The sequence below is a fragment of the Sturnus vulgaris genome, chromosome 21, assembly GCF_052056855.1.
Source record: "Sturnus vulgaris isolate bStuVul1 chromosome 21, bStuVul1.hap1, whole genome shotgun sequence".
NCBI classification, from domain to species: domain Eukaryota; kingdom Metazoa; phylum Chordata; class Aves; order Passeriformes; family Sturnidae; genus Sturnus; species Sturnus vulgaris.
Window position 1 is genome coordinate 5,076,543 of NC_142263.1, and position 125,756 is coordinate 5,202,298.

The 125,756-nt window shown below is 47.0% G+C and overlaps 3 protein-coding genes, 1 long non-coding RNA gene and 2 other non-coding genes across 11 annotated transcripts; 4 read left to right on the forward strand and 2 right to left on the reverse strand.

Moving 5' to 3' along the window:
- Nucleotides 1-303: 303 nt before the first annotated feature.
- Nucleotides 304-17,105, reverse strand: CRK (CRK proto-oncogene, adaptor protein). 4 transcript variants are annotated; one of them, XM_088177146.1, is made up of 4 exons: nt 16,779-17,103; nt 9,068-9,603; nt 6,224-6,328; nt 304-3,599 (listed from the first exon to the last, which is right to left on the reverse strand). In XM_088177146.1, exons 1-4 carry the CDS (start codon nt 17,020-17,022, stop codon nt 3,462-3,464), a joined length of 1,023 nt encoding a protein of 340 aa, XP_088033272.1. In that variant the 5' UTR covers nt 17,023-17,103; the 3' UTR covers nt 304-3,461. The 4 variants fall into 4 exon arrangements, 3 of the variants coding, with proteins under 3 accessions (XP_088033272.1, XP_014732056.2, XP_088033273.1); XM_088177147.1 differs by having other exon boundaries at nt 3,461-3,599; nt 6,166-6,328; nt 16,779-17,105; XR_001403127.2 differs by having other exon boundaries at nt 3,583-3,599; nt 6,224-6,331; nt 16,779-17,105.
- A 5,090-nt stretch (nt 17,106-22,195) lies between these two features.
- NCBP3 (nuclear cap binding subunit 3) lies at nt 22,196-38,104 on the forward strand. The gene is made up of 13 exons (XM_088177148.1): nt 22,196-22,384; nt 23,992-24,057; nt 24,681-24,786; nt 25,676-25,801; nt 27,744-27,872; nt 30,020-30,093; nt 30,959-31,067; nt 31,804-31,903; nt 32,173-32,279; nt 33,298-33,589; nt 34,332-34,489; nt 35,614-35,778; nt 36,284-38,104. Exons 1-13 carry the CDS (start codon nt 22,232-22,234, stop codon nt 36,517-36,519), a joined length of 1,821 nt encoding a protein of 606 aa, XP_088033274.1. The 5' UTR covers nt 22,196-22,231; the 3' UTR covers nt 36,520-38,104.
- Nucleotides 38,105-39,644: 1,540 nt separating this feature from the next.
- On the forward strand, nt 39,645-46,978 carry LOC106853284 (uncharacterized). 2 transcript variants are annotated; one of them, XR_015807946.1, is made up of 9 exons: nt 39,645-39,721; nt 39,955-40,015; nt 40,578-40,601; nt 41,036-41,093; nt 41,254-41,361; nt 41,733-42,839; nt 44,346-44,419; nt 46,130-46,255; nt 46,831-46,933. It is a non-coding gene; the product is annotated as an uncharacterized LOC106853284 (long non-coding RNA). The 2 variants fall into 2 exon arrangements; XR_015807945.1 differs by having other exon boundaries at nt 41,733-44,419; nt 46,831-46,978.
- LOC148221500 (small nucleolar RNA SNORD49) lies at nt 40,851-40,924 on the forward strand. Its single transcript, XR_015808005.1, has one exon. It is a non-coding gene; the product is annotated as a small nucleolar RNA SNORD49 (small nucleolar RNA).
- LOC148221501 (small nucleolar RNA SNORD65) lies at nt 41,588-41,661 on the forward strand. Its single transcript, XR_015808011.1, has one exon. It is a non-coding gene; the product is annotated as a small nucleolar RNA SNORD65 (small nucleolar RNA).
- Nucleotides 46,979-50,953: 3,975 nt separating the features above from the next.
- Nucleotides 50,954-113,367, reverse strand: LRRC75A (leucine rich repeat containing 75A). 2 transcript variants are annotated; one of them, XM_014876636.2, is made up of 4 exons: nt 112,709-113,367; nt 90,383-90,511; nt 70,870-70,982; nt 50,954-53,139 (listed from the first exon to the last, which is right to left on the reverse strand). In XM_014876636.2, exons 1-4 carry the CDS (start codon nt 112,970-112,972, stop codon nt 52,542-52,544), a joined length of 1,104 nt encoding a protein of 367 aa, XP_014732122.2. In that variant the 5' UTR covers nt 112,973-113,367; the 3' UTR covers nt 50,954-52,541. The 2 variants fall into 2 exon arrangements, with proteins under 2 accessions (XP_014732122.2, XP_088033275.1); XM_088177149.1 differs by lacking the exon at nt 112,709-113,367 and adding an exon at nt 108,923-109,128.
- Between the last annotated feature and the right edge of the window lie 12,389 nt (nt 113,368-125,756).

Here is a 125,756-nt window from a genome sequence, read left to right on the forward strand (position 1 = left end):
AGCAAGAGCTACAAAATCTCATCTTAACATTCTTCACAAGTTTGGGGTTTTTTTATAAATGAGAATATACATTTCCCCCAACCCCTTGAATAATTTAATTACAGAAAGTCACCTTTTTCAAAGAAAGCCGTATTTTATTGTTTGATAAGTTAATTTAGTTACCTTGATTTGTCTTACTCCTGTAGTGTTGTGTTTAATTATTTTCATTAACATGACTAGCATGGCCAATTAAAAATGGCCATACCCCCTCTATTTTTAATTATTAATTTCAGGTACTTCAAGAACTGATTGAGAATGACTGAGTCAAAGTTTTGGCTATACTTTTATTTACTTCACGTACTATGAACATATACATTACATGCTACAAAAAAATAAAAAAGGACTTTAACTGTCAAGAAAGTGGATAGTGTTATAATACAATGGCACATGTTCATATTTTTCTTCAAACAGGTTTGGTTAGAATCCTTCCCCAAAACCATTAACAAAAAGGAAGTGTTTTACTCTTAAAGATGATTAGAAATATTTGCATTATTAACAAATACAATTCAAACAGATTAACAAGATTTAACCAGGTCATATATTAGTAAAAAGGCTGGGGCTTACCAAAATGAAATATATATTAAAAAACCATAGCAGCCAGTTGTACTTTTTAGTGTGATATAACGTGTAAATGCACCAGAAGAACACAGTGTAATTGAGCATTCTGCTTTCATGGTGTATTTCTAGAAATGATTATTCTAGTTCTAACACCTGCCTATGCACAAGAGACCAAAACCACAGCCAAGGAAGAGACAAAAGATTGTGACCAACATTCTGAGCAATGATTTTTTTGCACGCACTGGGGAGAAGGGAGGGAACAAAGAGAAGAGGATAAACAAAGGCCACAAAAGGATTTCATCTACATGTTCATGACCATAGGTTCTACCTATTTGCCTTGAAGAGCCTGACAAGTTGAAATGTCTATTTTGTCCAAATTCATACTCCTTTCTATCACCTATGAAACAAAATCACATTTCAGCTTAGAACTGAAGAGTGGGAAACAGTTGCATTAATGTATCAGTCAGCTAAAAAAACTGCTTGACAAGAACTTGGGAATTCTAGTGTAACAGCAGCTATTAAGACTCCTCTAGTTTCTTTATTTTGCTCTTTCAAAGTGTACAAATATTCACAATTTATACAGTCTTAACAAAACCACATCTACAAAGTTTGCAGGGTATTTGCTAGTTAATTCAATTCATGTCCTTCGTATTAAAAAGGCAAGATTTGCATAACAAAACTTCAGAAAAACGTTCTTTTGGTATCTTAATTCCTGATTGGAAAGGTACAAATATATGGGCTTTCATTAACTGCAGTTGGCAAAAATACTTCAGAACAGTGTCACTCTAAGGACACCCTGTTATGTTTCTTTTGCAATACCTGAAGAAAAATATAAGCATATAGGGGCAACTGAAAAACTCAGTATTAAGTTTGTTATTTAGAGTGCAGCTATTGAACAAAACCCCTTGAACAGTTACAGCAATTATCAAGATCAGAGGAAACAAATCAGCCTTAAAGAACCTGATGAGTTACAGAACCTAGAGTTAGTTTCTAATTGTTTTTCTCCTCAAAGTAAATTTTGTACTAAGCTAGAAGAGCTCCCACAATCACTGGCACCCCACCCTAACCAGAATAGCAATCCAAGGTAGAACAGAGCTGCCATTCCTTGTTTCCATTCTTACCCCACTGTCCCTGCTGTCAGTTTTTGATAATAATCCTCAGTAGTGCTCATGAGACTGTGATGGACAAGTGTGATTAACGTTAGTCCACAGAATTAATGAGTGCCCATAACCTGAACATTACTCAGACTTGCTGATGGATTAGTTTTGAAGTAAAACAACTAGTACTTAAATAGAACAGAAATATTATAATTTCCAGCATGTTACAGAGTTCTGAGGTAAAGTGTTACCAGTATTGTTGTAGGGTCGGTGCCTTGCAGCAAAGGCCTTTGCAGCACGTGCAACCCATGAGCCATTGGGGTCACATGGTTTGAAGCAACCAAACCCAAGAGTTTCAGTCTGATACTATTCAGAAAAACCTTTCTGCATGGATTATACTGTAGTCAAAGATACAAAATTTAGTTTGGTCACCGGAGTGCTGAGCTTGGAAAACAACCCAGGGTACAGGCAAGGGAGAGTTACTTCAGTGTTTAATTTCAGTTTACAAAACTTACTAAATCCATTCTGATTTATATTAGAGAAAACCAGATAATTAGAAGAACAGACTAAAAAACAACCATCAAGCAGTGCATAATACTGCCTACTCAATGCACTGATTTTCATCATGAGCTAGGAAGCCATATTTATTATGCCTTTTGAGAATCAATCCAGAAGCACACAATTATTTTCCATTAGTTTATTAAAAATAAAATCCTCATGAATTCACTATCAAATATTTTACAGATGGGAATTAAACTAGAAGAGTCCCCAGAGTGTCTTTAAAATAAAACTAATATTTGGTTTGTCAGTTCACCGTGTTTGACACTGATTTGTACTGTAACAGTATTGTACAATATTGAAGAATTCTAGAAAAATTAAACTAGCCCTACACAATTTAATTTTATTGGAAAGCAGTGTCAATATTTTAGTATATTTAGTGAATCAAACACTGCTTTAAAGCTACGTATTAAAGTGCTACGCACGTATTTTTCAGCACTGATATGGAGGTTTAAGCTTCCATAAGCCTTGTATTTGTGGATAAAAGGAGATACTGTGTGTTAATAAAAATCTTAAATTAAAATCAGCTGCTATGTTTGAAGCATCAACAGTACTGAAGAAATCAATCTAGTGTCCACAAGCTTCTAGAATTCTGAGGTTGATTGGATCTGTCATTTACCATGAAAATGGTAAGGATCTGTAAATCATAAGGCTGTCCCCAATGGGCCTTGCATCAGTCCGTGCTGTGCACAGCGAACTGGCCATGCAGGGCACTGCAGAGCCTTTCTAGGACAGAGAACCCAGGATGGAAAAAAACATGGAGAGAGCTCCAGGATAAATTTGTGAAATTTCTATCAAGGTATTGAATTGTTTACGGTTGAGGTTCATTGCCTGAGGAAGAAGCAACATAAGCAATGGGCCCGGAGAGAGCTATAAATGTTCTCTGAACACCTACAGCACTGCTTTCTCCAGCTGCTGCTGCTGCTGGCAAGGTCCAGGCTGCCGTGCACGTGGACATAAGCAGGCATTACAACCTATAATCATGGCCTAGTTCTGCCACTGGACACACGAGTTATCTACTGTCGTACCCTGAATTAATGACCCTTGCTTAAGGAATGGTGGTGTTGAGTCCCAGGGGTTTGCAGGTTATCAGAATGCTTATCCAAGCAATACTGCTTGCAGCGTCGGTCCGAGCTTAGTCTTGATGGCATCTGCAATAAAAACAAGTTGAGATTGTTCCCATCTGTAAGAGCAACTGTTGAGCCACACTCAGCTGAAGTCCTCGTCAGGATTCTGTTGATCCAGCAGACGGACGTGTGTGAATGGAAAGTGACCACGTCTGCCATTACATTCTCCTTCCCATTGACCACTCATGTTAATCTTTGTGACCTTTACCAGCTCACCGACCTGTGGGGTAAGAAATGCACAAGTTACAACCCAGAAACACGGGCAGGAAGAGCTGCCACCCCTCCCCTGGTGTGCTGTCACCCACGTGCACCAGATACACATCTATAAAAAGCAGCTTTAGTCCTGACAGTGTCTCAGACACCAGCCTGCCCCCAATGCCATTCACTCCAAGAAAGTATATAAAGAAATGTACCTAATGAATGAACTGAAGAGCCAGCAATCCAAAATCAATCTTTCAAGTGCTCTTGGGACCTGCCATCAGGTGCTATCCTGAGAAATGTGCCTTGCTAGGCTGACAAAGTCCTGCACCCTGCTGGGACTCCACCCAGAGCCTCATAAAGCAAGGAAGGCTTGCTCTGGACCAAGGGGACACTGATCTGCAAGCTCTACTGCTCCTTCGTTTTGAAATTCCACTTTCAAAGGATCTCTCTCTTCATAGATTATAACAAGTATATAAAGAAGTGCCATAAGGCTGCTCTGTTCTTGCTCTGGGCATCCACAGTCAGCCACTACCAAAAGCAAAGGCAGAGAGCATTGCAGTCTTCCCCAGCATGGATTTCTCAGAGAAATCCCACTGAATCACAGAACTGGGGTTGGAAAAGATCTTTAGGGTCACTGAGTCCAACCATTAACTCAGTACTGCCAAGCTCAGCACTCATGGGACATAAAGACAACTGATGCCCTCTCCTTCCTGCCCATCTCCTATTCTAATCTCCACCCTAAAACTGCCAGCACCATTCCAAAGGCATCACCTCTCATCCCCCTGTGACACAGGGACAAACTGCACGGCAGGCAGTTCAAATCAGGACACAAGTCTAAGTCTGATCAGTCCCCAACTCTGTTTGATATTTAAGTGTACTTCAATTAAGTGGCACTTACACAACCCGAGGAAGCACAATTTACATTGTAAAGACACTCACTGCAGAGTTAATGAATGCACCACTGAAAAGCTGTCTACCCATTTCTATCCCTCTGTAGAATTTTATCAATAATCTGGATTTATGAGCAACGTACAACAGTTTTTAGAATTCTTCCCACATCACAGATGGAGGATGCTTTTGGGATAGATACACTCTATTTTCTTACACTAATACTGCAAATAAACTCTGAAGGTGTGGCCAAAGGCCTCGCTGCATTTCATCCAGAAATTCAATGATTAGAGAGTTGTAGTTTACACAGATGCTCATCAGTGTGTTCCAAATCCATCCAAAACACAACCTCATTATTTGCACTTTCCAGGCAGCTAACAAAGAACAAGGAAAACAATTTCAGATGTTACCAATCTCCATTAACTTACAGGTTTTAATCACTTGCAATCTTCCAACCCCTTTCATGGACATTTAATTAAGCTTCCCATACCTCTCATGATTACTTATCTGGTAATGAGAGGCCCATTGGGACTCTTGCTGTAGCTTTATTTTTGCCTTTTGTAGTCATTAGTACAGACATTTTAATGAATCATATTTTGAAGAAAATCCTCTTATGTATTAGCTACAGGCAAAAAGGAAACCTTCCTTCAGTACTGAATGCAAGCTTCAGCTCTTTAGGAATTTAATCATGCCGTTTGTTTAATTTTGCTACTGCTAATAACCACTGGGGGGTTGTACCAACAAGAATGCTCTGCTGACCAAAACAATACATCAGCCATAATTTAACAAGGATAAGATTCAATGTGACAACACTAGAAGTGGAAAATCTGATCTCCTAATCACAGTCACTACCAGAACAATGTCCCAGATAACTTTAAACTGCTTCAGACCTGGATATAATCTACACATCAGCCTTCACACCAGAACTGTGTTTAACCTCCAACCCACTGGGAAAAGCACAACTTGCACTCAAATTTGCTGTCTTAAAACTGTTGACCTCTGCTCTGCTATCACACCCTAATTAGTGTTCATTAGGGTTTATCTTGGATGCCTTACAATAAACTCACCTGCAAAAGGTGGGTTCAACAGAGCAACGACTGAGTTACAGTATGGGATGCCTGAGGAGCTCCCTCGCTCCCAGAGCATCCTATAGCTGGTTTTTGGTTTCCAGGGGTGTTTCAGAGTCACTGCAGCCAAGGGACACTCAGTTATGAATTCCCCTTACTATAGAGAGCTACACTGGAAGCTACATTTCAGTAATTGTTAAATGAGGAGAGACCTCCGAGATTAAACATCCCTTTTTTGCCAGTACAGTAATTTCATTCTGCAGACACACTGATAGAATTTTTCATTTATTTTTATAAACCTTCTATCTATCTACATCTGCCAAAGCAGACTAACTTTAAGCAAGCATGGACCATTTTACAAATGCTGCCTTAATAAAAAGCCTCCATTAGATCCTGATTAACTGAGAGATCTTTCTAGCTCTACTTCAAACCTCTGCCTAGTAAGCTAGTTTAACCAGTCTCCTGAACACAATACAGACAACCTTTCAGAAAATTACTTCTTATTACACGTGCTGAAGTTTTAAAACCTTTAGGCTCTGAATTCTCCTCACTTGTAGCATTGATTTATGGCAACATTAGTCCACAGAGCATCATCCCACCAAGCACAGCACCTCAGGAACAACACTGTACCCTGCTAGAAAGCCAGGTTTGTCTCAGTCTTCATCAGAAGTTTTAAAACTAAATATACCCCATATGCTTCAAAGCAAAACTGAAGGTTCAAGTGAAGACTTCTGTATGCTGTGGTTTTATTCCAAGTACTCCTCTTTGGTGAGGTCAAGGTGGCAGAGTTCTGCTACTGTTACAAAGAAAAAAAATAAATCGATCGATCTCAGAGTCATTCACCACACAGATCTTCCCTTTTTCTCCTCTATTTTCTCTTAAAATAGACTGAAAACTCCCTGCATAGGTCCAGTTACATGCAAAATAAATGTCAACTTCTGCTGCATCTTTTTTCCATAATAGAGCACAGACTTTATTAGAACATCACCTGCTCTGATCTTCCCTCCTTGAACTCTTCAAAAGCACGTCAGGCTTAAAATAACAGAACAGCACAGATATTCTGTTTGCAGTTTGGGCAAAAACTGTTTGATGTTAAGAATCTATTTTTCTAAGAGAAACAGTGGGATCCACCCCCTCCCATGAATATTGCCAGATTTAAGGATAAGAATTTTCATTTGGAAAGAATCCCACTTGCTGTATTTATAAAGAGGTCTGGGCAAAAACGGTCTCATAAGATTTACATAATGCTCTCTACTAAGTTATCTAAGAAAGAGATCTCTAAATAAACAGAGAAGGAACACCATGAAGTGAGAGGGAATGTGGAAAAAGGAGACAACAAGAAACAGCACTTTGATAGACAAGATGGAGAAGAACCTGGGAGAAATGAAGTGCATATTGCTTTTTTTCCTGTGCAGACATTGAAAGCAACTCAGTAACATTGAGATAGAAAGGGAAAAAAGCTGCAAAGCTTTGAAGGCCGCTAGAAGCAGTGATAAATGGCTCACTTTTAAAAACTAAATGTTTGCAATATTGCATACAGAATAAAGAACCACCACTGCTATTGCATTTCTGAAATGGAGAGGAAGCCAGGAATATAACACCCTAAGCAAGAGGGTCGAGGTGTCAACTGATAAATATTTAAGTCGTTTTAAGAGGCCTACAAAGGCCATTTCTGGACACCAGAAATCTCCTGTGGTCACACAGCCAAGCTGAGCTGTGTCTTCTCAGCTGCCCCTCCCAAACACTTCAGCTACTCAGCCTTTCCCATCAGTTAGTAAAAGACTAGAGGTGTAAGGTAGCTCAGAAAAGAGGTGTTACCCACAAAACTGCTCTTCATACAGCACAGCACTCTTGCCAGATCATGTGAGTTTTGGTGAAGAGGATTGAAGTAACCCAAGATCAGCCCTGGGCACTCACAAGCTGTTCTCCAGCGTGGAAAGCATTTCCTTTCACTCTAAGTTGCTTATGGCCTGGATTAGCAGCATTTCCTCACTCTCCCTATTTCACTCCATGCTCCCAAATCCTGCACTGGGCAGCAGTGTGGGGTTCTTCAGTGGAGTAAAGTGTGAAGTTAAGGCTTAAGAGAATGCAAAATTCAGAAAGGAAAGCAAAAGGTTTGGCTAAATATGCCACAACAGTATCCAGAGGCTCAAAACCAATCTAACATCTGGTAATTACAACAGCCTGCATTCAGGAATGTTCCCAAGCTCCAGGAGGTAACTGGGTGGAAAGGGGAAGAAAGAGACAGCATTTTAGCCTTTGTGAGAGTTTGAAGGGTAAAAATCCTCACACTTCCCCAAAATCTGTATTTCTATATATATTTCTATACCTGCTTCTCAACTCAAAAATATTCAGACCTGTAACAGAATGTGTAGCAACTCAGAGTACATTTCCTACCTACATGGGAAAGAAAGATTTCCCATCTGCCAGGCTGTACATCAATTATCCATCTGCAGCTCATGCTGCATCTCCCAGTTCTGTACCAGACACACCCCTAGAGCTGCCAGATCACTGAAGTCCTGGAGTGCCTTTTGTGCTATGCACCATTACACAAAGTATTTGAGAGTGGAGAGGAGATGCTCTGACTCAGCACAGAAACTGTTTTTTCCCAAGTACTTAGAATGTTATATAAACAGGAAGTCAATTAGGTATCAGGAAATTCCAGAGCCTCTAGCTCAAAGAAAGCCTAGATTAAAGGCTACAATTTACATATCCTAAGGCAAAGGTCTGCCACAGGGAATACCTTAGTCTCAATTTCCTCAAATGTAACTTGGGGGAGAACTATCTGATGTGGAGAGATAGAGCATTCCAGTCACCTTTTTAAGAGGAAAAAAGACAAAAAGGGTCTGTGCAATCACTTGATCCTGTCAGGAAGTGAATCAATCTGGGGAAAACTCAGTGCTTTACTCCAAACCCTACTCTATCAATCACTGCTTTATACCAGACCTAGCAAACTGTGGTGTAAATTGTAAAATGCTCCTCCCTCAAACCTAAACCCAAAGTAATCTGCTTGAGGTGATGCTACAGTTAAACTCTATGTGTGATCATCATCTCAGTCCAGGTAAATTCAAAGTGTATCAATGTTTCCACTGATTGCTTCAAAACTGCTGACACATTGGGGAGAAAAAAAATACCCAACACAACACAAACCAACAAACCCAGCACACCTTGTACAGATTGTGGTGAGGCACACAACAGCAAACACAGGTTCAGACACACAATTTATGAGCTGCTCCCTCTCCCTCCCTCCCCCCCAAAATAAACATTTCAGAACTGAAAACATGGATGGGGAAACACTTATGTTAGTGATGGTTGACAACAGACACAATACTGGTTCAGTACCTAATAATAATCAACAATAATCTAATTTACAAGTGACTAGAGTCACTCATGTTATCCATAACTTATTAATCACGATGTAAAACCAGTATTACAAAGCTTTTCCCTTTCTCATTCCTCCAAAACTACCACGTGAGCGAAAGGGAAATCCCTTGAACAGATCTCTTCCTTCTAAATTTTGCCCATTATGTACCTCCAAAGCCAAGGCTGTCTTGTCGTAGGCATTAGGGACTCGCTTCTGGATAACCCGGGCATAAATAGGGCCATTCTGAAGGTTAGGGAGCGGAGTGTTGATGCTGGGCTGGGCATAGGGCCCTGGCTCCGGCCCACCCAGTGGTTGTGGGTGGGAACTATCCTGGTTACCTCCAATCAGAGTGGGGACTGAAGCAGAGGAAGGTCTATACTTCTCGACGTAAGGAACGGGTATCATTCCCCTCTTCCCTTCGCTGTCTTCTGCGTTCCACCACTGCTCTTCAGGTTTGTCCCGGATTCTCAGTATGTCTCCTTTCTTAAAGGGGAGATCTTCCTCATCATTGCCATTAAAGTCAAAGAGAGCTCGCACATACTCGGCCTCCTCCTGCCTGAGGATGACCCCGCTATTCTGCCTCGAGCGTGAAACGGGTTCTATCAAGGTTGTAGTGTCCAAATAGTGTATTTTGTAGAATTCCAGTAAAGATGGCAAAGAATCAAACTCTTGGTCACCTATTCGAAATCTGGTGGGATTCGACCCTGAAAAGAGAAGGCAACATGTCAAAGAGAGCATTAAAACTATAAATCAAACATTTGAGAAGACAAATACATTTAAACAGAAGTATTTCAACACCAAATTTGATCACCTTGACATCATATTCAGCTTTTTCAATCAAAGGCAGCACTATCATGATCATGAGTACAAGTTTTTTTAAAAAGATTTTGTCAAGGAAGGAAAAGAGAAAATTCTTTGGCACCACCAAACTTCCCGAATTAGGATAAAAATATCTTTGTTTCTTTCAATGCTATATGGACCCAACAGATGAAAATGTTCAGTCCATCAGGGCTTCTTAGGAGTTTGTACAATTCTCCTGTTTTATACTCTAAATAGAGGAAGTAAATTTTGGTACCATTTAAAGGAAATTTTTTTTTAAACTCTCTTCTGCTGTTCAGATCTATTTCCAAAGAACACTGCAATAATGGTCATTTACCTGTTGTAATATCTTGGGTTAAAGGCATGGACACTACAGAAAACTGCTTTGCACAGCAGCAAACAAGTGATGTCAAAGAGCAAATAAAGTTATTTTTCCTTTTGATAAAAGGTACCAGTAAAGAAAATTATCTGCATTTTATGCAATGCAAAGCAACAAAATATATTTTCATAAAAGGTATGACTCAGCCTTGTAATCTCAAGTCTTGTAACTTCTTTGCCACATTTGTCAGATAGAGCCTAAGCTATGAATCCAAACTTCAAATACACTGGAATACAGATGATGTTCACATCCAAGCTATTACAAGCATCAAAGTGCAGAATATCCATTTTCAATCTGTGTGCCTTTTTTTTTTCTTTCCATTTTATGTTCTTCAGGCTCAGCTGAGGAAAAACACACACATGATGTTCTATTTCCACCAAGCCCCGTGCAATCAGTTATGGGAAGAACTGGGGAAGGCTGGGGGAAGGGAGTGCAGATGAAAAGATTTATACTTTAATGAGTAACTCTTTTAGCAAGAAAGAGATGCTTACTTTGCAAGTCTGTTTTCTCTGCAGGGAATATCTAACAGTCCCAAACCCTAGCTCTGGAGTACAAAGCTAGCAGAATTCTTCAAGCTGTCACTGATCCAAAACTCCCTGCAAAGTAGCACTGTCAGCATGGAAAGCTAATGTTACAACAAGTTCTTTCAGGAGAGCAAAAAGGGGTTCTAACAGAGAAAAGGGCAGATTCAATAAGATCAACACAGACAAACACCCGAGAAATGAGTTCTGAAGTATCCTGAAGGAACAGGAGCATTAGTGGAGCTGGTTAAGGGAAACTGGAAGGAGCAGAACTAAGTCTTTGGAAAATGCACGTTTGCATGCTTTAACAGCCCTGAAAAGCTCTCAAAAGAAATGAATACAAACTCAGTGAGCCAAAACCCAAAAGCAATAACCTTAAAAAACTGCAAAAAAACCCTGCAAACTGGCACCACCAAGAGATACAGGAAGTTAATGTCATCATCAGTGACAAAGGCCAGTCCAGCATGGGAAGAGAACTAGGAGTCCATCATATTCTCCCAAAGTGCAGTGCTGAGAGGATGCAAAACCCCCTCAAGTTGCTGAGATGTACCTTACAGGTCTAGACGTGGCCAGAACCCTGGAATTTCATCCCAGGGACATTGTCAGCTCTGGGGGCTCACAGGAGATGAATTCTGGCTGCACAGGCAGCATGCCTACAGCACTTCAGAAAAGCTTGGTGGAAATCAGGATCTGGGAATGCTGCACCTCCACTAGAATCAGAAGTGGGAAACCAAGTGGGAAATACATCAGGTTTCAGACCAACCTGGTGACAGAAACAGGAGCAAATATCTAGCACTATTTTAGCTGTGAACCTTTAAGAATCAAGGCTTGACATTTGAGTAAAAAGTCACGGGAAGTTTAAGAGCAGGGCAGCAAAGCTCTTTGCAGCCATATGGAGAAGACTGAATCTCAGGGAAGTTCACTGACATGGAACTTATTTCTGTGACAGAAATAGAGCCTGAAACCAATTTACCTCAGTGAAACCTGCTACAAGCTGACTCAGCCAGGGGGCTGAGCTCTGTCTCAGCAATGTAGGGATTCACAGAAAAATCTTCCCAGGTCACAGGGAATGAGCAGCTCATCAATAACATTCACCAGCCTGGTCAATCTTCAATCTTCATCAGGATGAACAAGGCATTTTGGAGTGTCTTTTTTTTTTTTTTTTTTTTTTTTTTTCCTTTTGGAACAGCTTCACCCTCTTGAATTAATGCACAACAGCCTGAGGGACTTGCCAAGTGTACCTGAATACAAGTTGGACTTTAAGAAGAAAATCTTCTGGAACATTATGTACAGGGAAGGAGTGACAGAAACCACTGTACTGTATCCTGGAAAATCAGGTCCTAAGAGGTGTTTTGCACAGCTGAACAACAGAGGACACAGAGCCTCCAAATTCTGGGATTGGAAAGATCAATGCACTCCTTGAAGGGACAGAGAGAAAAGCATCAGAAAGGAGAGATGTTACCCTCACAAAGACCACACTGCCAGAAAACCACGTGCATTTCTGATGCTTTTCTTTTAAAAAAAGTAAAATGTAAGGCAACTACAGAAATTTGAGAAGATCTAGAACAAGAAATCTACAAACTTAATCTAAATTATCAATTTAATCATCAATTAAAATAAAGGCAGCGACCTCATAATTATCTGGAGAACTTAAATAGAAGACGCCTAAAATTTAGCTAAAACAGGCATTAAAAGGACAATATAGTTGAAAGTCACAGTTGATAAAATGAAGATTGGAAATAAAATACAATTCCAGCTTCTCAAGCAAGTGGAAAACTTTCCACCAGTTTAAGTCTTTTGCAGATACCCTTGTTCAGCTACAATGAACTAAGCGATGCTCACATGCAGTGGAGAAATTATTCCACTCCCTACAGGCTCCCAAGTTTTGTCATTCCCTGGTATAATGAAGTTCAAAGATTAACAGATTTTGGGCTCAGAGGAATTCTTCAGCCTCTCGTTTGAACTGCAACACTGCTCAAACCTGCAGGCCAATGGAATCATCCAGGCAAGATTTAACACAAGAAAAAGTCACAGCAACAAGGTGAGTGGGGTTTTTTTGGGGAATAAGAGCAGTTTCCCTTCATGATCCTGGGATTTCTCTTGAAGGCACAAGTCTGAGCAGCACAGTGTGCACATCTTCTGAGGGCTCCCAGGAAGAACAAAAGCATGGAAAGGTGAGTTCCTGGAGGAACTTTAGTCACTTCCTGTGAAAGCTGGGACACTTGAGACCTGGAAATTCTCCTTGTGCAGCCTGGCACAGCTGAAGGAGAGCTGCTCAGGGAGTACCTCCACCACCAGCACTGCTCAGCTGAGCAACGTGAACTTTTTGTACACGAAGCACAAAGGGCTGAGTATCCTCTTCCTTCCTTACTGCATCTCCACTAACCTAACTCCAGCCATCTCAGGATGCCACAACACAACCCCTGCTCTCCAAAAGTGAGGAAACAGTTAAAATCCAAAGGGTCCCAGTGTTGAAGAAAGTTTCAGGCCTGGCTCATAGCAGTTCTCTGGTTATGATGCACATTCCCTCCTGTCACAGCCCTCTGAGTCTGTGCTGCCTTTGTGTCAGCCTGGGAAACAGTGCTGGTATATGTTTTAAATATTGTACAGATACTGGGGAATTAGGGCTATAAACCACCCAATGTTCTGCTGATTGGGCAGATGGTGAAACCACTGAGCAACTTCTTGCTTTCTCACACATCTCAGGGGTTTGCATTTCTCTCTTCACTCCAATTGTTCGTGTCAACAGGGAATTTTCTCTTTATTCCCAAGCTTTGGGAAGCTTTTCCTTCACGGAAATACAGGTCTTTACTTTTGCATCTAGTTTTATTCTGTAAGGGTGGCTCCCTTTCCTAATTCAGAGTTTAGGGCCAGGAAAGCAGTTCTTATCACACAGGGCAGCAGTGAGACACCCCGGTGATGTAAGCCACTTCCTCCCGGAGCATATGGGAGCTGGGCTCTGAAGGCACCACATTCCAGCCCTTGTGCTTCCCCCACCCCCACAGGTGGGGTTGTTCCTTGTTCTCAAGTACCTTCCTACTCCTGCTGAGCTGAGCAAATAAATCCATGAATGAACACCCTATAAAAACATAAAACTCTGTTGAGTGGAAGAGCCCTGAGCATACCAGGAAAACATTCACTTTAGAGTTCCAGGCTCATTTCTGCAGATTATCAGAGGATAAGAGCAGATGTCTAATACAGGCACTTTCTAAAGTTACAATTAGTTTGCATTTAAATATATTTTGATCTCAATATAAAAATGAAAAAAAGAAAACCCAAGAATCAGTTCAACCACTCACACATCCCTAAAGCCACTTCATCCAGAGCTGAGTGTGAGTATCATTCTGTAAGGATTCTATCATTCCAGGAAGTTCAGTCTCAGTGGAAGCAATTTAGAAGCATTAAATTCAGAAACACGTTCTTAAAACTCATAAATGGTGAGAACATCAATTTCTGCATTTTATCTGTCATATTTGCCTACTTCAGACAGACAAATTTAATAAAATAAAACTTCTATCTTTATAATGCTGCACTCTCAACAGAGAGCATTTTTATCTTGAGGTATTTCAGGCATTTTTTAGTGCATATCACACATTTTTACCCCAAGCCCTCATGTCAAATTGCAAACATATGATATATTTAATATTTCCTCTGCTGTCCATCAATGCTAGTGCCTGCATGGAACACTTTGTCTTGTTTGGGATTTCTTTAGCCATAACTGTGATACTTCATCACAAATGATCCATTTCCACTGAAAACAAAATGTTTTTCTTTCCCATAATTCAGTGATTTATCCTATTTTTTTTAACATCCTTAAAATATTCCAGGAAGACATAAAAAGTTCTGTTCAATTCTTTTTTCTTTGTTATGCTGAAAAATCACCTGCAAGAAGTTAGAAACTGCAGCATCAAAAGTCAATTTAACAAAGAGTTTGCAAGTTTACTTTATACTTTAGAAATCAAATAAAGTATCATGTTTTTGTGACATTGTGATTTCTAGGGAAGCCAAAGCTCCTCATCTCGTTCATTCTCTGCTGAGGCTTCTCTGTCCCTGAGAGCAGCCAGGAATTTCACAGACACTGAACAAAAATCAAGCTAAGAACCCAATCTGGAATATTCACATTTTCCAGAGAGACCTGTGCATTTGCCAAACAATAAATTGCTAAAAAAAAAATTGTACCATACTGAAATAGTATTGATTTTGTTTTTCCTAATGTTTTAGCTTGGCCACAATAAACAAACAGGACAATTTCCAAATATTTAACTCTCTTTACTGCATTAGCTTCCCTACCCAAACACAAAATCATCTTCAATCTTCTGCTAATGTTTTCACCTCCCTTCCACTGCAGAACAACCTCCCACTTATTTTTTTCTGAAAGAGCACCTTAATTACACTTCAAGTATAATTTAATATACACCTCCCCAGCACCTTCTTTGGTTGGAGTGTGAAGACAGCCGTATCAGCATGGAGGCACGATTTAATTAAAATTACTAAAATCAGCGTGGGAGTGTCTGTAGTGCAGGAGTGATGCATCATCCCTCCCCAGAACATCCAGGGGACAAATAAAAAGGAGACCAACCAAAACATAATTATACTTTTTCAGATATATTAAGCCTACTGTGCCACCAGCTTACACAGCTACTCTTTTAAAACAGAAGAGAATTACAAGGTACTTCATGATTTTAACCAAAGCCAGCCCACAGAATACCACAAAATGTTACTGAGCTTAGGATGTAACACAAGAAAAAAGTCAGGATGGCTGTACTGAAGTGATGCCACTGTTTTTCCAGAAATGAGCTGCTCCCCAAAAAACAACTGCCCAGAAGTGACAGACACTGACAACCCAATGTTTTTACTGTCGTCGAAATCCAATTAGGTTGGTAGGATTCACAACAAACCATCCTGGTCACTGACTGCTCTACACAACACCAGCCATCCTTGCCAGCAATTCCAGCACCAAACCTCTGTGTGTACACACATGAAACAAGAGGGAACCCACCACATTGTGATCCCCCACAGCAGCAGTAACTGCCACTTCCAGCTGGATTCAGCCACCTTTAACTTCTACCTGTGGAGCTCTGTAACCTGAGTGCACTGTGCAGCTCCAGGAGGAGTTCAGACTTTCTCAGTTTTTCCAATCTGAAATGCTTCTCCTGTATGACAGTGCAAACCTACTGGCACTAAGTTTGGTTTCTCTAACGTTATCTCCTTAGTCAACCACTTTGTGCAGAGACTGAAAAATAAAACAAGTCTTGTTACATCTTTCCCATATTGGTCTCTTTTTCCACCCACAAAACTACACCAGAGTGTCTCTGTCTACCTTCTGCCAAGTAAGTTCACCAAAGCTTTTATTACACAGGTTTACTATAATAAAAATTATCTAGTGGCTCCTTGCTGAGATGCCAACCACACATGCACATCATTTTGCAAGGATTAATATCCAAACTCGAGCAGTTCCATCACCAACTTCACTAATTCCCACAGGAGGAACACCAGTGCCTTTGGACTGCACGTTCTGACACATCCAAGGCTTCTGCACTGCTGGGGTTTAGTTGGACTAAACAGCAAAAATGCTGCTTCTCACAGAGCTTCTCCCTCTGGCGCAATCAGCACATTCTGCACTTGAAGTGTTACACTTCAACGTGTTGTTTTCATTATTACATGTTCAGTTGATGAGAAATAAAATCAAACTTCTCCTTTCCAAAGGGAAGAAACTGAATCTCACATGTGATTTAAAGAAACCATTGCCTTTACATCCCGAAGAGTTCCCACACTCAAACTCCCCACTCGAACTCAGCCTCCCTGATAACGCAAAACTGCCTTGTCAGAAGTCAGACTTTGGGGATGACACTTCCAAAGAACCATCTCGCGGTGGAGATGACACGGAAAATCTATGAATAATCGCTAAGGGCCTCAGGAAAACAAAGAGGTGCGAGGTTGGAGCTGCAGGATGCCCAACTCCAGGACGCTGAATTTCATGTGGCACAGGACGGCAGGTGCGGACAGACAGCTCGGCTCGGGCAGCGGCCCCAGCTCCGGAACGCGGCTTAATTCCACCACAAAGCGCTCCAGCCTGCAAACACCGCCCGGGCGCCCGGCGGAGCCGCCCCGGCTGCCCTGCCCGGGGCTGCGGGCACCGCCAGCCCTGGGGGTCACTCACCCGGGGCCCCGGGGCCCTCGCCGCCGGCCCGCCGGGCTCCCGCCGGCCCCAGGCTGTTGACGATGTAGTGCGAGACGCGGGAGCTCTCGGACACGGACAGCACGAAGTCGCCGGGGATGGTGCCCGAGTCGCGCACCAGGAAGGTGCCGTGGCGCTGCCCATGCAGCAGCGATACGGCGTCGGCGCGGCTCAGGCGCCCCCAGTACCAGCTCGCCCGGTCCTCGGAGTCGAACTGCCCGGCCATGGGGGCCCCGCTCCTCCTCCTCCCCCGCCCGCGGCCGCCGCCGCCGCCCGCGGAGCCGCTCAAAATGGCGGCCCCGGCCCTGACCTCACCTACCGGACGTGACCGCACGCGCGGGGGCGTGACGTCATCTCCCCGCGCGGGCGGGGCGTGGCCGTGACGGGAGGCGGGAACGCGCTGCGGGCGCTCGGAGCGGCGGGGACCGAGCGTCAATGCCGGCAGCGGTCGGCTGCGAAACAGCGCTGAAATCATCCGCTCCGGCACCGAACACCACCTTGTTAACCTCATCAGAGTTACCCTCACCTCACTCCTCACCAGAGCGCTGCGTCCGATCATTTCTCGAACACCTCCAAGAACGGTGATTCCGCCACGTTCCTGGGCAGCCCGTTCCCATGTCTAATGACCTATTCTTGGAAGAAGTTTCTCCTGATGTCCAGCCTAAACCTCCCTTGACACAGCTTGAGGCCGTTTCCCCTAGTCCTGTCCCTTGTTCACTGTGAGCAGAGCCTGACCCTCACCTGGCTCCAGCCTCCTTTCCAGCAGTTGTGCAGAGCCGGAATATTCCCCCTCCTTTTCTCCAGGCTCAGCCCTCCTGGTTCCCTCAGCCTCTCCTGGTGCTCCAGACCCTTCCCCAGCTCCGTTCCCTTCTCTGGTCATGCTCCAGCCGCTCGTTGTCCTTCCTGAATTGAGTGGTCCAGAGCTGGGCACAGCGCTCGAATGTGGCATTAGCAGTGCCCAGCACAGGGGGACAGTCCCTTCCCCGGCCCTGCCGCCACACCATTCCTTGCATGAGGAGGCAACAAAGATGGGGAAGGGTCTGGAGAGAAAGATTTATGACAATAGACTGAGGTCACTCGGTTTGTTCAGTCTGGAGTGCAGACCTCATTGTGGTCTTCAACATCCTCCTGAGGGGCAGCACCAACCTCTGCTCTGTGACAGCAGGAGGGAAGAGCAGGAGCTGTGCCAGGGGAGGGTTAAGTTGCATTTTAGGAAAAGGTTCTTCCCCAGAGGATGCTGGGCACTGCCCAGGCTCTCCAGGGAATGGGCACAGCCCCAAGGCTGCCAGAGCTCCAGGAGAATTTGGATAACGCTCCCAGGGATGCTCAGGGTGAGATTGTTGGGGTGTGTGTGCAGGGCCAGGAGTTGGAATGGATGATCCTTGTGGGTCCCTTCCAGCTCAGGATATTCTGTGATTCTGTACATTAAAAGCTGCAGCTCACTGTGTTTTCCTTCAGGGCTGTGCCAGCAGCTTCTGTCCTCATCTTTCCTGCCAGCCAAATCTTCCCACCCCAAGACTGTGCCAGCACAGCTGCTTTTCATGGGACTACACACTGAATTGGGCCAACGAGCTGTTCTGGGTTAAAAATAGCCCTGTGAAATAGAAAATTTCATTTTATTCAGGGCAGTTCACTGACTGAATTACCACAGAGGTCTGCAACAGGGAAGAGCTTCAGTTCCACTGGTGCCACAGAGGAACAATGTGTGTGTGTGGGAGTGCACAAATTAAGAATTATATCTGTAAGAAACAAAGCAATATTTACCACTTCAAGGTCTCTTAAATCCCAGAGTAATATCTGTCAACGTGTGTAGAATTCTGCTCCAGCTCTGCTCAGTTCTGTCAGCTTTTTTTCCAGAAAGGAATATGCTTTTTTAACTGTGTGGTCTCCCTGTGGCAGCACTTGCATAAACAATGTTAGAGCACAGCTGTGAGGGTGCAGTGCTCATCCCTGCCTCCCAATATCCTGCTTTTTTGTAGGGCCCTGTAGCTGTCTCCTGGATGGGACTTTGGCACCGTGTCAGGTAACCAGGATTGTACTGACCTTCACAATATCCCAGTGAGAAAATATTCTGTATTACAGGTGGGGAGCCTGTGCTTCATCAAATCCATAAGAAAACACCAGGTGCTTGATTTCAGCCTCACAAATGAACATCCTTCCTCTGCTGATGCTGTTCTCTCTCCAGATGGACTGGAGGCAGGAGTGAGCCCTGATCCATTCGGAAGCCAGTCCCAGTTTCCGTGGTGATGTATGGGGTTTGCTGGCCAGCTGCAGGAACAGCACACACACTTCCATGGGTTTTCCACAGGTTTGAAAAGCTGCAGATCCTTGCTGAGAGCCCAGGACAGCAGGAGAGTTCAATCACATCTGCAGGAACACATGTTCGTTCTGTTCAGCATTCACAGACCTCAAACAAACAATCAAATCAACCAAGACTTTATTGGGGGAAAATTCACCATTTTTCTGACTCCTGCCAGGCCACTGCAAAAAAAGTCTCCTTTTTTGAGGGCCCACTGACTGTTCTTTATTCCCCTCCCTTCCCGGTCCCCATCTCCTGTTTTCAGCCGATCGCGAAACTGCAGGAATCGGTGTTTTCCAGCAGGTTTTGGTTTTGGTTTTGGCTCACGCTGGGAATTCTGTTGCACGAGCTTCCTCTGGTGGTCAAAGCGGGGAAACCAATAACGTTCCTGCCTTAAATCGCTCCCGTGGGTGTTTTTATGCTGGAATGATTCCATGGGATCATGGAATAGTTTGAGTTGGAAAGGACTTCATAGATCACCCAGGTCCAACCCCCGGCCGTGGCCAGGGACACCTTCCACTAGGGCAGGATGTTGAGAGCTCCATCCAACCTGGCCTTGATCACTTCCAGGTTTATCCACAGCTTCTCTTCTACAGTCCCTTTCTCCCCTTCATTATTTGTAAAAGCCTTTCCTTACTTAGCATTTCTGATAATGACTGGTAGCCTTTCCCAAATTTCTTTTTCCTCCCCTATTTAAATGCTGCATCCCTCAGGAGTTTATTACCCTTGCCCCATCCCTGCTGCACAAAGGCTACAACAAAGCAGAGCCCTTCTGCCCAAGCCTGCTTCCTACAAGTTTGAAAACAATTAACATTTTAAGAGTTTAGGTGATCTTTCACAGGCAGAGAGATTTCAGAGAGGAATGTGAAAGAAAAACAAAACTTTGGGACACAGTCGAAGAAGAATGAAACTAAATCGGCTTGAAATGCTGAAGAATTCACTGTTAATTAAAGATCCTGAAAGGAATTGCAAAATATTGTGAAAACATTCTATTCATCCACCTGGCAGTAAAAAGCCCCACTGGTACCCAGGTTTGATTTCCCTGTCCTGATTTTATTGTCTCAACCACTTGGCCAGAGATTATTTTTTCCCTAAGAAGCTCTAAAATTTTGGCAGTGTGTCTAAAGCCACAGTCAATCAGCAGAAAGTTTCTTGCTGAGTTCAATGAGTGAATCTTGAAAAGGTGCCAGGTATGGCAGGCTGTAGTACAGCAATGTTCTGCCCGAGGTGACATCCAAGGGATGTTAAAACAAAATCAGGAAGCACCTGGATTAGCCCAAGGTTCATCTGCACTCTGCTGACAGCAGTGCAAGGTGACCTGGTGTCACATAACCCTGTCCCAACTGCTCCTTGAAGGGTTTGGCTTTATCAAGCTAGATCATATGGCAATTAGAAAAGTAAAACTAAAGGAGAAGTTCCATCTCCTGGTTTATTTTCCCTGTGACCTGAAGAAACAGCATTTCTTCCACAGAAATGTTTCCTCTTGCAATTAGTTCAGACTCAGCTGCTCACAGGAGATGCCTGTATCCTGTTTATTCCTTTTCTTCATCTCATGTGGCCTGGAACCTGGCTTCACACCTGGCTTGGAAGTGTCACCTGTGTCAGAAGTTCCTGCCAGGTGCTGCTGTGGGATGTCAGCGCCAAATGTAGCACTTTTGGTGAAAAGTGACATGAGCCATTGTGTAACGAGCTCTGCGTGAAGACTTGAAAATAAATAATATTGGAGTGAGTGATGGGTGGAATGATCTCTTGATCCTGCTGGGAGGAGCCTTTATGTAAGGGGAGGAGCCTTTATGCTGCCAGCTGGGAAATGTCTTTGTGACAAAGTTTACATTTGAATTTTTCTGGGAAGTACCATCAGTTCAGAGGGAAAATGACGTGTCACAGGGGATGGGCTGGAAGGGCTTTATTTGTAATGTGCAGAAGTGAAGTGTGGAGCAGCCTGAGCTGGAGGGAAGGGTCCTGCAGCTGGAGAAGTAATAGGAATTCTTAGTGGTGTGATGATACCACACAAAGACAATGGGATGTGGCTGTGTAGTGTGGCAGTTGTGAAATAATGATGCCAAGGCAGGAGCAGCTCCTCAGCTAGAACAGAGCTCTGGTCTGCTGTGTGTGAGGGAATGGAGCTGATTTGTGTAATAAGGGAATGAACAATTGGTGAAAGCATTTGGTTTATTTGGGCCGAGAAGCCAAGGCTGCTCTCCTGGAACAACCTGGGACAAGGGGACAAAGAGAATAACTGAGCCTCAGAGCAAAGGGACACAATACTGCAGAAGACTGCGAGCTGAGAATTCGTTTGATTTTATCAGAGGTGTAACATTCTGCTAGTATGGACGGGAAAACTGAACATTAGATTTCAGATAGTTTTTAAAAACCCTCTTTTTTGGACGGACTTAAGTTCTGTGTTTGTCCGCTTTCCCTATGCCTTTCTCCGGGGCCGGGGAAAGAGGGGCCATTCTCCACCCTGAACCTCCGGGCCTTGAACCGGCTCTGTCCGGAGAGGGATGGGGGTGCCCTGGGTCTCGAGGGTGCGTTGGATTCGGGCTGCCCTGGGTTCAGGGTGTGTGCTGAGCTCAAGGGGGTGCGCTGGGCTCAGGTTGTGTTGAATTTAGGGTGCCCTGGGTCTCGGGGGTGCGTTGGATTCGGGGTGCGCTGGGTTCAGGGGGTGCGCTGGGTTCAGGGGGTGCGCTGGGTTCAGGGGGTGTGCTGAGCTCAGGGGGTGCGCTGGGTTTAGGGGTGCGTTGGATTCGGGGTGTGTGCTGGTCTCGGGGTGCGCTGGGCTCAGGGTGTGTGCTGAGCTCAGGGGGTGCGCTGGGTTTAGGGGTGCGTTGTATTCGGGGTGTGTGCTGGTCTCGGGGTGCGCTGAGCTCAGGGGTGCGTTGTATTCGGGGTGTGTGCTGGGCTCAGGGTGTGTGCTGAGCTCAGGGGTGCGTTGTATTCGGGGTGTGTGCTGGTCTCGGGTCGCGCTGTGTCTCGGGGCCCGCTCGGAGCCCGCCGTGCCCCGGGCCCGGCGCTGGGGCCGCTGCGCTCCGCCCGCCCGGCGCTCCTGGCCGCTCTCCGCGCTCGGAGCCGCCCCGCCGCTCTGTGCCGCGCCGCGCTCGTCTCGCTGGCCGCGCTGGGCGGGCCTGGCGGAGCCATGGCGGCCGTGCGGGGCCTGCGGATCTCCGTGAAGGCGGAGGCGAGCACGACCACGGCGGAGCCGCGCGGCCCCGAGCCCGAGCCCATGGAGGTGGAAGAGGGAGAGCTGGAGACCATCCCTGTGAGGCGCTCGCTGCGGGAGCTCATCCCGGTGAGGGCCGGGAGCTGTGGGCGACGAGGGGCTGGCTCCGGCGGGTGCGGGTGTCTGAGCGCTCGGCGGGGGCTTTGGGGGCATTCTCGGGAAAAGCAGGGATGTGCGAGCGGGGATATGGGGGAGGCGAGTCCTAAGGAAACGGGCGGGATGTGCTTGGGAAGGAATGGAATAAAGGAGGCGGTGGAGAACAGGATTTGGGGTGCTGTGTTGGGGTGTGGAGGAGGCTGTGGGTGGGAGAGTGTGCAGGGAATGTTTGATATCGGGGAATCGGGTATCTGATGTACAGGGGATACCTGGAGCGAGCAACATCTGAGGGATAGCAGAGCTGCGAGTGTGGGCTCTGAGGGTTTCCTTCCCGATATTTTTCTTCCCTTTTTCAACTCTCGCTGATTGTTTCTGTATACAAGTTTTAGTAGGATTAGGTTTTAACAGCTAAAAATGGGTCACAGTTCTAAAATCCTAAGTAGTCTTCTGCTCTCAAAACTTGGGTGAAAATTGTTGTGGAAGCTGATCTTTAATTAAACAACGTGCTTGTACCCAACATGTGGCCTGAGAGACAGCAGCGAGCTGTACTTCCTTGTGCTCTGAGCCAACATCACACACTGGGGGCTTTCTGTAAGAAATGGAAAGAGAAACTTCCACAGATACTGAGCGGTTTGATTTGCACTTTAAAACTTTTTGAATCATGTTTATTTGCCTTTTCTGTTTCTAGTAGCTCTCACCATTTGGCAGCATTAGAGGAAGTTTGGTGCTGTTACTAAGAAAAGCAGTTGGATTGCGTGTGTTCTTCAGGCTTTCTAAACTGAGACTAACCTACTTCTAGAAATGGTCCTTTAGCCAAAGTAATTATTGCAGCACAAGTGTAAAGAACGCAAAAAACAAAAACCAAGAGGTGTTCTTCCAGCTCCAAACTTCTGCCAGCTGAGGGTGTCAGGATGAAGAGGTGCCATTTTACAGATGCAGACAATGGAAGGCACAGAATTGGGTCATTGGTTCAGGGGCTGTGGGTTTAGTCCCTCTCTGATTCAGCACTCCTGACTGATGGACAGGAAACTTGTAATTTTTCCCCCCTCATTCTCCATTTTTACCCTCTCTCAGTATCAAAACGGTAGTGTTTCACCTTGGTATTTGGAATTTGGGGTTGAAAATAATGATAGGAATAAAAAGTTATTTTGTTTCATTGTAGATGTGGCTTGGTGTTCTCACTTTCTGAGATTAAAAACTGCAAACTGACATTTCAGTAGTCAGGTATCACTGCTAAATCTGCTCATGTTTTACAAGGAAATTATACCCAAACCCAAAATACTTAGGAAAGGTGTTTGATGACTTTCCCTGTATTTCTGAGAGAGTAAAAAGCTTGGCAGCAGCTGATATATAAACTCAATTCAGTCAAAGGAAAGAATCCTTACAGTGAGGGAAGTTTGGTTCAGTTCATGTGCTTTTGCTTTCACTGACATCAGAGTGCCTCTCTGTCCAGGGATGTAGCTTGCATCAAGGAAAAGAGGATCTATTTCTTGTAGAAATAATCAGGTGTTTTTTCAGTATAACAAGTGTGTAGCTTTCAGTGCTCATTGAGATTTCATCACCGTTTTGCTTTGTTTCAGGACACCAGTAGGAGATACGAAAACAAAGCTGGAAGTTTCATCACTGGAATAGATGTAACCTCCAAGGTAATTTTTGTGCTATGGGTCTTCAACATTTTGAAGATCCAAAAACCTGTGATGCTTCCTAATAAAATCTGGAGAACAAGGAACTTCTTAGCCAGTTTTCAAAACTGCACAAGTTCCAGCCAGGCTGTTGCTCATGAGCTACATTAGAAGAGCCTGAGATGCCAGTCTAAAAAATTCTCTGGAGCCAGCTCTCCAGTGTTAAATTCATCCTCAGAGAAACAAATTCACACTCTTGTATATATTTAAAAAACATGGGAAAAAACTCTGTAATCTTCAAAGATGAATTTTGCCTGTGGTAGGCTTCCTTTGAGAGAGAGGTTTTATTTAATATTTGTTAGTGAGGACTAGATAATGTTCCTGTTCCATGATGGAGTCTGTGTTGTCCAAGACACCTTGTTTTCCATGCATCCTGATTCCCACTGCTGGAAATACACAAAAATTGCTCTGTGGCACAGAAATATTTTGGTGAACTACTGCTACATTCTGAAACCTACAGGTCTCTGCAGAATTACTAGAATTATTAATATAAATTGTTGCTGCCTGGTAGATTTTGAGTATCCTCGGTGCAGTTTGTTGAGGGTGCTGCTGACTCCTGTTTGAGTGCATTGTTTTGCATTTTGCAGGAGGCAATTGAGAAGAAGGAACAAAGAGCCAAACGCTTCCATTTTCGGGCTGAGGTGAACCTGGCCCAGAGGAACGTGGCCCTGGACCGGGACATGATGAAGAAAGGTACGAGTTCATCCAGCAGTCAGGAGAAAAGATCCCTTCAGTTACTTCCTCACAGTGTCTTGACTTGATTGATCCTGCAATATTTTCTACATTCCCAGAGGTTTTGCCAGATCACTGCTAAAAGGAATCACTTTGGGGTTTTTCCACCTTTTCTTTTGCAGATCATTATTTTTAACCTATTTGACACTTGCCAGTTCACTCTTCGTTTTACCAAGCCCAGCACAAAGACAATATTTTTTTGTGTGCCTTATTTCCTAGTGCTACATGCCCGAGATTCACATTCTGGGTCAGTGCTGCTTTAAGAATCCTTAAATGCTTTGTAAAAGCCCTGGAGCACTGTGTGGGTACACGTGGAGGACTCTGTGTCCTGTGCACAGGGACATCAGACTCTGTGCTGTACACACAGTGAGGCTGCACTGATGGCAAGCTGGAGCAGAAGCCAGGAGATGTGTGCACAGCAGATTGGTGCTTTTGGCACCCAGTTAGTTCTCAAGGCTTTTTTTCCAACTGGCAGCTTGGACCTGCTAAGCTGTGGCCTGGAACAGTTCCCCATCAGGTGATACAAGTGGAAGTGCTTTGTGCAGGACCTTGTTTTGTTCTGGCTCTTTAGTACTTAATGATAGTACTTTGGCAGTGTTCAAAGAGGAAAAAAAATGTTTTTCAAGCTGTTTGGTTGCCGTGCAGTCTCTGTATCTACCAGTAACCTCTTTCAATTCTCAATTTATTGAAGTTTTGCATTGTGGGAGAATAAATTAAGTTATGGTCTATGTCATGCTTCATTTCAATTAGTTCCTCTTTAATTTATTTGAAGTATTTGCCTTATAAACCCATATGGTTCTAATCTGAAAGCTTGGAATAAATACCAGTTCGTGTCTTTTCCTCTTTATAGCAATTCCTAAAGTAAGGCTGGACACCATTTACATTTGTGGAGTGGATGAGATGAGTACCCAGGACATCTTTGCCTATTTCAAAGAGTATCCTCCTGCTCATATCGAGTGGCTGGATGACACTTCATGTAAGTAAACAGAGTATTTGTAACTCTTACTCTTTTTTTTTTAAACCTGATCACAGCTGTATCTCTAAGGGGAAAAAGAAGAAGGTCTAAAATTATGTGCTGCTTCCATCTTGACATAAATAATATATCTGAGAGAGGGTGATTGAACTGTGCAGTTGGGCAGGTTGGGATGGTTTTGTGTGGAGGAGGAGGAGATTTGTTGCCATATTTGTGTAGTGCATGCTCCAGGAGAAATGGGTGGGTGGAAGGAGGTGGCAGCTGGGTGTGATTTCCATAGATTGGAAAAGGAATGTGAGTACACATGGTAAGGGCTGTTTTGGGGAGTGATATCTGCAAGATCAAAGGTGGTGGAGAGTTGTGCTTTCCTCACTGACACTGAAGAGTTCTTTGCTACATTTGGGTGCTGGATCCTGGAACTGCAATATTCTGAGACTGTCATGTGGCTACAAACCTTGTGCCTGAAATAATAGAAAAAGAAATAGGAGCCAGTGCAGGTTTTCCAAATGGCTGAAAATTTACTGACAAGCATGGCTAAAAGCTGAGAATCAGTAACTTCATTCTCTGGAGTGACCCTGAAGAAATTCTGTTCAATGCAAGACAAAACAGATGGTGTTCTACAAAATACTGGTGACCTTGAAGTCACTGTATGTGACAGCTTGAAGGACTGGCACAAGCTGATAGAAAATGTGAAACCCAATGAGCCCTGGGTGGATAATTAGAGTACAGAGCTGCTGGATGGACCTGTGCTGATGCAGGAACTTGGAAATGCACAGCTTAACTCTATCTGAGGCTTCATTTCTAAGATTGTCTCCTTTCTTAAATGCTGCATGAGTAAATTCATGTGAAAAATGAGGCTTCAGGGTTGTAACAATACCCAGCTATAGTTATTACACATCTTTTTTAATGGTGAATTTTCATGCTGTGTCTGGGTTACCATGTCAGCTACATTCAGTGAAAATATCAAGAAAAAAACTTTTTCTTTTCAGCATAGGTTTGCATGATGGCAAAAACTTAAGGTGACTTAGTGCAAAGGTGGATTTAGTGTTCTGTGTCTCAAACTGATGAATTTGAAATGATGAACGTTTTGGAAATCTGGAGATGGGAAAATGAGGCAGACTGAAAGAAAATGTAGATTTATTAACCAGTCATTTAAGTTAATACCTGGGTGTTCTTCACCTTATCTGTTTGAGTAATTTAAGAGAGATTCTCTTCTTTAGTGTCACTGTACAGTTTTGTAATATCTGAATCCACTCTGCTTAACAGCAAAACAGACACATTTGTTGCTGTATTTGTACCAAGTGCAGAAAGCTTTTGTTCAAATCCTGTTTCTAAGCAGTTTTAGCTCTTTCCATTTCAACATCTATGAAATGCTTTTAATTGGCCTAATAAGTTATATTTTAATACCATCTGCTGATACTTAAGGCACATCCTGAATGATATTGTGAACCTGTGTACTCTATAATCTGTGCAAAGTGCTTGAGCAGTCTCTTATTTTACCCTATTTTCCTGCTTTTTGGAAAAGATTAACAGAATTCTGCACTAAAGTCCAAGGTTCTGTTAACTTGCCAAAGGGGAAAAAAATCCAGGCTTCATTCCTGCCCCCTGCTGCTCCCTAAATCACATTTGTGTGGGAACACATGGATCCACTGACCCCAATCCAGTGCCCTGATTTGCTGTTTTCAGGAAGCCTCTCAAATCTATGGCTGTGCATTTCAGTGATTTTGGGGTTTTGTTCAGCTCTCGTGTTTTGTAATAAGCTGAAGACTGTGTGTCCTCCAGATTATCAGCTGTGTTAAAAAATACGACTTTCCCTGCAAGAGATCTGATGGCTTTTCTGTCATTATTGAATTTTTGTCATTAATCTCATTCCAGCAGGGCAGGGGAGATGTGACTGCTTGATGACACCAACTGCATTTGGCTTTTGTGTTTCTATTTGTCCCAGGTAATGTGGTCTGGCTTGATGAAGTGACAGCAACACGGGCTCTAATAAATATGAGTTCCCTGCCTGATCAGGAGAAAACAAAGAGCAGAGAAAACAACAAGGAGAAGACAGCTGAAAAAACCAAGAAAGGTAGATTGAGATATGCAAATACAGCCATCATCTCATTAAATCAATGAAACTTTAAACTTGTGCTGGGGTATTGCATAACCTAAATTACTGAAGGAGCTTCTATCATATAGTTGCAGGTAAATGTATTCTGCCACTTTAAAAAAGGCTTTCATCTTGGAAACCTTTTGAAGAAGCTGCTTCTTAAAAGGTGGGTTGGAGCTAGACCAAAAGCAGTAATTCAGTCCATACTAAACGTGTTAGAGGAGGGTGATGCTGAGAGCTGGTATTTATAGTGGGACATGTGCACAGAAATAGCTCTGTGTGATGTGCCTGCAAAGGCAAAGTGGGCAAAGAGCAGGTGTGAGGAATGAAATAGCACAGCTAATTCCCTTTGTGATGCACCACCATCCTTCAAGTGTATCCCTCACAGCAGCGTGACAGTGCATCACTTCAGCTCTAAATTTGGCTGTTATCCTTTCAAGAAAGCAGTTTTGGAAAGGTTGGTTATAAAAGAGGAGAGCAGTGAAAGTACATCTCCAGTGTCGTGATCAGCCTTGGTTGTAAATTTATTTTTCTTTTATGTGGGGAAGTTTAAAAGCAGCGTTTTGCTACCTGAGGATAGTTTTGCTCTTAGGCTGCTGTGAGTGCTGTGGTTGGAGGTGCTCTATCACATTAAACACAGCAAAAAAAAGTTAATAAATATCATTCTTCCATAGATTTTGCTTTCAAATGCTGTATATGACCTAAATGCAAGCAGCCAATCTCTCCATTAGATACCTGCAGTACTTCCAAAAGCCTTTCTGGGAAATTTGGTGTTTAAGGCTTTGTTAAACTTTGGGATTCTTCTAATCCACCCCCTTTTCCTGCTCCTTTTCTCCACAAAGCAGTGGCTCCTCAACCATCCTCATTTAATTTTGGCCAAATGTTGATAAAGCTTCGAGTAAGACTCGTTATGAAATTTTTGGAGATTAGGGACATTGCTTAAATGGAGCATAAACATATATATTTAATCCTGCTTGCTTTGAATTGCATATTATATTATCATTACACCCCTCTGAAAATAAGAGCTGTCATCTGAATTACTCCTGTTCCTCTGGAAAAGTGGGATATTAGAGAAAGTACAGACTGTTCAATTACATCTTAAGGTGTGAGATCCATACAGATACCCTGGAGTCATCTGGCTTGGTTACATTCCTTTTTTTAGATAGGAATTTCAGGGCTGTTTAGACATTTAGGGAAGCAAAAGATTGGTCTGTGCTGTGAGAAACTTCTAATTTGTGAGAGAGAAAAACGCATGAATACTCTCCCTGATGGAACTTAATTACTATGATTTGAATTTGGGTAATTTTTTTACTTAAATTCTCTCTTTGGTTTCAGTTTGGTTAATTGTGCTTTATTGTTTTCACTCAGGAATATTTTGAACAGCTGCCACTCTCTATTTTAAGTTTTTAAGTTGGATGAGATTTAAGATGAGGAACTCTGAAATATAAAAGGGTTTTTAATCTTAGGCCTGTGAAGTACTTTGAGATCTTTGCAAACGATGTTGGCATATCACACTTCATAGCTGTCCATAGTTATTACTTTTTTACAATATTTTACTCCTTGGGGACTTTGAAAAAAAAAAATTCAGCATGAATTTTCTTATACTGGGCTAAAAAGAACTGAAAAATTAAAGCATATACTTCTTTTTAGTTACTTCACAGCAAAATTAAGTCACTAAGGTTGTTTTTTCTCCGTTTTACTGCTCCTTCTCTTTAAGCTTTTGATTAATAACCTGTTTTACACTGTTAGTGTTGGATATTTGTAGGCATTTGAGAAAGGAGATGGAAGGAAAGGCTTTTATGTGCCTTTAGTGCCTCGGCCTTGCTGCTCTCTAATTTTGAACACGCTAAATCCTGACAGGCAGTGCAGTTTCATTGGCTTTCAAAGAATTAAATTAATGATGCACATGTGCTGCTGCAGGCACAGGGCTCTGAATTTCACTGTGCTCCACTTTTCCATAGGCATTCACTGCTTTGATTATTCCCTAGGCTGCTCAGGAGAAAGGAAAACACCTTCAGGCTGATCTCAGGCAATGTAGGTAATCATCAATCAAATGAGGCTGACACACTAAAATGGAGCTTGGTTTTGTTTTGTTTTGTTTTTTTTTTCCCAATTATTTTCCTTAGAAAAACAGGAGGAAAGCTCTGATGATGAGACAGAAGAAGGAGAGGTTGAGGATGACAATCCCAGTGATGTGGAGGTCAGTACAGAGGGGAAGTGGAAACTCTGCTGTGGAAGTTTTGCTCTGGCTGCTGTGAAGTTTTCACAGCATTTTAGGTTTCTGTTTGCAATTCACAATTTAATTATCAAAATAAATTAGGTAGGGAGCAAGAGGGAGCGTGCAGGTGATGATAATCCCAGTGGAAAGTGCTTTGTGAAAATGGATTTTGGAGAGTTTAAGAGTGAGCCTGGCCTCTCTTTTCTGCTGGGAGGAGGCAATGAGAGAACAATAATGGAAGGCAATGACCTTTCAGCAGGGAAAGTGCTCAGAGCCCAGTGGGATTTAGGCTGCCCATGGATGTGTGGGAATCAGCACACAGTGCTGCCCTGGCAGCAATTTAATCCCCACTGGCTGGGGGTGTAATAGGTGTGATTAGAATTTCCTTCAGGAATGGCTCAGTGAACACTCTTACGTCATGGAAGTCTGCATTTAAGATTCTATAAATGCAAAAGAAAGGTTTTTAATCATTGTGTGAGGGCATGAGAACCTGTTAATAAAATCATTTAGATATGAAATGGGAAAAAACCACTTTCTTTCAGTGTCCAAGTTGTGCTCTTTATTTTGTGCATTTCAGTCAGTAATGTAGAGTCTTTTGACAATTACTGGATTTAATAACCTGAGTTAATGTTACGGAGCAAGAGCAGGAAATATTTTAAATTTTCAGGGCAATTTACATTAAAAATTAACACCAGCTCGTCAAGAATAAAAAGCAGAATTCATTTGAACATCATTTGAAAAGTGACTTTCTTCATAATCACTCGATTGCTTCTCTGTAAGCAACCCATTTTTGTTCAACAGTCATTTGATTATTTTTGAGTCCAAAATACCTTTTTTGCCCCCAAAGTTGGATGCCCTCTCCCAGGTAGAAGAGGATTCTCTCCTGCGAAATGACCTTCGCCCTGCCAATAAACTGGCTAAAGGAAACAAGCTATTCATGAGATTTGCTACTAAAGGTAAATGACCTTCAAAGCACCCCAAATTCATTGCTTCTTGTAGTTTTATTTGGTGACTAATTAATGGCTCAAAGTGCCTACTTCTTATTTACAAGTGTTTTTTTTTTTTTTTGTTGATTGTTAGGTGTTAAGGTTTTGCCCTAAATCTCCCTTTCTTGTGTCAATGATATCCAGTTGAAGTTGTATGAAAATTATTGTACCTGGAAATTGTATCTTGGGCTCAGGGCATTCTTCCCATTTCCATGGAATAGGTTTTATGATGTCTTTTTCCAGAAGTAAATTCTATATTTTATAAATATGGATATAACTTGAGATGCCAGCCTTGAGAGGGATTAGTAAAAATTATTGCTAAATGTACATTTTATTTATGAATGAAATGAAAATGTATATAATTTCTGGACCATGTAGGAAGTGGCACATTGATTAGGAAAAGAAAGCTGATGAGGAAGGTGAGTGGAAACTGCAGCAGTGACAGGGGGATGTAAAGCCCTGTTAAACTGATCTATAGAAACCCAGTCCTCCCTGGAATTAAGTTTCTAGACACAAATAAAGCTGTGGTGGTAGGAGAAATTCCAGAGGTGTAAGCAAAATTGAATCCTTCATGGAGGAGGGGAAAGTCATTCTGATTTTAAGGCACACTCAGTCTCACTCTCTGTCTTTGGATGGTTATTTATTTTTATGCTGTTAAGTTACACTCTAAGAGGGAAAAATTCCTATAATTAATGTTGTTTTGCAGATGACAAAAAGGAGCTGGGAGCTGCCAGGAGAAGCCAGTATTACATGAAATATGGCAATCCAAATTATGGAGGCATGAAAGGAATTCTTAGCAATTCTTGGTGAGTGTTGGACAGAGGAATTGGAACATTGCAGGTTGTAAAACTGTTTTAATTCGTGGATTTTCTATTTGGTTTATGTAGATGCTTGCAATGTGAGTGTGAATTTTAAGCAGAGAATTTTCTCACTTTCTCTTCAAACCATCCAGACCAGCTCTGACATAAATATATTAAAATAGGTGATAATTACATATCCTTCATCCAGGATCTGGGGCTTAATGAGTGAGCCATACCTGCTGTGCCAGGAATGTCACCTCTCTCTGGTTTTGCAGGAAGAGGAGGTACCACTCCCGCAGGATCCATCGGGATGTGATCAAGAAGAGGACGCTGCTTGGGGACGATGTGGGCTTGACTCCTCCCTACAAACACCGGCACTCAGGTACTGGGGACACTGGGACAGCCCTGTGGGGACACTGGGACACGGATCTGGAGCACTGCCTCACCAATCCCATGGCATGCGTGGAAGTTTTCTTAAAAAAAAAAAAAAAAAGAAATCTGAATCCCGTTTTAAGAGTTTAGAGGAAATTCCTGAGATGGAAACTTAATTCTGCTCGTTGCTTCCCAAAATAGCTGCTGCTTTTTTTGTGTGACATTTTTTTCTTTTACAAATTTAGGGCATGGGGACTGTGGCATCACAGGCCACAAGAAGGGGTGAATGACTTCTTCAGCCTTCTTGGCAATTTGTCATACTTGCTAAGTAAATTCTCCCAGTCTCTAAAAAAGCAATCTCTAAATGTAGAACAATAGAGGTGAGAAAATTCTGTTAATTAGGCTTGAATGTCTTCATCTGCTGCCTAAGGTAGAAAAATAATGGGTGTAAAAATCTGACATGAGACAAGTACAGTGTGATTGGCCTGTTAAAAATACAGCCAGGGATGTGTCAGATCTCATGGAACATTTTCCATGTTGATCATGTAGTGCTGTCTGAAGAGATGTCTGAGTGCTGGTGATGACTAAATTGAAATAGTTTCTATTTAAATCACTGTCTGTGATAAATTCATAATAATGACACTTGTGTTCTTTTTGGCATTGCTGCTTGCAGGACTTGAAAGGATTTTTGCAGAGCCAGCAGCTGGCACATTAAGCCCTGTAAGATCCTGGGAATTGTGCTTAGCTCAGGAAGGAAGAGCTGCACCTTCTGCAAGAGGCAGTTGCACTTTAATTACTCTGTCCAGCACTTGGCCAGGCCTCAGGGAGTGAACCAGGCACATTTTGTCCTGTGGCAGTTTTAGCCCACTTATTGATTCCGCTTAAAATATTTGGCAAAATATTCCCTGTCTTTAAGAAGAGAGAACTAAAAGAACAGCACACGCTCACCTCTAGCAGCGAGGTGATTTTCAAGCCCTTTCTAGAGATGCTAAACCTCATCTGATGAGAATGAGCTGTTTTTGCTGCAGGCTTGGTGAATGTTCCCGAAGAGCCCATTGAGGAGGAGGAGGAGGAGGAGGAGGGGGAGGAGGAGGATGAGGACATGGATGAAGATGAGCGGGTGGTGGTGGAGTACCGCGATGAGCTGCAGGCGTTCCGGCAGTCGCGGGAGCGCAGCGCCGCCCGCAGGTCCAGCGCCTCGGACTCGGATGAGATGGACTACGACCTGGAACTGAAAATGATTTCCACCCCCTCGCCCAAAAAAAGCATGAAGATGACCATGTATGCTGATGAGGTGGAGTCACAGCTGAAAAATATTAGGTAAAATTTCTTAAGTCTTCGAAAGTAGCAGTGAAGAGGCTTTTCCTGGGTTTAGAGCTGTCGGAGCTTGATGACAAACCTGAAACTACTTTTCAGTTCTTGATATAATTTTGTAGTAGATACTCTAACAAAAAATACAGAAACTAGGCTTTTAATAGAATTCACATTTTTTATACAGCTTCTTCTGCAGATCTCTCTATCCTTGTTGATTAATAATAATGAAACTCAAAGTAGAATCAAGAGAGGTTTATCCAAACAATCACAATTAACAGGGAAAAACAACTCTTCTTTCTGTTTTCTCTTTGCCCCTTGCTCTTTATCTCAGAAAGATAAATAACTCTCAATTGTTGATGATAAAAATGAATTTATGTTCATTATGGGCTTACTAACCAAAGTTGTATATATTGTAGATTAATAAAATAACTAACATGTGTCCCTTCATTAGGGTGATTGTACTCATCATAATGTCAACAATTTTGAGGCTGCCTGGACATGGATACTGAGGTATTCATGGAATTATTGTTAATATGATATTGTTAGATAAATCCTAAATACTTGAATATTTAGGATTCTGGCTTGAACAGCTTCTAAGCATTGTTTTTACTTCTTTTTCTAAGCAGAGAAATCCTGATATTCTTATTTTCTGTGATGTAATTTTCCATGTAAGAAGACTGAAGAACTATACTGGATTGAATTTTATTTAAAGGACATCAAATCTATGATTTTTTTATTTTTTTTTTAGGAATTCCATGCGAGCAGATAGCATAGCCACCAGCAACATCAAAAACAGGATTGGCAGCAAAGGATCCTTGGAGAAAGTTGCAGATGTGAGGCTCCTGTTGGAAGAGAAACGTCAGAATAACTCTGGGCCACGGCAGCCAAACAGCACTGTCAAATCAGGTAAATTTATCACTCATTGCTGGGCAGAATTGTCACTAAAATATATTTATTTCACACCTGTGCTCCACTGCAGATAAACTCTGCATTCACAGTTTGTCCTCACTAAGAGATTGAGTTGGGAATTGCTTTGGGGAAAAAATCAAGTGCACTTCAGTGAAAGCTTTTTTAAGTCTGAAGTTGATTTCCATTTATTTTCTTTGCCTGTGCCAATTTCTCCCCACTTTGTCCTTTTTGGGGCTCCCTCCTTGAGGCAGAAATTCTCTGCAGCTGAGAAGCACACAGGGAAGGTGATGCACAAAATCAAATGTGAAACACTGACCACACTTAAAAATACATATAAACACATATTCAAAAATGTGTATTCCATGAAGATGGGTGGTTTTTGCATTTGGAAGGATTTATTTTTGAGCTTAAATAACTTATTTCTTTGACTTAAACGTATAATTTCAGCTGCTTCTGACGTATTATCTGACTGATAAGTGAAAAATACCTTTTTGTATCAATGAAATGTCAAAATTAGGTTTGTTTATTTTACCCCTCCTACCCATTTTGGGCCTTTGACAAGTTGACACATGATCCTAAAATTCCCTTTGCCTTCATATGTTTGCCTGGACCCTCTGTAAGATTGGGAACATTCAGCTATGCCAGGCAAATTTTAGAATACAAACTTCACATCAAGGGTTAAGTATCAATATCTTTAGTATTCTTTTTATTTTATTCTGCCAAATACCAAGCAGTGGTAAAATTGTAAATCAAGGTATCTATTACTAAAAGAATTGTTGAAGGCAGACCAGTTTTCATGGAATTTTACCTCCTGCTGGATATTTACACACTCTGTTACTACACCAGAAAAGCAGCAGGCCATGGGATAACTTAGGCTTTTATCTTTTGAACAGAGCATAACTTAAAACATTGAATGTCAAATTTATTGGCAAAACTGAAATGAAATCTGGATAAATTGTATGGCAGAAATTGCCAGGAAATCTTGAGTATCAAAGACCTAAATGAAAAGACTAAAGAAAAGACAAAAACAGAGAAGTAAATGATCATAAAGTGAGCTGGCAGAGGTAAATACAACAGGATTTTTTCTTTTTTGTCATTTTAATCACTGAAAATATCCCCAGATGTGAGGCAGAGACTGGGAAAACGGCCACACTCTCCAGAAATCAAAGCCCCAAGCAGTACCTGTGCTCCTCGTCGAGAACCAATCTCAGATGTGCACAGCAGGCTGGGAATCCCCAAACAAGATGTGAAAGGCCTCTACTCTGACACCAGAGAGAAGAAATCAGGTTAGTTGTGTGCAGAAAATGTTCTGCTGCACTTCCTTTGGTTTTGGAGGCTAAGAGAAATTCCAGCAGAAAGCCGTGGAGGGGTGGAGTTGAACAAAATTCAGGATAAATTAGCAAATGTTTGTTCAGAGCTCTGAAATCTAAATGCATGTAAGGAGGAGCTGGGGTTTTTTTGGGAGCAGTGTTTTTATGGAGGTGTGCTGAAGATCAAGGACTGCTTTCAAACTGTGGGCACCAAAACACGTGTCAGGAATGCAGGGGCACTTCAGGTGTGAATTAAACATCCTCTGAAATGGGGGACAATGAACAAGGCTGCCCTGAGCCTCCTGCAGCTTAATTTCAATAACTCTTCAAAGCATGATCAGTTCCATGCCATATATTAAGGTGGGAGGAGTATGAAGGGTTTGAAGAGTTGCAGTGAGTTTAAGAATTGGTTCCTTGACTTCTTCCCTCTCAGTCCTGCCTGTTTTGGATTTTTTTTAATGTTTGTTTTTCATCTGCTTAGGTAATTTATGGACCAGATTGGGGTCTGCTCCAAAGACACAGGAAAAGACTCCAGAGAAAGCTGAAAACTCTGTGGCATCTCCAGAGGAAGATGACTCTGAGCTGCAGAGGGTTTGGGGTGCTCTCATTAAGGAAAAAGAACAGTCCAGGCAAAAAAAGAGTCGCTTGGATCATTTACCCTCGCTACAAATCGAGATCAGCCGGGAAAGCAGCTCTGGCTCAGACTCTGAATCATGACTGGTTCCACAGCCTGACCCTCCAGGTGGTGACTCTGCAGCCTGGCAGGATCCCCTTTGCCCAAAAGCTGGACACTGGCAAAGACTCTGCAGTGAAGGAAGTTTCTCTGCTCCTTTTCTACAACAAGAGAGGCATAAACCACTTGAACCCTAAAGCAAAGACGTTTGTCTGGAGTGTGTGGCTGGCCCTGTGCTCTGTAGGGCATTGTCATCTCTGTTTGTGACAGCAAACCTGTAGTCAATTGTAGCAAAACATTTTCTCCCCCGAGCTTTGAACTTAAAAGATGAGGCAGAAATGCTCTGTATTTTTAAGGAGACCTTTTCTGTTCTTGGTATTTTCATCATGGAGGCTTTTAACAAAATGTTTGACACACTTCATCCAAAGAACAGGGCATCTCATGATCCAGATCATTGCCTTGCCCTTCTGGCTCTTACCAGCACCTTTCCTTTCCTCCTGAAGTAATAACAAGAAAGCTTCCTGGGTGGGCAGCCAGCAGGGATAAAGCATGAAGGGATTGATTATCACATTCCCTTCTTCCAACACACTGAATGTAAATCCAAATTACACATTTTTTACAGTTAAATTCCATGTAGTTGTCCCAGTGGAATACAAGGAATCCTGCTCATTTATTTTGGTGATACCACATTCTGCTGTAGCAGGGATTGAGATATTCAGGACTGCCAAGTTGGATGTTTAATAATTGTGTAAATCCCTGAGGGTTTGGGGTTTTTTTGTTTTTTTGGGTTTTTTTGCTGTTGTTCTATGAGGAGGGATTATATTCCTTTCATTCCACCTAGATTATGTGCTGAAGCAATCCAAGAGCTGGAAAACATTTTTATATTTGTGAGAATCTTCCTGTTGGCCATGGTGAAAGCTCTAGTGGTGTTCTCCTCTGTGCTGTTCTCTGTCTATATAGAAGTGAAGAGAAAAGGAAAACTTTAGGATCACTGTCTCCTGTCAATATTTTGGATGTTCTTCCTGTATAGTACACGTGGATGTGGACATGGGTGACTTGTTCCATTCATCTTTTTTACCTGCACATTTTCACCCCTCCCTGGGTAGGACAAGGGTTTGATCAGTGTGCAACTGCTATTTTTTTTTTTCATGTTGCCAGTAATTCTGAGTGAGGAATAATGGAGCACATCACATTCAGGTAACCAACAGGTAGCAAAACCATTTTAATACTCTGAAATCTGTTTGCATTGTCCCTGTTCCTTGGTTCAGTCAGTCCAAAATACCTGTGAACTTCTCTTCCCATTTCTGCTTTTAGCAAGCAAATTTTTCCCTTTTTTTTTCTTTTTTTTTTTTTTTTCAGTTTTGCTCCCCCTATTTTTGTACTAAGTAGGTTTGAGGTTTCAGCAAGGAATGTGCAAAATTAACTTTTCTTCTGCTTTATGATGTGTGAGGATAGCAGCATGTAAAATGAAAGGTCAAATGACAGGCACAGTGATGACTGGAGGGGCAATCTGGGGGCTGAGCAGGCTTCAAGCCTTACTCTTTCCTTGTTTTGTGACACTCATCCTTGATTTTATATTTAATTATTGAATATATAAATGTCTCATAAAAGTACTGTTGAGAAAACGTCTGCAATGTGTGATCACTGTAATAACTTCATTTCAAACGAGTGCTTTCATTGATATCCTCTCCCCAAGCTTTCCCAGAGGGTCACATCTCTCCAGATCCTGATAAAATTTATTCCACCAGTGTCTTTTTGCCAGTAAACCTTTGTGTTGTGTCACTGCCTGGAATCCATTGGGACCTTTCCTTTTCCTGGAAGGAATCGACCACCTCATCCAGCAAAGCACCTGGATTATTGGGAACCCTTGCATGGTGTTTCCATGTCAATATTCCTAATTTAAACCTGAAGGATGAACTAATGGCCATAGAGGATCTCTGTAGCTGATCTAAAAGATGTGTGGAATCAACCCTGTGTTTCAGGAAAATGCACCCCTAACTCTGCTCCTGCCTTCCAGGTTGTCAAAAATGCTCCTTAAAAATTCCCCTGCGCTGGTCAGGACTGTGGTTTCATGGTTTTGGGGGGGGTTTATGTCTGATACAGGAGCTTAACTGCAAGAAAAATCGAGATTTAGACCCATAGAGAGAGTTTTGTAATTGAGTGTGCCTGGTTTTGCTTTTTTATGCAGAGCTTTGAAGAGTGCTGGTATTGGGAATTCTTTCCAGCTTTGGGCTTCCTTAGTTACCTAAGCAAGAACTGTTGGGATTTGGCAATTAAAAATGAGCTTTGAATTTTAAGTCAATGCTTTTTCCTCAACGTTTTAACTTCCATCTATTTGAGAGGTTGCAAAGAAAATTTTTTTCCAACTCCCCTTTGTGTTTAGTCCTTAGCTAATGTGTCCTTGATTTTTTTTTTTTTTACTGACTTCCCAGCTATCCTCACCTTCAAGAATTCGATGCAGAAATTGATGTTTGATAGAGAGACAGGGGACCTGTGTGTATTTCACTAAAACGTGTTTTATGTTGAAAATTGCAAAAAGACAATGTTGGCTTTGCTGGAGGATCTGTGCCTCAGAGGAAAAATCTGAATTTTGGGTGGTTTGTTACATCACCACACTAGTCTTTCTTGTAGGAATATTTTGGTGTTTTCAAAAGGTGGATTTTTGATAAATAGTTCTTCAGGCTGACTGAACACGTGGTGTTGAGGGTGAAATTTTAAAGCAAAGGCGGCTTTGTGTTTCTTTTACCAGGGAAAAGGAAACCAAAACACCCCTATTCTCAGTTGACGATGACACAATGTGAAAAGAATGGAACTTTTATTTAAAAACAGCTGTTCTGTTCTAAATAAAAGTGGCCTGAAATCACTCCGACCTCTCCAGTTTTCCTGGAAAACGAAGAACCGAGGGCAGGGCCGGTGCTCCCTGGGGCTGTGCCCGGCCGGGGGTGACACGAGGGTCCCTGCCCTGAGCTGTCACCTCTCCCTGCCTTGGGGTGGTGCCCAGACCTGGGATTTTTTTTGGGATGGGATTTTGGGGTTTTGGGGCCGGGTTTTGAGCGATCCCCGCGGCTCCGCTCGCCCCGTTCCTTCCAGGCCCACACGACAGGAAATGGGAGCCTCAGCGCACCCCCGCCTGTGGAGCAATGGCACAGCCCGCCCCCGCCGCGAGGGTGGTACGGCCCAAGCCTTTATAAGCGGCCGCCGAAGTGAATCGCGCCCTTTTCGTCCTGTGCTGATGGAGAGGCTGAGGTGAGGCCGAGCGGAGCCGAGCTGGGCTCGGGGCCTGCCGGGCGGGCAGCGGGGAGGCGCAGGCCTGGCTTGCCCAGCGAAGCGCACGTAGCTCTAAAGCGCTCACTCCCCCAGCTCGGCAGTGGTAGCGGCCGCCGGGCCTGCCTGGGCCGCGCGGGCCGGGCCGCACCATTGGAGGGGAGGGGGGGCGCGGCCTCGCGGCGCATGGCGGCTCACGGTTCTTGTCCCCTCAGGTCACCATGGAGGCGACACCGGCACCGAGGGACCCTGCCAGGCTGCGGGATCGCCTTCCCGGTGAGTCGGGAGGGGCTCGGCCGGGCCGGGGTGTGTGTGAGGCATCGCTGCTGTGGGTGCGGATCCTCTGCTGGCGCAGCCCTGCCCGGGCTCCATGAGGGCCGTGCTGGTAACGCTGCTGTGGGGACAGCTCGGCATCCAGCGCCGTCCATCGACTTTTGTGGTGCTGCAGCCATGAAAATAAGCAATTAGGTCCCTTTTAATGATTTTTTGATGTGATAGGCCCTTTCTGTATAAAAATCAGATCCACAGCAGTGGAGCGTTTGCGATTTCAGTTTGAAAATTGCCCTGTTGGTAAACGCAGTTTTGCAGGCTGCATTCTTACACTACTTTAAATTTACATAGTTCTATATTTCCTGATTAAGAATTATTTAGAGGAGATTGCTGACTCCTAAGAACTGTCTGATATAAATATCAGTGATTCATATCAACATAAATACAAGTGTAAGTAAAGCACAATCGGTCATGAGGGTCTGGTTATTTTTTGTTTTTCCCTGTATAAACCTACTTTATACGGCTGAAGAGTATTCTAGTAACACTTCCCTTGCTTTTACTCCCACAGGAGGAAGATGTCTTGAAGTAAAAAGTAAGTTAACGGTTTTTTTTTTTATATAAATATTAAGGCGTGCAGAGTTGTTAAAAGGAGTTCTAGGCTTTACAAGTCAAAAATAACCTGTAAAAATTACATCTTAAGTCAAATAAAACCTCATTAAAACTGACTTTGTCTCCACGCAAGTTTAGAGTTAATGCTTCGTGCACTGAAGGGAGATTGTACAACTGTTAGAGATAAAAGCGAGTGTTTTGAGTGTTTAATTAGAGGAGTTAATTAGCGGCTGTTGATGATGATAACCCTGAATAGGAAGTGCCGTCAGATGCGAGAACTGACGATACCCTGGTTCTGGTCTGAAATGCAGCTACACACAGGAGATTAAACCTTGAAATTCATCCTCTAAACTCAGCCCACCTTGTTCTCCATGAAAGCATCTCACATTCCTGTCCCTCTGTTCCACTTCTCTGCAGAGCCTGGGCTGTGACACAACAGGACTGGGAGCAGTGGGCAGCTGGCCCTGCTGTGAAGGTCAGTGATGGCTTTCAGTGCACTCCACAGAATTGTATACCAGGTGAAATGCAAATTTAGAATGAGGTTTATAGAATATAAGGAGCTTGAAATGTGTATTTTCACTGAATTGTGTGAATTAAGAATTTCAAGTCTGATATTTCTTTCCGGATATATTTAGGGGGAGCCTGCAGGTCTCTGCTGGTTGTTGATGTCCAGCCCCTGATGTGAGAGCTCTTCACAAGCCCTGTGGAGGGCACTGAGACAGCAGAGCAGGAGAATCTGCTGGGTGAGTTCAGTGTTTGTTATGCTCCTTAGCTGGATGTGTGGTGGTTTTTGCCTGCAGTCTCAAAAAATCTCAGTTTCTGCTCTAAAAGTATAATTAATGAAGTTCTAGGTAAAAAAAAATACTTGGACTAAAATCCAGGCAGTAAATGTGTAAGAGCAGCTGTTCTTGCACTGTAGACAAAAAGGTCTTGATTCTGCCACAAATGTGTCAATTCCCCTGTGATATCATGTGATGAAACTAACCCAAACTTGCTGGAATTACCGGCAGATTGACTGGTGGTGAGCAAAAGGTTTTCTGATGATATCTCACTCATTAACAAATCCATTAATGATGATGAAGGCTGATTACCTGACCCTGCTCCTGTGTTCCAGGTGCTGCTGCTGGAAACATGTCTGAGGCAGAAGGACTCCAACAAAACACCTGAGCTTGAGGATTTTGTGTAGACACAAGGTTTTTCTGCTGTTACAAAGTGGTAACAGTTAAAGTGTTTTATTACATGTACATTAAAATATTAAAAAACACCACCGTGTTTTGTCATTTTACTGCGTTAAGGAATGACTTTGTGTTCTGCAACACATTTTTAATAAACACATTGGGCACTCTCTGTAATTGCTGTAAAATGGTGAAGAGGATGTACCCAGATTGCAGAGTATTTACTGCAGATACTGCCACCAGGGTTTAGTGTGGTAATTAGGGTTTAAGCAAGACACCAAAGTATAATTACTGCAGAGATCAACCCTTAAATACTCTGGCAGCCAGAGCAGCAAATGCAGCTGCATCTGTAGCTTGTTTGCAGGCTTTGCTATTTGTCATTTTGATCTCGAATTTAAAGTCTGCTGCAGAGGCAAAGTTCAAGAGTTAAGGAGAATCTTGGAGATGCTTAAATGAGTTAAAACCCAACATTTGAGGCCAAAACTCCCAATTAGCTTAATTATGTCAGTATAGCTGGCAGGTTATAACACTTGAGTGCTCCTGAACATCCAAACTTGATGGTGCTGAGCCTTCTGCCCATTTGATGTCAGCAATTGGAACTTTTTAGGGTGTGCTTTTTGCAAAATTTAATAAATAATTTAATGAATTCCTCATGAGCTTGTGGTCACTGCACAGCTCCAGATGGGAGAGCTTGGGATTGGTTTTGACTTCCCTGTGGAGTTCAGGTGAAGATATGAATAATTTTTAATTTTCTGACTGAAAGATGCTGTGAGTTGGTGCTGCTCATGTGGCATCACAGGGCAGTGTCCCTGTCCCTCCAAAAGCACAGGTGGCTGTGTTCTCTGAGGTATAAATTGCATGAAAAGTAGAATTTCAGGAATTTCTCTTGAAGCTAGTATTCAGGAAAACAGGCTTAGTATTTTTCAGAGAAATCTCCTGGTTCTAAAAAGTGCAGATTAATTAATCTGGATTTTTTTTCCCCTCAGAATCATCACTGTAATACATCCAGTGCTTAATAAAAACATTCAGCCTGGGCCATGGAGTAGGTAAAACATGTTTGGAATTAATTAGTTGCTCTTTATCTGAAAGGATTTGAGCAGTATGAAGAACAGGTTACTCCACTGTTTAATTAAAGTTACATTCTGTTCCTAGTGTTTAAAGAAACAAAACTATTTTTGCCTGATTTTAAGAGCTTGTGTATTACAACATGTTGACATTTCTTATAACATGCACTGGGAATAAAAATGGGTTCAAAGCTCTCAAAAAGCACAAGGAATCCACCTTGTTTTAAATGTGAATCTGCAGCCCATGGAGGTAAAAACAGCCACATGCCCTCAGAAAACAGAAATAATCAGCAAATTGTTTAATGAGCTGTTTAATTTGCTCAAGGAAGGTTTGCTGCAACTTGTTTTGTAATTGTTGCTTTCTAGTTGTAAAATAAAAACATAAAAACAGAGCAAAGCTGATCTGGGAAAACTTAGGTATTGAATTTATCTGGGTTTATTGAGGGTGCCTTTGGTGGTATCTGTTGGAGAGAAGCATTAATGAGTTTGATTTTACCATCACTTGTTTATTGTTCTAATCAAAACCAAAGTTCCTCAGCAGGGATCCTCTAACAGGCTGGGTTTTCACCGAGATTAATGAATGGAAAAGTGTTATTTCTGTTAGAAATTGGTGCCTTTCAAACTAAACAAGTGTCCTCAACATTTTACTGTGATCTTCCAGGGGAGCACAGATAATTTCATGGTGCTTGAGGCGAGGGGAAATAAAACCATTCTGTTTTGATTACAGTTGGAGCACTTAAAACTTCATGTTGGGGAACAAACAGCAGACAAAAATCTGGTTTTAAAACACAATTATTTTGGATTTTGTAAAGGTTTAAAAAGAACAGTTGGCAGGAATCCCTTTGGCACTCAACAGCAGCCAACAACCCTGGATAAATCTAAAATAGATGAAAGATTAAAGCAGAAAGAAAGAAAATATGCAGCAAAGCAAAGAATGGCCGAGTGCCAGCTTTTAGCAATGAGAGAGATGGCAATGCCGTGTCTCAAATCGCTATTTGAGAGAAAACATGGAGATTATCCCCAAAATCTGTGCTGTGGCTGTGGAGCTGATGGAGAGGGGCTGGAATTGAGGAGGAGGAGGAGGAGGAGGAGGAGGAGAGGGATCGACAGGGACGGAGCTGCCTCGCTGTAAATCACAAGCTTCACATTTCACATAAATGCTGGTTCTCGGCCTTATTTCTTGATTGGTATTGTAAAGCAATCATATCGACATCAGCACGAGAATAATCACTCGTGCAGAGCCATAAATTAGTGTAATTAATACATGCCAGCTATTAATGGCAATGTGAAGAGGAGCTCCCTCTTGGCTTGGTGGCTGCTGTTCCAGCTGAGGCATTTTGAGCTGTACCTACTTAATTAGAAGGGAGGAAGGGATATCTTGTGTATGTGAGCTTTTCAGAATGCAATAAACCCTAAATATTGACACTTCACTCCTTTTCCCCTCGGAGCAGGAGGAAGAGCCATTAATTTTCCAATTCTCCATTTCAGAGAAGTGAGGCACAAAAGGAGCTGCTGTTTTCCAGCAAGGAATAACATTGGTGTCTGCAAGAAAAGTGTCACAGGTTTGTTTTCTCCCAGCTAAAGAATGGCAAATGCTTTGTTCTAATTTCTGTGATACCACAGGCAGCGACTCTTGAGCTGCTCACAGCAAAATCTCAAAATAACCAGGGGATTTTTGGCCTTTCTCAGCCTCAGGATGTTTCTGGCACCACTGACCTTGTGCTGCCAGAGCTTGAGCACATTTCACGTGTTCCTGTAAAGAAGGACAAGGTTAATGCATCATTTAATGCTCTGCTAGGACAAACATTCCCTTTCTTTGTCACTTCATGTAATTTAGTGCCTTAATTTTACGCTTGAAATCGGTTTCAGCCCGACTGTTACCAAGCAATCCTAAAACTGCAGAACGTGGTGAGGGTAAAACAGGTGGGATTTGATTTAGGGTGTGCAAGGAGGGTTTATTTAAAGAACATTGAGCGTTTTCTGCTCCTGTGTTCTAATTCAGAGTAACATCTGTCCTGCTTTACCTCCTGACACTCGAGCCCACAAGATGGGGCAGTGACCAAGCTCAGAGCATTTGAAATAAAAGAGATTTTTGCAGCCTTGAAGATGCTTCTTTAGGGAAAGTCGGGTTTACTGCTGGTTCCTTCCCTGTTTCTAATAAGATTTGCAACTTTTATTACTATGTAGAGAATCCCACACACAGTGAAAATGTCACTCTTTAATTAGCTCTTAATTAATGTTGCTTAGAGTTGGACCAGCAAAGGCTCAGTTTTTGATGCTGTGCAAACTTCCAGTCATGGTCCCAGCCCCAAAGTGTTCCTGGTCTGAGTGTGGTAGGAGCCAAAGGGGTTAAAACTTATTTTTATTTAGTAGAAATAAAGAATGATTTGCCCTTCATTACCTTTCCCTCCCATGCAGCTCAGGACCTGCCAGGCTGTGCCTGCTCCAGGTGGATTTTGAGTCAATAAACACCCCCAGCCCAGCACCTGTGTGGAACTGAAACCTGAACAAAATGCAAATGAGAAAATCACTTAGTGGAGACTGATTTCAAATCCCTGCTGCTTCAATCAAATAGAGATGTTAGAAGTTTAATCTCCTATAATTAAGACTTTTGTTTGTTAGACTCCTGTTAGTTTTTGCAAGTCAATACTTGGATTTTTTCCCATAACAGTTTTTTTTGTTTGGAATGGTGTGTGGTAAAATCATTGCATAGCACAGCTGCAACACGAACTCTAAACAAATAATGATTTTTCTGAAGCTGCCTATGGCTTCCTGCTGGCTCTCCTTGGTTTTCTTTATAATTTCAATTTATTTCCCAGATTTTTTTTTAATTGCTTTCTTGCTTGTGCTTTCCCAGATCCTGTAGGATAGTTACTGTAGGTTTGATTTTCTTGGCTTCTTCTGTATTTTGTGCACTTGCAAACTGCACCTGAAGATTTGTTAGTGTTGGCTTTGGGTTTGTTGGGTGCTGTTATCACTGAGTAATGAAATGAGGTTTAACAGCACATTAAAGACAAACTTTCAGCTAAGACTGAGGTTATCAGCCATAATAAAAATAATAAATTTTTCTGGATAGCTGAAACTTTATTAATAAACACCTGAGTCAAGATAATAGTGCTACCAATTTGGTTATCAGCCCTTATCAGACAGCAAGTGCAGTGCTGGTGCTCAGGTGATCTGTGAGCTGTTTAATGCAGCTCACAACAACAGCAGCAGCTGAAATATCCAATATAAATGTTTTACATCTGTGCCTCCATCTGATAATCCTGCAGCAGCCTGCAGTGTTCCACATCCCCTCATTACAGATAAGAAACTGGAGCTTGGAGCCGTGCTGGGAGCAGGCAGAGGATTTGGTCAGCCATTGGATAAAGCAATTCTCCTGAACTGTGTCAAATCAGGTATTTTATTCCTTTCAGCCATGGCAGTAAATAATAAACTCTTTGTGCCGACTGAAATCCAGGGGATACCTGCTGGGAGGATGATGGGAATTGTTTCAAAGCTGGGAGCTTTGAAATGCACAGTGATGGGAAGCCCCTGCACCAAGGTACCCACACTTTGAATTTAATTTAATTTCATCTATCCAGTTACCTCCCCACCAGCCTGTTTGCTGCTGTGCTTTGGAGGAGGTGAAATAAAGCTTCAGTGGCAGGGCCAGGCTGTTTGGAAATGCAAAACAGGAGCTGCATCAAGGGCAAGGGATTTCAAAGGTGCTGCTTTTATGCTTCAAAAAAGTCTTTGGAGATGACAGCAGCAACGTGGTGTCACTTGGCAACGGGTCAGAGGCTGAAGCTGAGGCAAAGGAAGGGTTTCAGGGAGGAGAACAGGGCTGAAGGATCACCAGCCCCAAAATGGTTTGAAGAATGGATGTGACACCAGGGTGAGGGGACAGCTCTGGGCTGGTGGCTGCCCCTGCCCTGGAAGCTCAGCCCATTCTGGGGGCTGGCACACAAAAAGGAAAATATTTACATTTCAGCTCCCAGCTCTGCTGTTTCTCTGCCTGTGCTGGAGGGGAGCTCTGAGCCTGCAGGAAAGCACAGCTTTGGAAAATCCTGAGCCTTGACACTCATAATTTCACAAGCAGGTGGGTACAGTGAAGATGAAACAACAACAGCAACAAGAAAGGAATGGTGAAGTTCACCTCTGGGAAAGTGAAGTGTAAATGCACACAGCCCCAAGCAGGGGGCTGTTTATTTTGGATGTTTGAAGCCTGTCCACCTCTGGGATTTTCTGCCTCTTTCTCTCCATGCAGAATTCCCCAGCAGTGGAATCCCTTTAGTAGGATCAGGAGTCAGAGCCCTGGAGCAGCAGGTACCAGAGTGTGACTGATTCTTCCCTGCCTTATTTTTCATTTCTGGAAGAGCTGGAATTGCAGCTCTTACCTGGAGTGAATTACAAGGCAAGGAGCAGCTGCCAAAGGGAAGCTGTTCCTGTGCTGCTGCAGCTGGATTTTCCACATCTGTTGTAGCCCAATATCCCACAGATTTCCATCTATCTGTGAGTCTCTGGATGTCTATTCAAGGAATTTGGGCCTTTAGTAAGATGCTTTGGGGTTTTAATTATGCAGATTGTGTTTAGGATGGCTGAGTGCTGCTTACAAAATCCTAATCACAAAGCAGCTCCCCAAAGCCTTGCCCAGACCCAGAGGAACCCTGGTTTTCCCTGGAGAAGGACAGAGCTGACAAGGAGACCCAGGAATAAAGTGGTTTTACAGCACACACCTTGAAAATCCAGTGATAAATGCCCAGGCCAAACCTTCAGTGAGTTATATATCAATATTTCTCTCTTTTGTAAACCTCAAATCTATTTGTCCTTCCAGTAACAGCTCCCTGAGAGCTGCCACGTGCACCAGGCTCACTGAAGGCTGGGATTGCTCATCCCAACCTGGATGCAAACCTCCCCACAGGTTTATTTGCTCCTCAGATTGAGTTAATAAAGCAGCAGAGAAGAAAGATGGCCCAGAAGCCACAGGATCAATAAGCTATTAGGAGCCAAGAAAACCCAGCAAACTGCACACATAATTAAAGGCTGTGGTGAGCAGGTTGCATCTTTTCTGACTCTATTAAGTCAGGTCTTCAGTTTTATGTAAAACCATCAGCTGAGCTGAAGGTAAAACCAGCTGTGTCTCTGCATATTTATAGAGGGGGAGATAAAAAATGCACACCCAGAACTGGCAGAAGGGACTGTAAACAAAGCACCTCCAACTCCCCACCCCTCGGGGTAATTGAGCCATGGGCTGATGGAATTGTCTCATTAAAAGATGACACTTCATTCCTAAATGCCTTCCCTGCAGTGCCAGCTTGGGCTCCAGGATTCCTCCAGTGAGCAAAGCTCTCGTGTTCCTCCTTGAGAACAAACCCTGTGCTAACAATTTATGGAAACACAGATCCCAGAATGGGTTGGGTTGGAGGGGACCTTAAAGCCCATTTCATTCCAACATTCTGCTGTGGGCACGGCCACCTCCCACTAATCCAGGTTGTTCCAAGCCCTGTTCTAGCCTGGGGATATCCAACCATTTATTCATGATAATTAATTAATATTTGTGTTAATGTGCCTGGAGCTGGGCCCTCCCTAGGAAGTGAGACTGGAGCTTGGCTGGAGGCAGTCAGAGCACTGTGAGGGAGGCTCTGTCCTTCAGAATTTCCTGTTGCAGACATTTCACAGAGCTGGAAAGCTCCTCTCCTCTTGCTCTGTACATCCTGCTGGTGGAAATCATCCCCCGGGCAGAGAAAAACTCCACGGCCTTTGCAGTGGGGGGAAAGTGGGATCACAGGATGACAGCCTTGTCCCAGAGGGGCTGGGAGGAGATTGAATCTGTTGCTCACCAAGGAACATTTCGCTGCAGAGGCTGGGTCAGTTGGTGTTTACCCCTTTCTCCGAAGCTTCCATACCTGAATTCTGCTGATAAGGTCAATTAGTTTCCTTGGCAATAGCAGATCCCGGCTAACGGAGCACGGGAGTCTTTGTGTTTCCAGGACATGAGTGCTCCTGAGCATGAGCTCACAAACCTCCTCCTGCTGCTGAAACAGGTGAAGCACAGGGGAGCCCTGGAAGGTTTTTCCCCTCTCCAAAGGCGGTTTTAGTGGGATAACCCCACTGCCTGGGACAGCCCCTGGCCACTGCTGCCTCCCGTGCTGTCCCCTTAATCCTTTCGGTCACTTTTTGGCTCTTCCTCTGGGAAAGGTTGGTGTTTGGGCAATTTTGGGTTGACATTTGCTGACTTTTTCTCCTGAGCAGCAGCAATGCTTTTGGCCTAAGTATCTTGAGCTTCTGGACATCCCCAGCTGCGTTTTTGTGTCTCCCTCTGCTCTCCCTGCTTGGGGGTGACTTTTCCCAGCCCTCTTTCCTGCTCCCAACCATCCCCCGGGAATGTAACCCTCATTTTAAATGAATACCCACCTTCAAAACACAGCCAGCCTTGGTGCAAACCCTTCCCAGAGCAGCCAAGAGGAAGGAGCTCTCTGGAGCGTGGCACCAGCCCTCTCATCCATCCCTCTCTCATCCCTCTCTCATCCCTCTCTCATTCCCTGCCTGCTGTTTCCATTCCCCTCACCGTGGGCTCCTCAATCTGCACAGAATGATTTCCAATTACATTTTTGTTGCTGAGGGCATAAATCTCCTCCCCAGACTGGTTTTCTTCATGCCCAGGCAGAGCTGTGGTGCTGGTGGAGAGAGAACCAGCCAAGCCAGGCTGAGGCATTTTATGCTTTATTTATTTTATGGTGGCCCCTTTCCTCCTCTCCTTGACAAGAAATGACCTCATTCTGCTTTAATATTCTAACAGCAGCGATTTTCAGTCCTTGAATCCTTCATCTAAGGCCAGTTAAAAGCCTCTGACCCGAAGCAGCAGCCCAGGGAACATTGATTATATGTGGAGTGAGCCCTGAGCTTGTTTTGATGTTGATGAGCTGGGAAGAGAAGCGTCTCACTCTGCTTTCTTTAAAAAAAAAAAAAAATCCCAACCAAACCCCACTCTGTGCTGAGCCCACAGGATCATCATTATCCTGAAGTGCACTAAGTGGATAATTGAACTAATCCACACTGTGAGGAAGGCACTGATGAGCCAAAGCTTTTATAACCAACTCTCTCTACAACAGCTCTGCTTTTTTTTTTTTTCCCCCTTTCTCCATGAAAGTAATTTGGTGCATCCTCCAGCATGCACGGATATATTGATAAAAAGCCCTTTCTAGCTCTTTCTCTGTCTCAGAAGGGTGAAATCCTCACTGGGCACAGGGATATTGTCAGTACCAGTGGAGCAGAGGTGGCTCAAGCACCTGCACAGGGCAAAGGCTGTGGGATCTCGCTCTGGAGATATTTAAATTATTTCTCCACGGCCTGATGTGTTTCCCAGCAGGTGGAAGCTGAGCTGGAGGGGAAATGTGGCAGGAGGAGCCTCCTGGGTGGTTTTTGTCAGTCAGGGAATGGAGAAAAGCAGGAATAAAGGATGCAGAGCTCACTCTAAATGCAAAGTGCCTCTGGTTTGTGAATTTGTGAACTGGGGGGTCCAGGCAGCTCCTCAGGCCGTGGATCCTGTGCAAATACTTAACAAGGAATAAAAACCTTGCAGCAAAGAGCTTGAGATTTCAATAATTTAAACAGGCAGAGGAGCTTGAGCTGTGCATGAGGAGGGGGGAGCCCACACTGAGGTACCTGGGTAGAAAGAAGAAATTGCTGCAGTTTCTTTTTCTTTTCTTTTTTCTGCAAAGAGAAAACTTGTCCTTGATTAAATCCCCCTATGTTCCCCCCAGTTCCCTGGCCCCCATGGTTTATTGCTGGGACAGAGCCCTTGCTGCAAATAAACAGCCTTTTTTCCTTCAGTGCATTAATATTGGACATAAACACCCTGTGGAGCACTGCCCCACTCTCAGCATTCCTTTCTCCCACATTATTTTACACACTGGCAAGATTTAAAATGTAAAAGATTCTTTTATGATGCTTCTGTGTCCACCTTGTGCCCACCCTGAAGAATCCAGCCCATAAACTGAGCTCTTTATTCCTCCAGCCCCCTGAAGAACCCAGACCAGCAGCTCTCAGCACTGCCTTGTCCTTTGTTTCTTCCTGGGCATTCAGCCTGGACAGAGGAAGAATTCAGCACTGGATCTTTATTAAACATTATCATTTATTTTGTTTATGGATAGCTCCTTTATTTCAAACAGAAATATTCCATATTCACTGGAAAGTTTTTCTTTTTTTCATGCCTGTTGGAAAGAGTTAGAATTAAAAAAACCAAAAAACAAAACAATAAGGAAAAAAGGCTTGGATACATGCAAATTATACTGAGTGTTGCCAAATGTATTAAAAGTAACAGAGTTTTTTCTAAGTTACCTTCTTGCACATGGAGGACAAACAACCACTGGCAGCCTGAAGCCCCTCTGGAAAAATGGGCAGAGCCAATGGGACCAAAAGTCTGTTTGCACCCAAAAAAAGCCAAGCTGGAGTCACTGCTGGGAGCTGCTCAGGGACAGAAAGGGGCTCAGGTCTGCTCCTTGGAGCACGAAGGAGAGGAAGCTTTTCCCACTTTCCTGCCCTTCCCCAGGGTTGGGATCCAATGAAATTCTGGTTCCAAAAAGCCAAAGTGCACATCCCAGCACTGCTGCTCTGGGGTGATCCATTTCCCATGAAAAGCACAATAAACCCAAAGCCCTGTGGCAGAAAAAACCGGAACATTTTAGAAACAAAGCACTTCTGGTCCAGGGGGCAACAGCCATGGCCAGGTGGCCCCAAGGCTTTCTGAGGCTTTAAATCCCAGCTGGCTGTGTGGCAGTGAGAGAGGGGATCAACCCCAGGGTTGTTTTACCTTTTTTAACCCTTCAGTACCGTGATCTCTTTTTGTCAGTGATGCTCCTGAGCCCTGACTCCAGGATTTGTGTGTCCCTCCCAGAATGGATGAGATGCTCCCATTAAAAGCTCAGGAGTTTTCACAGCTGGTAGGAAACTGGTTTTTACTGGATAAATCCTGGGCAGGCACAGGTGCCAGCCTGGTTTTGGTAAGGCTGGAGGGTGAGGTGGTGTCCAGGCACGCTGCAGGCTGGGATTTAACCCTGCCCCAGAAAACAAAGCTTCCCTCTGGGCTGGGCTCACAATATAGAGAGGAACACCCCTGGATTGTGTGTGAGGAGATTTCTGACCCCTGGTTTGTGTGTGAGGAGATTTTAGACCCCTGGTTTGTGTGTGAGCAGATTTTAGACCCCTGCTTTGTGTGTGAGCAGGTTTTTGTTGTGTCTCAGCAGCCACACCTCTCGCAGTGATTGCTGAGGTCAGGAGTGGGAAGGATTGAAGGTTTGTCCCAGGCAGGTCCCTTTGGGGTGGCTGCTGTCTGTCCATCCTGTGGGGAGCAGCTGAGATCCAGCCCTGAGGAAAGGGAGCCCTTCCCTGCACAGCCTGGGCGCCTCCCTGCTCCCTTTCCGTGCCCTTCTGAGGTTCTGCAGCCCCTTGGAGACACATTTCTGAGAGAGCCAAAAGCACAGCACACCACTAACGCTTCAAAACACCCGGCCAGCTGTTAGAAAATACAAACACTCTACGTGATCACTTGGATGTGTTCTTCAAGAAGAGAATGGCTGACACTCGTGGCACAGGGGGAAGGCAGCAGCTGGGACTCCTGCAGCAGCCAGGAGTGGGAACAGACCCTCCCAGCCCTGGGGTGTGAAGTCATCCTTGCTCAAGGTGCCCACCAAGGGCTGGACATCATGTCTGTGGCGTGGCCCCTTGCCCCGAGCCAGGGCACCTTGTCACACCTTGCTGCTCCCCGGCCTCGGCCGCTCTGTCCATCTGCTGCCACTCCGTGCTGCCAGCCCTGCCCGGAGCCCTCAGCTCCTCCTGGCTGTCCCCCAGCCCCTCCTGCCCCTCCAAATCACTGACCTGACCCTCCCCGAACTCCAGGATGGTCGGCAAATTGCCCTGCTTGGGGCAGCGCCGCTTCAGGCTGACCAGGAAGGGTTGGGGCAGCGAGAAAATATCCACGTTGTTACCCAGGTCGATCCAGGTGACGCTGGGGAACTTCTTGGGGTCCTTGAGGGTGTCGGTGAGGTCCCTGAGGATGGCCTTGGTGAGGCGGTTGCCATTGAGGGCCAGCGTGGTGAGGCGGGGCAAGCCGCAGAGCGCGGGCAGCAGCTGCAGCAGCAGCTCGTCCGTCAGCTCCGTGAAGCACAGCTCCACCGTGTCGATGTGCTCCGAGCTCTGCTCCAGGTACGACCTGACCCTCTCCACGTCCCTCAGGGTCAGCGGGATGCCTGACAAGTCCACGGTGTTGTCCTGGGGTTTCCCCATCAGTACGGTCTTCAGGCTGTATGGAAAAGTGAGGACAGTCACAGAATGAGAGAAGGACAGAAGGACACAGTCAGAAAATCACAGAATGACACAATCACACAGAGAATTACAGAATGACACACACAATCACAGAATCACACAGTCACACAGAGAATCATAGAATGACACAATGACACACACAATCACACAGTCACACAATCACACGGAAAATCACAATCACGGAAAATCACAGTCACAGAATGACAGCATGACAATCACACAGTCACAGAATCACACAATCACAGATTCACACAGTCACTCACAGAATCACACAATCACACAAAATCACACACAATCAGAATGACAGAATGACAAAAACACAGAATCACAGAATCACAGAATCACACACACAATCACAGAATGACAGAATGACAGAATGACAATCACAGAATGACAGAATGAGAATCATACAATCACAAAATCACACAATCACACAAAATCACACACAATCACACAATCACAGAATGACAGAATGACCAAATGACAGAATGACACAATCACACAATCACAGAATGACAGAATCACAGACAATCATAGAATGATAGAATGACAGAATGACAATCATAAAATCACACAATCACTCACAGAACCACACAAAATCACACACAAACAGAATGTGTGTCACACACAGTCAGAATCACAGCATGACAGAATGGCAGATTCACACAATCTCACAATCACACAATGACAGAATCACACAATCACAATCCCACAATCACCAGGCTGGAAGAGACCTTTAAGATCGAGTCCAACCCAGCCCCAACACCTCAACTAAACCCTGGCACTGAGTGTCACATCCAAGCTTTTTTTTAAACACATCCAGGGATGGTGACTCCACCACCTCTCCAGGCAGACCATTCCTTTCAGTAAAAACTTTTTTCTGACATCCAACCTAGCCACACTATTTTTTGGGAGCAGCCCCATGTGGGACCAAGGTGATGCCTCAGTAACAAGCTTCACCCACCTAAAAAACCCCAAATTACTCTTGTCTTGCAGTCTTTGAGCACCAAAGCAGCATCTCACTCCCAAATAAGCACAGAGTGCCCCTGTGAGTCAGTGATAACCATTTAACAACATGGCTAAAACACAGCCAGGGGTTGATCCTGGTTTCATCCATTTTTTTCCTGTAATTTCTTGTGGGATGTCCGGTGTGGCTTTAAAGAAGCAAAGTTAAGGAGATAACAAAGGGGGAATGGGGACAGCTTCAGGACAGCTCATTTTTATTTTCTTGTTTTCAGCTGCTTTCAGTATTGCTGCACTTTTTTTTCCTCCCTTAGAGCGTGCATAGGATTTCTGCCAGCCAGGAAAAGGGGAATTTCTCACTGGGATTCTACCCTGCTCCCCCTGAGAGGGATTTAGCTGAAACCCAGTGGAACAGATTGATTCTCTTGTACAAATTGCCTTTTCACCCTGCTGATGAGCAAAAAAAAAAAAAAAAAAAAAAAAAAAAAATCCTGAATCCCTGGGTCAGAGTGACCCTGGGCTGGTCCTGGGGGAGGCTTTGCCCTCCTGTCCCCGGGGAACCAAGCAAACAAACCCCAAACATTGGGATTTCATCCCAACAATCCCGTGCCTGTTCTGAGCCAGCTCGTGGAAATAAGGGGGGGATTTCTGTGAACAAACAGCTGGAAAAGCTCCGAGCCCTGCCATGAAATTTGGCCACAGAACGGCCCCAAACCTCAGGAGGAAAATCATAACCATTAAACAAATCCCTCTGAGCTTTAGTGGGGGATCAGTTACACTCACTTGGTTTCATCCTCACATTTTACAAGGCTGCTCCATTGGGAAAACACTGATTTTTTTTTTCCCCCCCCAGCTGGGATTTTGCCCAATATAACACCAGGATTTGGAACAGAGCCCTTCACTAAGCTCACACATTGGCAGGATGCTGATTTATCCACGCTCACGCTGAGCTAAAAGCTCTCTCCCATGGAATCAGATCTGAAAGTGTTGTCATAAACAGGAATATTGATGTTTAGATCAAAGGGAATGAAAAGAAAAGGGGTTTCCTCCTGGTTTAAATTCATGGCACTGCTCTCAAGTGCTGCACAAATCGTGACGTGTGTGGTGTTCTGAAGGGAAATTGGGATGCTGAAGGGAAATTGGGATGCTGAAGGGAAATTGGGATGCTCAGCCCAATCCCTTGCAGAGCAAGGGAACAGCTCAGGGAAAATGAAGAGGCAGCCCCAGAGAGTGAGGAATTACAGCAAGAAATTTATAGAGACACCTGGTGAGAAAACTGTTTACAAAAATGTCAGGGAAACATTATTGGCTGTAATGAATCACCCCCAAAAAACCCCCAAAAGATAAAATGCTGAGATAAAAGATTTGTCCTGAAGTAATGGTGGTAGCAAAGATTGGTATTAAAGTGCTTTTTCAAAACCCCTGCTCCAAATGATGGCAGTCAAACACTGGAATAGAGATTTGGGAAAGGAAGGAATACAAACAAATGCCACAAAACCAGGGATAATTTAAAGTAAAGGGTTAAGAATCCCCATCCTCAGAGGAGGAATCAAGACAAATAAATACAATTATTTAGCTTAAAGAGGGAATGTGACTGAGATAATATTATACATTGAATATCTTATTTTATGTTTTATATATATATATATATATATATATATATATATATATATATATATATATATATATATATATATATATATATATATATATATATATATATATATAATATATCCATGTAATGAGGATGAATGAAACAGGATCTGAGGACACCTCCTGATGCTGAAAGCCTGAATTCTCAGGGGATAAAAGGAGCTCCAATTAACCTCCAGACTTGGGATATTTCTGAGATCAAGGACTTTGTGGGAGGTCCCAAGTGGACCACAGGGCACTGCTGTGGCTGAGAACATCCCAAGTCAGGATTTAAAAAAAGAATAAAATTTAAAAATTGGCTGTGGACTAACTGAATTTGAGAAGCAATCAAAAATTCTGCAATTCACCCAAATGGAGTGACCAGAAGTGGAATTGCCAAATTCTGTAAAATTTAGACAGGAAATTCCTCCTTTGGGCTCATCCTTATTTTTTTTAATTGAATTTTACACACACCCAGTGTGGGCATTGCTGTGATTGCTCCTGAGCTGCTCCAGCTCTGTGATCACAAAGGTTTGGAGTTTTATAAAATTTAAAGCCTCTGTTCCCCACAGCTTGGAAAGACTTCCCTCCTTAGAGATCCTCAGGGAAAGAGGATTTTTAAAATACATAAATTTCAAAATATGGAACTTTAAAGCCCCTTTTGAGCTTACTAATACATTCATTAAAAATTCCTAAGTCTTTGCTGTTAAGAAAGCACCAGTGGGGATTAATTATTGTGCTCTTTTCCAGTTCCAAGAGCCTTCCCAGTTTTGCCAAGGTTTGCACTTTTCATGTCATAAACTCCAGACATCCCTGTTGTAACATCATTGCCGTGCTACCCAAATTCCAGCCTGTTCCTCCTGCAAAATGCTGGAATTTGGGGGGCAGGAAGGGCAGGTTGCTCATTCTAGAGCTCCTCATTCTGGCCCTGAAATGTGACATCAAAATTAACTTAATTATGGCTGTTATTATAAAATAATTGTGCCTGCTGGGAATGCTCTGTGGGAATCACAACCCTAAACAGCATCTTAAAAAAAAAATTAAAAAAAAAAATCCCCAAACATTTTGGCTGATCCTTGGATTCAGCACAGGAATTTTTAAGCACCTTAAGAGGAAACCTGGAGGGGATGTCAAAATTGTCCCTGCAGTGACCTGCTGTGCTGTCCCAAATCCCCAAATCCCCAAATCCCTGAGTTCTCCTTGGCTCCACACCAAGCTCCAGCCCTGCCCCACCTCCCTCCAGGTAAAAGCTGGAGGTGTTTGGTGGGAAAAGGGAATTCTGGGCTGGCAGGGCCATCAGGAGGGGCTCCAGCCATAAATCCCTCCCAGAAGGATAAAAGCAGGAGCTGAGGGTCACAGCTCTGTCCCAAATCCAGGGACCCATGGAATGGTTTGGGCTGGAGGGACCTTCCAGGGCCCCCCCATGGAGGGGCAGACACGGAGCAGATCCTCAAAATCCTGGGAGCAGAGAGCAGGAGCAGGGATTGGCATCCACGGGCACCCCGGCAGCCCCAACACCTTCCCCTCTGTGGGACAAAGGGACAAAAGGGACAAGGGACAGACACTGCAGAGCGGGGACAGCCCACGGTGTCACCTCGCAGGGCAGGGACACCCTAGGGTGCCACACAAGAGCAGTGTCACCCAACAGTGTCACCCCACGGAGCAGGGACGTCCCACAGAGCAGTGTCACCATAGTGCACAGTGTCACCTCCCAGTGTCACCCAAGAGCAGTGACTGTCACCCCACAGAGCAGTGTCACTGCACAGCACAGTGTCACCTCACAGTGTCACCACACAGAGCAGTGACATCCCACAGAGCAAGGACATCCAAGAGATGTGTCACCTACAGAGCAGTGTCACCAACAGTGTCACCTCACAGTGTCACCCAAGAGAGGAGTGTCACCGACAGAGCAGTGTCACTGTACTGCACAGTGTCACCTCACCATGTCACCCCACAGAGCAGTGTCACCCCACAGTGTCACTCTAGAGAAATGTCACCCCCAGAGCAGTGTCACCACACTGCACAGTGTCACCTCACAACGTCACCCCACAGAGCAGTGACACCTCACAGAGAGTGTCACCTCTCAGCGTCACCCAAGAGAGATGCCACCCCACACTGTCACCCCCCAGAGCAGTGTCACCACACTGTGCAGTGTCACCCTGCAGTGTCACCCAGTGCTGGGCTCTTGTCTGGACTCCCTGACCTGTCCCTTTCCCAGCCACTGCTTCCTGGACAATCCCATGGAAATGCCACCCACCCCCATCCCACTGTCCCACCCCCATCCCACTGTCCCACCCCCATCCCACTGTCCCACCCCCATCCCACTGTCCCACCCTAATCCCACTGTCCCACCCCACTGTCCCTCAGCCCCCAGTGTCTCCCTGCCACTCAGCAAAGGGACACTGGGGCTTTTTCCAGTGTCCCACTCAGCAAAGGGACCCAGGGACTCCTTTCAAAGCCACGAGCTGCTGACAAAATGGATTTCTGCTCCCCCAAGCTGATCAATATCTCCAATTAGGAACTCATTTGCATCCAGCTCCGGCTCCAGCACTGGGGTGGGGAGGGAAGGGAAAGGTTCTTGCTCTGTTCCAGAACCATCATTTTTCCCGCCCCCTCAATTTGTTTTTATTTCCTGCTAAACAAAATGCTAAAAATAAGCATTTGGGAGTCATTAAAATGCTTTGCTATAATTATAACTCTATTTAATTTAGTGAAAAAAAATGAAAATAAAAGTAAATTTCCTGCTGTTGGAGAGCTCCGTTTTCCTATCCCATCCTCCCCAAAATAAAATGTATTTATATCATCCTCCCCACCATACCATTTGCTCCCAAACCTCTGTTTTTATACAGAAACAGTTGGAATTTTTCCAACAAACTCTGCTCTTGTGGAATAAGGAGCTGCAGCTGATAGAGCCTGGGTTTGCAGGAGAGGCAATTTGCACAAATGCCCAGAGAAAAACAATCAGGAATTCAAAGGAAAACAACATGTTGGGCTCGTTGCTTCTGAAAATGACTCCCTGGAAGAGAATTGGCCCGAAATAAGGATTTGTGTAACAATAAATGAGAGTTTGCCATAAAACAAACAGCATTTTCTTCAAATTCTAACACAGGAGGGGGAAAAGAAAAGCTGGAAAGGCTCTTGGAAAGGGATTTTTATGATTGGGTGAATACAAAAATATCCAAATCATATTGGATTTACATGAGCAACTCCTCACTAGGGAAGAGAGGAGGCTGGGCTGGTTGGGGAAAGGATCTTTAAATCCATTTGCAGCCCTCAGAGTCCAAAGGGAAGAGGCCACAGGAAAAGAAATTCCCAATAATTTGCTCATAAAAACACACAACTGGCTGCCAACGTGGTTTTAAAAAGTGAAAGAAGAGGAGGAAAAAGAAAAGGGAGAGGGATGGGATGGAGAACAGCAGTGCTGGCCAGGACTCCAGCACTTTTCTGGAAAAGCAGGATGGAGTTCCCCTAAATCTGTAATCCCAACCTCTCCCTTTGGTTTTGTTGGTGTTTTGTTTGATTTTTGGGAGGAATGACCCCATTAACAGGCTGGATGTGACCCCAAAAATGAGAGTGTGGCTGCTCCTGCTCTGTCCCCTCACCACGACCTGGGTTTTGCCACGTCGTGTCTATTTGCAGCTGGAAATGGGGGCTGGTGTTAATTATCTCTGTTAATTATCTCCATCCCATTCCAGAGCCCGAGGAGTTTTGGGATGGGGGAAACACCCAGGCTTGAGAGGCAACAGCTCCCATTCACCTCTGCCCACCAAAATCCTCCCCCAGCCCCCAAATCTGCCCCTGGTGCTGTCAAACAACGAAATAAAAAAAATAAATCCAGGAAAAATTAGTGGAGAATTCCCTGAATCCAGGCCCTCGCTGAGGGGTTGAGGCTCACACTTAGCAGAGGCTGTTTGTGTTTCCTGTTCCTTGAAATCAGCTGAATTCCATCCATGCAAAGGGGAAAACCCCAGGGTTTTTTGGGGGTGAGGAGATTTGGGGACAGAAGTTTCAACTCTGATCCTCCAGCTCAGTTTTCTCATCAGAAACCAACCCAAAGAAATGAAAGAAAAAAACCAACGAAACAAAAAAAGAACCCCAAACCCCCTCTCCCAACTGCTCTTCCTGCAATTAGGGAGTGATCAGCTGCCAAAATGAGTGCCTGGGGCTTGGCTTTCCCTAAAATGTTTATTTTATTGGAGCACAGATCACATTTGGAAGAGTTTAGGCAGCCTGAGGTCCCCTCTGGCTCTGATGAGAGCCAGAGCACGAGAGGCAGCCTGGCTCCCAGGGTCCTGCTTGTCCCTCTCCCTCCTTGGAAAAGGATTTTTTTTCCAGAGCCAGGAGCTGCCATCACCCCCTATTTTTCCCTTTTTTCCCCCCCTAAATCCTTGGCAGGCCTCAATTCCAAACCAAATCCTGCCCTTCCCACCAAAATCCCAACAGCTCTGGTGTCCAGAGTGAAGCCAAGCAGGGATCCTGCCATGCTCAGGGATGGATCCAAGGGAAAATTCCAGCTCCTGACGCTGGGCACAGCTGGTTTGGGGGGACAGGAATTTATGGGATGGATCCAAAGGAAAATTCCAGCTCCTGACGCTGGGCACAGCTGGTTTGGGGGGACAGGGACCCATGGGATGGATCTGTGATGTCCCATGTGGGGCTGGTGGCCCCCAACCCCATCCAGGGGGTCAGGAACCCCCCCAGAGCACAGAACATCCCAAAGAACATCCAGGGATTTGTGCTGGAGGAGCTGCACAGCCGGAGGGAGAGGAGGAGATGGGCACAGTGAGGCAGCCACGAGCCTCTCACCCCAATTTTGGCCAGTTTTTGATCAGGATTTGCCCATCCATCGAGCCACACAAGCTTTGGTTCACCTGGTTTTCAACACTCAGGTGTGGGGTTGGCTGAGCAGCCCCTGTTCCTGGGGCCATGCTGTTCCCTGCAGGGGCAGAATTTGGGATGGGATCCCCGGGATGAGGAGCCCCGAGCAGGGTGGGGCTGCAAATCCCAGCCCTGGGATGCATCTGCTTCCCATTAACACCAAACACTGGGTCCCCCTCAGCCCAGCAGAACAGAGCCACCATTGTAGCCTCAGCTCCCCTCCAGTGAGCAATAACAGGACACAACCTGGCCTGACCCACTGCTGCTCCCCTGCCCTTGGCTTCTGAAGAAAAAAGGGATTTTTTGGGGTGGTTTGTTCATCTTCTGTTCCAATGAGAGCATTTCTCAGAGCCCCTCTCCTCTGTAGCTGCAGCAGAGGTTGAAACTGAATTTTTGGCACTCCGTGGGTTGCTTTTCCTGCCAGGCAGAGTTTTTGGTGCAGTTATTTCATTTTAAGATGCTTTCCCTGAGCCCAGGGGCAGCAGAAAGTTCCTGCAAAGCCAAACAAAGGGAGAAATCCAGGAACAGCTGGAGCTGCCCAAAGCAAACTCCCCACACTGCCCTGCTCTTGGCAGGTTATTCCCTGCTGAGGGGGGGATTCCAGCCTCCAGCTCCCCCAGAAATTAAATCAGAGGTGGAGCTGCTGCCAAGGGGGAAAACAGAGCAGGGCTGTGATGCCCTGCACTGCCCAGCTCCCCCACACCCCACAGCACAGCAAACTCTGCTGGACAACCACAAAAAACCACAAAAAACCTTCCCTGGATTTTCCCTGGCTGCCTCTTTGGCTTCTCTGCTCCGACACAGGCCCTCCAAATGGAAATATTTTGCTTTTTTCTCTGCACCCACCCCGGATGAGGGTTTGTGTCACTGTGCTCCGAGCTGGAAAGATCAGCCCAACAACAAATCTTCCCAAGTGATTTGTCCATGTTATGTCAACACACGCTGCTGGGTTTTTTTTTTAATTTTTTTTCTCCAAGTCTCCAGCTTATCATCTCTGGGATAATGAGCCCCATTTGAGGGGCCAGCATGACCCAGCTGATTAAAGCAGGGGATGCAGAGAGGCTCCAGATGGGCATTTCTGCCAGGCCAGGGGATAATCCTCATTCCCCAGAGCACACGAGGGTGAATTCATCCCCAAAAACCCCCCAGCTCCTCGGTCTGGTGCTGATCCTGGACGAGGGGAGAATAAAACACCTGCAAGAACATATTGGCAGCCTGGGCTGGACAAAAGGAACCAGCCTTGGGGCTGATTGACACTGGGATGTGTCAAAACACAGCCTGGCAAAACCCCCAACGTGTCCAGGGGCTTTGGACCTTTTTCTGGAGGTGCTGAAAGCCCCTTTTGAGATGCAAAAGAACCTTCTGTGCTTCAGATGCTCCAGAGGGGTTTTTTAATTATTATTTTTTTTCTCCATCCCATCTCCCAGGAGCAGGGGTGAGGATGAAGGGCCTGAAGCTTTAGATGCCCCAGAGGGGTTTTTAATTTTTTTTTTTTTTTCCATCTCCCAGGAGCCAGGGGGTGTGTGAGGATGAAGGATCTGGAGCTTTAGATGCTCCAGGGTTTTTCTTAATTTTTTTTTTTCTCCATCCCATCTCCCAGGAGCTGGGGTGTGTGAACATGAAGGGTCTGGAGCTTTAGATGCTCCAGAGGGGTTTTTAAAAATTTTTTATTTTTTTTTCCATCTCCCACGAGCCGGGGTGAGGATGAAAGGTCTGGAGCTTTAGATGCTCCAGGGATTTTTTTTTTAGTGTTTTTTTTTTTTTTTTTTTTTTTTTTTTCATCTCCCAGGAGCTGGGGGGTGTGAGGATGAAGGGTCAGAGTAGAAGGGGTTGAGCCCAGTTTGTGCCACCCAAGGGGACTCTGAGGGGACAGACAGAGCCCCTGGTGATGGCACAGCCCCCGTGCCCATCTGCAGCGTTATTTTAAAGCTTATTTCCATCCAAAGAGAGCAGGTGGGAATTCACCGAGACCAAGTGATGGATGAGCTCACTAAACACCTTCACTCACGGCCTGAAAGGGCTGGGGAAATCAAATCGCTGTAAAAGCTCCATCATCGCGCTTGATTGTCTTAATTGGGAAATACAGCCCGGGGTGACAGCCAGGCTGGGCTTAAACCGATGCCTTTCCCCCATGGAGCAGCAGCCCGGCACCAAATTGCCCCTCAGCACCTAAAAAAAGGAGCCAGTGTCTGTTTGAGACAACACAAACCATCACGGAGTGTCTGGACGGCTTCCAAGCTGGGCAGATGAATTATTCTCCCAGCTGATTCCTCGTTTAATAACAATTTCTAATGGTTGGTTCCCTGCTCCACAGCCCGAGTGGTGGGGATGGATTTAAATAATCCCCACCATGTGTCCATGGAAAATCTCATTTCCACTCGGCCCAGAAGCAGAGGAGTAATTATTACCAAAAAAGTAAATTAAAAACCCCACACTTTTCACCATCAAAAGCCTTTTCTAATTAAGCACCGGACTAAAAGACATTTAAGGAGGCCCAAGCACCCAAATCCACGGAGGTGGGAAAGGAGGAAAATCACCAGGTTATTCCTTGATTCAGCTGCAGGAGGAGAGAGGAAAGAGGAGGATGAGGGTGGCTTGAAATCGAGGCTTTAAATCCCAGGTAGTGACTTAAACCTCCAAAGTTTATAAGGCTGTAGCAAAAATCTAAATCACCTCACCCCAGCCTCAGGTTGTTTCTGCTTTATTTTCCAGCATTTCTGGCTGGCAGGAGCAGCAAAAGCAACCCAAGCCTTTGTCAGGTGAATATTCTCAGTGTGGGGGGACGGGGCTTTGCAGTTTGGGTCAATTGTTCTCAGTTCTGGGGCAGCCCAGACAAGGAGCAGGGCAGGGCTCATTTTACACCTGGAAAAGCTGAAATCGCTCCCGTGTGCCAGCCCTGTGCCACCAGCCCGGGTGGCATTTCAGAATCCATGAATTATTCACAGTTCAGCTCCAGCAGCTTCCAATGCAGGTTTTGGGTAATGCTGGGCAAGGTGTGCCAGGAGCTGCAGCCTCTCCAAGGGCAGGGATAACCTCTCCAACCAAAAAAAAAAAAAAAATTAATTTCCCGCCCAAACCTGCTGGTCTGGTGGCCAAACAGCTCCCAGTGAGTGATTCCAGCACCTGCCTGGTGTGGCTTGCTCAGGTTTTCCAGGAAGCAGAGGGCAGATCCTCCAGCTCCCACTGCAACAGGCACAGGGAAAATCAGATTTCCCCAGAATGTCACCAACAATAACTCCCTGGAGCTATTTAGAGGATGCCTGGAGGCATTTCAGAGATGTGGAGATCTTGGCTTAGTGGTGGATTTGATTTCAGCCTTAACGACCCCACCACGGTGGCAGCTCCTTCCATTGCCACAAGCCACACCTTGCACAATTATTCCTCAGCCCTCACAAATCTTCACTCCCCCGGATTTGCAGCATTCCACCTTTCCTCCCATCCCATCTGTTCACAGTTTGGCCCCATTTCCATCATGCCAAAAGTCTCTGACTCTTCAAATTCAACAAGAAGCATCACAGCATCTTCCAGCCAAGCCCCTGGAGCCTGAGCCCTGGTGTTTAATGGCCTGTCCTGAATCCTCGGTGCTTTTGGGCCCTTCAGCATCACCCAGCAGGGAGAAGTGGGTGCAAAAGGAATTCCTTGGGTTTGTTTCCAGCCTCTCTTTTGCTGTCACATTGACACACTCGGGCTGCTGAGCTGGGAGCAGCTCAGGACATCCCTGTGCACTGCCAGCTCCATCCCTCCCTGCCTGACACCCCCTCCCCAACCCAGGGACACCCTGAATTTATACCCCACTAGCCTGAAAAAGGAATTATTTAACACCAAAGCCCCTCAGTGCTGTACATTATCAACTTTAAAATGACATAGCTGGTTTTTTTGCAATTTTTTTTTTTTTAAATTCCTCTCTCATTCAAGACATCCATCTCCAGCTGGATGGAATCCTTCCCTTCTTCCCACTCAGCCTGTGCTGGGGGATTGCTGGCCCGTTCCTCCTCTCCCCTCCAACATCACACCCCATTCCCACCAGGACAAAACATTTCACCACGATTTTTGCACGGTCACAAAACCCTGGGGCTGTCAGAGGGGATGTCTGCACATTAAACAACATTTTTGGAGAAGAGATTCATTGGAATTTCTACATAACAAGGAGCTCCAGGGAGCTGCATCCCAGCTTCAGAGGGTTGGGATTTTGACTTTTATCTGGGAACAGCTTGGGCACATTAAACCCCAGGTTTAACCTGCCCACCCCACTCAAACCCATCTGCTGGGGCTCCACAAAAAAATCCCAAATCCCAGCCAGGCACGAGCAAAGGACCAGCCCCAAATGCTGCCCCCGTTCAGGTATCTTGGGATATCTTGGAAAATGGATTTTCCACAAAGCAAAGGAGCAGTGTGGAAGTGACCCAGGCCAGGAGGAACAGCAGGGGCTGTGCCAGAAGGAATCAGCTCAGGGGGCAGTAGCCCAGAGCAGCACTGGGAACACAAGAACTGACAGGACAAATCAGGGTTTGTTCCCAGCCCAGCCATAAGACAAAGAGAAAAGTCACATCTTGAGCAGCTATAAAAATCCAAAGAGCCCCAGACTGGCAGATGGAGGAAATGCCCCATGGCCATGGAGGAAATCGAGGTAGGAGAGAGGTGATGAAAAGGCCATTCCTGGGATTAAATAAAATCCAACTCTTTCTCCCAGCTCCTTATTGGTACCTCAAAAATTCCTTTTTTCCTCTTTGTGTGCCCTGAACCCCAAAGCTCCTCATTTGTTGTGTGGGGAAGAGCCAAATCCCACAGCCCTGCTGGGACCAGCTCCCTCCTGCTCTTCAGCACCACAAATTCCCAAAAATTCCTGCCAAAGCACAGAAAATATTCCCAATTTATTAAGAAAATTAAAAAACTGGCTGAGCCCTGTGTGAACCCCACCAAACCAAAGGTGCCTCCCAAAGGTTTTCCATTCTCTCTCCCAAGAATCTCAGCTCATTTCTGGGTCACTCCAGGCCTTCCCATCACATGAAGACATTTATTAGAGAGAATTACTCAGTGCCTGTGGTCACCCCTGCCCATTCCCAGTTATCCAAAGGGATTTCCCATTGCAGCTCTGCTGCCTGGGGACTCCCTCCAGCACAGCCAAGCTGGTGACAAGGGACAGCCACACCTTGCAGGATGTTTCTGGTGGCCATTCAATATCTCCAGAGAAAAGCCTCGTCTGCCTTGGCCAGGCTGGGATTTAAATTCTCCATTTCAGGGGTAAACGGAGATTAAACCCAAATTTCCAGCCCTCAATCACAAAAGGAGGGTAGGACATGCTCAGAGGTGGCTCTCAGGGCAATTAACAGGAATCCCAGAGTAATTAAGCACGAATGTGTCCGTGCTGCAGAACAGAGGGGCAGCAGCTCTTTGAACAACCACCAGGCAGGGGCAGGAGTTCAGTGGCCACCTTGGGAGAGAACTGAGCCACCAGAGCAGGAATTTATCTCCTGAGCACCAGGATTTGTCCTGGCACAGGCTGCAGCCCTCGGCCAGCAAAACTCAGCACATCCAGCCTGGCCAGGAGCAGCTCTGACCCTCGGCCTGGGCTGAGCATCCCAGCGCTTCCCAACCTGGAAAAAACCACCCGGAGCCCGAGCTTTGCTTCTCTCCACACCCAGAGCCTCGGGCCACGCTGGAAAGAGCAGAGAGGTTCGGGAATCCCACTGCAGGAGGTGGGAAACGCCACCACCACCACCCCACATCCCTGAGTGCTCTCTGCTCCCTGGAATGTCCATGGAATGACATCCCAGCTCCCACATTCCTGCTCTCCTGCTGCAGCTCCAGCACACACACACACACACACACACACACACACACACACACACACAAAAATGAGATTTTTAATGGCCAGGAGACCCTGCCCAGCCCTGCTCCAGCCTCCTCCCACCTCCTGGATTTGTGCTGGATGCTCTCAAGGCACCCTTTGTTGCAGGAGCTCCAGCTTCTCTCCCTCACCCACCAGCTGCCACAGCAGAGGAGGATTTCCAGCCACAAACATTCCCTTTCTGTTTTCCAAAGGGCTTCCTCCCACCACGAAAGCTCATTTTGAAACGATTTTTTTCCCTTTGTAAAGCAATGCAAGCAGGCACTGCCAACAGGAAAGCCCAGCACGCAGCATTCCTGCAGGACAGAAATGTTTTGTGCCCCCATCGGGAGTGGGATGGTAAAAGATCATTCCTGCCATCAAAATGAGGCTGCTCAACCTCTGTAAATTCATCCCTAAATCCAAACACCTTCTGTTCTAACAGATCTCTGCACCTGGATGCCAAATGTCATGGAGAACACCCAACCCTCAGGTAAACCAGGGGTTAAATCTGCCACAGCCTCACAGAGCCTCCACATTTCCAACAGCTGTCCCAAATTATTCTTTTTCCTGCTATTTTCAAGGTGATTTCTGCTGATTTCGCATCAGAGGGTGGAAGGAGTTCAGGCTGAGTCCCGGGTGTCATCAGCAGAAGGGACAAATGGCAAAGAAAAAAGCGGGCAGGAGCTCAGGAAAACCAGCTGGAGAACCCAGGAGAAGTGAGAAAAGAATCAACTCCGGGCTCTTTCCTTGTGCCAGCACCGGAGGATTTGCAGAGTGAGGACTGGGAGTGTGAAACAAAAATAAAAAAAGGGGTTAGAAAGTGCAGAAAGTGCCACACCGGCTCAGCCTGGTGAGCCCCGGTGTGAGGCTCAGGCTGCATTTTGGGGATTTCTCTGCTTATTGAGAACAGCAGCAGAGTTTAAAAAAATCCACGAATTTAGGTCCAGATTGAACCCACTTAATTCCATTTAAAGTGAGCTGCTTCACACTAAATTCCTAAATTCTTCCCCTGCTCATTCCTACCACAGCCAGGGAAAGGATCGGGATGGATTCCCCTGGGAAACACCTCCTCCCTCCCTCCCTCCCAGCCCGTGCTCCTCAGCAATTATGGCAGCTTCGATTCCTCATTTCGCCTTTGTGGTGCTGGCAGCCAGAGCTTGGCAGCAGCAGGAACAGAGAAATGATTCCAGGAAGAGGGAAATGATCCCAGGAGCAGGGAAATGATCCCAGGAGCAGGGAAATAATTATTCCAGGAGCAGGGAAATGATTCCAGGAGCAGGGAAATTATCCCAGAAGCAGGGAAATTATTCCAGGAGCAAGAAAGTGATTCCAGGAGCAGGGAGATCCCAGGAATAGAGAGGGAGATCCCAGGATCAGGGAGATCCCAGGAGCAAATTCCAGCCTCGCTGGTCCAACATCGGGCTGGAATTGTGTCCCCAGGCAGAGCCAGGCACGGGAAATGACTTTAGCAGGCTGGATTTCTCCTGCTGCTGTTGGCTTTCCCTGATTCCCATCCCTGGATGTTTAATGTATTCCGAGGGAGGCGCGGAGACAGCGAGGGAGAGCCAGACAGATTTATAATGTGCCAAGAAAAAAAAAAAAAAAGGCCATTTGGCAGAGGTTTGGGTGCCGCGGTGCCAGGGCTGGGAATGTCTGCCTGGATTTCGGGAGCACACCCAGCCTGGGAGGAGCTGGGATTGGGAAGCACAGCCCAAACATCAGCTCCATGCTCTTCCCATCCTCCTCCTCCTCCTCGCTCTGCTTCCCAGTCTCAGCTGCAGTGGGTACGGGGGGTGTGGGATGAAGGAAAGCGATTTTCCATAGGACACACACACACAAAAAGGTGGATCTGGGATATTTGGGAGCTCCTGCAGCAGGGCAGAGTCAGGGCAATGCCAGCACCTGGGAATGGGAGCTCCTGATTCCCTTGGGAGCAGCTCAGGGCACTTGGAAACCCCAGCCCAGAGCAGGATGCTCTTTATAAAACCCCTGTTTTGTGGCATCTAGACTTAGCAAAACACTGATCTCACCTTCCAGCAAAAGATTCAACTCACAGCTGCCTCCTAAAGAGCATCCAAACCAGAAATCCAGGAAAATCCCTGGAAATCCAAGAAAATCCTCCAAAGCCTGCCTGGGGCAGAACCAGTGTCCCACGTTGGCAGCCCTGAGGTCACTTCCATGTGGTCAGGGCTCGCTGGCAGCCAAAACCTCACCCCAAAACCTTATCCTAAAACCTCATCCCAAAACCTCATCCTAAAACCTCATCCCAAAACCTCATTCTAAAACCTCATCCCAAAACTTTACCCCAAAATCTCATCCCAAAACCTCATCCTAAAACCTCATCCCAAAACCTCATCTCAAAACCTCGTCCTAAAACCTCACCCCAAAACTTTACCCCAAAACCTCATCCCAACACCCCATCCCTGCTCCTGTGCAGCATCAGTGGGGCTTGAACAGTGCCCTGATGGGGTGACAAGGGGTGAGCATTTCATTTTCTAATAAGAGGAAACCCCAGCAGGGTAATTAGCTGCTGGGTCATTACAGCTCCGTGTGACACAGCCTGGGAGCCCCAACACCCCCCCAGTTTCTGCTGCTTTCCTGGAAACTGCAAATATTAGCCACAAAAAAAAAAAAAACCACCAAAAATGTGGGTACCACTGCTAATGAAATACATTTCTGCTCGTTTTGGTCTCTCAGGACAGCCCTTTGTCAGGATGATGAGCCAGATCCCTGGGAGATGTGCTCCTAATCCTATTTGGCCACTCAATCCTTTATTTCCTTGTGCCTTTTTTTCCCCTCCTGTGACCACACTCCTCCTCTTCCCTTACCTATCCCATTTTTTTTTTTTGTATTGGGAATTAATTTTATTGGATTTTTAAAAATTATTTTTATTTTACTGGATTAATTCCCACTACAGCTCCATTACAACCAAATCTCTCCTGGGACCAGGAGCCAGCACCTGGATACAAATCCTGACTCTCCCAGATTGCTGCTTCGTTTCTTTTTCTCGCTTCCTTAAGCAAAAATAATAAATATATAATGCCCAACACAAGGAAAACAAGCAGAAAACAAGCAGCCCTTTCTATTCCCATCAGCCTCATCCACAGGTTTGACACCAGATGGGAAAGCTTTGCTGAGGAGCTGCATGAGGAGGGAATTTGGGTTATTTTTTCCCTATTTTTAACCAAAAAAAATTCCTTCTGTGTAAACTGCAAGCCGCGGTGTGCACGGTGACACGTGCCTGTACGTTAATTAGCAGCTAATTAGGAGCTCTTGGAGCAGTTTGGGATGTTTGGAGGATGGATGGCTGAGGTTTTCCAGAGCACTCCTCCTCCCTGAAGGGCTGCTCTCCTCTGCAGCAGGGGAAGGAAGATGGAAACAGAGGAAAAAGCCTCTGGGGGAAGCAAAAATGGGGGAAATGAGACTGGAGGGGATGGAGGATCCTGGAGGTTGGGACTGCACCTCCAAATGTGGCCGTGGAAAGGGGTTTTAACCCTTTAAATGCAGCAGAAATAAGATGCACAGCTACACGGTCATCTTTCATGACAGGAAAGAAAGAGACAAATTTATTCAGAAACACACTTGGTTTTAAATGTGGACACACACATTGACAGAGCTGGGGAATTCCAGCTTGGAAATTCTTTTTCAGGCCTGGATTTCTCCTGACTCTCAGCTCCATTCCCAGGCTGACAAGCTGACTGCAGCTTCAGTTAGGGAGGAGTCTCCAGGGTGAGAACACGGTGACAAACAGAGTGGAATTCATCACCAACATTAACCCCTGGTGTCTTTCCCGTGGGACACATCCTGAGGTGCTGTCCCAGGGATGTTTTTCCCAATTGTCCAATGAGCTCCTGTCCTGTCCTGGCTGCACTGACACACTTTAAATCCGGGCTGTCTGTACAATAAATTGGCCTTTTTGCCCCACAGAGCTCCGTGTGTGTTGCTGTCCTTTCTCTCTTTGTTTGACCACATTTATAGCCTGACTGCAATTCTAAGAGTAGAGAAAAGGTGATTGGTTCAGAGAGAAGACACCCCATTGCCAGGGCCTGGGCACACACCACAACAGGGCTTCTATCTTTGTTATTAATTCTTTTTTTTTGACCAAATTATCACCCTGGGAGAAATCCTCCCCAGCCTTGAGCTGGGCCAGCTGATGGGCTGGGAACAGAGCTGAGAAGCTCCAGCCTGGAATATTTTTCAGGCTGTAATTTTCTGACTTTCTCCATCTGTGTCCCCACAGGGACAATCTGGGAGGTCGGGACAGCCCAGCTCCCTCCCAGCTCTCTGCCCTTCATCCCTCTGGATTTGCCAAAACCACCGTGGCCAACCCCTGCTGCCACTGTCCCCAGCGCCGTGGTGGCCCTGAGGGGTGGCAGGGCCAGCTTGGGGACAGCAGGGACTCACCAGGACTGAGGCTTCCTCTTCATGATGCCCTGGCGTCTCCACTGCGAGTGGGGGCTCAGGTGATAGGTGAGCTGCCTGCACAGCTTCTCCATGGCGCCCAGAGAGTCTCCTTCCTGCAGAAATACACCAGGGGTGAGGCTGGGCACAGCACACACAGGGCATGAGCCCAGACACACTGGGAGCCTCAAGGGACCACCCTCAAAAGTGTCCAGAAAGGGGGGAAAAACCTCTCTGATTGCTAAGATTCTGCAGGACTATTATTATTATTATTATTATTATTATTATTATTATTATTATTATTATTGTTATTGTTATTGTTATTATTATTATTGTTATTATTATAATTATTATTATTTCCTTTTCAACACCAGTTTTAATAGGGAGGGCCCAGAGCTGGAAATCCCCACTCATCCCTGAGGGTGGATAATAATAATAATAATAATAATAATAATAATAATAATAATAATAATAATAATAATAATAATAATAATAATAATAATAATTATTATTATTATTATTATTATTATTATTACTATTATTACCATTACTATTGCTATTGCTATTACTATTTTTTTAAATTATTATTACGACTATTATTATTATTATTATTATTATTATTATTATTATTATTGTTTCCTTTTCAACACCAGTTTTAATAGGGAGGGTCCAGAGCTGGAAACCCCCACTCATCCCTAAGGGTGGATATTATTATTATTACTATTATTATTATCATCATCATCATTCAATCATCAGTAATCAACATTATTATTATTACCATCAATAATAATCATCATTATTTTTATCATTATTATCACTATTAGTATTATCAGTATTACTATTTTGCCACCATTGTTATTATTGTTATTATTGTTATATTGTTATTTTTGTTATATTGTTATATTGCTATTATTGTTATATTGTTAATATTGTTATTATTGTTATATTGTTATTATTGTTACCATTGGACACCACACAACAGCTTCCAGCACTTAAATTTGGCAGGGATTGTTTACATTTGGTAAAATTACCCATTCATTACCACCAAAAACTGCTCTGTGAGCTGATGGAGTCTTGGGAAGAGAAAATCTCACCAAAATCTCACTACATTTAATTGTTAGGAAAAATCAAATCATGAATAAATATGATTCTTCTGGATTTTGACTCAGATTTCCACCCCAAGGGATGCTGGCTTGGAAAACTTGAACCCTGAAAGTTTCTAAGGATTTGGGTCTAGAAATTCTGGGTCCTAAAAATGAAATAAAACTCAATCCTCTTGTCCAGACTGCTCAGTCATGTTCCAGGATTTTCATAGACACGATTTGCCATGAAATAACTCAAACCACCCATCCTGCTCTCTGAAAGGTCACAGGCACAGGTGAACCTGGCTGGAAGATCAATAATGATAAAAATAAAATAAAATAAAATAAAATAAAATAAAATAAAATAAAATAAAATAAAATAAAATAAAATAAAATAAAATAAAATAAAATAAAATAAAATAATTATTTTTAAAAAATCCAATTTGTGCTGTCTGCCTGGTTTTATCAACCTGCCTCATCATTAGGGAAGACACAGGAATTGAAGAGGAAACCCCACAATAAACGGCCTGGGCTGCTCAGGGATGGCTCAGGATTTTCTGGGAAAATCCAGGCAGGAATGCTGAATCTCCTCTGCCTGGACAGCCAATTATTGCTGCCTTCACATCCCCCCTGAGAGCTCAGGTTTTGCAGCCTAATTTATGAAATTTATGCGATTTATTTAATTTATATCCCCCACCACCTCCACATCAGCATAGCAGGACCAGCCTTATAAAGACATCATAAATATTGAATTACCAGGGAGCAATTGGGATTTTGACAAATCACTTGGGGGTGTACAGGGAAACAATTACAGCAGGTTTGCTCAGGGTTAAAAAAAAAAAACCACCACAAAACACAAAAACCCCAAACCCAGGACATCTCTGAAGTGGCTGGGGCAGAAATATCAGCCAGGATTTGTGGGTTTTGACTCCACTCCAAGAATGAAGGTTTGATATAAATTTGGGAGGGTTTATTCACAAACATGTCCAGGTACCCACGTTGATTCCCATTCGTCACAATCTGATTTTCCCGGGTAAATCCAGGCTGGTGCCCAGCTCCATCTGCACTGAGGGCAGGGGATTTCAGGCAGAAATTCCAGATTTAGGGCATGGAAAACCCTGGGGAGCAGGAGCCACTTCCCGGGCGAGCCTCTGATTCCCAGGAAATCTGGGTTTGTAGGAGAACATTTCAACCCTTAATTTTCAACACCTCATCAAAATCAGAGATTTCATCCCACAAATTCCATTATTCAGGCATCCCCAGTGCTCCTCTCCCACTGCAGACCCTGTGGCAAGAACCAGCCCTGGGTGAGCCCTGTGCAAAATTAACAGAGAAAAATAAGAAAGGCAAGATTTTACCTCGTGTTTCCCATTGGAAAAGCAGGCAATTCCTTAATCAGAGCCTCAAAATATTTTGGGAAAGCAACACTGCCAGCAACACCTTCCTGGCTTTGGAAGCACCAGCCCCAAGGTGAGAAGAAAACACCAGGGATTTTGACACCTCCCTGTATTTTTATTTTTTTTTTTTTACCCACAGCGAGCTGCCAGGTGCCAGCAGCTTTGATGTCTTTATTTTTTATTTTTTATTTTTAAGCATTGCAGCAGCCCCTGAAATAGCAGATCCACCCTCAGGGATGAGTGGGGGTTTCCAGCTCTGAGCTTTCCCTGCTCAAACCGGTGTTGAAAAGGAAACAATGCTCGAAAATCGTCAGGGGGAAGGACACGGTGCTGGCATTTTGTGCTGCAAATTGCCTCCAAAATAACCCTGCAAGAGACAATTCAAGCTGCCTCCAGCATTATCCCAGCTCAGCTGCTGGGGAAGTGAAATGATTCACAAAAGGAACGTGGAGAAGAAGCTGAGAAGGTAAAAAAAAAAATTTTAAAAAAATCCAAATTTGTGCTGGTTCAGATGTGCCATGGCCATTTTGCTTTTTCAATGAGAGGTGGGTTTTTTTCTGCTTTTGTTTTTGGGGTTTTTTTTGTTTGTTTGTTTGTTTTTCCCCCTCAAGCTCCCAGACCTGCAGGTGGCCAAGGGAAGCTCAGACCTGAATTTCCCATCAAACCAATTCCTGAAGAATTCAGCCCAAAGCAGCTCAGGCCACCCCTGCTGGGGCAGAGGGATCCCAGGAAAGAGGCAGGAGCAGCACAAGGAAATTTTCATCCTTTCTCCACATCCTCCCACGGCCATCCCGACCCTTTCAGCCCTTTTGCTGCACAAACTCAACTCCCAAGCCCTGCAGGTCCTGGCATATTTTTATTTTGGGGGGTTTATATATGATTTAGAGCACATGATTCCTGCACACATCATTCTGTAGATAAAAACCCCAGTGAGAAATTAAATTCCCATTTCAGAGGCACAGGATGGGCTCCTTCCTTCTGCACATCTCATTCCTGTGGTTCAGACACAAATTTTGTGCTTCAGGAACCCAAAATTCTCAGGTTTTTACCCAATTCCTCCCCAGAGCAAGCCCAAAACTCGTGTGCAGAAGAGCTTTTGCTGGTGCTGTGCCAAAGATTCCAAACAAAACTTTTCCCTGATCCTGATCCAAGTCTATCAGGAAATAATTGGAGCTGACTGATGCACACCCTGATGGGACTGAGCCCAAGAGCTTGTTTGGAAAGGGAATCAGCTTCAAAACCAGCTTTAAAACCAACTTTAAAATCAGATTTAAAACCAACTTTGAAATCAGCTTTAAAACCAGCCCAGCTCGTGCTGCTGAGGTTTGAAGCTCGCTGGGGAATGAGGAGAGGGGATTAGCCTGGAGGGATGGTGCCAAATATTCCCGTGGGATGCTCCCTTTGCCATGGGATAACATCCCTGCTCCCCACCCAGCACCAGCAGCACCCTCAGGAATTAAGAGAAAAAAAAGAAAAAAAAAAAAAGCCACAAACTCCTCTGGGCAGACCCTGCTGCTCCCAGGGGTGAACAGCTTCCCACAACTCCAAAATCAACACCAAAACTCTTCCTGCCACCATCAGTCTGAGTCACATCACTCATGCAAGGTCAATACAAAGCTGATTTTTTGTGGTCAGAGGGCAGGGAAACCTCAACCTGCAGAGCCTGAGTGCCACAGTGCTGGATTTTGGGAAACCCCAAGTGCCCTTCCCATGGAAAAGACAAGCAGCAAGCAGAAAAATTGCATTTTCTCACCACCAGAGGCCAATTCCAGCAGCAAACACTCCTGAAATGACACACAGGAAAGGCAGCACACAAAATGTGGCCCCTCTAACATCACACAGGGGGTGGGAATGTGCATTTTTAAATCTGGGTTTTCAAACTCTGGGAGTTAAAACTGCATGGCAGGGCTGGGGAGGTGGGACAGACCACACACACACACACACACAGAGATGCTGCTGACAGGAAAAGTTGGGGATGTGCCCTTTTCCTGAGCACTGATAAATGCTGGTGAGGAGCCTTCAGCTGAGCTCCTGCACATCCAGCAGCCACACATCTGGGAACATCCATGGATTTGCTCCCACTGCGTTGGATCTCAGGAATGTGGAGTTTTGGAGCTTTCTGTGCTTGCAGGCACTGACCCCCTGGAAAACACTGCTCTGGAGCTGGAACCTTGGAAAAGGCTTGGAAATATCAATAATGAGTTAGAAATCACAAATGTGTGGTGGGTTAGATGTGTGTATTTTCAATGGGTGATGGGTTTTAAATTTTAGGGTTTTATAGTATAGTGGTGGATATGGGACAGGATGGAGAATTTTGGGTGGTGTCTTTTTCTATCTTCACAGAACTCAGGCAGTAACCTCTGGTTGATCAGTCAAATGTCACTCTAAGGGTCGTGGGAATCTATTATTGGGTCAAAAGGATAAATAATGTAGGTGTTAAACTTCTATTGGTTTGTTTAGCTTTAAAAGGCCTTGAAGCAGCCTCAGCTGGAGCCATTTTTCCCACTTCTAGCAAAGAGCTGGAGGTGCTGTCATACTTTCTGTAATTTCTGATAAAATACAATAAACATCCAAGCCCAAACACAAAAATTACCTCAATCGTGTTTCTCTTAATCCTAGCTCTAAAAAAACCCAGACAAAACTAAAGAAAAACCACTAATAAAGGATGCAAAGCCCAGCACTCACCCCCACACCTCTGCAGCTCCTGCAGGGACAGAATCCCAGGTCACACACAGCACCTACCCTGATCCCTTAGGATTTTAGCTTTTATATTCTTCATTTATTTCTAATCCTGCAGTTCTTCAGTGTTTAACTCAGCTCCATACCCAGTGTGAGCTGCTGTTCCCGTTTTGGGCAGACACAACAATTCCTGTCTGGGCTGGCAATCAAGGACACCTCACTGCCTCAGACCCCGAGAAATGGAAACAAAAGTGAGATTTGGGGGCAGCAAACTTGGGGTAAAAGCCTTCATTACCTGGAGCTGGAATTGGAAGATTAACCCCAAATGAACCAAACTTATAAAAGTGTGAAAACCCCGTGACCCGTGGTCCATTTTTGGGTGTAACCCCTTGAGGGGGAGCTTTGTCTGAAACGTACCTGAAGGGCTTTCAATAAATATAAAGTGAATGGATTTTTATTCCCTCTTTATTCTGCCTGGCCTCTTTTTTTTTAATAGCTCAAAAAAGCATCAAAATGAGCTGCTGGCAGGAGCAGGAACTCTGCTCAGCTCCCTCTTTCCTTTCCACCCGTGCTGGAAAGCTCTGAGCAGAGGCTGTGCCCTGGCACGACTCAGGCAGCTCCCAAAGCCCAGCTTTGCAAGGCTCAGCTCAGGGGAGCAGCTTTTGGGCAATGCCTTGGCTCGTGTCCTCTCCAAGCTGGCAGAGCCCCAGCACAATTCCCGTTTTTTGGATGAGTTCTGGAGCACAGGAGGATTTCCCTGCAAAGGGCCCCTCTCCCCATCACTCGTGCTCTGCTCCAGCCCAAGGAGAGGAGCTGGGGATTGCTGGGATCTGAATCCTTTAACAGATTTCAGCTGGGAATGGGATTCGTGGCACTGTGAAATCACAGCCAGCCCTGCTCCAAGGGGATTTGCTCAGCAGGAAAAACAAGGAAAGGAGGAACCAGCCAAGCCCCCAAAAAGGATGGGGAGCCCCAGGAATGTGCTGGGGACCAGCAGCTCCTGCTGCTCTGGGTGGAGAAATTGGGAATTGGTCAAACTCAGGGATAAATGGGAGCAGGCAGAGGTTGGGATTGGGATTTGTGTCCCAATCCCACTTTTGCAATTGCAGCTGGATTTGGTACAGAGCTCCTTCTCCGGGATAAAACAAAACATCGATGAACGCTCTGAAAATCCTGGTAACTCCTCAGAAAATCAGCCATCGAATAAACAAAGCTAAAATAAAAACCCAAAAAACCCCAAAAAACTGCCAAACCTGCAGCGAGCCCTGATCCCACGGCTGAGGCATCACCTGCAGGACCTTTCACCACCCCTGGGCACTGTCCTGGCTTTTCTGCCTGGCTCCTTGGATTTCAGCACAGAAGAACAACCCTGGGAGGAGCAGAGCCACGGTTCCACGGGGGATAAATAACCCAGAGGGTTATTAATGAAATAATAAGAGAGAGTCACTGCCTGCCCTCCCTGCATCACCACGTGGGCAAAATTTGGGTCCCCAAATTGCATTTCAGGGCTGCTCCTAAAGGAGAGAGCTCAGGGAGGGATGCAAAGCCTGGTGATTAAGATGTTATTGCAAATTAATTTGTTGTCATTAAAAAAAATGAATCGCTGCTCCTCCTGCAGCAGCAGAATCCCCGGGGATGGGCAGAGCCCTGGGGGGCTGCACCGGGGCCAAGCACCGTGGAAAAGAGGCCAACATTAATGATTAAAGAGCTTTGGTGAAGGATTCCTGCTGCAGCACAGCAGGGGAGTGACCCAAATTAGAACAATTAGCCATTGTCTGGGGGCTGCGAGGAAGCAATAAGAATTTTTTTTTTTTTTTTTTTGGCGTTATTACACAGTTCCCACGTTTCTGTCACTCACAGTCAGTCTTAAAAAAAAAAGAAAAAAGAAAAAAAAGAAAAAGTGCTGTCCTGCAAATCTTAAATATGAGAACTCCCAGTCTTCCCAAATCCCTTAAAAATTAATTTTTCTCCCCCCCTCTCCCCTTTAGTAGTTCTTTTAGAAGACTTTTTACGCTTGCAACATCCCTTTGTGGATGCTGCAGGATGTGCAGCTGTGAGGCACGAGAAGCTCTGTCCAGGCACAGACCACACTTATCCCGGGAACACATTCCCTGCACAGGAAATATTTGCTGTGGAGACGCCTCAGCCAAGATTTTTGCCTTTCGTGCAGTTCAGCAGACAATGAACCTTAAAACATGACCTATTTCACACCTGAAAAATAAAGAGAATGAGAGATTTCCTTCCAAACCCTCCTCCCTTTTTTTTTTTTTTTTTTTTTTTTTTTTTTTTTTTTTGCCTTGGGTGATCAGCTAGGACAATAGGATAATAGTTTGGATTATTAAGCAAAAAACCTCCAACAGTTGAAAGACAAAGAAAACCCCATGTTCACAATGATTAATGGAATTATTATCCAGTTAAACAAAGGCATAAAACAGTGAGACGTGCCCTGGGAAGCCCCAGGGGAGAAAATTCCTCAATGGCTTTAATGTGAATGCAATCAGTTATCCCAAATTAGCAGGAGGCAAAGACAGCAAATCCCCAGGGACTCTGGGGTAGGGACAGACCTTGGGGTTTGGAAAGGATGGCAGCAAAACGTGACAAGTCCCCAAGTGTGAGGGCTTCACACCCCGAGAGATCCCTACAGTGGGAACGGGGACCCCCAACACTCCGGGGGATCCCACAAACCCCAAACCCGCAGCTGTGGCCCCAAAAAGGCTTCTCCTGCTTTTCCTGCTCCCCTCGGTGTTTAATGGGATCCGAATTTACGACTCTTCCCTTTTGATGTTGTCACGAGGGGCTGAAGTCATCTAATGATTTTCTGCTTTGCTTTTTCCCTTCCCTTTCTTCTCCTTTTTGTCCCTCCCCCCTGTGCTCTCAGAGCTCAGCCTATTGTTGTTTGCAGACATCTGTGCTGCAGCCAGTCCCACATTTCCCTCTGGAAGTCCTAATGGAGTTTCCTCCAGCAAATCCTGGGATTCCAAGAGGTAGGGAAAGATTTAAATTCACCATTGCCCCAAAACATCCCAGCAGGCAGGAGGTGAACGCAGGGATTGGTGACTGCTCCTACCTGCAACCCCATCCAGGTGTGCAGGGAGGATCCACCCCAAAACCCAGATCCCAAATCCCAAATGCCAAATCCCAAATGCCAAATCCCAAATCCCAAATGGCAAAATCCCAAATCCCAAATGGCAAATGCCAAATCCCAAATCCCAAATGGCAAATGCCAAATCCCAAATCCCAAGTCTCAAATGCCAAATCCCAAATGGCAAATCCCAAATCCCAAGTCTCAAATGCCAAATGCCAAATCCCAAATGGCAAATTCCAAATCCCAAATGCCAAATCCCAGATCCCAAATGCCAAATCCTTGCCCCTGCATGTCATGAAAAATCCCCCTGGAGGAGCTCTCCAAGGATGTGTCCTTAAAATATCACCTCGAGGGTGTTGCAATTCCCCTTCCCTCATTTCAGGCTCCTCTGGGAAGAGGATGCAGCGTGGGGAGGATGAGGGATGACGTGGGTGATGCCCAAAGGGAAGCAGATGTTGGCACAGTGGAATGATAGATCCCAAAAATAAATTCCAAATAAAGTGACAACGTGGCTTTGGGGCTGATCAGTTTGACCACCCCGTAGCACAGAGCAGAAAAGCTTTTGAAAATAAATCATGTCTGGTTTAATTCAAATTAAAGGAGGAACTTAAGCAATTTAATAAAGGGCATTTTAATAACAATCAGGGGGGTTTTTTGGGGGTCATATTTTGCAGTGATCACTGTGGAGTCACAGGGTTTACACACAGAGCCCAGCATCAAATCAGATCCTGCATCACCCATTTCAGGGGGATTTCATCTGAAATTACCCCAAATATTAGGAAATCGTGGTGGTTTGTGGGAAATCCTACTGAGAGAGTGTTAAAAGATGCACAGAAACAGAAATAAAAGACATTAAAGCAAACCCAGCTCCAGATGTTTTTTGGACAGGGAATGCTGCTCAGAGTGGAGACCTCACCCCTTCCTTCTGCTTGGCTTGGATAAAGGTTTTACCACCAAAAATTCCCTCTTAAAGAAGGTAAAAGAGGAAAAAGAGGTAAAATCTGAAGGAGCATAAATAAAAGCCAAAGAAAAAGGTGGTTTTCTTTTTGAGTGTGTGTATTTTTTTTTTAAGAAGAACCAATCTTCTATCAAGCAAAAATCAGACTTTGATAAAAGCTTATTAGAAACCCCATTGAATTCCCATGCAGCTCCCTTTTGCACAGGGAGGAGATGCTGATTTTGGAAATTTTGGAGATTTTGATCAGAAAACTCACCCCATCACCTGGCAAACCCTAAAATGCACCTACAAAACCATCCAGTGACAATTCCAAACTCGGGGTCTGCACAACAAAATGAAGAATAATTAAAGGTTGTGGCTGTAATTAGCTGCAAAGCAGGGTGAGAACACAGACCCTGAGCAGCATTTTTGGCCTCTCAGCACCTTTTTTTGGAGCAGCCTGGCACTGTGGCACTGAAGGTGTCCTGGAGCAGATGGCAGGGGCTCCGTGCCAGGGCAAAATTAACATTTTGTGGAGCCCTGTTTGACAGCAGCATAAAACTCAACGAGGGGGAAAGGCAGCAACTGGTGCAGAACGGGAGTGGGATGCTCTCTGGGGCAGGAGGGAGCTGCAGGGACAAGAAAGTGTCACCAGAGGGGACCTGCCTGGGCCACCTCCAGAAGGTCCCATTAAACCCCTTGGCTTCCATCAAATTAACCCAACACTGAGCATGGCACTTGTTTTAACTGCATGATTAAAAAAAAAAAACAACAAAACAACGACAAAAACAAAACAAAAAAAACCCCCTAAAACCCCCAAAAACAAACAAAAAAAAACCCCAAACAGAAAACCAACCAACCAAAAAAAAAAAAAAAAAAAAACCCACAAAAAAAATCCCAGAAAATCAACCCCAAATCCTCTGATTCCAGGCAAATTTACCAAAGCTGGAGACCCCAAAGGAGTGGGGTTGTCAGAGCTGCAGGGATGAGGGTGTGTGGTCACCTGAGCACAGCCACGTTCAGTTTTTAGCTCTCAGGATTGGATTTGTTCCTGCTCAACCCTCACAAATCCCACCAGCACTGGGTGCTCACTCAGGACAACCACAAACCACCAAGGACCCAGCAATTAAACCTTAATTAGCCCAAATTAGGAGCTGATGAAGCTGCAGGGTGACAGAACACTGAAAGGCAAAACCTGTAGCAACAAAGGCAAGGAACGGAACCCAAATTTACACATTTCCTCCCAAACCTGCTTGGCTGAAAAGCCAAAGTGCAAAGCCCGGGTGTGGCCACACCAAAAGGAAAAGCAATGTACAATGGGGTTTATCAAGAGAGGCAGGGGAGGAGCGGGACTGCAGCAGCTCAGGAAGTTGTTCCAAAGGATCCTGCAGTAATATTGCACTTGGACTTCAGAGAAGCAATTAGAGAAGGCAATAAAATCCGAGGTGATAGACGGCCCTGAGGGGAACACGGAAGATAAAGGGAAATTGCAAAAAAAAAAAAAAAAAGAATAAATAATATAAAAATCTTCCCTGAGAGCTGCTGGAGGGTACCCAGCTCCGCTTCCATGGAAAAGGAGGAGTGGGAGCAGGGTGGGGAGGTGTGTGCTGCATTTCCCTGTGCTGTGAGCCCTTAAAAACCTGCCTGGGGTGTGGGAGGAGGCCTTGGAGCATCCCCAATGCTGATAAATTGGACCCATTTGAGTGCTACAAACAAAGCCATTATGGGACGGTGACTGGAGCAGCATTTTAATGATAAATCCATGATAAAACTGCAATGAAACAAAGGGAGTGACTAAAAATCCAAGAGGGATTCCTCTGCATTTTTACTCATTACTCTGGAAATATCTCAGCAAACAACAGGTTAATTATTGCAACTGGGGGGCACAGCACAGAAAACCATCCCAGGGGCTGCTGCTGGAATCAGAGCTCAGGGATTGTGGTGCTCTCTTCCCTCCAGGAAAGGGAATGAAATCTCGATTTCTGTGAGGATCAATTCACTCCATTTCCATGCACTTCATTCGCTTTTCTTGTTTCACTTCTAGCAGCTTTGTTTCAGTTTTGAAATTTCATTTCTTCTGTTTCTCTTCTATCTCTTTGTTTACCTTTATTCTCTGATTTTAGGGAATTCAGTGGGAATTATTTTGGCAAGTTTTGGTCCTTTTGACTGCACTGCGTTTCATCTCCCTGTATTTGGTTGCTGTCACTGCATTTCAAATTTTCTGAATTTCAATTTCATTTCTAGTTGATCATATCTCCTTTCCAGAGTGTTTGTTCCACTCTGCTCTCTGATTTCAAGATTTCATTCCCTTTCCTGAAAGATGGCACTGCCTTCCCCCTCAACATGCACAGGGAGGATGAATTCCATTTTTCCCAAGTTTTCCACAGAAATAATAATAAAGTATTGGAATGCTTTGCCTGGGGAGGTGGTGGAGTCACCATCCCTGGATTTGTTTAAAAAAAAGCTCGGATGTGACACTCGGTGCCAGGGTTTAGTTCGGGTGTTGGGGCTGGGCTGGGCTTGATCTTGGAGGTCTCTTCCAGCCTGGTGATTGTGTGAATTCCAGAGGAAAACTGGGATTTCTCAGGAAAAATCCCCCTTGGAAGTGCAGGTCTCAGCCCAGCAGGCTCCACTCACCCTCCTCTGTCCCATCTTCCCTCGCAGGGCGAATCCAGCCGTGGATTATTGGGTTATTTCTGTCCCACATTCAGCACATCCCAGCACAGACTTTCCCAGCCTGGACCAGCTGCAGCACCCGGATCCCACGGGAAGCAGAGCCCAGCCCAGCCCCTCAGCTCTGCTGGAGCGTCCCTGGGATATTTTTGTTCATCCCTGGGGGTTCTCAGCTCTGGGAGCCTGGGGAGGGGTGGCAGGACCCCCATCACATCCAGTCCCTGTTGTTCCCTGCAGATGAGAATCCCAGGGAAAGGGCACAAGGCTCATCTCCACTCATTAACCAGCACAGGCACAGCAGAACCGGGGATTATCCCAATTTTTTAAAGGGAAAAGGAGGTGAGGAAGCAGCAGCCGAGTGTGTCCAAGCTCTCCCGGCTGCAGCTCTGGGGTGCAGCGAGGCTGGAGGGAGTGGGGACCATTCCAAGAGCTCCAAGCAGACGTGAAATTACAGACACAGAGCCCGGAGCTGAGCTGGGGATGTCCTGAGAGGATGGGTGGCAAAGGGGACAGGGAAAGTGACAGAGAAATCGGGAGGATTTAGCAAATTACTCAACAACTGCAAAACTCTTTGAAGATGGGAAGGGTGGGATAAAGCTCTTACCCAAATCCCCAAACTGGGAGATAAACACTTGCTGGACTTTGGCCAGAAACCCCAGTGCCTGCCATCGAGGAACAGCAATCACTGGAAAGGCTCCTGGCACCTTCCCTGTTTACTAAAACTCAGGTTTTTTTCCTTTCCTTTCCTTTCCTTTCCTTTCCTTTCCTTTCCTTTCCTTTCCTTTCCTTTCCTTTCCTTCTTTCTTTTTCTTTCTTTTCTGGAAGGAGCCATCACCTGGTGCTTCCCAGGGAAAGGAGGGCACTTTCTGCCCATGGGGTGACCCAGAGGGGGTTCAGAAAACCCACAGGGTCCTGAGCCACCCCACACCTGGGTGACAGCACCTCTGCCCTGTGGCACAGCCAAAGCAGGGGATGCAGAGCTGTCCCAGCAAGGTGACCGTGCTGGGAGCAGCCAAGGCAGGCTTGGAGCTCAGCAGAATGAGGACAAACTTCTCCTTGCTCCAAGAAATAACCTGCCAAGGCAGCTGTGCTGCTGCACACAGGCCAAACGCCAGGAACTCTTCAAATCCCAGCATTAGCCCTAGAAATGGGAGTGCTTCCAAACCCCAGAGGTGTTTTGAGTGCAGAGCCCTTCCCAAATCCAGGCATTGAAATGCTGAGGGGGCTCTTCATTCCTCATCCAGGGCTGGAGGGAGCAGCAAGGAAAGAGCTGCTGGAGCCCCAGGGGTTTATCCTCAGTGCTTTCAGCTCATCCTGCAAAGCCCGACCGTGGTGCCCAGCAAAGAAGCTGAAATTTGGGGGATTTTGGGGTTTTTCTTCAAGCCCATGGCACGGGGCAAAGGCAGGATTTGGGGCAGAGCCTCTGGACATGGCAGCAGCTCCATCCCTTCAAAACGTGCCCTGCCAGCCTTCAGGGCTCAGGGTTCAAACACGGGTTGATTGTAGCCCCAAAACTGCTCACATTGGCTCATAATATTTATTAAAACCTCTCTCACCCCCCTGGGCAGGTGCTGAGAAGCCTTTGCTGCCTGGAGCAGCTCAGACGTGGCCCAAATCAATTCCTCACCCAGCAGGAGAGGTTCATCAAGAGAGAGGAAACCCCTCCTTAGGGAAACCCTCAAAGTTTCCTTATTGAACACTCATTTCTGCAAACCCACACTTCCAGCAGAACGTTTTCCTGCTTGGCATTGCCACAGCTGTGAGCTGGGTTAGAAACAGATCCCAAAACTGCCCAAAAATGCCAGCTCTACCCTCCAGCCATCCCCCAGGCCAGGTCCCCATCAGGCTCACCCTCCTGCCAGGGAATCCAGAGCCTCCCTTCCTTTGAGGGAGATGATATTCTGATTAAAACCCAAATGAGCTGAACTCAAATGCCAATTACCAGCAGAAAACATCAATAAAATGTGTTGTCACTGTTTAATGAGGTGGCTGCCTCTTCATCTGTCACTTCCCTTGGGGACACTTGGTGAGGCTGTGGGTGAAGAGGCCCTGAGGAAAGACTGAAATTTAAACCGGGGAACTCCAGCCTCACCCACAGGTAACTGAAACATCTTTTCCAGCTCCTGGTTCATTTTTTAATCCTCTTTTTAATAATTTAATCACCCAGCCCATGTGATGATGCCCATCACCCAGAGCTGGTGTCAGCAAGATGCTCTTAGGGGAAGAAAGAGGGGAAGCTGAGCACATCCCTTGCTGCATGATGTGGCACCTGACATTTGGGAGGCACTGCAAAAATCCATCTCCAGGCTGATAAAAATCCACCCTGTGGCATTTCCAGGGCTTTGCAGATGGTTGGGAAAGGTCGTCCTGTTATTATGGGAGCTGAGCAAAAAAGGGGGCCTGGCAATCCTGCCAGCTGGCACTGAGATTTTGGGCTTCAGCAACCCAAAAAGGGATCAGAAAGATGAAAAGTTTGATAAAAGTCACCTTGGCCATGCTGGGCTGGTTAATGGTTGGACTTGATGACGTGAAATCTTTTCCAGCCTAAATAATTTTATGATCAGAGTGTGATAAACTGATCACATTTCCAATTTCATATGGAAATGGGGATGCTGGGAGGGACAGGAAGGATCCAGGGCCTTCCTTGCACCCCACAGGGTCTGGACAAAGGAGGGTCAGGCAGGGCCCAGGTCCCATTTCACACAAAACCCCAGTGAGTTCCCAGCAGTGGCACCATCACAGCCCATCCCTTTTGCCATTATTCCCTTTTAGATTTCATGTTTAAAACCCCTGCAAAGTGCAATTTCCCCCCATTTCCCAGGCACTCAGCTCAGCTCCAGCTCTCACACAAAAGCTTTAGGGAAGGAACATCTCTGGTTTTGCAGAGCAGAGAGAAGGACACCAAGACAGCAAAGAAGCAGATCTGCCCTCAGGGGGGTCTGAGCTTTCCAGACTTTTTCCTTCTTCAAGACACCTTCACATATTGCAGATGTCTTAAATACCCACAGAGGGATCTTCACACTTGAAGCAAGACCAGCAAAAAAACAAAACAAAAAAAAAGACCCAGAAAGAGCCATTAATACAGAATTAAGCTGAATCCTCATCATCCCCTCTGCTTTTATATCATATTTTGGGGGTTTAGAGGGGTTTTGTTCACAGATCAGCTCCTTTTAGGATGTTTCTTAAAGCAGAAAGCAAATAATAATAAATGTTCTCATAGCATTTCAGAATCTGAGAGCTGTGTGGGATTTTCCTTGCAGAGCAAAAGGGAAAGGTAAAAATCTCACTGGGGTTGAAGAGATCACCCTGTGCTGGATTGTCCCTCAACATGTCACTGTTCATGCCCATAACTTCATCTCATGAGGCTGAAAACCAAATTTGATGTCAGGAACTTGGAATGATAATTTGAATTCCAGCTCAAAGAATAACACACGTGGCAGAGGAGCTGGATTATGGGGATATTTATTGGGGATAAAGGCCTTGAGCTGATGGTTGTGGTGCCCTGATTATCTTCATCCTGCACAAACTGAGGTTATTAATACAGTTTTAGCCACATGGCACAGCACAGAGGGAGGGTAAATAAGAATAAAAATGCTCATTTTAGCTCTGACAGAAAGAACACATTTTAAAAATGCAGGGCATAGAAACCTCAATATCATTTGTAAGTTAAGTCCTTATCCCACAGGGCTGAAGGAGGGTTAGAAATGGATTATTAAAGGTCACCACAACCACCTTTCCTTTCCATGTTTACATGGATGGAATCGAAGCCATCCTGCAAACCTGATCAGTTCAGAGCTCAGGCAGGAAAAGACACTGGAGCCAGGGATGTGGCCACACAGAAACTGCTCAAATGACAGGAAAACAGATCTTCCATCCAGCCAGGACAAAATCCACTTTGCTTCCACTCTCCAGCTGCTGAGAGGAGCTTTACAAACTCTTCCTGACCCCATTTATCCTGAATTGCAGTGGGGAAGATGAGGATGATGTTCCCTGTTGCACACAGCTCCCAAATTGAGATATTTGCCCAAATCCACTCCCCTGGGTTTGAACAGGATCACATCTTCCACAAGAGACCGGGAAGGAGCTGCAGGCACCAGCAGGAGAACAGCCAGGCAAAGCTGGGTTTGGGGATGGGGCTTTGCTGAGCTGCTCTGCCAGCCCTGCCCTGGCAGAAAGCAGCAGGGTGGGGATCAGCAAAGCCAAAATCTCACTCTGGGCAGCCTTCAGGGCTTGGAGGAGCTTCCAGCTCCATCCCAGGGGCTGCAGTGAAACAGCACAAGGGCACAGCCCCAAAGCAGCCTTGCCCAAGGCTCCACTTTCCCCTTTCCCCCTTTATCCCAAACCCAAGAAATCCTCAAAGCTCACTGACTCACTCCCTATCACAGCCATCAGTCATCCACACTCGTGGCTTTGGGCTGTGGAAAAAAAGGAATTGCTTTAATTTTCCAATAGTTCAGGGCCAGCTATCCCTGCTGGCACGGGGAGCTGTGAATTTTTCAGGGGGGCCCTTTGCTCCTTGCACAAAGTTTGTATTTTCAGCTCCTTCCCTCTGCAAACCCAGGCAGCTACAGGAGGTTTGGGGCATCCTGGCTGCTCCATCCCACACCACAGGGCTTTGCTGGGGTGTTTTGTCCCCTTTTCCCGGCCATGGGGACAGGCAGACATCACCAGCAGCACGCTCTGATTGCTGGCACTGGGTTTTGGGAAGTGGATTTGGAGCTGAGCTGCTCTCCAAGGAACCTTTTCCATGAGGGGAAAGGCAGGAGGATAAAAAACTGGACACAGGAGAGAAAATACTTGCTCAGATGTCTTTGATCTGAAGCAAACACCTCCTTTCCTTGCTGGAAAACTTCCTGCACAATCTGAATTTCCTGAACAGCAAATCTGCCCCTTCTGAGCCTCAGGAGCCCCAAAGGTGACAAGAGCTGCACTCCAGGGTTTGTTTGAACTGCATTACACACAGCTGTGAATAGGGATGGGACCAAATCCAACTCCTAACTTCCAAATGATCTGGACAAGAGTTTTTCCTTGGCTCCCTGGACCCTTGGGCCAGGCTGGGATCTCAGCAGGTCCTGGGAGATGCAGTCCAGCAGTGCTCCACTGCCTGGACACCCACACAAAACTCACCCAAACATTTCCACCTCCCAAATTCCTCCTGCACAGCACTCCAGCCTCCTCCAGCACGATTCAGAGTTTTTGGGTTGAATTTGCTGGCTGGAATCAGCATCCCCTGAACTCCACAGCCACGCTGGAGAGCCCAGGCCAACTTTTTCCTGGCCATACAGACTCAGGCTGTGTTTACCCAGGGCTTGGAAAAATGATTCAACTTTTATTTTAGCTCAGAGGAGAGACCAAGGGGTCACCTTTAAGCTAAGGGTGGTATAAATAGAAGCTGAGTGAAAAAAGCAATGTACAGAGAGTCAGGAAAGCCTCTCCAGGAGGGAGGAGGGAAGCAGGACCCCATAACCCTGAGCAAGGACAAATTTAAAAGAGAAAGTTAACAGGGACCAAGGTCCAGGTCAGCTCTGGATGGATAAGGACAAGTTCCCAGCTGCCTCAACATATATATTTATATATATTTGTGCCACAGGATGCAGACCAAATGCCAAAATTTCTGCAGCACTCCTGGCCCTGAGCATTCTGCTCACACACATCGTGCCAAGCCTCTGTCAAAGTGAAATAAGGCTGGGGGAAGAGAGGGCTGGAAGGTGGAAAATAACCCTGGTGACTACAGCATGCAACTTTCTGGGGACTTATAGAACATCAGTACCTCAGGAAACCACCATGAGACATTGGGATGGAGTTAATTTTCACTCAGCTGCCAAAAAAAAAAAAGAGTTTAAAGCACAGCTGGTGACACCCAAACCTGAGCAAAGGCACAATTGAGGAGCTGCAGCACAGCTCTGCTGCTGCTGGACTTGTTCTCTGTCACCTGCACAAACCCTGTTTGTCTCTCCAAGGCAACATCCATCCATCATCCATCCCTCCATTTATCCATCCCTCCATCCATCATCCATCCATTTATCCCCCCATTCATCCATCCATCCCTCCATCAATCTCTTCATCCCTCCATTTATCCATCCCTTTATCCATCCATCCATCATCCATCCCACCATCCATTTATCCATCCCTGGTGTGGTGCTTCGAGCTGTGTGAAGGATGTGCAGAGCACCAAGGGTACCCAAAAAGCATCTCCTGCACAGTAAGAGCCCCAGTGCTGCACAGGCTGATTAATTTGGGGATTTGCCACCACAGAATCCCAGACTGGTCAGGTTGGAAGGGCCAAATTTCCTTTTCCAGCAGCACCATCCCACAGCACACAGACAGGATTGTGTCCAGACAGCTCTGGGGTATCTCCAGTGAAGGGAATCCACTTCCCCTCTGGACAATCTGTTCCAGCTCTCACCTGCACAGGTGGAGCTTCCTCGTCACCAGTTCCTGCCTGTTCCTCCTGTCCCAGTGCTGGGTCCCTGCACACAGGGACAGCCAGGATGAGGACGAGGTCCCCTCTCAGCATCTCCTGTCCAGGCTGAACAGCCCCAGCTCCCTCAGCCTTTCCCTGTCAGAGATGCTCCAGCACCTTCACCCTCTTTGTCCCCCTGCTCTGACCCTGCTCCTGGAGCTCTTCTTGTCCTGAGGAGCCCAGAACTGGACACAGCTGTCCAGATGTGCCTGACAGGGCTGAGCAGAGGAATGAGGAGGACTTGGCATCCCCCTGCTTGCCCTGGCACTGCCCATCCACAGCCTTTGGTGCCAAAGGAAACCTGCAGGGGGAGGAGAGCAGCAGCTCAGGGTGTTTTTACAGGGAATTCAGAGCTCTCCTCAGCCATGGCTCACCCTCAGGAGGAGAAACCAGCTCAGTCACAGTGCTCTGGAAAAGGGCAACCTCAGAGGGGAACGGGGCCTCTCCTCCTGGAAACGTGCCCAGCACAAGAGCAGCTTTCTCCACTTTCTCCACTTTCCCAGCTCTTGGGGGAGGAGGAAGGAAAGGATTTTGTTCTCCCCAGGAAAAGGGATCCAAGGACATCCCTGCACAGCACAGGGGTGTGGCTCCACCTTGGTCTCACGCTGTAGGACATGGGACAGCCATCCTTGGTCTCTGCAGGTGGAGATTTGGGTCCCTGGTGTCCCCTGCAGCCACTCCACCCTTCCCAACAGCTTTTACTGAGTGCACAGAGGTTTATGAAGCCCTTCAGGGTCAGGCTCACACCACAGCCCAAGCAGCACCTCTGTGGCTTTGCCTCCCAACATAAAAGGAATCTGTACACACTTAAAAAAAAAAAAAAAAAAGGCAATTTCCCTCCTTTTCAAACACCGGTGGAGGCTATAACTGAGTAAAACATCCACGAGAAGCAGCAGTGAATGACTCCATCCCTTCAGACACCCTCACAGGAAATTAAAGACTTGTTATTAGCAGCAAATACAAGAGTGATGCCTGCAGGTCCATCCACCCATGGATGATCCCTTGCCAGCAAGAGCTCAAAAACACCACCCATAAATAAAACCAGCACCAACATCAGCCAAACATCACTTGCTCAGCTGCAAAACCTGGTCCTCTTGGTCCAGACCACCCAAAACCGAGATGCTTTTCCCCTGGCACTCAGGGAGAAGCTCCACATTCCCAGTTCCCCAAGGCAGCACAGCCCCAGAGCGTGGCACCTACTGGTTTGGGGCAGTGGATGTATCTTGCCAGGCTGATGATCAGGTCGTGGGTGATGGGATCCACCAGGTTTCGGAAGCTGGCATAACGATAGAGGACATCATCCAGAGAGGTGGACTCCATCCCCAAATCCTGCAGGAAACAGGGCAGAGGAGCAGCATTAGGTGGGAGGGAAAAGCCTAAAGTGGTTCTTAAAATCAGCCCTCACCGGTGGAGGAGGAGATGATTCCCCAGCAGCTCCCACTAAAAATGATGTTGGAGGGGTTTTGGTGGCCAAGAGAAGGAAGGGACAGCCTGTGTCACCTTGAGGGAAGCTGCACTCCTGGCCTTCACCTGCTCTGCAAGAGGCTTTAGGGCTGCAGGATCAGCTCCTAAACCTGCTGAGCTAACAACACCCTTCCAATAGGAGAAAATCCAAGATGACCCCAGAGAACATCACACAGAACTGGGACTGGAGAATAAAAGCAGCACTGTGTGAGTTCTGCACACAGGGAGGGAAGAACCAGCCCAAAACTGCAGAGAGGGAACAGCAGGATGGGCTGGAGAGAGGGAACAGGAGGATGGATGGGAGTCAGGGAACAGCAGGATGACTCCAGTCCTGGGAAGGAGTGGAAGCTCTGCCAGTGGAGACTGGACAAGGTGGTGTCAGGAGAAATTCAGATGGAGCTGATCCTGCCCCAGGGACGCGCCAGACCTCCCAGGTCCCCTCCAAGGCTGCTTTGTAATCCTCAGACAGAATAATTTGAGGAATTTTGGCACTCATTGTATGAAATACATCAGTGCAGAGGGATGAGGAGGGGGAGGTTATACACAGTGTACTCCTTTTACCTCAAATATATTTGTGTATATAATACCCAAACACTCTTTTTATTCCTTTTTGAACTTTTTTCTTTTTTTACTTCTCACGGAGCTGGTGGCACCCAGCACAAAGAATTTCCTCTTGTCCAACACGAACCAACAACACCTCGGCACCGTGCAATAAATTAAAGCTTGTCCTGAGCTCAGCCCCAAAATCCCCACGGGAGGGCACGGGGTTTGTAGCTGAGGATGCTCTGTGATTTCAGACAGGTCGAAAACAAACATCTACACTTTAAAAAAAAAAAAAAAATGCACTGTGCCTTCAGACACAGCAGCCCGAGGGATCTCACATTACAGCAATTACAGCTCAGGCCACAAACGAGGTGACAAGTGTTTATCCCATGGCTTTCCTTGGTATTTTTAGGATCAGCCCCGCAGCAGTGCCTGAGTTAACACCAACTCCTTGACTGCAAACAGGTTATTTAGTTAAAAAAGAGCTGAGCAGTTTAAAAACACGCAGGTGTGAGGCTGCTCTGCCTTGGGAGCACCAAAAAAGCCTCAGAACAATAAATCCAAGTGGCCACAAAACCTAAACCATCATGTGCCTGCTGGGAACAGACGTGCCCAGTTGGGAAAATCAAGCGGCCAAAGTGTTTTCTGGTTTGCCAAATTATACTTAAAAAAAAAAAAAAAAATTAATCTCAGCGTGGAGAGCTTGGGCTCCTTTGCAAGAGGAAGGAGAAATAAGAATTGTGCAGGGAGATGCTCAAAGGAAACTCCTGTTTGGTAAAGCTCAGCATCAGGACTGAGCAAACATCAGATAAGAGCTGGGTTTGGTCCATGACCTCTGGCAAACCCCAGGCACTACCACAGCACAATCTGGGGACTTGGCACAACCCCCTGATCAAACCAAACTCAGCATCTTGCCCCTCCAAGCATCTCAAAACTCTTCACCCTTTTCTCCTCAGCTAAAATTAAAACGTCCAGCTCATAAATCAGAGAATTTCTCCTCCTCTCTCTCCTGGGAGAACTTTACATTTTTCCCATGGAGCATCCCCTCCTCCCTGCTGGTACACACATTTTTTTTGTGCACAGATGTCTTTCTCAGCTGCTCCCCAAACCTTTCTGCCACACCAGCATTGTCTCTTTTCCACCACATGCAATATTTTCAAGCCTCTCAAGGCTGAAACCTGTTCGAGGCCAAGTGATGAGCTCATCTGCAATTTAATAACTTAACACCAGTTCATGCTGTCAGCAGCAAATCACCCATCACTGGCTCTGCAGAAAACGCCCAGCATCTGGCTCCAGCCACTTTTTTTTCCAGCACATTCCCTTGTCCCTGGGGATTTTACCTGGATGGCAAATGCAGATTTCGAATATTAAGGGTTTAAAGTGATGGGATTTATGAGCCAGGCACGGATTCCTCAGGACAGATTTGAGGGGTGTTCAGGAGTGGATCAAAATCCCCGAACTCTGCTTTGTCCACGTGTGACAGGAAAATGGGAATATAGTGACAGGAAAATGGGAATTTTCAAACAGAAATTTCTCTGCAGTTTATCCCATTTGTTTCCAGTTTTAGGACTCTGGAAGCCAAACCATTCATCCATCCTTATCCACTGGAAGGAAAACTTCCTTCCAACCAGCTGAGCCTCCACAGGAGGAGGCTTCTGCAAATCTGGCAGTGTAAAGCTATTAGGTTTTGGTTTAAAAAAAAAAAAAAAATCCAACCACCTACCTCACTTTGAGGGGGGAATTTGAAATTTATATCCAAAAATGCAGCAGAAAAAAATGTTGTGTTCCTCCAGCAGCCTGCAATAGAAATTCCCCAGCCACAGCCATGAAAGGTATAAAAAAAACCCAATTATTTTTGAAAGGAAAACCCCAAGCCCAGTGAGAGGCACAGAGATGCTGTGCCCAAAACGTTGTTTGCAGCAAAAACCACAAAAAAAGTTCTTTTCCCCCAAAACTCAGAGCTCACCCTCCACTCTCCAGGCCAACCTCACCCGAGCAAAACATTTGGGAGCTGCACCCCCAACTTACCTTTCCCTCACCCAGGTAAAACAACTTTTTATTCCTTTCTGCTGTCAAAAAACTGCAACTCCGAGCTTTGGGAGCTCCAAGTTGTGTTTCCACGAGTCCCAGCATCCCCCAAGGCACACAGAGCCATAACCAACCACAGCCAAGCCCATTTTTTGCTTATTAAACCATTTATCACTGCAAATTGAATTGTAATTAGGGGGAAATGCAGCAGGTCCCTGAGAGGAGTCATTGAGAAAGCAGCTTCTGCTGTTGTTGTTTTCACTAACACGGAGTTATTGCTGCCCAAATGAGGTTCCTGTGCAAAAAAAACCCCAAAACTCATCACAGCTGCTCACAAATATCCCAAGAGCTGCTGTTTTGGCCAGCACCTCTTCCAAAACTCCTTTATCTCCACTAAATTCAGGGCAGCATCCTGAATTTCCAAGCAGAGAGGTTGGTGTTGTAAACAAGGGTGAGGAATGAAGGAGGGAAGGATTAATTCAATGTTCCATCCATCATCTGCTCCACCTGATCTGGGAAAAATGATCCCAGCAGGTGGGATTAGTGTTGGGGGGAAGGTGAGAGGGTGGGATGTGACTCAAGCCCACTTTTTTCTGGATGTTGGACACATCCTGCTGCTCTGGATCTCTGTGTCCTGTGAGGAAAATCCAATCACTGCCTCCTACTCTTCCCCAAAAAAGATTAAGGCAGAAATCAATTTCTGGTTGAGACAAAAGCACCCCAAAGGTAACAATATCACAACATATTTTGGGACAAACCAGCCCTCAGCCATGCAGAGATGATCAAATTTGCACTTTTAAAGAGGGCAGGCAGCATTTGGGAGCTCAGCTGCAACTGGAGTAAAATCAGAATTTAAATATGTGGGGAATTCTCGGTTTCACAGAGTTAATTTCAGTTTGGGAGCCACAAATGGTTCATTCAAGCCCTGAGCAAGGGTGCAGTGAGAGAAAGGAGTCGATGCTTCAGGGAAGGAGCAAACATTTCCCTGGCAGACTGACTCAAATAATAAATGGTGGCAGCTTGAACCCCCTCCAGGAGGCTGGAATTGGAGGAATTGGAGAGATGGATTAATGGGCAGAGATGTGATGCTGCCAGCCAGATAATAAACAACTGAGAAGAGGAGATTTGCAGAAAAATGCTCTTTGATTTCATAATGCCAGGCAAAGGCAACGACTCCAACTGGAATTTGGCCAGCCCACAGCTAGGATTTCTTCAGGAGAGTGCCTGTGGATGTTCCAGGAGGATGGGCTCAGCTCTCCTGATTTACAGAGCCACTGGGATCCCAGGAAATGCTGGCAATTCTGCTTTTGGGTGAGGAGAGTCCAGGATTTGCTTTAACAACCCCAACAATTCCAATCCACCACTGCCTTTAGCCCAACTCTTTGCCTTGAGCTCACCCAGCACTGGCCACTCATCCCTCCCAAAGCAGCAGGAGCTGCTCACATCCTGCTTTTCCATCTCCAGCCCCCAGCCAGGATCCTGCTGGCCATGCAGAGCCTGCACCAGATGGCTCCTGGTGGGATTGTCCCTTATCCCTGCTGCTCCCAGATGGGTGGGTGACAGCCCAGCCTGCCAGCAGGCTCAGCCCAGAGGCACCAGAGTCTCTTTAGAGCCCTCCCAAGGACAGTGAGGCCACCGGGTTTTCCTCCTGGGAAGGGAAGAGGCAGAAAAAGCTGCAGGTCCAAGGAGGATTTGAGCAAAGCACAGCTGAGGGGTCACTGTCCCACCCTGGCAGCTCCACCCAGAGCCCCTGACATTCCCTGGCTAAAACCCAAAGGAAAAGGTTCGTGCACCAGCCCTGCATGACACCCACCCTGTTAACTCCAGTCTGGCTGCTGGGCTCCCCTTCACAGCTCTGCAGTGGAGCATTAAATGAAAATATAACCAATTTAATCAAATCTGCCATTTCCATCCTCGTGTGTCTGCCCAAAGAGCTTCCTGGAGTACCCAAACCACAGGTGAGGAGCAGAATTCCATAAATTCACCATCCCTTTTACTCTGTAGCTGCCAGGGCTGCAGGGGGAACTCCTGCCCCAGCACGGGGCTGATTCCCAGGATCTGCCCCAGCCACGTTGTGCTGCCAGCTCCCACCTGGCCAACAAAAAAACCTCATTTTCAACTTGGAAAAGCCTTCTATATCTCTGCTGGAAAATGGACTTGGAGGACAGGCTGCCTATTATCTGCTGTCAGGGAAGGAGCCAGAGCTGCCACCTGAGCTCAGAGTGCTGTCAGCTGGGATGAGGATGGTGATTCATCCTGCTCGGAGACAGCTGCACTGACTCAGGCCCTGCAGGAGCTTGTCTCTCCCGGTTACCTGCCAAGAAAAGCCCCTCTAATTAGCTGATCCTAGACATTCAGCGTTGAGGCAACTGGAGCAGGAAAATCCCACTCGAGCTGCTCTCACCTTTGTTTCCCAGCACAGCAAGCACGGAGCTCTGCGTGGTTTTCCTGCCTGCTCTCCCACACAAAAGCAGCCCCATCTGTTTTGCAGCTGATCACCCATCCACATTAGTTAGATTTTTGCTCCAGGACCCCATGGCTTTTGAGGCTCAGACAACTCTTGTCCTTGGAAGGTGACAGGAGATGCCTGATGGCCACTGAAGATTTTTATTTGTGTGTGCAGCTCTCGTACCCTGCCCTCACACAGTAAATCCACAAACAACTCTAAAATAAGTGTTTACAGGAACAAAAGAGAAAAGCAGAACTGGGATCCTTGCAGGAAAGGGGAAGAGATCCCCCAGTAGAGGATGGCACTGTCAGATGGGGAGGAATCACTCGCCCTCATCTTTTCCACTGCCTGTGAGACTGCCCCGGTGTCTGGGCTTGCAGCAAGTGAACGGCTCCTGCTACAAGAGCAGCATTCCAATCACACAATTCCCTGCCTGGAATCCCAGCCCAGGCTCCCCACACCCTCTCCAGCTGGTGGGAGTTGTTGGATCAACACTGAGCCCACAAGCACTCTGCAGTCTGCTCCATGAGCCAGCCACCCCGGCTCTGCACATCCCTGCAAGCATCTCTGCTGGGAAAAGAGTCCAAAAACCCTCACCCAGATGGCCCAGGCTCGGTAATGAATCAAACAGGCAACAAGGCTGGTGCTGCCTGTGCCTCCTGCCACCCCTCTGTCCTTGCCTGTGTGTCACCACTCTGGTTAAACCGAGGGAAAGGGGCACGGCTCTCACAGCTAATGAAGGTCCTGTAAGTTCAGGGGAATTGGAAGAGGAACAGGAACAGATCTCAGCAAGGGCAGGAGCAGGATTTGGCTGTGGAAAGAAAGCCCTGCATGGCAGAACAGATGCTCTGCAGCTGGCCCAGATGGTCCCCAGCTGCTGCCAGGGACAGGACCCTGCATCCTGCATGGGTGGAGGATGCAGGAGAGCTCAGCCTGACCTGCCCTGCTCTGACAAACGAGACACTGGGAGCCCTCACCTCTCACTCCTCCCTGCCCTAATCCAGCCACCTCCTCCAAATTACCCTCCCTCCACAAATAACACAACCCTGCATGAGCTGCCGGGCTCTGCCATGAATTCTAAACCAGGCTCTGCTCAGGAAGGAATCAGGATTTATTGTCCTGGCCCAGCAGCTGGCACCATGAGAGGCTCCAGGAGGAGCCAGCGTGGGTCTCCTGATGTACAAGGGCTGAAAAACCCTCTCTGAGCCCATCCTGATCTCCTATTCCCAGGAGCAGGAGATCCCAGAACAACCAAGCACAGAAGGAATTGCAAATCTCACTTGAAACAACACATCTGCTTTTTTATCCACTCCAAAATTGTTGCTTTTGATGTCCCTCCTTGCCCTCCTCAGCCAGCAGAGCAGTTGCAATCCAAAGATGAAAAAAGAAAGCTGATAATTAAAGTTGGTCATTTCGGGAGGATTGATCAATGCAACCAAAAATTGCGAGGTGGGGATTGCCCACATCTCTCCAGGGGTTTTATTTTGATGCACAGCTCTGGGAAACTCTCCCACACCATCCCCCAGCACCTGCAGCACCAATAATGATGTTCCTGTCTCACCTGGACCCAGCAGAAACCAATCCAGTCCTGCACACACAATGAGAGGCTGCAACCCAAGAACTGCTGGCTAAAAGCTGCTCCCACTTCCAAGGCCTGAGCTGATTATTATTGCATTAGCCATGCAGGGAAGCATTGTTAACTCTCAATGGATGCTAAACTCTGCTTCAAAAGGATGGAATTTCGGGGTGGGAGGCTGTAGGAATGTTTTGGCATCCTTTAATAGGTGCTGGAATAAAAGCTCAGATATTTCTGATACAGAAAATAAGCATCAGTGATTCCTCACCACAGCTCTCTCCCAGAGTTATTCATGGGAAGTAATTGAAGGCATCTTTGAGAGACACAAATATTCAATTATCTCTCCAAACTGGCTGTTGTGGAATAATGTGAGCATGACAAAAAGATAATTTAAGTGAACAAATTGCAGCTGACTCCCATAAAATCATGCCAAGCCTTTATTTTTTATTTTTTTTTCAGCCATTTACACCATTGCAGGAGCCTGGGTGGGAGGAGCACAGGAAAAAATGGGTTTGGATCAATAGCAACGCCTGCATATACCAAAATCCAGGTTATATCCCTGGTTTTTTACCAGCAAGGAGAGTGGAATTACTCAGCACAAGAATCTGGCTGCAGGAATTAGGAGATTTTGCAAGGTAAAGATTTAGAAGAACAAGATACAGAGAGATTTTAGCTCAAAGCAAAAGAGGAGAAAGTAGGGTTGAACTAAACATTGAAATAAAAGCTTCCTGACTCTTTTTTGCATTAAAATTGATGCTCAGGAACAGCCAATTTCATGAAACCACTTTGTACCTTCCCAACTGTTAAAAGTTAAATTTTAACTGATTTTTAATTTTTTAAATAACTAATTAAATTTTAAATTTAACTTTACTGCTCAATTCCAGCAAAGGAGGAAAAACCAACCCAATCCCACAGCACCAAACTCGTTTTCTGAATTAAGACAAAGCAACAGGAGTGGAATAAAAATAAAGAAGTCAGCATCACCCAAGTAATTAATATGGACAACATGAATTCCAATTCTTTCATTTGCAAATCCAGCATCCCCAGTTAATCTTGAGCATGGACAAAGTCCATTAATAAAGCAGATTCCTGTAATTGGATTCAAAGCAATACATAAAAAAACTAGTGTGGTTAAATAATCTACACTTTGCATAATAACATCAGTGCTGTGATGCTGGGTGGTTGTGTGGAGACAAATTCCAGAGGAATCCCAGCAAGAAAATCAGATTGAGGTGGGGAAACCACCCTGCTCAGGGGCTCTGGGGTGAAATGCACAAAGGGATTCAGCATCCAAGGGAAAATCTTCCTCCCACTCCATGAAACCTCTCCTGAGCAGCCCCACAAAGAGCTGGGAGCTCCCCAAGCAGATTTTCAAAGAGTGAGGGGGGATGATTCCCATTAAAATCCCGACACCAGAGGGGTTGAGAAAGGGTTTTAATGGGAATCATCCCCCCTCAACCCCTCTGGTGTCACCCTGGGGGTCTCCTTGTGGTCACTGAGCTGCAAAGAGAAAGGACAGCAACACACACGGAGCTCTGTGGGGAAAAAAGGCCAATTTATTGTACAGACAGCCCGGATTTAAAGTGTGTTAGTGCAGCCAGGACAGGACAGGAGCTCATTGGACAATTGGGAAAAACATCCCTGGGACAGCACCTCAGGATGTGTCCCACGGGAAAGACACCAGGGGTTAATGTTGGTGATGAATTCCACTCTGTTTGTCACCGTGTTCTCACCCTGGAGACTCCTCCCTAACTGAAGCTGCAGTCAGCTTGTCAGCCTGGGAATGGAGCTGAGAGTCAGGAGAAATCCAGGCCTGGAAAGGAATTTCCAAGCTGGAATTCCCCAGCTCTGTCAATGTGTGTGTCCACATCTCCTCTCCAGGAGGGGCCGGTTCTGGAGTTGAGCAGCCCCTGGCAGGAGCTCTGCTGTGCCAAACTCTGTGTGACAAACACTGATCCCAACTCGTCCTGTTCCAAACCCCTTCTGTCACCTCTGATTCCCCTCAGCTCCCTGCAGAGCTTCCCCCTGAACAAAAGGAGAAACTGAGTCCCAGAAAGTTAAACCCACCCCCCCAAACTCCTCATTTCCAAACACGTTCAGCTGGGAGGCCACAGCTCTGCTCTCCTCCTCTGGGATATCTCCTCTCAGGCTTGCCAAGGCAGAAAACCACTTAAATACCTGATTAACTACAAGCACATGTTTAAATCCCGCTGGAGCCAAAGGGGTTGGATTAGCAGAGCTCTTCATACAGGTTTTCAAGCAGAATTTCTTTCCTCCACCCAGTTCCCTTCACAGGGAAGGACTGGGACACCCCAGAGTGAGATGCAGTGAAAGAACCATTTTGCACAAAATCAGGGAATGAGATCCCAGGGGACACAGGCTGGGTTGATGGAGAGTGCTCTGCTCTCCAGAGCCAGCAAACATTTCCAGTAAGTGCCATTAAAATCCTCTTTATTTCACCACACACCAGGCTCCAGAAAGGCCAGAGGGTGGTGGCTGCTGGTGCTGAGCCCCAGAGATGTGACAAATTAACCCAAAAGTGGCCTGAGAGCCTCTGTGTTTGGCTGAGAAGGGAAATCCACCCCAGGTTTCACAGACACAGGTAATAAACAGCTTTTCTGCTGTGCCCTGTCCCTCCTTGCTCTGTCTGTAGGGTCTGGGCTCTCTGTGAGGGAAAGGGGTGCTCCCTGCACCCCCAGACCCACAGGACCCCCACACCAAGGCAAGGAGAAGCAGGAACATCCCTCCTCCTGCTGGGACAGGCAGTGTCACATCCTGTTCTCAGCAATAAAAGATGTCACCCCCCCTACACTAAATCAGAATATTTCTGCTTTGTTTGACACTCAGGGCCATCCAATTGCTGCTGTTGATATTCCACTTCCCAGCAGGGATGCCAGAGGAGCTCAGGAGGACGAGGCACGAAGCACACCTTGGCCCAGGGAGCTGCTGCCAGGGAATGGAGCTGGGATGGATCTGTGGCCCCCGGGTGATGGAAACCTCGCCTGGAGCTCCCTTGGCAGGAGAGCATCCATGGCCAGGCTGCTGCTGAGTCACAGCTGCTGTGCTCAGTTCAGGGCAGGCCTTTCCCTCCTCAGGCCTTTCCCTCCTCAGGCCTTTCCCTCCTCAGGCCTTTCCTTCCTCAGGCCTTTCCCTCCTCAGGCCTTTCCCTCCTCAGGCCTTTCCTTCCTCAGGCCTTTCCCTCCTCAGGCTTTTCCTTCCTCAGGCCTTTCCCTCCTCAGGCTTTTCCCTCCTCAGGCTTTTTCCTCCTCAGGCCTTTCCCTCCTCAGGCTTTTCCCTCCTCAGGCCTTTCCCTCCTCAGGGTTTTCCATCTTTCCAGCTCCCAGCCTGGATGAAGAATTTCCTTCCACCCAACCCTGACTGTCAGGGTGAGACCAAAAGTCACCCAGGAGCAAGGCAGGGAGCAGCTCCAGAGCAGGAATATCAGCAAGGCATCCATGTCTCCGTGCCCTGGGATATTCCCTTCATTCCCTACAAGGTGACACCAGCCCAGGAAGTGTCCCCAGACAGAAGCAGAGGTCTGGAATGCCATGGGTAACAGAGCACCCTGCTAATCCCTCCTGCTTCCCCAAGGGAGGCTGAGCCTTGCTGGAACACTCAGCTGGATGCCAGGGAATGCTGTGGATATGCCACAGGATATTCCCACAGTGCCACAATGAAGTTTGTGCCTTGTAGCTCCTACTCCCTGCAAGCCCAGATCATTGATTTTCCAACTCCAGAACAGCCAGAGCTGGTATTTCTGACACCAGCAGCTCCTCCTGAAGTTAACAGCACAGGAAGAAGAACCCCAGAAACTTCCAGGACACAGCACCAAGTCCTTAATCTCATTTCCCAGATACAACCACGAGGCTGAATAATCCCTGAAACCTGATGCAGGAGGATGAGCAGAGCAAGAGGAAAGCCAGGATGAGCTCATTGTGCTGAGCCTCCCCTTCCCTGCTCCAGTCCCACCGAGACTTCCACAGCCCTGGGCTGGAATTCCTCAAACAGCCACAAGCAGCTGATTTCAATATCATTAAAACATGACTAATACAGGCTCTGAGCTGGTTTTAAAGTGGCGGAGCTGCTGGTGTGTGGTGGATCAGACACCTCCAGCCTCACACACACGAGATGTGGGTGAGCCATGGGGTGGCGTTTGGCACACAGGGACACCAAGCCCACCTTGGCACCTTCTTCCCGTGCCAAGAAATGCCAGAAAATCCTGCCTGGAAGAAAGATTCCCTTTTGCAGGGCATGAAACAGGAAGAAAAAACGTTGATTTTCTCTGAAGACCCACAGGCTCATCCAAAATCACCACTGACAAGTAAATAGGTTGGAAAAACCTCCCTCTGAGAGCCAGGCTGACTCAATCTGTGTTATCTTTTCCCTTTTTGCTTTATCTTCCCTGATGTGCCTGCTCAGGAAGAGATAAGGAGCAGCTGCTCAGAGCCCTGCTCGTGGCCCTGCCACTTCTGTGCACTTCATTCCTGTTCTTGGGAATTCCCTGCTTCCCTTCCCCTTTGCCAGGGGGATGCTCAGCCCTTCTGCTCCTCCGTTCCCTCTGAAAAACGAGGAGAAGCTTTTCCCTGGTGAAGAATCCTGGAATGATTTAGGGTGGAAAACTCAAGTCTGACCACAAAGCCACCACTAAAACGTGCCCCCACATCCACACATCCCATAAACCCCTCCAGGGATGGGGATTCCAGCATTTCCCTGGTGGGACAAGCAGCATCCTGCTGGCTCTGGGATGGGTCAGGCAGAGCTGGAGCAGCAGGAGGAGCCTGGTCAGCGCTGGGTCCCAGCAGGATTTTGCACAATGTCATTCCCATCCTCCTGTAGTCATGGGAATGATGTCAGCATGTATTCCTGCCTCTGGGAATACTCCAGGCTCCTGTATTTTTGCCCTCCTCCAAAGGGAGGGCACACAAGCAAACACAAGCCCTTGTGGAAAATAAAGTTGATTTACGTGATGCAGCAACACTAAAAGGTCTTTTTGTAAAAAATATATTTCAGGAGAAGAGTTTGGCTGATTTATTTTCTTTCAGGAGAGGAGTTTGGCTGATTTATTTTCTTTGTGTTGGTGGAGAACATCAGCTGATGGGAAAGAGATGAAAGCACCCCAAGCAGAGATTCCTCACCACATTTCAGGGAGTTCATCTCATCCAAGAGCTGCTTTACACCTAAAAAAGGATGGAGAAGTTTATCAGGGCCAAAACTGGCAGTGGTGCAAAACTGGCCCTGTCACCTGCACCGTGCCTGATTCTCCATCCTCCTCCTCTGGGGTGGGATGGAAACCAGAGGGAAAACCAAGCTGTGCATGGAGAGCCCAGGAAAAGCAGCAAAGCTGCTCCTGTGTCACAGTTGTGCCTTCCCACTGAATGACCAGTGCCATGGACTGGAAATCAGCTTTGGGACATTCTTCCCCTGCCAAGAAATGCCAGGAATTCCTGCCTGGAAGTGGTACAGCTCCAGCAGCTGGTCCCCACGTGGGAGCAGGGCTGTGCTCACCCACGGCCCCTGTTGTTTACAAAGCACCCAGGGCCTTCACAGGGATGCACACATCCCAAAATCCAGGAAAACCTGGAGTCCTGGCAGCTCCTGGGGCTGCTGACACCTTTGTTCTAAAGCAGCAAGGCAAGAGAGAAGAATGCCATGGAAAGGACTGGATTTTTACACTGAAAAAGGAGATGTCAGAGAGCAGATGTGCAAATTTCCCCTTCCCTAATGCACAAATCTGTGCAAAGACTGGTTTGGGTTGGAAGGGACCTTAAAGCTCACCTGAGTCCCACTCCTCTGCCATGGGCAGGGACAATTTCAATAGGGCAGGGTCCTCCAGCCTGGCCTTGGACACTTCCAGGGATCCAGGGGCAGCCACAGCTGCTCTGGAAAATCTGTGCCAGGATCTGCCCACACCCTCACAGGCAACAATTCCTTCCCAATATCCCATCTAAACCTCCCCTCTGTCAGCCTGGAGCCCTGGCAGCCTCTTTGCATCACCCACACTGGTGACACTCTGTGTTTTTGGGTACCTGGTGAAGAGTTTCACCTCTAACCCAAAGAGAGGATGGAAAGCAGAGTCCCAAAGTCAGCAGGAACTGCTCTGAATTCCCCTCCAGACCCAGCACACACAGCCCAGCTGTGATCCCACTGGACAGCAATGGCACACACACACAAACATGGATTCTGGCTGCTGGAGGTGGCCCAGGGGAGGGAACTGCAGAGAGGAGGCTTTCCTCCTGAAACACCCACAGAAAAATGGGAGAGGGAATGGGTGAGACCATCAGCACGGGCAGATTATCCTCATTTTTTGCAGGATCGCTCCAAAAGTCTCCCATTTCCCACCCTGAGACTCAATCAGTGCTGGGCTCCACACTACAGGGAACAAAGGAAAGTCACTTTTGGGGATCAAGGGAAGAAATGAAGCCTTTCCCATGTTTTACACCATGCTTGTGTGTTTTTATTTGCAGCATCACATTTTTTAACCCATCAGGTAGAGCAGGGCTGGGATTCGGTATTTGATATTTGGTATTTCATATTTAGTATTTGATATTTGGTATTTGATATTTGAAGAAGGTTGGGAGGTAAAATCTTTCTTGAAAGCTTTCACAGCAATTTCCCTGTCTGGCACCAGGGAATTTGGATGCTCCTTTGAGGATCCACCTTGGCATGTGCCTCCAAACTCAGCCTCTCCAGAGAACCCCAAAAGTGAAGGATTTGGGCTCATCAAAGTCACCAGGAAGTGCCCAAACTCGCTAAGGAAGAATTAATGATTGGGCTGCCCCAGCATTCAATTCAGTGCCATTAAAATTCAGTTCATGCTGCTCTATAAAATTGCTTTAAACATTAAATACATTTACATTAAACCACCCAGATTTCAAACCAGCAATTTAAAGTGACGCCAACCTCTGGTCAGGCTTTAATTTTAAAACTGAAAAATTTATTTAATTTTAAACAGCTCCTTGTTAGCTCAGGTAGGCAGAACATGGCTGCCAACGATTTTAGGGAAGTCAGTGATAAAAACAACTCAGAAAAGAGTGAAGTGCAAACAAGGCCTTGGGGAGAGTTTGGTTCTCTCACAAGGACAAAGAAAACATCTTAATTTCAGTTAATTCAAATGTCTGACTCCATGATCTTAATGGTCTTTTCCAACTTAAATTATTCTAATTCACTTAAGTCCCGTTCAACTCTTAATTTCAGCAAGTCAATGAAAAAAATCAAGAGTACAAAGGAGAAATGCACATTTTCTAATCTGCAAGTGAAACTTCAACCCGAGAGACCAAGATCTGTAATTATGGTGACCAAAAGTGGAATTAATGATGCACAATGAATACTCCACTTAATGAATCAACCAGTTTTAAATGCAAAATCTATTTCCAGACATTTACTTTGACTACTTTCTTATCCAACACATTTTTGAGCTTTATTAACTGATCAAAAAACATTAAAAACCACTCTTCTGCTCATTAAACTTGCTTTCATTTCCCTGGAACTCGAGTCAGAAATACAAAAGGATCAATCAATCAATCCTGTAAACCCCAAATTCACCATTTCCCACCAGAATAAAAACACACAAAATTCCCTCACCCAGCCACACAGCTGCCTAAATAAATGTCCCCAGATACACCAGGCTCCCTCCTCAGAAAAGGAAGTATCCAATTACACCAAGCAGAAGCAGCTTTTTACAACCAAACAGGAAAACATCCTCTTTCTTATAGAGTCACCCCCCCAAAAAATCCTAACCACAAAAAAAAAAAAAAAAAAAAAAAAAAAAAAAAAAAAAAAGAAGGCTGTTTAGATTAAGATTTAATTCAATCCTGCATGATTTTGGCTGGATGTAAATCATGGGTGTACATCATTCACACTCTCATCCCAAATTGTTTCTCTGCAAGCCCAGGAAACCCACAGAGACATTTGGGAGCAAGATTTCCCCCAAATCTTTTCTGGAGAGGGCAGAGCTGTATCCAAATCGTTGGATAAATGGAAATAAATGGAGGGGTTTGGGATGAACAGCTTTGGGGCTGTTTGAGTCCTGTTCCTGCAGAGATTTGGGTTTCACTGCCCTGATTTTTGGGGAGCTGGGGTTTGTTCAAACCTGGGGCAGAGGCTGCAGCAGCTTTGATTCATCCTTGTGCAGGGATTTGGGGTTCTTTTATTGAGGTCCAAGCCTCCCCACCCCTATATTCCATTTTCCACCCTTTTGGGATGCCCCAGCTCCCAAAGCAGGAGCTGTGTGCTCCGTGGGAGCAGCTCTGCAGGCAGGCTGGGAATGGGGGACAGAAACGTCCCAGGAAAAAACCCTGAGCACATCCCTGGCCAAAATCAACCATTTCCCACCACGGTCTGCTCTCCTTCCTCTGCAGCCTTTGCTTTCCCCTGCTGGGATTTCATTGCTGTGCCAAGATCCTGGCCTGGGGGAGCTGGGGGTGAAGGAAGAGCCCTGCAGAACGAGGCAGGAATTCTCTGCTCCCAGCCCCAGAGTGGGCTCAGCTGAAACATCCCCTGGGATAAGGGAAAAGGCAGCTCTGGGAACTTCCCAGCCACGGGACTGGGGCTCCCAGGCACAGACTGGCTCAAAGCTCTGTGCTCCTCCACCAGGGAATCTCTGCACAAAGAGGGATGAAGGCACAGGAACCATCCAAGGAGGTTTTTGTATTGAGTATTCCCAGCTCGTCCTTGGAGTGGGAGGAAGGGACAGACAGAGCTCACCTCGCTGTGCTTTGTATGCTGGAGGGCAGAAAACAGAGCTGCACCTCCCACAGAGCTGCAGGTCCTGAGCCCAACACCCATTTCCTCACTTTCTGTGGCTAAACAGAAAGCAAGGAGCTGAAAAACCCAGCACACAAATCCCATCCTCCAAAAACCCAGCACACGAATCCCCATTCTCCAAAAACCCAGCACACAAATCCCATCCTCCAAAAACCCAGCAGGTCCATCCTGCTCCAGGCTCCTGGTCCTTTAATTAACCAACCCTCATTTCAACACCACTGCTGCCAGAACTGGAATTAATATTTCTGTAGGCACGGCCTCACTGAAATCTCCTCCAAATGCAATCCCTGGGCACTCACAGGACTGGGCAGCACCAGTGGGAGCAGGAACTGCTCTGGGAAGCTGCTGAGAAGCCAATCCCACAGGCAAGGGGACATTTAGGGACTGGAATCATCAGCCAGCAGCAGGATGCAGGGCTGGGCAGGAGCAGACCTCGAGGAAAACCTCCATGGGCCAACAAGGATTTTGGAAAATGCACAAACATCTCGTGAAGAAATTCCCCCACCAATGTCAAACCCGAGTCCTGCTCTGCAAAGCAGAGGACAGCCAGGACTTTGGGAAGATTACTGAGATATAAAGAGGCCCTGAGGAATGAGATATCCACTGAGATACCCAAAGGCATGAGGAAAAGGCAGCTCCCCCCCTGGGCTCTGCTGCGTGTCCAGGCTCTCTCCACAGCTCAAAGGAAATGCCTCTGACTTTGAAAGACACCAAGTCTGAAAGATAAAGAGTCTTGAAAAGATCTGAGGATGCTGGAAAGCTCCAAGCAGCTCCTGCTCTCCCAGCAGCAAGGTCAGAGCCAGGAGTAATTGGAGCTAAAACCTTCAGCCTGGAGAGGAATGGGAAGGGCAATTTGCTTTTCCTTCTAGAGGCAAGATTAAATTTACCATGCAGTGATCTTTTCTCCCAAATTTGAAAGAGAAGGAGGCTGAGGCACACACACAGAAAGAGAAAGGGAATCAGGCATTAAATCATATTAGGCATTTGGCCAGGACCTGAAGATGTTGAATACTAAAAGAAAATTCCACATCTCTTGTAGGAGAATGAAATGAATATTAATATACAACCACCTCCCCTAGCTGAGAGAAGGCCACAGCCACAGATCCCCCAACACATCGAGCACTGAAGCTGCAATACACTGAATTTCAGGGGCATCACCCCCATTGGTGCCCCCCAGACCCCTGCCCACAGCTCAGCCCCTGGGATGTGCAGGAGGGCTCTGCCCACACATCTGTCACACCCACGCTGCCAGGGACAGCAGACATCCTCACACACCACGCTTTCACAGGCTGAAGCAAGATAAAAAGGAAAATAGAGGAAAAAAAAAAAAAAAGGTGTATGGCAGTCTGTGTGCAGGCTGGAGCCCCGAGCTGCTGCATTTCACATCAGGTGTGAAAACAGCAGAGCCTGCGGGGGAAAAAGACACATCCCTGCTCTGATATAAACACAGAAAGGGCTGAACAGGGCTGAGGTGAACAACAACCAGTAACTTCTGCCAGCCTGGAGATTTGTGTCTGCAGTGAGGGCACGGGCAGGACCTGATCCTCTGTTCCAGGTGCCCACACACAGCCCAGCCCCTATTTTATATCACATCCACCCAAAAAATACATTTCCCCCAGGAGGAGCAGCAGCAGCCACCTTCCAGGGGCTTCATTAAATCATTAAATCATTAAATCATTAAATCATTAAATCATTAAATCCAATGCTGGGCTTGGACAAGCAGGCACAGGACACCTGCAAAATCCCACAGGGGATGGAAAAAGAGCAGAAGGATGGGAAGCAGGCAAAGTGAGGGAGCATCTTACAGCAGGGAGCACAGAGGGAACAGCAGAAACCCTTTTTGGGGCAGGAAACACCCCACCAGTGTCAGAGACACTTGTTGTCAACTCCTCCAGCAGCCTCAGGGTTAAAAAGAATTGTGGGGAGCACTGGTGGGGTTTCATCAGCAGCTTGAAGCAGAGGAAATGAGTGTTCACCCCAAAGCCACCCCACTCCCAGGAGGGTTACCCAACTTCCACCCTGCAGTGCCAGGGCAGGGCTTCCCCCCTGGCCCCAGCAGCTCCCACTTGAGCAGAAACCATCCCAAATCCTGCCAAATCCTTCATCCCTGTGCTCTGCTGGCAGCCCCAGGCTGGGGCAGCTCAGGTGCATCAGCTGCTCTGAGCAGGCAGGAGGAGGGACCAGGTGTTCACTCGTGGGGCAAACACAGCAGGGCTGAGCTCCTCCATGGGAATTCCATGGGAATTCCATGGGAATGCTGCTCCATGGCTGGGCTGCACAGGGCCACGAGCAAGCACAGAGCCCAGCCACAAGTATTTTAATTTTTTTCTCTGCTCTTGTGTCTAAAGGAGGAAGTCAAAGGAACCCAAAGTGAGCTGTCTCCATCAGTATTTTTAATATTTTTTTTTTTGGTATTTTACCATCCCCACTGGTCAAGCCCCTCTTACAATGAAGATATTCATAATTAATGAATAAAACATCCCCGTGCCACACAATTCCCAGGCTGCTCAGGTTGTGTCTTGTTCCCCACAACCTCTGGCTGGAAAATCCAGCCTGGGATGGGGCAGGGGCACATCCACACCCACAGCAGGGTTTTTGGTTTAAACCTTGAGGTTTTTGGGATAAACCTCAGGGATCCCAGCCAGGATGGGGCTGCCACAGGGTCTGCAGGCTTTGGTGGGCACAGAGCACGTTTGCTCCCAGCCCTTTCTTGCAAATGGGATTTTTTTTGTGGTGTTTTTGCCCATTTATCCCTCTGCCCTGCCCACCCCAGGCTGGCACAGCACAGAACCCACCCTGCCAGTGGTGCCACACCTCGGACCTTGGCATTTGGCTTCTGGCCACGCTCACCATTTTATTGCCACACTTTGCTTTCTTTCCCCCCTTCCCCCATTTAATTCCTGGAACTGCTGCTCACCTGCCCTGTGCAGATGATGCTCAGATCTGCTGGATTCTTCCTCCTCCTTCCTCCTCCTCCTCCTCCCCTCTCCCACCAGCCCCCAGAGCAGCAGAAAAAGCTCCAGGTCGAGCCATAACCAATGGCAAATTCCTTGAGTGCAACGTAATGTGCTGGGAAGCGCTTCCCCATCTCGCTGGGGAAAAGCGATCGGTTTGGCAGCAGGGAGGAGGAAAACATGCTTTGTTTTACAAATCCTCTCCCCAGCAGGAGAGACACTCCCAGAATTTAATATACTGACAGCGCCTGGCTGCCTTAACCACTGAAACTCAAGAGTATGGGGGAGAAAAGAAGAGAGTGAAAATGAAAAGTGCCCCGCTATGACATCAGAACCTCGCCTGCTCTGTGACTGGTGGTACTGGGAATAGTGGGGCTGGGATTCTCCCACCTGGATGGAGTGAGGGGTCTGAGAGTGGATTCCCGAGTGCTGGACACTCTGAATGAATTCATTTTTAACCTCTCCCTGCAGCAGAGTTGGAAAAGCAGAGAAGATGCTGCCAGGTAAACCTAAGAAGTCACTTCATGGCAGATAAATTCCAAGTTATTCCATGCAGGAATTATTTCCATGGAAGGCCAGCAGCTCCCTCCAGGTGACTACCAAGCCTCTGGCAACCCCAACCACCAGCCTAAATCAAATGTTAATAATTTCAGTGTCTTTCCACTGTGCCAAAAGCACAGTGAGGGAAAACACCTCAGCCAAGGAGAGCAGCAGGCACTCGGTGGGATTTGGGGGATTTGAATTTTGCAGTGCAGGGTTTGGGCTCCAGAGCAGAAAGAAGGAAAAAGAAATGAGTATTCTGTGTCTCAGGAGCTCGATGTTCAATTAGCCTGGCTGTGCCAGAGGAGCACAAACCCTTTGGAATGGCTGCTGGCAGCAGGAATAACAGGAGTGTTATTTTGGGGGCAGGCAGTAGGATCAGGTTGCCTCCACACCAGAGACCACTGCTGACCTCTCTGAGGAAGCAAAGTCTGTCTGCTCTTCATGCTCTTTGTATTTTTAAACAACAACAAAAAATCACTTTGTATCTCAGTATTTTATAGCTGTTTGCAACCTCCAGGCATTCCCAGAAACACAAATTAATCCTTCCAGGAGCCTGTAAGGAAAACAGCATTGCTCCCACCTCAGGGGAGGGAGAAGGATGGATAAATTCCAAATAAATGGGTGGAATGCAAAGGCCACAGTGGACATTGGTGCCAGTGGCAGGGCTGGAAGGGCAGGACCTGCTCCAGCAGGTTTCAAATACAGGATTGCAGCCCTGCCCTGATAATCAAACACACTTTGTGGGAGCAAAAACGCCCCCTCAAACCTTGTGTTGCTGGTTGGTAGGGCAGGGTGTTATGGCACAGAGACCTGAAAAATAAAGATTTTCAGCTCTGGCCATGCACTCATCCTGCTCAAAAAAAAAAAAATATCTGGAGCCTGTCCAAAGGCAGGGATGCTGTCACCCACCTCTCACCAGCACGTTGGGCTGCCTTCAAAGCCAGCTGAAGTCAGTGGAAAGGCTCCCAGTGACCTAAATGCCTGGGATTTAAAAAAATCTCTGCTGAGAGCTGGGCACCAGGTCACTGGGTTTGCTGGGAAAACCCCAGTTTTGCTGGGAAATGCCCAGTTTTACAGCAGCAGCATCACACAGCAGCAACGACAGGGAGCAGCCACAGTCCCTCTATGGGGGACACCCTAAAAAATGGCTCAGGGAAAATCTCTGCCCCACCAGGTTCATCCATCCACCCCTCTCCAGCTTGGGGGGAAGCTCATCCCTCTCCCCAAATCCTCATTTTCATGTTGAGACACTCCAAGAGCTCAGCTCTGGAAGGTTCCTGCTGGAGTGGGAACAACCCAAGTGGTCCCTTGGAGCCACCAATGCCCTCCTAAAACATCCCCTCCCAAAATCCAGCTGCTGGAAAACCCCTGAGCAGCCAGGATTTTGTTCAGGGGGACATCCCACATTCCCTCCCTGGAGGCAGGGATTAATATCACCTCATTAAAAACCTGCTTGGAGTCTATTATAGTATCTAGGACAAAGTGTTCTCTATTTTGACACTCTAAGATATATTTTATCAGAGTGAGCTCTTCAGAGACACTCACTGCCAGAGATGCACCTGACTGTAACAGGTTCCTTGCTTCCCCCAGCAGTTGAAGATTAATTTTTAGCTTTTTCCTCTCAATCTCCAGCGAGATGAGAGGGTTCCCCCGTGGTCAAGTTTGTCATTAGGGCATCCATGGTGACACATCCCAGCTCCCTCACTCTGCACAGAGAGTGAAGACAGACCTGAGCATCGCTGAGAAAAACCAGTCTGGGGCCAGGGAGAACTTGAGAGTGATTCCTGGCACTTTGCAGGCCCCAAGATTTATTTTTTGGGGAGGTGTTTGAGATAAACACCCTCTAAAATTAGCACCTGCCCTTCTGCCAGCTCCAATGGGCTGCGACAACGATAAAGATTTGGCGTGGCTGAGAGGGTGCAACATTTGGGCTCTGATCTGCTGCCCAACTCAACCCCCACGGCCACACAGATCCCAAATGGAGAGGTCACTGTCCCAAAGAATTCCACCCCCAACCCCCAGAGAGGCAGCACAGTCACCTCAGGAAAAGTATTTTATCCCAAAGCTGAAAGCGGGGAGAGTTTTCCATAAAAAAAACACGAATCACATGAAAGAGTTCAGATTTCTCAGCTGGGCTGCTCTAAAGATAATCCTAAACCTGCAGGGCAGAGGGAAAAAGGGAGTTGGGCTGAATGGGGACAGGGACATGCCCCAAAAAACACAACCACTGAAAAATTACCTGGAGAATGAGGAGGGGGAATGCTAACAGCAAACCCCAAACACAAAACCCCCAAATAAAACCAGACGGGAGCAGTCCCGTGCACAGACTATAGGGCAGGAAAGCAGCTCCCGCTGCCCGGCAGAGAGCGGAGCCTCTTTTCCCCGGGTGGCAGAACTGGTTACACCGAACAGCCGAGCGAGAAACCCCGAGCTGGAAGATGGATCTGCTTTAGGTTTGCACGGAAAACTCGCTGTTCTTCAAAGCCCTGCGCACCCCAGAGCCTTGAAAACGCCCAGCGCTCGGGTGTTTTTATCAGCACCTATCAGCAGAAAAGATTAAATGCTAATTTGCTTTTCTGTTTGCTCACAGCAACTTTCCGTCCTGTTGCTTCCCAGCTAATGCCCAGCTCAAACAGATTTTTCAAGGCAAAAGGTCTCGGGCTCTCTGCAATTAATTCCCCGCTCCCCCAGAGCGTCTCGTTTCTCCCAGCCTCGGTCAACACCAGTAAAACTCCACCAGGCGATTGTGCGTCAAAAAAAAAAGATAAAAAAGCAACGCTGCCAGCTCTGGGTATTTCTGAGCCAGCAAGAAAAGAGTTGATTCTCAAAAGCTGCCAGCTCCGATTGCCTCGGCGCTTTTACGGAGCTGCTCGAAACACCAAACTTTTTGGAAAGTTGAGTGGGAACCACCTTGAGTAGGCTGCAAATCCCAGAGCCAGCAAGGAAGGCAAGGAAGAAAAATACACCCGGCAGCGTTTCCTCGCTGCAGACAACTCAAAGCACATCCCTGGGGGAATTTCCCCCTCTCTGACACCGTGACCACCCTGCAGCTCCTCAGCCACTTCCCCAAAATTACACCACGAAAGCCGGACCCGCCAAAGCGCAGCGCGGTCCCTCTTTGCCACCAGGATTTCGAAAGCGGCACGGGTTGCTCTTAAACTGTTTTTCCCCCCCGCTTTCCCCTGGAGAAACCCGCCCATCCTCACCTGCCGCAGGTTCTTCAGCAGCTCGGTGGCCTCCTCCTGCCTGCCCTGCTTGACCAGCAGCAGCATGTCCTGGATCATGCAGATCCGCCGGTGGTACGGGGGCAAGCTGGGGCCAGCGCCCTTCCCGAACTTCTCGCCGGACTTGGCCACGAGGGAAGCCAGGAAATCCCCCCTTTCCTTGGTGGCCACCTTCTTGCGGTGGTGGCCCGGGGGGCTCTCGCCGGCGCTGCCCGGCTGGCAGCCCTTGGTCTGCTTGGTGCCCATGGCCAGCGGCTCCCGCAGCCCGGGGGCTGCATGCAAAGGGCGGCGGGGCTGGGGGAAAGGACAAAGGGGAGCGGGGGGATGCCCAGAGGGGGTCCGGGAGGTTCCGAGGATGCCCGGGAGGTTCGGGGGGTGCGGGATGGGGCTCAGCAGCGGGCTCCGTGCCCGGCCGAGGGGCGGCTCCGCTCCCGCAGGCGGAGGATGGGGCGGCAGCGCCCGGCCGGGAGGAGCCGCGGCTCGGCCCCTCCGCTCCGCTCCATGGCCGGGAGAGGCAGAACCGCCCGATCCCAGCGGATCCCAGCGGATCCGGGCAGCTCCGGGCGCTGCCTCAGCCGAGCGGCGGCGGCTCCTCCGCGCAGCCTCCTCCCGGTGCCCGGGGGTCTCCCGGGGATCCCCCGGCTGCGGGGGGCGGTGGCCGCGCTTTGGGGGCAACTGTTGCGCTCAAGGGGCTCCCCCGGAGGCGGCGCCGGCTCGGCCCGGCTCGGCTCGGGGTGCTCGGAGCGGGGAGAGCCGGGGGAGGGCCGGGGGCGGGCACCGTGCACCGAGGCAGGGCTTGCGGAGGAAGCCGCAGCCGGACGGGGCTCGTCCTTCCTTCCCCGCGGGCTGGGGGCTCCGCACGCCCCGCCGGGGATGCTCCGGGCCGGGCGGGGAGCGAGGCTGCGGCAAACCTCACCGAGGGCATCCCCGCCGGGGTTCCCGGGCAGGGATTCCCGCTGGAGCCTCAGCACACAGGGGATTTGCCGGCATTGGGTCCCTCGGGGATGTGCCCGAGGCGGGGGAGGTCCCCCCTGGCTGTCCCCTGCGGGTGATGCTGGCATTTCATCCTGAGCACCGAGCCTGGCTGCTCCTGCACCTGCTCACCTGCTCACCTCCCGCACCTCCAGCCCTGCTGGAAGCCACCGGCTGTGCTCCATCCCCATCCCCATCTCCATCTCCATCTCCATCTCCATCCCCATCCCCATCCCCATCCAACGCTTCCAACCCTGCCTTGCACGTCCTGCTCCTTCCAGCAGTGCCCCAGCCCATATTCCCTCACTCCTGATCTCCCAGGCTCAGGGATATTCCCAGCCCATATTCCAGCACTCCTGATCTCCCAGTCCCTCCCCTGGCAGGGCTCAGGGCATGGATTGAAGCTCTTGGATGAAGCTCCTGATGAAAATCTCCCCCAGGCAGGCTCTGCTCGCCTGCTGCAGGACACAGATTGCTCAAGAAAGGCCTGGGAGGGATCAGCTTTGGGGTGATGAGGCCCCAGCAGTGCCCTCACGCCCTCTCCTGATTTGAGGGGATGGTTTCCAGCACAGAAACGCTTTGCAAGGGTTTGAAAAGAGAATCCCATATGGGAAGTTTTTGCCCCTCTGCATCCCATGCAACAGCACATCCCCAAACACACAAATTCCGTGTTACTGTCATGGATGAAAGGCAGCTCTCCTCCACCACCAAGGACCTGCAGGCCCCTCAATTGTTCCTAAAACTCGGCTCATTCTGGCCCACAGACCACGAGAGCAGCACAGAGCCCCAGTGACTTCACCAGGGCTTGGCTCTGCTTTACAGAGCCGTGCTGCACGTGAGCCAAACCACAACCAAAGCTGTGTCTTCCCCACAAAACACAGCTCAGGGGCCAAAAACCTCCATTTCAGCCCTTCAGCCATGGCGAGTGGAGTCAGATGAGGAACCAGCAGCAGAGTGGTTTGCAGAAAGCAGAGTGTGCTGAGCAGAGGCCTCACCTGGCTGTAAATCTCCCCGGGGAGGCAGGGAGAGGAGCCAATGTCAACAGGAGGCTCTGGCAGGGGTGGTGACACCCTCCAGCAGCACTGCTGTCACTGGAGCTGCTGCCCCTCCCTTTGGGAGCACCACTCCTCTCTGCTGGCACCAGGGATCTGACAGGGATGGCAAAAAAGGGACCCTGCAAGGCTCTGTGGCCAAAATCCCAACGGATGGAGATTCATTTCAGCCTCACTGCACCCCAAAATCCCTGTGCAGATACACCCTCAGTCCTGCTGATGCACACAAGCTCCCTCCCCAGCAGGAGCTGGCAGGGAAGGAGCTCCCAGCCCTGAAAAATCCTCTGCCTGTCCTCAGATTTCATCCCAAAGTTCTTTCCTCACATCTGCGAGTCTGTGGTACAGCAAGGTCAGCTCACCTCTCCAACAAAAATATTGGAGGATGGAAAAGCAGCAGAAAGGCAGAGCCCCATCCCAGTGAGGGATCCCTGCTCCCCTCAGTGCCCCAGGACCTGAGAGCTCCTCCAGAGTGACACGGCCATAAAAACAGAGCATCCCATCCGGGCTGGAGGGAGAAGTGCCCTGAGGCACGTGGAGAACCACATCCAGCCCATCCCCGACCTCCCACCACTTTAAAAAAGGCATTTTGTGCACTTTCAACCACTTCCAACCTGGCTGTTCATGGGCCAGCTTTGTCAGCAGAGGCTGCAGGACACACCAGGAACCTCTCCAGGCCCATCCATCCGTTGTGGGACCCCTCCATCCCCTCGGGATCCCAGAGGAATGGGGCACTCTGAACCCACAAAGCTGTCCCAGAGGAGGGGCAGCTCAGCCCTGGCCAAGGAGGGGTTCTGCACAGCAGCCACAGCCCTGAGGAAAGAAATAAACAAATAAATCCCAACCTTTGCCCTCCTGTTCCTTCTGCCAGCAGGGCAGAGAGTTCACCCACTGCTCCTCATCTTCTTTATAGCACACAGGACAAAGCCAGGGGGAAAAAACATTTTAAAAAAGGGCAGGAGTGTGGGGTGTGAAGATGTTAGCAGTGAAAAGCAAACCAGAGGAGCTGGGTTTGCTCTCCTTGGGGGATGTGAAGGCACCAGGAGCATCCAGGACAGCAGCAAAATGAGCCCCAGGCTCGGCACTGGTGGTGGAGGATGTGCAGATCCCTCAGGAATCTCCATCCTGGAGCCTTATTCCCTTCTACACCTCCCCAGGGATCTCCTCCAGCACAGCCCCAAACTCCCCTGCACACACACCCTTTTCAAACATGCCCAGCACACCCAAACCGAGCCCACCCAGAGCTGGAAAATCCTCCTGTGCTGGGAGCCAGGGCTGTCCCAGGGCTCTGAGCACTGGAATGTTCTGCTGAACTCACCCCCAGAGCCACAGCCCAGGGACATTCCCCTCAGTGCAGATGTGTGCCAGCTGCAAATTGAGGGGTGTTCATCCAAGGGGCTTTCTGGTTTTTATATTCACTCCTGTCATGCTTTTTATGATACCTGATATTGAGTTAGAAAAGTCCCTAAAGGGAAACAACTTCAGCTCTTGACATCACAAAGCCCAACAGCTTCTCCCCTCTCAGGAAATTCAGATTTAAGGACGTCCTCACTCCCACAACAAAAAGAAATTAAAGCTTTTCAGTGCATTGTGCAGAAGCCAGGGAACATCCCCAATAACCTGAGGGATCCCTGCAAACAGAGATTTGCCCTCAGTCCCAGGTGGGGGTACCCACCAAACCCCTTGGCACAGCTGTAATAAATATATTTGTTTTCAGATAAAACTTATTCCCACTTCCAGGAAGGACTGACTGGTTTTGCTGGAAGATCCCAATCTCTTGCCAGCCCACCTGTGTTTGCAAAGCCTGCAGCTCACCCCTCTACCCACATCCCCACAGGAGAAATTATTTCATTTTTCTAAGATAGAAAACCCCTTCCTGCTCCCAGGATTTGCCCAGAACTCCCATCCTGAACTGGGAAATCCAGTGTGATCCAATCTGGGATATTCCAAAGGGGATCTACCCTTGGAGCCCTCTCTAAGTGGGAATTTTGTGAGGTTCCCACCATCACTTCTGGATTTGGGATTTCTCACACTGCACCTGAGACACCCAAGCACAAAAAAACCCCCTGGAATTCAGGGATTCCTCCTCACCTGACAGGGTTTGGGGGGAAGTTTCTGGCAGCTCATTCAAACCAGAGACTGAGCTGGGGCCAAGCTCTGCTTCTCATCAAACCCTCCTGCTTTGAAGGGCAGCCCAGGAATTCCCAATTTTTGTTGATAGGGAGGGAATAACTGGGATTAATTTTAAATATCAGCATCAGATCCAAGCTGGTGCTGCTCACTGTGTGAAAAAGACTAAGGGAAATATTGCTTTCAGTATGGCATTTAAAGGAATTCCAGACTTAATGTGATTTTTATCTCTTCCTCCAAAAAAAATTTTAAAATTCAACCTTACTGTAAGACCCCAGCAAATGCAGCAAGAGCAGAGCAGCAATCTCTGGGGAAGGAGGCCAAATTGAAAAATGTGATTTTAAAAGGACAGAAAGCCATCCTCATCCTAAGCTTGATTCAATTGGGCTCTGACAGCGAGACAGGGTTGAAATGCAGCGAGATGTAATTGCAGATGAACTAAACTCCAGATTAAAGGGGCAATAAAATGATGAGAAACGTCACATGAGAGGTGTTCTGAAGGAGAAATGAAAGAATCTCAGGTAGAAGCATTCATGTTTCCTCCTGGCAGTGGATGAAATCTTCCTGTGTTCACCTTTGAATTAATTCCCTGCGTTTGGCCTCAGCTGCAAAAGGGAGAAGAATTGATAAAATATCCCCAAAGCAAGGGGGAACCTGAGCAGCCAGAGAAATATTGCTGCAATAGAGTCCTGAAATCTGCCCTGAGCTCTGGCATCTGATTTCAGCACGGCCCAGGGTCACAGAGGGGCCAGGGAGCAGGAAAATAAACTGTGGGTACCAGGGGGAAAAGTGACCACAGGCAAGGGGACAGAGCTGCCAAAATCCCCAAACCTCCACGTGGAGCATTTCCTTCTTAATTATTCATTTGCTGCACCTCATCCCTTTCACAGCACTGAAACAACTGTCCCTGTGCAAGCATTTTTCACAGAAAAGAATTAACATTTAAAACAAACCCAAGTGCCCTTCCAAGTAATTCTGCAGCCACAGACAGAAATTGGGATTTTTCATGGCCATGACCAATTTAATTCCTAAAATTAGGAATTTACCCCCTTACCCCACCAGCAGCTCCTGCTTCTCCTCCACTGCCCTCAGCAGGCACGAGAGGGTTCCTCCAACTCTCCCTCGTGAAGATTTTCACTTTAAAAAATTGAAATTCCAGCAAAGTTTTACTGATTTCTCAGAGAATTCATGGGGGAATTTCTTGGTTTGGGTTTTGGAGTGGTGGTGTTTGGGCTTGGTTTTTGTTTGTTTGTTTTTTTTTTTTTCCCACTGAGGAGTGTTTAGTCATTTAATCCAATCAGAAGAGCAGAAAAAGATTTGTTAGATTCCAGAAGTGCTCCCTCAATCCAAAGGGATGAGCTGTGGAGGGGTTTGCCTGTGGTCCTGGAAAGGGATCCTAAAAAAGGATCATGGAAAAGGGATCCTGGCAAAGGGATCCTAAAAGAGGGATCCTGGAAAGGGATCCTGGAAAAAAGATCCTGGAAAAGGGATCCTAAAAAAGGAATCCTGGAAGAGGGATCTGGAAAAGAGATCCTGGAAAGGGATCCTGGCAAAGGGATGATTGAAAGGGGATCATGGAAAAGGGACCCTGAAAAAGTGATCCTAATAAAGGGATCCTGGAAAAGGATCATAGAAAAGGGATCCTGGTAAACGGATCCTGGGAATAGGATCTTGGAAAAGGGATTATGGAAAAGCAATCTTGGAAAAGGGATTCTGAAGCAGGAATCCTGCAATGGGACTGTGGGAAAGGGATCTTGCTGAGGGAATCCTGCCAAAGCCTTTCCCAAGGGCTGGTCCTGCTGGGGTTCCCCTCTCCCCGTGATCCCCAGCTGCTCACATCCCATCCTGGCAGGGGATGCACAAAACTCCAGGAAAAACCCAAGGACACAATTCCCAAAGTGTTGACTCCCAAATCCACGCTGCACAAGTTCCCCACACCAACACTCCCTGTCCTTTCCCCTGCTGCTCCCTGCAGCCCAAAGGAAATTCCCCAAGGAATTTCCAGTCCTGCTGCAAGGGAAGCAAGGAGTGACTTTTCCAGACGACTCCAGAAAAAAGCCTGGCGGCTTTAACCTCGTGCTAAACAACTTTTGGCCAGTGTGTAAACAGACTTTGGGTTTTATAAACACGGGACCCAGGCCTTGGAGTGGGAAAGGAGCTGGAGCTGTCACGTGGGGGGATGGATCCCTGCCAGCAGCCTGAGGGAATTGGAATTCTGCTCAGGGAAAAGGGTTTGAGTTTGCCTGGGAATATTTGGCATGGGAAACCTTGGGGGAGGGAGGAGGAAAGCACCTGAGTTTGGGGAAGGTTGGAGAAGAGTTCCCAGGATCCCTTCCCAGGATCCCATCGCCAGGATTCCTGCTTCAGAATCCCTTTTCCAAGATTACTTTTCCATGATCCCATTCCTAGGATCCCTTTTCCATGATCCTTTTCCAGGATCCCTTTATTCCAGGATCTCTTTGTCAAGATCCCTTTCCAAAGGTCCCTTTCTAGGATCCTTTTTTCCAGGATCCCTTTGCCAGGATCACACACAGCCCCACACCTCAGAGATCCACAATTCCTGGCCTCAGGCTCCTGCAGGTTCCCAAAGCACTTCCCAAAATCCCAGCATGACTTTCAGACGGATATTTTGGATATTTTGGATATTTCAGTGGGGCTGCCCCGTCCATGGCTCCCCATCCCAAATCCCAGCGTGTTTCCCTTGGGAAGAGCAGGGCTCCATTACTGGGGGGTTTATCCAGCCCCTGGGGTTGCACACTCTGGCTTTGTGCTCCCAAATTTCCCTTTGGGATTTACACCCCTCTGGGGTGGATGTGCTGCTGCCAGCCCCGCCCTGAGGTGGCTTTTGGGGACACAGGGACACGAGCCAAGGCCACTGCTCCATGTCCTGCCTTTGCAGCATTCCCAGCTGGAATTGGTGCCTTCAAAAGCAGCCTCAGCACCTCCAGATGTGGCTCCTCCATCCCAATCCCTGCTCAAGGCCCTAACCCAGCCCTAACCCAGCCCCAACCCAGCCCCAACCCAGCCCCAGGGACCCAACTGCAGCTCCCAGCCCAGATCCCTTCCCAAAGAGGCACAGCCCAAATAACAAAAATGTCATTTTTGAGGAGAACAAAAGAACCAAATCACCTCTGCCCAGCCCAGGGCTGAACTCTGGGATTATTGATCAGGAACTGCTCCAAATCCTGTTTGTGCAAAGCTGCTTAAAACTCATGCTCAGCCTTTCCCTGAGCCTGGGGGGAAAAATGAATTTAAAACTTGGGTTTTCCTTCATCCTCTGCACCTGGAGGCTGAATTTCCAACAGGACAGGAACAGTGCAGCCCCCCCAGGATTAAAATTAGAAAGAAATAATAATAAATAATAAGACCCCTCACCTGCTGTTCTGGAGCCTGAAAGGGAAATAAATGCAGAGGGAAGGGGAGGGCAGCAGATAAATCCTCATTGTTCCAGCTGGATTTTGGATTGTGGGTTTTGGATTGGGGATGTTCACTGCCTGGATTCCTCCAGCCCAAAACTGAGCCTGATTTTGGATTTTATCAGAGGTTTTTAGCAAGCATTGACATCCTGCTGTTCCCTAATTCCTGAGCACATCCCCAGGGGAGCAGCCCCATCAATTTTAGCTCATTTGAACCTCCTGGCAAGGTCTCCCCTTCTTCTCCTGGTCAGAAAATTGATGGAAGCACAGATTTTCCTTTTTCCAGAGTTCTCCATCACTGGAGTTTGTTCAGCTCCAGCTTTGTGCCTTTTCCACATCCGACATCCCCATTCCCTGGGAGAAAATTAACTAACCTGCCCCAAACGAGGGGTGGGGCAAAACCTTTTTGCAACAAATCCTCTGCTGGGAAGAGGGGGAGGGAGGCAGCTCCAATCATTCCTAAAAAATCCAGCCCAGGTGGGAAATGTGTTCAGAAAAGGAAGAGGTGGAATAAAAAATGAGGGAATGCAGACAGGCAGGAAAGGGGGGGGGGGAACAGGACAACACAACTGCAGGTGATCCCACAAAAGCCAAAATCTGCTCCTCCCAATCGAATTATTCCAGTTTTTCAGCACAGCCAGGATTATTTTTCTCTCATCATGCCAAGCAGAGGTACAACAAGAAAAGAACAGCACAAACGCAGTGGAGGTAAATAGAAAGGGAAAAAAACAGCTTAAGGAAGAAGAATAATGGGATTAGGAGGGAGAGGATGCAGGTGGAGAGAATCCAAATGGATTTTGGAGCAGTCAAAATTCAGAAAGAAAAGATGAATGATGCAGGTGAGCCACAACCCAAAATTTAGACCTAAAATTTAAGGAAAATACAAAAGCAGTGCTGAAAAATGTGGATCCACTTCCCCTTCCCCATTCATGGCGTTGCTCAGCATCCCAGGGACACTCAGGACATGAAAATATCCCGGAATTGGAAGCACGACTTCCTAAAATGCAGTCCCTGAACTTCAGTTTTGAGGAATTAAAAGCACCAACCACGAGTTGAACAAAATTTTGATTAAAATCTCAGCGATCATCCAGCCATGGCTCAGACCTTTGGCTTTGCAGAGGCTCCAACCCCTTTCCAGAGCAGCATTTTTAGGGTCCCCCTCATCACCACAATGATGATTTCACAGCTTTCCCACATCCCAGAGCCTTTTACCAGCTCCCCTCACTGAGAGCCTCCCCCTGGCACAACCAAACACTCTGGGATTATTATTTATTTTTTTTTCCCCAGCACAAATTAACCCAAAGCCACAAAAAGGTTCAGCAGAGAGAAGAGAAAGCTCATCAGGCAGCAGATGGTGCCAGTCCTGAGCAACTCAGAGGCCTCTTCCCTGCTTGGTCTTAGCCTTAATCTAGAGAAAAGCCCTCTCTTCTCCAGCTAAGAGCTTCTTTTGCACAGTAAGGAGATGAGGGTGTTAAAACGTGCAGAGCAGGGGGAGCGCTGCTATTTTGAGACAGGGATGAGACTTCTCAAGACCCAACTGGTTCGTTTATTGCACTGAATATTCCCAATTTCACCCTCCTTTTCACCTGGTATAGCTCATGGCCCCTTGGATAAAGGAGAGCCAAAGCTCCTCAAAGTAATTTCAGTTGGTTGTGGCCCCTCCTGAGAGCTCGGGGAATTTTGGATGAGGAGCTGGCTGGACATGGGAGGCTTTCCCATTTCCAGGAATGCCGAAGGTTGCAGCTTTCCTGGCAGCTCTCTGCAACAGCTGAACCCCCCAGGCTCGAGGCTGGAAGTGGCTGATTTTGGGGAAATGAGCAGAACCAGGCTCAGAGCCTGCAGGGAGGAATGATTCCCAAAAGTCTCTTGGCAGCGAGGTCACATCTGGATTTGCAATCGATGGCAAAATTATCAGCAAGGCTGTGCCAAAGGGAATGAGGCTGGGAGGAAGAGGAGGAGGAGGAGGAGGAGGAGGAGGAGAAGGAGAAGGAGAAGGAGAAGGAGAAGGAGAAGGAGAAGGAGAAGGAGAAGGAGAAGGAGAAGGAGAAGGAGAAGGAGAAGGAGAAGGAGAAGGAGAAGGAGAAGGAGAAGGAGAAGGAGAAGGAGAAGGAGAAGGAGAAGGAGAAGGAGAAGGAGAAGGAGAAGGAGAAGGAGAAGGAGAAGGAGAAGGAGAAGGAGAAGGAGAAGGAGAAGGAGAAGGAGAAGGAGAAGGAGAAGGAGAAGGAGAAGGAGAAGGAGAAGGAGAAGGAGAAGGAGAAGGAGGCAGCATTACTAAAAGCCCCAGAGGACACAGCCCCAGCAGAGAAATCTCTCCGCTGCCTCTCCTGGGCTGTCCCAGCTCTGGAAGCTTCCAACAACATCAACATCTGCAAGCTGCTCTCAGGAAAATCCGGCCAAAAATAGCAGAGATGTGCTGTCCTCAAGAGCCACAAACTTCTGACCCCGCTGAGGTCACAGCGTGGAGAGCATCACACACCTACTGCTCAAAGCAGGGTAAAACCACAAAAAGAGCGATTCAGCCCGGCCAGGAATGTTGGTTTCAGTGAGTTTTTGGTCTCAAACCCTGACCCTGTTCAAAGGCAGCAGCTCACCCCACTCAGCAGAGCCTCACCCAGACTGTCCCCATCCCTGCCAGCCCCCAAAGGACAACGCTCCCCATCCCTGGAGCTCTGATCTGGTGATTAAAACATTCCCAGAGCTGCAGCAGGACTCGGGAGAGCTCGGGGGAGGTGGCAGGAGGTGTCCCTTGGGGACACCCTGCACAGCTCAGGCAGCACTGCCACGTCCTGCCCATCCCATCCCATCCCATCCCATCCCATCCCACCAGGAATGGCAGCCTGGGCTTCGTTTTGGGCCAGCTCTGAAGTTCAGCTCCGATTCCGCTCAATCTGCAGCCGCAAAGCCACAAACGACTCGAGGCCGGGGATGCCGCTCCCACCCCGGCTGTGTCATTCCCGGTTCCCGGTTCCCAACCATGTGGAAGCGCTTCCCAAAGCATCCCCGTTTTGTCAGGGCCACCCTCCCGCGGGTCCATTGTGCCACCCCAGGCGAGTCCCGCGGGCTGAGCTCCGCAATCGCCGCTGGGATCCTTCCTGCTGCCACTCAGCCGCTGGCATTGTCACCAGGGTCCGGCCAGCCCCGGCTGTGCCAGCCTGGAGGAGATGCCGGGCACCGCAGTTTTTGCTCCACACCCCTCAAATCGCTCCCGGCAATGCCCGAGGGGAGGGATTTTCCTCTGGAAACTGCTCTGTGACAATCTGCATCCCTTCGGAATGCGGATGGTGTCACTCTGGTGATGGCAGAGCATCCCCGTGGGAGCGGCATTCCCTGCTGGAGCGCCCTAAATAATGACAGGAGCTCGCCTGGCTCCCTGACAGCAGCAGCTTCGTTCAAAGCGAAGGGAGGAAGGAGAGGAGTTCCCGCACCCATCACGGCCGGGAAACGCGGGGACTGTGGCTTTAAATAAAGGAATAGGGGTGGGGAAGCTCAAATCACCCAAAGAACAATTAATTCCCGTTGCCTTCAGGGCAGAGTTAGGCACCGGAGCCGGGTTCTGGTCAGGAGATGGGGAAGTTTTGCTGCCAGCAGGGATCTGAGCCGTCCTGGTGGGATCAGCACCTTTATACCCCAAATATCGACGTTGGCATTAATTCGGAATTAAGGCAGACTCTGTGCTTGGTAACCAGCATCAGACCTGGGGGTTTGTCACAACAGAGAAAAGCAAACCCTCTGGAATTCCTCCTTTCATCCACAGCAGGAAAAGGTTTCTCTGATTGCTTTGGCCTTTGTGCTCACCAGGCTGGGCTCCCATTGAGGGGAGATCCACAAACTCAATTTATTCTTTACAAGTTTCCTGCTCCTCCCTTTCCCTGCCTGGGAGCAAGACCTGGGGAAAACAACCTCACACCTCAGACTTTCCCTGAGCAGCTGCTGATGTGGAATATTTGTAATTTAGAGTTCATCCGTGGCCTGGGATGGCGCTCAGGGGATACCTCGTGTCCACTCCGGAGTGCTACACAGGGGTTCGCTGTTTATTGGGAATACAGATGGGGATGAGAGGACAAGGAATTTTGTCAGGGAGGTGTTTTGGTCTCCGGAGCAGGAATGCAGGAGGAGCAGCACGGCCGCACTGCTGAGCCCCTGAACCCGCAGGGAGTGCCTCTCCCACTGGGACATGTCCCTGTCCCCATCGCGGCTCAGCTGGGTCCGCTACGAACAGGAAAAATCCCCGTTCTCACTCCCACAGCTGCCCCCAGTGCTCACAACCCGGGCTCTGACAAACACAGACACCGCCCGAGGAGAGAGACCCTCGGGAACATCGGGACGGAGGAAGGCTCCGGGATGGAGGAAGGCTCCGGGATGGAGGAAGGCTCCGGGATGGAGGAGTGCTCCGCTCCAGTTTTCCATCCCTTCCCGAAGGAATCCGGCCCCGCTCGGGGGAAAGGACGGGCTCGTGCCGCCACCCAGCGGTGTCCGCGGGGACACCGGGACAGGGACACCCCGACAGGGACACTGTAGCGGGGACACCCGATTCCGGACCCCGCTCCGGACCCTTTGTCCTCCGGGATCCCCTTCCATCCCCTCCATCCTCTGGGCTCTCCCCGCAGCAATCCCTGCTCCGGGATCCCCTCCATCCCTTCCGTCTGCTGGGAAGTCGCTCCAGCCCCTCCATTCTCAGGAATCCCCGCCCCGGGATTTCCCCTCCAGAGCCTCATTCCCAAGGGATTCCCTCTCAGGGATCCCCTGCTGCAGGACCCCATTTCAGATCCTTTATCTACAGGAATTCTCCTCCAGACGCTCTTCCACAGGGATCCCTGTTCAGAAATCCCCTTCGAGCCTCTCCCTTCGCAGGAATCCCCGCTGGGGATTCTCATTCCAACCCCTCCATCCTCCTCAGGGATCCTTGTTCCAGCCCCTCTGTCCTCAGAGATCCCTGCTCAGGGATTTTCCTGCTCCAAGCCCTTCTGTCCTCAGGGATCCCCACTCCAGGCCCTCCATCCTCCCCATTCCACACCCTCCGAGGCCCCTCTGGGATCCCCCTCCAGCGCCTCCATTCCCCTCCAGCCTCTCGGGATTTCTCCTCCAGCCCCTGCATCCCGTCTGGGATTTCTTCTTCATCCTCTGGGATCCCCCTCCATCCCCTCTGGGATTTGTCCTCTGTCCTCTGTGATTTCTTCTCCATCCCCTCTGGGATTTCTCCTCCATCCTCTGGGATCCCCCTCCAGCCCCCCGGGTCCCCCCAGGGCACAGCTCCCCCTTCCCCACTGACATTCCCGTTTTCCCAGTTTGTCCCAATCCTACAAATCCTTTCCCTGCAGGAATTCCAGGCTTCCCTCCCTGACCCAGATTTGGTTTCTCCTCATTTCCAGGCACTTTCAGGTCACCTGCATTGCACTGAGGGTTTCATTTGGGAAATGTGCATTTTAGGCTGTTTTCCCCCATTCCCTGAGCTTTAAGGAACAC

Coding starts and splice junctions, on each gene's coding strand:
- CRK (XM_088177146.1), bottom strand. CDS start 17,022: ATGGCCGGGCAGTTCGACTCCGAGGACCGGGCGAGCTGGTACTGGGGG. Junction 6,329..9,067: donor AGACAGCCTTGGCTTTGGAG/GTACATAATGGG, acceptor TTGTAACAGTAG/CAGAACTCTGCCACCTTGAC. Junction 3,600..6,223: donor TTTGCTTTGAAGCATATGGG/GTATATTTAGTT, acceptor CTTACCCCACAG/GTCGGTGAGCTGGTAAAGGT.
- NCBP3 (XM_088177148.1), top strand. CDS start 22,232: ATGGCGGCCGTGCGGGGCCTGCGGATCTCCGTGAAGGCGGAGGCGAGC. Junction 22,385..23,991: donor CGCTGCGGGAGCTCATCCCG/GTGAGGGCCGGG, acceptor GCTTTGTTTCAG/GACACCAGTAGGAGATACGA. Junction 33,590..34,331: donor TCACAGCTGAAAAATATTAG/GTAAAATTTCTT, acceptor TTTTTTTTTTAG/GAATTCCATGCGAGCAGATA.
- LRRC75A (XM_014876636.2), bottom strand. CDS start 112,972: ATGGGCACCAAGCAGACCAAGGGCTGCCAGCCGGGCAGCGCCGGCGAG. Junction 90,512..112,708: donor TGCTGAAGAACCTGCGGCAG/GTGAGGATGGGC, acceptor TGTTTCCTGCAG/GATTTGGGGATGGAGTCCAC. Junction 70,983..90,382: donor ACATCCACTGCCCCAAACCA/GTAGGTGCCACG, acceptor GTATTTCTGCAG/GAAGGAGACTCTCTGGGCGC.